The 144179-nt window shown below is 35.8% G+C and overlaps 5 protein-coding genes and 2 long non-coding RNA genes across 8 annotated transcripts; 4 read left to right on the forward strand and 3 right to left on the reverse strand.

Annotated features, from left to right (window-relative positions):
• The first annotated feature begins 12801 nt into the window (after positions 1-12801).
• LOC117908890 lies at positions 12802-13627 on the forward strand. Its single transcript, XR_004650286.1, has 2 exons — positions 12802-13233; positions 13351-13627. It is a non-coding gene; the product is annotated as an uncharacterized LOC117908890 (long non-coding RNA).
• A 1798-nt stretch (positions 13628-15425) lies between these two features.
• On the reverse strand, positions 15426-16069 carry LOC117908889. Its single transcript, XR_004650285.1, has 2 exons — positions 15998-16069; positions 15426-15620 (listed from the first exon to the last, which is right to left on the reverse strand). It is a non-coding gene; the product is annotated as an uncharacterized LOC117908889 (long non-coding RNA).
• A 27462-nt stretch (positions 16070-43531) lies between these two features.
• LOC117909426 (choline transporter protein 1-like) lies at positions 43532-55603 on the forward strand. Its single transcript, XM_034823472.1, has 10 exons — positions 43532-43834; positions 47804-48162; positions 48386-48531; positions 49500-49683; positions 51035-51108; positions 51194-51307; positions 51952-52308; positions 53529-53789; positions 54374-54601; positions 55148-55603. The coding sequence occupies exons 1-10, from the start codon at positions 43650-43652 to the stop codon at positions 55331-55333; spliced, it is 2094 nt and encodes a 697-aa protein (XP_034679363.1). The 5' UTR covers positions 43532-43649; the 3' UTR covers positions 55334-55603.
• A 2307-nt stretch (positions 55604-57910) lies between these two features.
• Positions 57911-61865, forward strand: LOC117908645. The gene is made up of 3 exons (XM_034822312.1): positions 57911-58035; positions 61181-61260; positions 61432-61865. The coding sequence occupies exons 2-3, from the start codon at positions 61185-61187 to the stop codon at positions 61530-61532; spliced, it is 177 nt and encodes a 58-aa protein (XP_034678203.1). The 5' UTR covers positions 57911-58035; positions 61181-61184; the 3' UTR covers positions 61533-61865.
• A 3557-nt stretch (positions 61866-65422) lies between these two features.
• Positions 65423-79974, reverse strand: LOC117908907 (MLO-like protein 11). The gene is made up of 15 exons (XM_034822740.1): positions 78935-79974; positions 78491-78548; positions 78099-78334; positions 77796-77912; positions 77057-77117; positions 72588-72682; positions 71662-71736; positions 70028-70113; positions 68480-68529; positions 68166-68206; positions 67750-67920; positions 67575-67610; positions 67156-67223; positions 66990-67050; positions 65423-66022 (listed from the first exon to the last, which is right to left on the reverse strand). The coding sequence occupies exons 1-15, from the start codon at positions 79058-79060 to the stop codon at positions 65612-65614; spliced, it is 1692 nt and encodes a 563-aa protein (XP_034678631.1). The 5' UTR covers positions 79061-79974; the 3' UTR covers positions 65423-65611.
• A 6088-nt stretch (positions 79975-86062) lies between these two features.
• LOC117908984 (nuclear/nucleolar GTPase 2) lies at positions 86063-96422 on the reverse strand. Its single transcript, XM_034822864.1, has 12 exons — positions 96322-96422; positions 95291-95529; positions 93837-93970; positions 93296-93425; positions 92871-93031; positions 91914-92015; positions 91697-91801; positions 91059-91187; positions 89851-89991; positions 87969-88069; positions 87288-87345; positions 86063-86631 (listed from the first exon to the last, which is right to left on the reverse strand). Exons 2-12 carry the CDS (start codon positions 95517-95519, stop codon positions 86329-86331), a joined length of 1593 nt encoding a protein of 530 aa, XP_034678755.1. The 5' UTR covers positions 95520-95529; positions 96322-96422; the 3' UTR covers positions 86063-86328.
• Positions 96423-97823: 1401 nt separating this feature from the next.
• Positions 97824-130808, forward strand: LOC117908978 (plant intracellular Ras-group-related LRR protein 6). 2 transcript variants are annotated; one of them, XM_034822855.1, is made up of 21 exons: positions 97827-98017; positions 98519-98582; positions 98711-98847; positions 98941-99027; positions 99679-99754; positions 106420-106494; positions 106631-106700; positions 106797-106874; positions 107019-107079; positions 107209-107287; positions 115747-115837; positions 125593-125653; positions 125739-125806; positions 126011-126081; positions 126376-126513; positions 127162-127266; positions 128397-128521; positions 128599-128695; positions 128910-128984; positions 129752-129807; positions 130537-130808. In XM_034822855.1, exons 1-21 carry the CDS (start codon positions 97953-97955, stop codon positions 130610-130612), a joined length of 1755 nt encoding a protein of 584 aa, XP_034678746.1. In that variant the 5' UTR covers positions 97827-97952; the 3' UTR covers positions 130613-130808. The 2 variants fall into 2 exon arrangements, 1 of the variants encoding a protein (XP_034678746.1); XR_004650299.1 differs by lacking the exons at positions 129752-129807; positions 130537-130808 and having other exon boundaries at positions 97824-98017; positions 128595-128695.
• Positions 130809-144179: the final 13371 nt, after the last annotated feature.

The raw sequence follows: 144179 nt of genomic DNA on the forward strand, positions 1-144179 counted from the left end.
AATTATATTCTGTTTGATTGCTGAGAAGAATTAGGATAAGGAATTCAAATTTCGCGGTTTTGCATACTTTGGGACATGAGGAGTTAAAAATCCTTAGTCATGTGAGCAAATAAAATAGAACTGGTTGGATTAACAGAGCTGAACTTTTAGTTTACTTTTGAGAATAAATTTGTCATTATCTTTAAAAGAAAAAACGAGTTGAGCTTTTCATTATTTTAATCCCAAAATAATGGACAGCTTAAGTTTAGAAATTTCTAGTCCATAGTTTCCTCCAAAACCAAATAGGGAGGTAGGGGTAGTTTCAAATTTTTGTCCTTCCCCATCTGCTGTAGTTTTAAATTGATAGCTTAGGCTGTCCCATAAATGTAAGATTGAACTCCAATCAGCTTAGTCAATGAGAATTGATTGTCATTCTTTATCTGTTTCCTTCTGAATTTGGGGATGTGATCTGGGGTTCCCTTTAGCTGATTGAGGCAATGCCTTAAGTTAGAGTCTCTTAAACATTTCTCATTTGCTGGATGGCATTGGTAGGCAATGCTTTAAAGAGGAAGGCTTTGTTGATACCAAATTATGTTTTAATTGAATGTGGAATTATTCATTTTTAATTGTTTTCTAACAATTTTTTCCCTTTTAATATGATTGCAAACTCCAGTCTTTTAAAGAGCCCTTTCAGGTTGAAGTATGTTTTACCTGTAAAGTTAGTGAAAATGCTCTGAGCGTGTTGGTCTGCTCTCTCTCTCTCTCACATCTGCTTACATTCCTCTTGTTATCTTGACATTCTGATGTGTGTGGAGAACATGTTGAACAAAATATGTCATGGGTTTAGGTGTGACATGTGTCAGGACGCATGTCTGAGAGGAGTTTCTGACAAAGATAAGAAGATGTTTATAGTTTATGAAGAGTTCCATTGGATGTCTTCATCCTCTGTTTCTCTGTTACAAGTATATTTCTAAATGAGTGTAGTGCATGTCTAGTAAGCTAATTTACTTGTAATATTTGAGCCTGAGGTAGTTGATATAGAGAAATTAACATCTTTGTAGTTTAGCCATGACCCAATTGTTGAAGAAGCTGATGTGTAGGCTGTAAATATGCAGGTTGATAGTTCTTTCCTAATTGTATTATTGCTATAAATATGCAGGCTAATATGTAGGCCAATAATTTTCCTAGAATGGTGGCCAGACTAATTTGATAGTTTCCTAGAATAATTTCATAGAGCTGTATGTATATCCCTATTGTAATCTTGGTATTTGTATGAATAAATTTAAATTTCTCCGCATGGTATTAGAGCTGGTTAGAGTTATGCTCTAAGGGTGTTTTTTTTCCTTTTTTGTTGGCTGGGGGAGTGGTGTGGGCTATTCTATGGTAGAATCTGGTGGCCTTCATCACCCTCTTACTCTTACTTCATTTGAAGACTTTCTTTTCTTATCTTTGATCTGCATTATCTAGATTTTCCCTTGGAAAAACTTGGCCTCAATTGCCTAGTATCTCTCTCAGATTTCTAGTTTTTGTTACCCAGAAATTTTTTACTACAACCTATGGCATTAATATTTTAACTTCCTTTTCTGTAGTCCTTGCTGTTGTTTATCACCTTGTCCAAACTCATGATCAATTTATCTTCTTCCCAAACCACAGTCAGTCAGTGACCCTTACCTTTCCTACTGAAATCCCTGATTCCCAAATCACGACCTGCAAACTCAATGGCCACACTTGTCTTGGATGGTCACAATCTGCCAAGTTATTCATTAAAAGCAAAAAGAAGATGGGCGATTTGTTAGAGAAAGTTCCCATTCCTAAGGATGATAATCCTAAGTTTGAGACTTGGGAAGCTGAAATTCCATGATCATGCCTTGGTTGCTTCATTCTATACAACCAAAAATCAGCAAACCACTTCCCTTCCTTTCAACGGCTAAGGAGATTTGGGAAGCTATGACTCATTCATATTCAAAGGTGGGGATAAAGGCTCAAGTTTATGACTTAAAGAATTAAATTCACTGTATGAAGCAATAGTTGTTATCTGTGACGGAGTATTATGATACACTAGAAGGCTTATGACTAGAACTGGACCACTATCAACGGTTCATAATGGAATCTGTTTCTGTTCAACTGCAGAAGTTGATTGAAGAAGACAGGAATTTTGCGTTCCTGGCTGGTTTAAATCCTGAACTAGATCAAGGGTTCAAGTTCTTGGAAAAGAACCTTTTCCCTCAATGAAAGAAGCATTTGCCTATGTACGTGCAGAAGAGAGTCGTTGGATTGTGATGTTGGAAAAACCATACATTGAGAATTTGGCTCTTGCAATTCCCAAATCCAATAATTATTATACAACTGAGAAGTAAGGAGGGAGGAGATCGAATGATTGAATGAAAATAGCACTAGGTGGTGTGAGTTTTGTACCAAACCTCAACATACACAAGAGACCTATTGGAAGATTCATGGAAAGCCCTCTTCCATTGGGAAAAATGATGGAAGACGAGAGCAGTCTGGCCAGAGACAAAATCAGGATTTTTTAGTGGATAACAAGAAGGAAGAAACTTCTATGGGTGGTCAAGGGTTTGGAGGATCTAATGAGGAGGAACTACCCGAAATATTAAAGTGCTTACTAGACCAAATGAACACTTCCATGTCTATATGCTCCTATGTTCAACAAGGTGATATCTCTAAAAGTCAGTTGGTCAAGGTGAACACTAGGAAGTGTGTTCTCAATAAGTGGCACATGGTCTTGGGTTTAAATCCTGTCACTAATGATACCCTAAATTTACTGAGTACTGGTTGTTGTGGGGTGGTCAACACTTTGAGTTTTGGGTCCCTCATAGAGAGTCCTAAGGGCGTGACCATGAAAGGTTCTTCGGTTATCAAAAAAAAAAAAAAAATCTCTAAAGGCTTAATTACTTTTTCAGTTTGTTATTCTGACCCTTGGATTCCCAAGTGGTGGATTGGGTGCACAACACCTGAATTTCTATATGAAGGTATTTTTTTTCATGTTACAAGCACTTAGTTTCCTGAATCCAACCTATTGGCAGCTTTGGTAAAGCTCTATCTTCCTTGGACACTCTTGTCAACTTACCATACTAACTGAAAAGGGTCAAGAACCATCAAAAACCTTTCAGAAAATCCTTGATTGCAGCAGCTTCAAATTGGAGAACCTCACGCTCTCCCTGAGATAATAAGAATTAAAAAAGACATGCAATACTTAAAACCGTCTCTTTTGGATGGTTTGGAAGGAAAGAAACAGGATTGCGTTCAAAAATGAGGCGTTTTCTGTTTAAAGAATGATTTTTTTTTGTTTGTTTGTAGTTATTGATCTTGGACTAAGTTGTTTATGGACGTAGGTCCTTTATCTTTAATCGACTTTTTTATCGGTTGGGTACTAGATGAGGGTGGGTAAGTCTGATGGTTCTTTTTCTTTGATAAGCTAAATTTCCGAGCATGAATAATTTTTTCCCTCATAAGTGAGATTCTTAGAACATAGAGCTATCAAACCTATCTTTTCTGTTCAGTAGTAAGTCTCTCACATATCCTTGGCTTGAAAATTGTTGTTATTTATTTATTTATTTATTTTTTTGTAAATAACCTCCATTTTCAGTTCTCATTCATATCTGATCATCTACCTTTTGTAGGAATAAACGACCAGAATTTACTGCATGGTTGGCTGAAATAAAACAGGTATTCTACTTTGCTGTCTGCTTACCTCTTATGATACCAAAAATATGTTCTCTGTGGGGAACATAAAGATGTGAACTTCGTGAATAGTGATGTCCTGGAATGCATCCTTTCTTACATTAAGATGTGGACTTTTTCTCAATTCGTATGTTTATTGATCACACATATTGATTGACGAACTATGAGGAAACACTTTGAAACCTCAAGAGTTGTGTGTGCACAAGTCCCGTTGATTTTAGTTGTGAAATTTTGGAAATCAGACCCACTTATGGGTGTCCACACAATGATGTGGCACGTGCATCAAATGCAAGTTATAAAATTTGATTTTAACAGAGCGTAGGAGACCAAAAGTGGTTCTCTTGCTAGCCCTTTCCTTATCTTTATAACTGGCATTAATTATTATGTCTTTTGTCTTGATTCTGAAAATTGCAATCTGATTTTGGCCTCAGCAAACTGGATATAATTTTTTTTGTAAGATTGATATGGTTTCATGGTAAGGTCTCTTAGGAGATCTGCTTTATCATCAATCAATTCTTCAGGTTTTGCAAATGATTTGGAGAATATCAACGTACAATAATTCTTGTGATTGTTTCACAGGTGAACCTGGAGAGTCTGCCTAACTGGGAGGAGAAGCAGATGTTCAAAGAGTAAGCGTAGCTGTTGATTGCATTCAGGGTGCTTTTCATTAAAAAGCATTCCTGAAATATTAGTTAAGATATGTGAACTTCAGATAAGAAAATTCTATTTTAAATTAAGACTATCTAATATCAAACTGTGTTACTCTGTGTACAGATTTATGGAGGACCATAACACAGCTACCTTTGCTTCCAAAAAGTAAGGCTCTCCAGCACTGTTTCACATGTTTTTTTTTTCATTCTGTATTAAAGAGTTTGTGTTTGTTGGCCTTTCAAAGAATAACATCTGGTTTGAAATAAGAAATATCTGGAATGACTGAATGGCAATGGCAATACCAAAATGGGTTTAAACAGATTACATGATTGAGAAAATGTGAATTCGAACTAGTATCAAAGATATCAAATCTAATAAATCCACAAGGATGTAACACCAGAATATTCTTCTATTAAGCTGCATCCTAATCAAATCCATTTAGATGTGAATCAATACCAAATGATATGTTGTTTGCTAGTAGTCCACACCATAGGGCAACTCTGTCAAATTTCCATTTATTCCATGTTCCCCTCAAATTGATGCCAACTGATCTCATGTTCTTCAACCTAAGAATTTAAGCATGGTACTGGTATATGCAGTTTCATTAAGGCCAGTAGCAAAAATCATCTCTTCTACATCCTTTACTCTCTTTAAACTACAGCTGATTCACAACCTTTGCCTATTCACACACCTGCTGTTGGGGTCATCTTTATAACACAATAGAGTCTCCTCTTGATATATTAAATTATCTTGTGGGGAATGTTCACCTCTTTTTTCTTGTGTGTTTACAGAAAAGCAAAAATCTTTTATCCCCATATTTGCTACTCATCTCGATATGACGATCTGTATGATGCACATGAACATATTCTGAAGGTATAAATCAACACATACGATGTCACAGATGACAAAAATTTGTTTCAATGTTTGTGGTTGCAGATATTATAATATTGATGCTTATTATAGACGAAAGCTGGAAAGGGAAATGAAAAAGGTTCCAAGAAAGCTCTGGTAACTGAACGTACTGTATTCAATGATGAAGAACAACGACGGTATGTTCTAGTGCATGCTGCATTCTTTGAATTATTATAAAGTTGAAAGTAATCTGGTACCATATTGTCATCTGAAGAAAAGATGCTAAGAGGAGGATTCATGCTTTCAGATATTGTTTCATAAATATTGTCTCGAGTACATCTATGCTTTCAGTGGGATTTTTGTGATCACTTGCTTTCTATGAGTTTATGTTGGTCTTTGGTTCAAGTTATATCTATTTTCTTCAGTACATCTATGGTTTCATAAATACTTTCTTCAGTGTATCTAAATTTTCAGTGGGGTTTTTGTGTTCACTTGCTTTCTATTTGTTCATGTTGGTCATTGGTTCAAGTTAAAATACTGAACATTTGAACAATGGTACTCTTTGAAGTAATAAAAAATGGTAAGAGTGTGCCGGGAACTCTTCGCGAAGTACCAACGCTTGGCGCTTCGTATGATTTGTTGATTAACATTTAATTTGCTTTTTTAGTTTTCTGTTGAACGCCGTTCTCCCTATCCTTGATGAGAGGGCACTTTGCATAACATGGTAAAGGAATTGCTTTTTCTTATCCCATTCTTAACCTTGATCCTGAAATTGTGAAAGGTTGCTGAATTGGATGCCTCTTGTTTTATAAAGCAGGAAACAGTTCTTTCTGAGGTTAGGTTTGGTTTTACAATGTCTTATGTGAAAAATTATATTCCCTTTAAAGGGGTCTCCAGTCAGCTTTGTGTGAATATACAAGGGGATGAAGAAATTACTTGTTTACTTTTATTTTTTAAATACTGGGAAAAACGAATTGATCAAAATGTACAGGATAGTTTTCTCTACCCTGCAAGCAAAGAATTCTGTTAAACTTTGTTTCTATTAATTGTGCATCACCTTATCTAAAATAATTTTGACCAGTTTATGTTATAAATATTACTTCCTAACTGTTTATATGTGCTAGTGTCTTCAGAATAATATTTTCCCTCTGTCAATACCCTTCTACAGGTTATATGCCCATTAAGGGGGTAAATAAGGGGGAGCAGAGAGATATTGTTTTATAGGTTATATATATATCCAATTAATTTTGCTTCCAGGCAACATTCAGGCCTTATTCCTTGAGGCTCATTTCAATGCAAGCCTCATGGAAAATTGAAAACACAAACTTCAAGGTGTGAGGTCCTCAAGTCTGCGCTGTTTCTCATAAAAGTAACTAAGTTTCTGTCAAAAAACTCAGTTGAGGGATATTTTAGTTGTAAAATTTATAACATTGTAATCTCTTAAAGCAATCATCTAGGTCCTTCTCTAGACATGATTCAGTTGGAATTTGGAATTTTATTTCACTTATTTTCACTGGGAGCGAAAAACTTTCTTTTGAATAGCCTAGGCATGTAAAATTTTATTGTAAACTTCCTTGCCTGGACTGGGTCTGTTTTCCCAAACCTTTACAACTATTACATTTTTGGGTTTATCATGTAGTTTCATCCACTTTTCAGGTTAGAACTGCAACGAGAACGTGAAAGGTACAAGGAAGCACAAGTGGAAGAATTAAAACGCTCTATGCAGAGTGGAATGGTTAGTTTTTACTCAATATTCCTCCAGGCTCCAGATATAACTATATCTTGCTTCTGGCCCTTGAGGCCTGGATCAATGGTAAAGGGCTGGGGTGGGTTTATGGGAGGTTCAGGTTTAAGTTCCAATGTTGACAAAAAAGAAAACTATATTTTGCTTCTGATAAAAACTCCCGCTGGCAATTATGATTTCTCATCTCTGTTATTTCATTTGAACTCCCAGGCACAGGCAATGAAAGAGCAAGCTCAGCTCAGGGAAGAGATGGCTTACCAGTACAAAGTTGGCAACTCTGAGGTGAGCTCAATCACCCAATTCTTGGAGTGATTTCCAATCATTTCTGCTTATTGTTCTTATTCCGTGCCCATTTCTATCAATAGGCTGCAGCTGCCACCAGAGAAGATTGGACCCAGATGTTGCTATGTGAAAGAGCAGCTGGCCATAGTCTTGGGATGGAAATTCCGTCATGCTTGGAACACCTTGCATTGGGATGTAAGGTTTGTATGGATCCCTTCTGTTAGGCTCACTAAGGGGATCTATTTTGACTTCTTTCCTCCTACATAGAAAATACAGCAGGGTTCAAACTTATGTTCTAGGTTCGACTATTTTGGTGCTCCTTTCCCAGTTTTGTTTTAACTGCTTCCGTGCCACATGAAATACTGATTTCAATTGCTCCTTCGGGCTTAACCGCTTATTAGAAGAGATAGTGTCTGTATTCTTTTTTCTGGGTTCTACAGCATGTTAATTTGTCATGACATGTAACTGAATCTATGTTAGCCTAATCGTTTTATGATTTAACAATTATGATTGTTGTGACTTATAGCTGAATCTATATTAGTCTAATCTTATATTTGAAAACACCAACGTGGGGAAAGGTACAGGGCCCGGTTCTGATCCATGATGAAGAGAGGGGTTTGGTGGGATTAAGAAAAAAGAAAGAGCACTAATAGGAAAAGTAGAGTTAAAGCACTAAATTTTCACAATCATAGCAAAATTATTTATATATATATAATAATTTAAAAAAAATATTTAAATATATATGTGCGCGCGCTTCTTATTCATAATATTTTAGCCAAAATCAAAGGAAGCAGGATATAGGAAACGGCCGCATCAAAGAACGCGCTGGAAGGAAGAAAAAGAGAACGTGTGGCTCACATCTGCCCCGTAGTAAATAGTAAGTACCCATTTTTTATAAGGTTTACCTTTTAAAAAACTCGAAAATATGACAACAACTTTGACTGCTATTCTGATTTAAGTAAACCGGCTGGGCATCCTGCACCAATGACAAGGCGCAGCACCAGTGGCTACTGCCTATTTCTTGGCTCTGATTTGATCTCTTGGTCATCATCCAAACAAAAAGTGGTATCCCTATCCGGAACCAAATCAGAGTAACGTTGGGTAGTAAGTGGGGCCACTGAATCCCACTCGACGTCGTCTCATTCTCTGTATCGATATCAAAGCCACGTACTTAGCTGCCAATCCTATTTTGCATGACCGAACCAAACACGTGGAAATTGACTACCACTTTGTCCAGGAATGTTTCTTCTTTGACGCTCTCACCGTGTCCAATTCACACCTGTACAGTTGGTTAGGATTTCTATTTTCTGCTTGTATGTAGTAACTGCTCTGTTATTGTAGAATACACTGATGAAGGTATTAGAATACATGAGTTTCTTTGTGGATGGCTGCCATGTCATCTTCCTAGTTGATGCTGATGAATTTCACTGTCCCAGCTCAATGTAGGGCCAGGCTGGCCAAGATTCCTAGATGGTTGACTTGACCTTATTTGAGCCTGAAAATATAAGACCCAAAGTTGAGCCAGCAAGGCAAGCACATCTCTTATTAATTATACTACATTCTGATTGACTGCCCCATCCCATGCTCATCCCTTCCCACAAGCCTTTAACCCATGGATTCCAATTCCACTCAACTTCGGGAAGTTTAATTGGAGTATGAGTCACGGTAGACTTTCAACAAAGTTTGATAAAGATTGCCAATGATAATGAGTGGGAAGTGTTTAAAAATTATGTTTAGAAAAAACAAATAGGAAGAAACGCTGTTTTTATCTATTTACAAAAAGTGAAAGAAACTCCATGACTGGGATACTACGTGGGCACCAACCTCATCCAGAGGGTTGTCAATCTATATAAAGGTGCTGTATACTATATCCCGTATACTTAGCAGCTTAGCACTGGTTTTCACCATGAATGCGTTGAAGAAATGATGGCTATCTCACTGTCTCTCTGGTTGATTCTGATCACCCTGGCTCTGGTGGGAGGTTCTGGATTCATACAGCTCGAAGGAAGCGGCTCTGTGGGAGTTATGGGGTTTATGGCAGCTCTAAAGAGGCAGTAATGGCACGGGGGCCTGTTCCATCGTCTTCTTCTTCTCCTTGCACTCACATCGGCATTGGCAATGGAAACTATCGGCCCTGCCCCCCATCCACTGATCCATGATGATGATGATGGATGATGCCCATACTATGGACTATTGCTTTTTTGAGATTATCTATTCCTGCTGTGAATATGAAAGTACGATGATGATGATGTTGTTATGTGCTTGTGTTATGCACTTCATCTGCTATTTTTAATATATTGCACTTTAACCCCATGGTGCTTGAGCTGGAAAGGGTGTAGGAAATAAAATGTCTTTCAAATAGCCCATGTGAGAGCCCAGCCGCTCCAAGTTTCCAGAGCCCATTTTAGCCCAATAAGATAGGAAAGATCCAAGCCCGAACCGGCTCGATTCACCGAGATAACGGTTGGATCGCCGGGCTGACCGCTTCATCAGCGGTTCGATTGCACCCCCGGCTCAATGTCCGACCCGGACCAGATCAAGCCCTGGTTGACGGTTGGACCGGATCAACCGGCCGATCCGATCGGTTTTTAAAGCATTGAATTTTTCACACGTTGAAGGCCACGTCATCTTTCCCCTTCGTCAAATTATTCCTTCGTTTTCTTCTCTGTTATTCTCTTTTGGTTGATTTGGACCTGCAGATTGTACCAAAGTTGAGATCGGCGACTCTTGATCTGCAATTTTGCAGGCGTTGGGCTGCAGGCGTCTTAGTTAAAAAAAAAAAAAAAAAACCTAGAAAAGTTACACAGAAACACTCCACATCTTAGCACAATCTAATAGAAGGGATAACGGATTAAATGGGATTAAATTCTCATGATATTGCAAAACTAACCACCAACTTTTAATACACCTAATTCAGAGACAAATACCCCAACTACTTCAACCCTCATCTTAATTATATTTACCTCCCTTCATTTTTATTTTTATTATTATTCTTTCTTCTATCACAAATACCCATCTCTCTTTCCCATCAAGCCAAGCCATGGAGACTTGAGACAAATACCAAATTCCTTTTGGCCATTTGGAACACAACATGGGTTCATCACTTTTCTTTTGATTTTCATTCTAGTAAGATACACTTCTTTTTTCTTGTCAGTTTTTCCTTTTTTTTTATTTCATTAGATTCCTTTGTTTATCAAGAAACCACATATTTTATTTTTTTTTTCGGTTTCCAAATCGAAGAAAAAATGCGGCACCTAGAGTTGATTTTCCTTTCCTTTTTCTTAGTTTTCTTGGGTTTTTCCTCTTATGTCAATGTTAGAGACTTCCCTTTTTATTTTGGTGAAAATGGGATTCAAGTAGCTAATTTTACTTCTTCGATGTCTCTAGGAGTACTACTCAAAATTTGGCCACATGTGTTTGTTAATGTAAATTAGGACTCAAATCTTACTTTATCATAATAACATGGAGCAAAACCTTGGTGAGTCAATGCCTTAGTATTAAGATCGATGATTGGATGATTTAGTGTCTCTGTGAATTTGATATAAAGTCATTGTTGTTCACCAAAAGAAAAGGGTCTAAGAGTTTTGAGATTAATTTCATTCAAGTCGACATATATTAGGACCTCTCTTGGCAAAATTTGAATTTTGGCCTGAGCTATTGGAGGGCTTCTACTTAGTAGTAGTGTTTAATGGAAAGATGGTTCTACTTCTCAGGGGTATGAGGAAAGAAGCATTCAAAAAGACTAATGTCACACTTAGTTTTTACAATGTCATATCCATTACTAAGAAGGAACACATTTTTGGAAAGAAGTTGTCTGACACTAATGCTCAATTTCGAGACAATGACCAAAATTATAATATATCAATTGAGTGTGACAAAATCGGTGCAAACAACCTTTGCCTCGCCATCTGCATAGATAGTAAGATGGTAATACAAGTGAAACACCTCTGACAAAAATTTATGGGAAATCAGACCATCTTGATTGATAAGCTCATGGTAGAAGTTTTTTGAGATGTCCATAATGATTGTTTGGTCTAACTATTGGAAATACAATTTTCATATTCCAAACTTGTTCCTTAGCTAAGAAGTTGTTTGACTTTTTGTTATCATTTTTAATTTTTTGTAATAATGAATCTCATGGTCTTGGTTATTTATTCATGTATGTTAACTGTATTTTATGTAGCAAAATGCTCAAGTAAGATGAATTAAGCATGAGAAGAAATGGAACCAATTTAAATTGCTATTGAATCTGATTCTTATTAATTATGGTAATATAGTTGGACATTGTGATATATGTAGTTAAACATGTTGACATATGTAGTTGGACATTTGAAATATGTAGTTGGACAATTTGATATATGTTAATATAAATTTAAATGTAGCTTCACGATAGCAGGTTTCTAATTGAATGACAAAGTTATTCTAAAGTTATCAATAATATTACTATGGACTTTCTAAGCAACAAATTATTTGTGGACATACTTGAAAGTTGTGTATATTCTAAACTTATCAAACTTAATATGGATTTAACAGGTATCAAGTTGATTTTGTATAAAATTATTGAAAGTTGTGTCCACAATTGACAATTTAAATTTAACTTAATTGTCGTCAAATTGTTTGGTGCACAAATTTGAAGGTAATTAAATCCACCGTATTCACAAAATACTTTAACGTAACTACTATCAAGTTAATTATGAACAAACTTAAAAGTTGTTAAGTCTATGTCTATTCCAAAGTATCGTATTTAATCTGGACTTAACAAGTATCAAGTTGATTTTGTATAGACCCATATGAAGTTATGTCTATAGTTGACATTTTAACCTGAATTTAACTATTGTCAAGTTATTTTGTGTGCAAACTTAAAGGTAGATAAGTCCACAATCTTCACAGAATACCTGAACATAACTACTATCAAGTTAACTATGAATAAACTTGAAAGAAGTTAAATTCAAGTTTATTCCATAGTTATCATATTTAATCTTAACTTAATAGATATCGAATTTATTTTGTATAGATGTATTGGCATCGAGTCTATTTGATCATATCCTTTTTTTAACTCCATTTTTCATGGTTGTAAATGATATTTAAAAATTTAAAATTTTCGAACTTATTTAAATATTTATTACATCTCATTAAAGGTTTGAAAATATTCAATAAATAAAAAATGAAAGAAAAATATATGAAAAAAAAGAAGAATAAACATACATTATTTATCCAACTATAACTTTAAACACTATAAACTAAAAAAATTTGAAGAGAATTTGTGTGTTAAATTTGAAAAGACATATTGAAAAAGAGAGAAATCAGACTAACCAAAGAAAATAGTTTGACGGAAAATGTGTTGAAAAAAAGTACATTTTTCAAAAAGAGAAAATGTGTTGAAAAAGAATAAAAATGGTGACGGGGGAAAGTAATAGTTCGGACTTCGGAGGGAAAATGGGTGGGGCTAGGGGTATTTTGTCTGAAACAGGTCACTTTTGAGGTTATTAAAAGTAGGAGGTTACTTTTGCAATTATAAGGGAATTTTGTCCCTTTTAAACGGTTATCCTCAATAGTATTACCCTTTTCTACCTTTGAACTCTCTGCTCCCAATTCCATCACTGCCTCTGCCTGTGGGGTTTGTGGGTTTGGTTTGGGGTATTTGAATCTGGGCTTTTTGTGTCGAAGGTGATTGGAGGAGAAATGTGGGAGTTGGGAGATGATAATGTGAGAGAGATATAAGATGGGTTTTTTCCTTTCAAGGGAATGACCTTTTCCTTTCTGTGACTTTGAATTGTTCTTAGTTCAAAAAATATAAAAACCCTGATCTTTTTTTATTTGGAGAAGCTAGTGGGGTGCCATTTGGAGGAGAAGGGAGTGTTGGAAGTGGCTGAATCGATTGGAAAATGTCACTATGCCAGTTTCCGCTCTCCATTTTCTTAAGACATGTAAAAAAAAGTTCATTCTAGGGTGAATTTCAGTGGGATTGCAGTTCGGAAGTTTTACCGGTTTTTGGGGAAATGCCGAAAGAATAGTGATATTTTCAGGTTCATTCAACAGCCCATTTCCCTTAGGAGATCTGCTTTATCATCAATCAATTCTTCAGGTTTTGCAAATGATTTGGAGAATATCAACATACAATAATTCTTGTGATTGTTTCACAGGTGAACCTGGAGAGTCTGCCTAACTGGGAGGAGAAGCAGATGTTCAAAGAGTAAGCGTAGCTGTTGATTGCATTCAGGGTGCTCTTCATTAAAAAGCATTCCTGAAATATTTGTTAAGATATGTGAATTTCTATCAATAGGCTATAGCATGTTAATTTGTCACGACATGTAACTGAATCTATGTTGGATTCCACATCGTGTTAATTTGTCATGACATGTAACTGAATCTATGTTAGCCTAATCGTTTTAAGATATAACAATTATGATTGTTGTTACTTGTAGTTGAATCTATATTAGTCTAATCTTATATTTGAAAACACCAACGTGGGGAAAGTTACAGGGCCCGGTTCTGATCCACGATGAAGAGAGGGGTTTGGTGGATTAAGAAAAAAAAAAGAGCATGGAAGTCATGGATGCATTCAATTTTCTTTTTAAACAAACAGACCCATATAGTGAATTAGCTTGTAGCCAGAAATGAAAACTGTACCAGAAAAGGTTTTGAATATTTGTGTATGCATATTGAATGAGTAGGTGTAGACCATATCAGAAGGTACTCATCAAATATTCTACTCACTTAAAAAAATAATCCAAGCATACATGTGGAAAAGAGATGGAATTCTTTCCAAACATCTGTTTTTCAGTTGATGGAATGACAAATTTTTGAATAATTTAGTCCCCAATTTGTGAAGAACTGTGATTTATACTTTTCTCCACCGAAGGAGAAAAATGAAGTCCATTATATCATCACAGTCTGTTTTCCTCACTTGTGAGAGGAAGAATGGGCTGATTAGGAGCTGTTGCCTCACCCATGATTCTCCACCACCGTCTACGGCCAGAATATAAGGAATAATGGCAGAAGCTGACTAGGACAGTAACCTTTCCTTTTATCCCAAGCTGACTAAGAAGATTATTCTCTATAATGGAAAAGTAGATTTAAAGCACTAAATTTTCACAATCATAGCAAAATTATTTATATATAATTTTAAGAAAAGATTTAAATATTTATCTTTACGTGTGCTTCTAATTCATAATATGACAACAACTTTGACTTTTAATATTAAATAATTACTTTTACAAATAGTTCTACCAAAAAAATTGGATAAATTAATAATCTCCTATAAATAATAAAACCTTCTGTTCTTAGCTTGGGTTCGTGTGACAAGGCCCAGCACCAGTGGCTACTGCCTATTTCTTGGCGCCTATTTGATCGCTTGGTCATCATCCAAACATAAAGTGGTATGAACCAAATCAGGGTAACGTGAGGTAGTGGGGCCACTGAATCCCACTCGACATCGCCTCTAGATATCAATGCCACAACTTAGCTGTCACGTGGAAATTGACTACCACTTTGTCACGGAACGTCTTCTTATTCGACGGTTAGGATTTCTATTTTCTATTTCCCTCTCGTCTTTGTCTTCTTCCCTCTGATTCATCACCTCTTCCGTCTCATAACATTACAGGAGGAGCAGAGGGTTTGGTCTGTCCTCATATTTATGCTTGTAGAAAAAAAAAAAATATGGTGAGGAAATGGGATTATGGTTTGGAAATTTATGATAAAGAGGAGCACTCAAAGAAGCAAAGGACAAGTTAAAGAAGCGAGTTGAAGAGCTAACATGGCGACTAGAATTTGAAAAGCACTTGAGGCTACATTCTCTATCAACAAACAGTCAAAATTAGCATGCACAGTGAATATCTGAAAAATGCAAAGGGTTATATATTGTCATGCACAAGCAGTCAAAATTTTGATGAAGGTATTAGAATACATGAGTTTCTTTGTGGATGGCTGCCAAGTCATCTTCCCACTTGATGCTGATGAATTTCACTGTCCCAGCTCAATGTAGGGCCAGGCTGGCCAAGATTCCTAGATGGTCGACAATTCATTAGTACTTATTTGGCCCTGAAAATATAAGACCCAAAGTTGCAGGCTCGGCAAGCACATCTCTTATTAATTATACTACATTCTGATTAACTGCCCCATCCCATGCTCATTCCAAATTCCACCTCAACTTTCGAAGGTTTCAGAAAAAGTCAAAAAGCAGATAGTTCAAACGCAGCTTTTTTTTTTGGGAGAATTATGTTTTGATGGGCAATTTGGGAATAATAACATTTTCGGAACCCAAATGCAAGATATGCCCACTGTTTGGAAAAATATTAAAGGAAACATGCATTCTGGTCTGAGGTGTTATTTCATACCGAAAATGCCCCTCCATTGTTCATCGTCCCTGTGAAAGGTCCCGATATTTCCTACCAGCCCACGCAGGATGCAAAATCTGTCCAATTTTTTTTTTTTTTAAAAACATAAGATGCTATTTGGTAATCTGATCATGATTTGCAGGCAAAGGTTGGATTTTTCAGCATGGCTCAAAAATCGTGGATTTAGGGTTTGTGAAATTTAAATCCAATGGCCCAAAATCAAAGAGACCCCTAGATCAGATCAAGAAAACACATGGAGGAAAAAAAAAAGCACTTTTTTTTTTGTTTTTCTTGGGGGTTTTGCATGGATTTTGTCGGAAATCAAACGAGGATGGATTTTCTCGGAAATCAAACGAGGATGAATTTTCCCGGAAATCGAATGGGGGATGGATTTTCTTGGGAATCAAACGGGGGTTGCAAAAAAAAAAAAAAAATAACTTGATTAGATTAGTACCTGCGAGGATTGAGAATGGCAGAGGAAAAAATAGGGCTTTTTTTAGGGATTCTCTCGTCTGGAGGCCAATTTCAGAAAATGGCCTCGGAAATCAAACGAGGATGGATTTTCTCGGAAATCAAACGAGGATGGATTTTCCCGGAAATCGAATGGGGGTGGATTTTCTTGGGAATCAAACGGGGGTTGCAAAAAAAATAATAATAACTTGATTATATTAGTATCTGCGAGGATTGAGAATAGCAGAGGAAAAAATAGGGCTTTTTTAGGGATCTCTCGTCTGGAGGCCAACTTCAGAAAAGGGCTCCTTGATGCCCGAGTGAGAGACGGTGGCTGCTGACAGGGACAACTAAAGGGCAATTTTGGAATAGCATTTTAAAACAGTAGATAGTGCATGTTTCCTTTAATATTTTTTCAAACAGTGGACATATCTTGGATTATGAAAAGTTCTTTTTAGTATCTAACAACTTTTTTATTTTTTATTATTTTTTTAATAAAAGGCAATTTTGAAATAGCATTTTAAAACAGTAGATAGTGCATGTTTCCTTTAATATTTTTCCAAACAGTGGACATATCTTGGATTATGGAAAGTTGGGTTCCGAAAATGTTATTATTCCCAAATTGATCCATCAAAACATAATTCTTTTTTTTTTTTTTTTTTTTTGGGTATCTAACAGCTTTTTTATTTTTTATTTTTATTTTTAAAAAAAGCATCTCTGTATACTACCTGGGCACCTGGGTGGCTAAGTTCTATCAACGGGGTTGGTAGTACTTTCGACGTCTATATATGAAGGTGCAGTTTACTTAGTAGCTTAGCACTGGGTTTCACCATGAATGCTTTGAAGAAAGTGATAGCTATCTTACTCTCTCTCTCGCTGATTCTGATCACCCCGGCTCTGGCGAGAGGTTCTAGGATTCTTAGCAGCTCGAAGGAGGGGCCTCTTGTGGGAGGTTCTGGGGTTTATGGCAGCTCTAAAAAGGAGGGAGTAATGGCACGGGGGCCTGTTCCACCATCTTCTTCTAATCCTTGCACTCGCAGCGGCGTTGGCAATGGAAACGATCAGCCCTGCCCCCCATCCACTCATCCATGATGATGATGATGATGATGGTTGATGCCCATACTATGGACGGTTGCTTTATAAGATTGATCTCTTTTCTGTTGTGAACAAGAAGTATGATGATGATGTTGTTATGTGCTTGTGTTATCACTTGATCTTCTATTTTTAATATGTTGCATATTAATTCATAATGCATGAGGTGTGTTACGTTTCAAGGATTTTTCTGCCCCCATCCACTCATCCATGGTGATGATGATGATGGATGATGCCCATACTATGGACGGTTGCTTTATGAGATTGATCTCTTTTCTATTGTGAACGAGGAAGAATGATAATGGTGATGATGTTGTTATGTGTTTGTGTTATGCACTTGATCTTCTATTTTTAATATGTTGCATATTAACTCATTGTGCATGAGGTGCGTTACGTTTCAGGGATTTTTTTGCCCCCCATCTACTCATCCATGATGATGATGATGATGGATGATGCCCATATTATGAACAGTTGCTTTATGAGATTGATCTCTTTTCTATTGTGAACGAAGAAGTATGATGATGATGATGTTGTTATGTGCTTGTGTTATGCATTTGATCTTCTATTTTTAATATGTTGCATATTAACTCATTGTGCATGAGGTGCGTTACGTTTCAAGGATTTTTCTGCCCCCCATCCACTCATCCATCATAATGATGATGATGATGGATGATGCCCATACTATGGACGGATGTTTTATGAGATTGATCTCATTTCTATCATGAACGAAGAAGTATGATGATGATGATGTTGTTATGTTCTTGTGTTATGTACTTGATCTTCTATTTTTAATATATTGCATATTAGCTCATTGTGCATTGAGGTGCGATACATTTCAAGGATTTTTTATTTTTATCAGGAAAGGGAATAAGAAATAAAATTTCTTTATATTGCACATTATTCAGTCTGTACGATCTGATTTTTAAAACATCGCTATTTTTCACACGTTGAAGGCCACGTCACCCTCCCCCTTTGTAAAATTATTCATTCGCTTTCTTTGTCATTCTCTTTTGGTTGATTTATACCTTCAGATTGTACCAAAGTTCTACATCTGCAATTTTGCAGGCGTTGGGCTTCAAATTTTCCGTCGTTTTCTTTTCTTTGTCATTCTTTTTGGTTGATTTGTACCTGCAGATTGTACCAAAGTTGAGATCGGCGATTCAGGCGTTGGGCTTCAAATTTTCCTTCGTTTTTCTTTTCTCTGTTATTCTCTTTTGGTTGATTTATAACTTCAGATTGTAACAAAGTTGAGATCGGCGTCTCAGATCTCCAATTTTGCAGGCGTCTTAGTACAAAAAGAAAAAAAAACCCTAGAAAACTTACAGAAACACTCCACATCTTACCATTATCTATAGAATTACCCTTTTCTACCTTTCAACTCTCTGCTCCCAATCCCATCACTGCCTCTGCCCGTGGGGTTTGTGGGTTTGGTTTTGGGTATTCGAATCGGGGCTTTTTGTGTCGAAGGTGATTGGAAGAGAAATGTGGGAGTTGGGAGATGATAATGTGGCAGAGATATGAGATGGGTTTTGTCCTTTCAAGGGAATGACCTTTTCCTTTCTGTGATTTTGAATTGTTCTTAGTTCAAAAAATATAGAAACCCTGATCTTTTTTTTATTTGGAGAAGCTAGAAGGATCTTTCTTTTGGGGCATGGACACTAACACCCATTGTTTATTACCCAGCTACCATATAAAAGTCACGGGGCTGGATTCTCCCGTGAATACTTGGCTAGAAAATTTATGTTTAGTTTTCTTTGACGCGGTCATGCCTTATGAATTGAGGTCAGCAATTCCGGCTCATGAAAAATTTTGAGTTTGGTCCTTGGACAGGGGTTTTGGAATTGAACTTCAATTGTAGATTAGTCTCTGCAACCAGGAGTGTTTGGAATCTCAAAAAATGATAAAGAAAGAACAGACCAACATGGTCTGTGGCACTTTTCTTGACGCGGTCATGCCTTATGAATTGAGGTCAGCATGAAAAATTTTGAGTTTGGTCCTTGGACAGGGTTTTGGAATTGAACTTCAATTGTAGATTAGTCTCTGCAACTAGGAGTGTTTGGAATCGCAGAAAATGAAAAAGAAACAACAAACCAACATGGTCTGTGGCACTTTTCTTGACGCGGTCATGCCTTATGAATTGAGGTCAACAATTCCGGCTCATGAAAAATTTTGAGTTTGGTCCTTGGACAGGGGTTTTGGAATTGAACTTCAATTGTAGATTAGTCTCTGCAACTAGGAGTGTTTGGAATCGCAGAAAATGAAAAAGAAACAACAGACCAACATGGTCTGTGGCACTTTTCTTGACAATCTTTGTTGTTGCTGATTCCTGGCTTGTGGAGCGCTTAAACCACCGCATAAGTAATGTAAGTGGCATTTAGTGGGAAATGCTTGTATAATTATCTTATAATACAATTTTTAAAATTTAAGCGAAAATAATAAAAAGTAATGAAAAAAAAAATTATTTGAAAATATCTTATTTTTATTTTTAAGAAGAAAAAATAAAAAATAAAAAATATTTTTTAGTTTTCATTTAGATAAGAGGAAGTCTGGAGAACGGGTTCCAAACGGGCCCGTGGAGTGGCATTGGATGTGTTTTCAAGAACGGAAAAAATTGTTCTCAAATTCATATTTATTCTTAAAAAAAAAAAGGGTTATTCTTCAGAGAAGTGTTTTTAAAATCTGTGATGAAAAATTTTGTAGAAAAGTTTTCCAAAAGGGCGTCCATGAATTTCCATGGAAGTTGGGTGTACGTTAAAGTCACAAAAACGTGTAAAATCAATGAAAAATGGAATCATGTGAGTAGCACATGAGTTGGCATGACAGTAAACTTTAAGCTTACACATCACACAGATCCCTCTGGCCCTGCTCCCTGCGAATGGATCTCCCTTTTTGGCTCTTCTCAAGCTACTCAAAAATTGTCTTAGTACATAAAAAACCCTAAAAAAGTTACAGAAACATCCCACATCTTACCATTATCTACAGAAATACCTTTTTGTACCTCTCAGCACAGCTCCCAATCTCATCACTGACCCCCCTGTGGGGTTAGTGGGTTTGGTTTTGGGTATTTGAATCTGGGCCTTTTGTGTTGAAGGTGATTGGAGGAGAAATGTGGGATATGGGAGATGATAATGTGAGAGAGATATGAGATGGGTTTTGTCCTTTCAAGGGAATGACCTTTTCCTTTCTGTGATTTTGAAAAAAGAAAAACCCTGATCTTTTTTGATTTGGAGAAGTAGCGGGGTGCCATTTGGAGGAGAAGAGAGTGTTGAAAGTTGTTGAATTGATTGGAAAATGCCACAATGCCAGTTTCCACTCTCCATTTTCTCAAGACTTGTAAAAAAAGTTCATTCTAGGGTGAATTTCAGTGCGATTACCGGTTTTTGGGGAAATGACGAAAGAATAGTGATATTTTCAGGTTAATTCAACAACCCATTTCCCCTCTTGTCTATTTCTTGGTCTCTCCAAGTTTCTTTCAGGGCATGTACACTAAGACCCATATTAGAGAATTCATTATAATAGATTTTCTTTCAATTTTTAAATTCTTTTAATTAATTATAATTTCCCATTTTTGTGTTTTGAGTTAATTTTATGATTGTTTCTATTTTTGTGTTTTGGATAGATTATTTTTTATCTTTCAATTTTTAAATTCTTTTAATTAATTATAATTTCCCATTTTTGTGTTTTGAGTTAATTTTATGATTGTTTCCTATTTTTGTGTTTTGGATAGATTGTTTTTTATTTTTGTGTTTTAGGTTTGTGTATATATATTCATTCTTAATAAATGAAAAAGTGAAGTCATTGTTTCTCAATAATCCTCTCTCTACTTCAACATGGTATCAAGAGCTTAATTTTCTTGGGCGTATTTTCTTCCTTTTTTTTCCCTTCTCCTCAATGGCTTTCGGTGCATCCTTCTCTTCCACCAACGATCCTATCACCATCCAAAACTCCCAAAATCCTCAACATCCCCTATTGACAATCAATCTCTCCAATATCACCAAATTGTCATCCACCAATTATCTCACATGGAGTCTTCAAATCCAATCTCTTCTTGAAGGTTATCAGTTAGATTTATAGAATTCTAGAATATGGTTCTTGCTCCTTTCTGCATTGTTCTTGTTTGATCTTGTGTGCCTTTTATAATTGTTAAATAAAGATGTAAAAAATTGAAACTAGGATTGAGATATTAAGAAATGAAGCTTATTTATAAATGAAGGTACATATTAACCAATATTAACTAAGTCTTATTATTTAGAAAGGATTTTAAGTTAATTTTTTCAAACAATTTTAATACTTAAAAATAATTTAATTTAAAATCAATTTAAGTCATTGAAAGAATATGTTTTATTAAATATTTAGAAATTTTTGTTTTTTATATAAGAGTTTATAATTTATGTTATTGGTGAGAAAAGAAAGAGCAAATCTGTTCAATTTGGAAGTCACTTGTTTTACATGTTTAGCCATCAGCTGCTTAGTCGCCGAGAAAATGTAGGAAATGGGAAAGCATTTAATTTTGAATCCTAGTGTCATTTATAATGCGGTATATCTTAGTTATGCTGAATATTATCAGCAGGAAATGGGAAAGCATTGTGTGGACACCCATATGCATCTAATACAAGTTATAAAATTTGATTTTAACAGAGCGTAGGAGACCAAAAGTGGTTCTCTTTCTAGCCCTTTCCTTATCTCTATAACTGGCATTAATTATTATGTCTTTTGTCTTGATTCTGAAAATTGCAATCTGATTTCGGCCTCAGCAAACTGGACATAATTTTTTTTTGTAAGATCGATATGGTTTCACGGTAAGGTCTCTTAGGAGATCTGCTTTATCATCAATCAATTCTTCAGGTTTTGCAAATGATTTGGAGAATATCAACACACAATAATTCTTGTGATTGTTTCACAGGTGAACCTGGAGAGTCTGCCTAACTGGGAGGAGAAGCAGATGTCAAAGAGTAAGCGTAGCTGTTGATTGCATTCAGGGTGCTCTTCATTAAAAAGCATTCCTGAAATATTTGTTAAGATATGTGAATCTCTATCAATAGGCTACAGCATGTTAATTTGTCATGACATGTAACTGAATCTATGTTAGCGTAATCGTTTTATGATTTAACAATTATGATTGTCGTCACTTGTAGAGGAAGAATGGGCTGATTAGGAGCTGTTGCCTCACCCATGATTCTCCACCACCGTCTACGGCCAGAATATAAAGAATAATGGCAGAAGCTGACTAGGACAGTAACCTTTCCTTTTATCCCAAGCTGACTAAGAAGATTATTCTCTATAATGGGAAAAGTAGATTTAAAGCACTAAATTTTCACAATCATAGCAAAATTATTTATATATAATTTTAAGAAAAGATTTAAATATTTATCTTTACGTGTGCTTCTAATTCATAATATGACAACAACTTTGACTGTTAATATTAAATAATTACTTTTACAAATGGTTCTACCAAAAAAATTGGGTAAATTAATAATCTCCTATAAATAATAAAACCTTCTGTTCTTAGCTTGGGTTCGTGTGACAAGGCGCAGCACCAGTGGCTACTGCCTATTTCTTGGCGCCAATTTGATGTCTTGGTCATCATCCAAACAAAAAGTGGTATGAACCAAATCTGTCACGCCCCAAGACCCACTCCAAGGGCATGACGATCATTTCACACTTCAAACCCGAAGGCTTACAGTGTAACCTGACTCAAATAATTATCTTGTAATCACAAGTTACCAATTATCAAATACCTGTTCAGATACCTATTCAGAGTAGCGGAACAAAATCTAAAATCCTCAAAATTCGATTTCAAAACTAAAACATCCACTATCCAAAATCCATTGTCCAAATATTTTCAAACTTAAACAATTCAAGTACTAAAACAAATTTCAAAATCTCCAAAATTCAACTTTGAACTAATATAAAATTTAAAGGATCAATATCCAAATAGCTTCCAAATACCAAAAAATCCAAATGAACATAACTAACAATTAAACAAAATCCAATATAAAATGCTAAGTCAAATCCTAATGATGACCATTCTTTAGCCTAGCCATCACTCCTCACCCGAACTAAGGGTACTTGAAAAGTAGTCAACAAATAGGAACGAACTCACAGCCCAATAAGGAACATTAATGCCGTCCATGGATCAAATATTTCAAATTCACTTGCAAAATAAGAGATATTGTAATCAATCATTTTCATAAACCTGTGAGTTAATTTTTTTTTTTTTGCTAATACATTCAAATTTTCTAACTGTATGTATTTATTTATGATTTAAACATTTTCATATCAAATTCAGTCAAAATATTCCAATAATTTATTTACTCTGGTCATCAAACATCAAAGGGTGCCCAGTTAGGTGAGACTTTTCAAATGGGTGGCTAGCCTCAAATTATTCCTTTAAAGATGGACGGAACCAAACACTACTAGTACTAGTAACCTCTAACCGAAAACCCTAAAGGCTGAGGTTCAAATCAATTACATTCCCCACAAAGAAATGTAAATGTCAATTATTATATCCCATTGACATTGGCCAAAAGTCAAAAGTCAACTATTATATCCCGTTGACAAGGGTCAAACAAACCAGAGTCAAATATTTATTTCATTTATTCAAATTTACAACATATAATATTTTCACATTTATTTGTCAAAAACAAAATATAAAATTTTAACATACTTTTCATGCAAAACAGGTTTGATCCATGCATAAAACGGAATATAACTCAAACGTTTTCAAATAATGTATATATATATAATTGTTTCAAAAAAAAATTTAACAACTGTATTAATTTCCTTTACCTCAAATAAGCACTCCAAATCTTGAAAAGTTTGGCCCCAAAATTTACTTCTCACCTAACATAACAAAAAGGTACTATCGACACTATTGACTATTCATTTAAAATAGGTTTGGGAATCCTAGAATTTATTTATTTATTTTTATTTTTTATTTTTTTAAGTCAATATTATTATTACAAAAATTATTTTCCAACTTTTTAACCAATAACAATTTATCCTCAATAATTTATTTCTCTTTCTTAAACTAAATTGAATTTCCTAAAAATATTTATTTACAATAATCTCTTTCATCACTTTACATAAGAATTTATTTTTTTAATTATTTATTCCAACTTTTGTTAGGACCTACTTCATATTTTAATAAGATTATCCTACAATCCTCAATATATCATTTTTCTTTTTCACCCTCAATATCACAAGTCATTGACTTTTCAACAACATAACCAAACCCACACACAGTATGTCTCCATGATATCCACATTTTCTTTTTAATCACTATTCTGCCACATGGTTTTTTTTTTCTATTTATTTATTTCAAAACCTCACTTTCCACACCTATCCTACCATCTCCAGCACACACCAACCATTAAACATTAAATAAGAAAACATACACTCCACACCCAATGGATCCACATATTCCCATTGCTGTTTATTTATTTATTTTTAATCCTTAATTCTACGGGGTTTCACGCTGCCACAACTATCACACGTCATCCACCACGAAATTAATTTTTTTTTTTTTTTAAGAAACACAAACCCTAATCTAGATTGGGGTTTTCTACCTAAGGTTAAAAATATAACGAATATATTAAAATAAGATCTAAGAATTAGAAGGAAAAAAAATCTTACCTATAGAAATCTGTTCTTTAAACCTTAATTCCGAAAGTCTTATGTCCTCTAGTATTGCCAATAAGAATGAAAATTTAGAGAAGAATAGAAAGGATTTTCCTCTTTTTCTTTTTTTATACCTAGGGTATTTATTAGGAAAATTATTTTTTTTACCCCTCTTTCAGTTTATTAAAATAATTAATTCACTAATATTATTATTATTATAAATTTCCTATCTTATTCCTATATAAAAAATTCCGGGTGTTACAAAATCAGAGTAACATGAGGTAGTGGGCCATTGAATCCCACTCGACATCGCCTCTCGATATCAATGCCACTACTTAGCTGTCACGTGGAAATTGACTACCACTTTGTCCGAGAACGTCTTCTTATTCGAAGGTTAGGATTTCTATTTTCTATTTCCCACTCGTCTTTGTCTTCTTCCCTTTGATTCATCACCTCTTCCGTCTCATAAAATTACAGGTGGAGTAGAAGGTTTGGTCTGTTCTCATATTTATGCTTGTAGAAAAAAAATATATGGTGAGGTTAAAATTTTGAAATGGGATTATGGTTTGGAAATTTATGATAAAAAAGAGCACTCAAAGAAGCAAAGAACAAACTAGAGAAGCGAGTTGAAGAGCTAACATGGCGACTAGAATTTGAAAAGCACTCGAGGGTACATTTTCAATCAACAAACAGTCAAAATTAACATGCATGGTGCATAGAATCTGAAAAGTGCAAAGGGTTATATTGTCATGTACTTGTTCAACCTATCTGGAAGTAGTAAACTAAAATTTTTGTTGAAGGTATTAGAATACATGAGTTTCTTTGTGGATGGCTACCAAGTCATCTTTCTACTTGATGCTGATGAATTTCACTGTTCCAGCTCAATGTAGGGCCAGGCTGGCCAAGTTTCTAGACAGTTGACAATTTATTAGTACTTATTTTTACATCATGAATTAATAGAATTTTTGTATATGTTATATTTAGTTAGCATTAAATCAATTTTTTTGCACTCTTAAGACCTTATTTGAGCCTGAAAATATAAGACCCAAAGTTGAGCCAGGCAAGGCAAGCACATCTAATTATAGTACATTCTGATTCACTGCCCCATCCCATGCTCATCCCTGCCCACAAGCCTTTAACCCATGGATTCCAAATTCCACCTCAACTTGGGGAAGTTTAATTGGAGTATGAATCACGGTAGACTTTCAACAAAGTTTGATAAAGATTGCCAATGATAAATGAAAGAACAGTGAGAAAACAAAAAAACGATAGCTTCATCCCATGCTCACCCCTGCCCACAAGCCTTTAACCCATAGATTCCAAATTCCACCTCAACTTTGGAAAGTTTCAGAAAAAGTCAAAAAGCAGATAGCTTCAAACGCAGCTTTTATCTACCTTGTCGTGATTGCTTTTTTATTTTTTAAAAGTATCTCTGTATACTACTTGGGCACCTAGTGTAGGGACCCCTCCCCCTGATGACACGTGGCACGCGCTTCTATCCGGATCAGCTCCATCCGGATTTCCCCAAGAGGACACATGGCGCGCTTCTCCTATCAGGACTCCTTCAAGGAGAAGCACACGGCGCTTGCAAACACCACATCCGGACGACCGACATATCACATCCGGACGACCGTCATATCTTATTCGGATATGTTGTTGTCCGGATCGTTGACCAAAGTAAGCAAGTCTTACTACGTCATTCAGACAACCTGCCACAGCCCACATCCCGCCGCCAACAGAACGAAAGGACAGGAATGATGGCAAGTCACCTCCAAAGATCTCTGACAACCGCCTGTAAGGTGATGATGACCCTGCCACCACCTAGAGGCATCATGACGAGCCAAAAAGTCTCCCCACCATTAAAGAGGGAGACAGAGCTTCCGTCACTATATATATGAACATTCACAAGGAAGAAGGTAAGCTTGCTATACCTAGTAAAAGGCCAACTGTGCCAACTTCTTCATCTCTCCATAACCATGGCTGACAAAACCATCGGAGGGTGTGTCCGGACGCCCTGTTCGGACATCTTTTGCAGGTACAACTGAATAAGAACTCAATCTTAGTTGAAAGCGTGCGTCCATTTGGCGGCTACGTGGATCACAGGAACGCAAGGCCTCAATACCTAGGTGGCTAAGTTTTATCAACGGGGTTGGTAGTACTTTCGACGTCTATATATAGGGTGGTACCCACTCTTCATTTTGGGGGTACCTACCCACATTTGACCCCAATAAAAATGTGACATCTGTAAAGTACATATCATTAAAAAATTTATAAAAACTTATCAAACCGGTAAAGATGACTTGTTGGTGAGAAATAATCACATGCATTTCATAGATATCTAAATATTACAACTTTTTTATAATTTATTATTAAATATCAAATATAATTTGTTATTTATGCATTACCTAACTCTATCTAAAAAAAGAAAATCTTACCTACTACTCTTATACTCTCATTATTCATATATAAAAAAAAAGGATAGTAATTTAATATGAAAGTTAAATAATTTCAACTACCAAATTACAAAATATGTAAGATGTATTTTGATGAATCAAATTTCAAGATTAAGTTCAAAACTTTTTTAGAGAGAAAATTTAAAATTTGTATTATATGAAGAAGATGAAGGATTTCAAGTGATTACAAGTGTCAAAGGTAATATTTGATATTTTTTTATCCAAATATAATTGTTGTAGGAAGAAATGTGATGTTAAATAACGATTTTAGAATTTTTTTATGAGTTTATTATAAAATTTTGTTATCAAATTGTTATTAATATTTTTATATAATTTTTTTTTTTTGTTCATAAATTAAATTTGAAGATGAAGCTTTATATGTCTTGAAGGATGTCAAGTGATTACAAGTGTTAAAAGGTAACATTTGATTTATTTTTTTTCCATTTACATATAACTATTGTAGGTAGAAATGTCATGTTAAATGACATTTAAATATGTAATGATTTATAATATATAGATTTTTTTAATTTTTTTCTGAGTTATTTTTAATCAAATTGAGAGCATTTAGTAATTTGTTATGAAATTGTCATCAATATTTTGTAAGAGAGGGTACAAACTTTGTAAGAGAGGGTACGAACTTTCTAAGAGTAGGTACGAACTTTCTAAGAGAGGGTACGAACTTTCTAAGAGATGGTACGAACTTCTTAAGAGTGGGTATGAACTTTCTAAGAGAGGTTGTTCATAAATTAAATTTGAAGATGAAGCTTTATATGTCTTGAAGGATGTCAATTGATTACAAGTGTTAAAAGGTAACATTTGATTTATTTTTTTTCCATTTACATATAACTATTGTAGGTAGAAATGTCATGTTAAATGACATTTAAATATGTAATGATTTATAATATATAGATTTTTTAATTTTTTTTTCTGAGTTATTTTTAATCAAATTGAGAGCATTTAGTAATTTGTTATGAAATTGTCATCAATATTTTGTAAGAGATGGTACGAACTTTGTAAGATAGCGTACGAACTTCCTAAGAGTGGGTACGAACTTCCTAAGAGAGGGTACGGACTTTCTAAGAGAGGGTACGAACTTTCTAAGAGATGGTATGAACTTTCTAAGATATTGTACGAACTTTCTAAGGGATGGTACGAACTTTTTAAGGGAGTGTACGAACTTTTTAAGAGAGGGTACGGACTTCTAAGAGAGGGTACAAACTTTCTTCGCACATTTCGACTCCATGAGAATTAGTTCATTCAGTCTCACCTACACAAACCATCATAAAAAACGAAATATGAAACTTTCTAAGAGAGGGTACGAAATTTCTAAGAGAGGTACGAAATTTTTAAGAGATGGTACGAACTTTCTAAGAGTGGGTACGAACTTTCTAAGAGAGGGCACGAACTTTCTAAGAATGGGTACAAACTTTCTAAGAGTAGGTACGAAATTTCTAAGAGTGAGTACGAACTTTCTAAGAGATGGTACGAACTTTTTAAGAGAGGGTACGAACTTTCTAAGAGAGGGTACGAACTTTCTAAGAGAGGGTACGAACTTTCTAAGACCGGGTACGAACCTTCTAAGAGAGGGTACGAACTTTCTAAGAGAGGGTACGAACTTTTAAAGAGAGGGTACGAACTTTCTAAGATAGGGTACGAACTTTCTAAGACCGGGTACGAACTTTCTAAAATATGGTACGAACTTTCTAAGAGAGGATACGAGCTTTCTAAGAGTGGGTACGAACTTTCTAAAAAAAGGTACGAACTTTCTAAGACAAGGTACGAACTTTCTAAGAGAGTGTACGAACTTTCTAAAAGATGGTACGAATTTTCTAAGAGTGGGTACGAACTTTCTAAGAGAGGGTCCGAACTAGATAATGTAATTTTCTAACTACTCTATCTTTTATATTTCAGTTTCTTCATAGATACGACGGACAAAAGCAAAGGAAAGGAATTTATCATTGATTTGAACGATGAAGACTTTGATTACCAATATGATAGCATTGTTAAAACTGAGTCTGATGAAGAGGTCATTCTAGATTCGGACAAGATTTTTAATGATTTAACTCTTGAAGATGTATGGAAGATGGTGTTTAGCTCAGTAGAGGAGGCAGAAGAATTTTATAATTTATTTGCTAAAGTTACCGGATTCAGTGTTAGAAAGGATGATGTGAAACGAGATAAAGATCAAAATATAGTATCTCGTAAGTGGGTTTGTTCGAAAGAAGGATATCGACATAGAGTGTGTTTAGAAAATGAAAATCGAAAACGAGAACCTAAGGCAGTAACTCGAGTTGGTTGTGAGACAACATTTCGGATTGGGTTTAACAAACAAATGAAAAAGTGGGTTGTGAAAGAGTTTATGGTTGATCATAATCATCCTTTGGTGGAACAAAAAAATATCCAATTCTTTCGATCCCATAGGGTCATTAAAAATGCAGATAAAGCTCAATTGAATGCAATGCGAGGTGTTGGCATGGGAACTAGCCAAATTATGGATTACATGGTGCAACAATCAAGTGGATATAACAATGTTGGCTTCACAAAAAAATATCTATATAACCATGTTGATGCTGATCATAGAGTTCATCTAAGAGATGGTGATGCAGAGGGTGCTTTGGCTTATTTGTGTGGAAAGTCTGAAATGGATCCATCATTTTATTACAAGTACAATGTTGATGAAGACAACCGTCTAGCAAACCTGTTTTGGGCAGATTCTACAAGTAAATTGGATTACAGTTGTTTTAGAGATGTGTTAGCATTTGATACAACTTATCGGACTAATGCTTATAAAAAACCGTTGGTCATACTGGTTGGCATTAACCATCACCATCAAACTATAGTGTTTGGATGTGCATTATTGGTAGATGAGAGTGTTAGCACTTATACTTGGGTCTTGGAGACTTTTTTAGATGCAATGAATAACAAGAAACCTCTTTCTGTTATTACTGATGAGGATAAAGCAATGCGTAAAGCCATTAAGAGGATATTTCCAGACTCTTGTCATCGATTATGTGCTTGGCATATTCAACGCAATGCATTCACTAATGTCCATGTCAAAGATTTTACTAATCATTTTTCTAAGTGCATGTTCATGGAAGACACCGTTGAAGAATTTGAATGTGCATGGAATGACATGTTGGAAATGTTTAATCTTCATGGACATAAGTGGATGATAGATATATATGCTAAGCATTCTAGATAGGCAGAGGCTTATTTAAGGGGGCATTTCTTTGCTGGTATGAAAAGCACACAAAGGTGTGAGAGCATGAATGCATACTTGAATCGTTTCCTTAAAACTCGTTTGAAGCTGTTTGAGTTTGTCAAGCATTTTGATAGAGCACTCTCACGTATTCGTCATAATGAGGCAAAGACAGAGTTTGAGACACACCATTCTTCAGCTGTTCTAACAACCAAACTCTATGCACTTGAGAAATATGCAGGGACTGTTTTCACAAGGCAATCTTTTCTAAAATTTAGGGATGAGATGAAGAATGCAGAATTGTTTTTCCCTATCAGTACAGAAAATCATGGAGGTTATCATGTCCATACATTGACCAAGTTTAGAAGCCCTAACAAGATTTGGAAAGTATGTTATGGTAATAGTGATCGGTCTATGAAATGTACTTGTATGATGTTTGAGTCAGTTGGTTTTCCATGTCCCCACATGATTGTTGTAATGAAGATAGAACACCTTGAAGAAATACCTGAGACTTGTATTATGAAAAGGTGGTCTAAGTTAGCAAAGGAAACGTTCCAAGTTCATCATGACAATGAAAATCAAGGTGATGCGACTAACATCATACGATATGGTGCATTCAGCTCTATGTGCTCACGGATGTCTTATTTTGCATCTCAATCGGAAAAAGCTTTTAAAGAGGCTAGATGTGAAATACAAAGACTCACTTGTCAAATGGAAGAACTTTGTAAAAATTCAACGGAAGAAAGTGAATGAGAAGATTTGAAAGCTACAAAACACCATCTTCGAGATCCTATCATTGTAAAGACGAAAGGTAATCCGGGTAACTTAAAAGACAAATTTAAGAAACCAAGGCATTGTGGGAAATGTAAGAAAGTAGGACACACTGTTCGAAAATGCCCAGAGTTCGTCAACACTCACAATGCATTTATCAACATTGAAGATTCAATTGAAGATATGGTATGTTCAAACACACATCCACTAAATTCATTAATTATTCACTTTATAGTTATTTTTATTTGATTAAATTGGTTGAAATAAAAAAATTGAATTCTTTATATTAATACAGGGGGACATACCTTCATTACTAAATCACAACATGGAAGGTGGATCAAGACACAAGACAAATGAATTTTCTCAAAATGTAAGTTTAACATTTTTTAAGTAATTTTTATTATGATGTGAAAAATATTACTTATTAAAGTAATTGAAAAATTAAATCATATTACAGACAACACTTGGCACATTTAAGAATGGTCCAGAAACAAGCTTAAATGATTCATGGCTCGGGTTACATCCACCAAATTACTTCACAAACCAAGTAAGAGTCATAAAATAACTTATACACACCACATATCATATATCTATATATTGATAGAAGTTCCTAAACATTTAGTATTTAATCATATGGATTTTCTTTCAAAATATTATGTATAACTGTAAATATTTTCAATGTAAGTCACCATGAACCACTTTACATCTGGAATTTCGGGAGCAAGTTCTACATATCATAACCAATGAGTTGTACTACAATGCAAAAAATTATGTAAAAAAAAAAATCAACTCTTGATTGTATTCTATACTCTTCTTCTCTTTATTTTTGCATGATTCTGAACTTTATCTAATATTATAGCTTTCTCACTATTTTCATCATCAAGAAGTAATTCGATTGCCAATTTGTGTCTTATAGCTATAGAGTCCCAATGGGAAGGGGTTGAACTTGAGTCCATGAAATCGGATCTTCGCATATGATTAATGACATAGACTCCACAATCCCACCTAACAAATAAAATGAGTAAACATTTATCTAGTTAGTACATAGAAATATTATCTTGAACACATTATATTTGAAGAAACAATTATGTTTGCTTACCCATTGGCTTGCACATCTACCCATGTAGGTCTTTCAATGGGAACACTTGATAAATTCTTTAGATGCCCATTGAGATTAAAAAAATGTGCACACTTTTCAACCTAATATTCATATCGTTATATCTTTTAGCAAAATAAAACATGCTATTTAAAAACTAACATTAAAAAGTAATAAAATTCATTAAAATATAAGACATACCACAGTTCTCACATATGAAGTTCGCATGTCATCCCTTTCTATTGATGGTAATGAATCCAATATATGAATATTATGTTGATGAAGATTTATAACACACAAATACCAATGATCCGAACATGTATCGTGCATCGGGATGTATATCTAAACAAAACACACATTTTAGCATCGATAATTATTTACAACTATGATATGAATACAACTTCATATATGTACCTTATCGCAATCATTCATTTCATCCATGTGTTTGATAATATGTGTGAACATCTTGGTAGCAGTTGCCAATTTTCTACCACCATGTAAGATTATTTGCTATGCAAAAAAAAAAAAAAAACAACATATATATATATCACAATATTTATTAGGTTTATTTTTTTTCTTTAATAAGAAATATAATGGATGAACATACCGCAAATGTGGTGGGTAAGTAGCATCTGGTAGGCCGTATTCCTTTAAATTTGTTCTCAAAACTATTAAGTTTGCATGCAAATACATTTATAATGTAAAAATGAAACACAAAAAAGTTAACAATGTTAATTATGTAATAGAATTAATAAGAATTGGGTTTATCCTTGTATTACTCACCACATCGAGTAATTCTTGTCTAGGCCCTAAAGTCAAGAAGTCTGCTCGATTTGCATGCTCATATTGAAAATTAACAAGAAGTTCACTACAAAATATAAGATATTTAATAAGTATAACTTTTAAAACATGACATACATAACGTATAGTCAAAATAATTGGTTTACACACCTTTTGTCCAACGAAACATCAAACACATAAGCAACAACTAGAGACTCAAGTGTACTCAAGGAATGTGAATCCTCCACGTTCAGCAAAATGGACATGAGGATTATCTATATTGAAAACATCTCTAACAAACATTAGTTATCATTCACTATATTATTAAGTATTTAAAAAATACTACATCAATGAAGTAACATATTACCTCTAATACCTTTTGTGATCCAACAACTATGCTTGGGAATCTCTTAGGCTTTGACATCTTATTGGATTGATGAATGTAGGGTGACAACTTGAATTTACTAGGCTTGCGTTCCATTGTTGATCATGTTTTCTTCAATTGACGTGGGAGCACCACCAATGAACTTAGTTGTTCTTCTTGTTTTTCAACATATGGAACATCAACATTAACCTATCATGTATTTGAACATTAGTGTGTATATATATATATATATATAGAACTTTGTAAAAAACTAGGTCTTTATAATATGCAAATACCTTTTCATCTTGACATTGATTGTTGACAATGGGAGAAACATGTAACTCCATGTCACCACATGAGTCATTCTCACTCAATCTCTCTTCTACGACAACATTGCTCATAGGAAAAAACAAACGTTTCAATTCCATATATTTTTCTTCAAATTCTCTAAAAGTTGATTCTTGACAACTTTCATTCATATCAGAAACATTTGTTTGTAGCACAAATTTTTTCAACTTCTCAAAAGCTTCTTCCATACCCATCAAACTTTTTTCTTCAACCTAGTAACAAATAAAAATTTCCAATATCATGAAAAATAAAGTTTGAGATGAATAAACTAATGTAAATAAATATAGTATAAAAAAGTACCTTATGCCCTTCTTCTTGTTGTTCATGAACTTTTGCATCTTGTTTATCACCATCTTCTACATTTCTCATATCATTATCTTTATGATCACTTGTTCTCTCATCTTTCTCAACCACCTTCATTTTTTCATCATTTTCATTTTCCGCACCATTATTTTGCTCCATATCCACACTTTGCCCAATTTTTATAATCCATATCGTGACCTATAATTTATCCATAAACTTTATTATAATTGCAATATCACATAAACAAATAAGCTTTTCAGTTAGTAAATGTATCTTACCTTTAGATCATCATAACCTCCAAGTGTTTTGATTTTACGTTTCATCCTAGAAACCTCATCATCTCCCCATTCATTTATACAAGGGTTATATGCATTAAAACGTAAGTTCATACCCTTCTTTGTGGAAATGTGGTCAAGGTAGAAAATCTGCAAGAAATAAATTCCAAAATAATTATAGAGTTGAATATATCACAAACTCTATTATTGTTAAAAATATCATAATATATCAACTTTGTTAAAAGTGTATTACCATTAGAAAAAATAAACATCCAGAAATCCCACTGCTTCGTTTCTTGGATTTAAAGTCGTTTATGCCTCGTACAAGGAAGAAGAATACTATTTGGGCCCAATTTATCTTCTTTATTGATGCGGTGTCTTGAAGGAGATGGAGGAAGGAAGGCTTGACACTAACTTTCATCGTTGGACATAACAAGGCACCCAAAACAAATAATACAAAACGAATTTTAAATTCATCGCCACATTCCTTTTCTTACCGTATTTGGTTTTCTAACATCAACAATGGCAATTTTCCCTTCCCATCACAATACATGTTGTATAAATCATTCCGTTTACTTGTGCATCTCTCTATATCTACCTCCACTCCCTTAGCCTTCAAGCCCAAAATTAACTCAACATCCATTGGGGATAATTTAATGGAAGTGTTATGCACACTTAATGTGCATGAAAGAGTGTCAAAATTCTCTACCAACCAATGACATAAACTATGATTAAGTTTAGTACATTGCAATCCTAAAATACCTCCAAACCCTATTTCTTGTATGACGGCCTTTTGATTAGGTTGCAAGTGTTGAAGTAGTTTATACACCTGATCAGGCGAACAACGCGTGTGAAGATACGACTGGAAGTCATAAATATACATAAGCATATATATTTTAAATTGAAAGAAAATATTATCATAATTTAAAAACATAAATTTCGAATTTCTTACCTTTGATGCATTTTTTGAGTTTCGACCCTTTTGTTTTATATATTCATGAGGGCATTTTTTAGACTTCTCTAAGAACTTTTTTTTTTCTCCATTTGAAAGGGATTGCCACTTTTTCCCAATCTCTTTTCGCAACTGTAATATTAAATTAGTTAGTTATCATATAGAGTATAAAAGTTGACTAAAAAACATATTATGCAAATATTCAATTCTTTTCTTACATCATGATTTATTATCAATTCCTTGTTATCTTCTTTTCTTGCGAGTACTTGTTCTTGACTGCAAAAAACATCACATAAAAATGATTATATTTTCAACATATGAATAAATATCCAAAATGAATTAACTATATATGTATATATATTCTTACAAATAATAAAGCCATAAACCTATAGGAAGTTTTGGGTTTGAAGGGGGATCATTCTCCTCAAATGATTGTTTGCTCCTGTTTAAAACACAACATTATGAATGTAATTTACAACTAATTAAAACTATGTACTATATTCAAATAATTAAGTGACAAATATAAAATCTTACATATTTGGCTTTCTAAGTCAAGATGCAGTAAGATTGCTCAAAATAAGATAAACTCTTCTTATATTAAGCAACTGTGTAGCCTGCAACATAGTAAGCATACCGATAAGAATTAAGTTTTGAATTTGACAACAATGAGTTTGAAAATATTTGTAACAAAATGGAGTTTTTTTCTAAAAATATTAATCATTATTTAATCATTAGATCGATGAGTTAAACTAATTAAAATAAATTTAAATTATCAAATAAAAATAATTTATTTACTTTAAGTTTTTTTTTATCTTATCTTTTTTACATGGCATAGCAAAAAGGCAATTTTTAAAATCATATCAATTAATTTATAATTTTTTTCAATATAATAATGTTGTATTGGATTAGAAATAGAAAATAAAAAAAAAAAGTTAAATTTAGAGTATGCTATTTTAAAATTTTTTATCTTTAAAAAAAAGTCATTAGTGAGCATATGTCCAAATGTTTTAAGCTCTTTTATCATTCTTTTCATCTCCTTAGAATCTTGTTTCATTGTATGGTTTAGTCGCATTTTGTAATTTCCAAATTTCATTACAAGTCTTCTAAGCTTCGTAGCTGAAAGTCCACCATACTTTTCTTTTAACGCTTCCCACATTTCATGAGAAGTTTGATATACCTCATACTCAATCATGAGATCATCTTGCATACAACTTAACAACGTTATGCGAGCTAAAGAATTTTTTTTTGAGAGAGGCCACATCAACAAGATAAATATACATGTCATGTCTGGCATATCAAATTATTTACATGTTATGTACAAAACATAAAAGAAAATGTAATAAATAGAAGGAAAACTAATCTTCTCCCTTGAAACTAAAAGGAACAATGTTAGGATTATACACAATGTCTTCTATAACTCTAGAAGTTGTTTTCAATAACCATAACCCTCTAAGATTTTTATGCCTACTAGAATTTGAAAATCTTGCATTTCACAAGTTAGGAGAAATAGAAAGCACTGTTGTTCTTCTGATGGCATTCTTCACGAAGCATGTTTCCCAGTGTTCCTTGAAAATAGCTACTAGGTCATCAAAAGACCTATTTGTGAAACCATGAGGCCCTTCTTGAATGGATTCCCATATATTTTCAAGAACTTTTTTATCAGGTTCTGTTAATGACATTTGTAGAATATGCATTTTACGGTTTGACTCTAAGATATATTCCTCTTCGAAACGTTTGAACATATTAGCCACATGATCCACATGTTCATTTGTAAAATGGCTAGGGTCCCTCTTGTAGTTCAAGATTATATCCAAATGCGGCCAAGGTCCACCACCCCTTAGTACTTTCCTAGTTCTCCTCAATCGTACCATTTTGCACCTGACCAAAATAATTTAATTTAATTTTAATGAGTAACATATACTCATACTTTAATTAAATATTTGAACAAATGAAATTTTAATTAGAAACACACAATTATAAAAAAAAAAAAATGTCTTTTACTATTCCTCAAATTTTTATTATTATTTTATACACAAGTCACCATTCATAATTTCAAATAAACAATATAACACTAATAAATGGTATTTTATATCATATCAAGGTACTTTATTTGAGATTTATGTTCGAATCCATGTTGCATTATTATTTCTAACACTAAAAGGTTCAAAAGTCTAAAATTTTATTACATTTTAAATGAAAATAAAATTAATTTATATAAAATAATTTATTTGAGATTTAGGTTCAAATCCATGTTGCATTATCATTTCTAACACTAAAAGGTTCAAAAGTCTAGAATTTTATTACATTTTAAATGAAAATAAAATTAATTTATATAAAATATTTTATTTGAGATTTAATTTCTAAATTTTATTAAAAATATGTGATAACAATTTTTTCTATTAACATTAATGTATTTAAATAATTAAAATTATTAATAATTTATCTTATCAAATTAATTTTAATTCATAAAATATCGATAATAAAATTCGAAAGTTCAATTTATATAAAATATTTTATTTGAGATTTAGGTTCAAATCCGTGTTGCATTATTATTTCTAACACTAAAAGGTTCAAAAGTTTAGAATTTTATTATATTTTAAATAAAAAATAAAATTAATTTATATAAATATTTTATTTGAGATTTAGATTCAAATCCATGTTGCATTATTATTTCTAACACTAAAATGTTCAAAAATCTAGAATTTTATTACATTTTAAATGAAAAATAAAATTAATTTATATAAAATATTTTATTTGAGATTTAATTTCTAAAATTTTATTAAAAATATGTGATAACAATCTTTTCTATTAATATTAATGTATTTAAATAATTAAAATTATTGATAATTTATCTTATCAAATTAATTTTAATTCATAAAATATCAGTAATAAAATTTGAAAGTTCAATTTATATAAAATATTTTATTTGAGATTTAGGTTCAAATCCATGTTGCATTATTATTTCTAATACTCAAAATCTAGAATTTTATTATATTTTAAATGAAAAATATAATTGGACGGTCCGGATTCAACCATCTCATCCAATGGTCAAAATTGTTTTTTGGGTAGGTATTAGAATTTTCCCTGTGTATAAAGGTGCAGTTTACTTAGCAGCTTGGCACTGGCACTGGGTTCACCATGAATGCTTTGAAGAAAATGATAGCTATCTTACTCTCTCTCTCGCTGATTCTGATCACCCCGGCTCTGGCGAGAGGTTCTAGGATTCTTAGCAGCTCGAAGGAGGGGGCTCTTGTGGGAGGTTCTGGGGTTTATGGCAGCTCTAAAGAGGGAGTAATGGCACGAGGGCCTGTTCCACCTTCTTCTTCGAATCCTTGCAGTCGCAGCGGCGTTGGCAATGGAAACGATCAGCCCTGCCACCCATCCACTCATCCATGATGATGATGATGACGGTTGATGCCCATACTATGGACGGTTGCTTTATGACATTGATCTCTTTTCTGTTGTGAACAAGAAAGAAGTATGATGATAATGATGTTGTTATGTGCTTGTGTCATGCACTTGATCTTCTATTTTTAATATGTTGCAAATTAACTCATAGTGCATGAGATGCGTTACGTTTCAAGGATTTGTATGAATAAAATTTAAATTTCTCCGCATGGTATTAGAGCTGGTTAGTGGTTAGAGTTATGCTCTAAGGGTGTTTTTTTCCCTTTTTGTTGGCTGGGGGGAGTGGTGTGGGCTATTCTATGGTAGAATCTGGTTGCCTTCATCGCCTTCTTACTCATCCTTCATTCTGAAGACTTTCTTTTCTTATCTTTGATCTGATTTATCTAGATTTTCCCTTTGAAAAACTTGGCCTCAATTGCCTCGTATCTCTCTCAGATTTCTAGTTTTTGTTACCCAGAAATTTTTTACTACAACCTATGGCATTAATATTTTAACTTCCTTTTCTGTAGCCCTTGCTATTGTTTATCACCTTGTCCAAACTCATGATCAATTTATCTTCTTCCCAAACCACAGTCAGTCACTACCCTTACTTTTCCTACTGAAAATCCTGATTCCCAAATCACAACCTGCAAACTCAATGACCACACTTTTCTTAGATGGTCACAATCTGACAAGTTATTCATTAAAAGCAAAAAGCAGATGGGCGATTTGTTAGAGAAAGTTCCCATTCCTAAGGATGATGATCCTAAGTTTGAGACATGGGAAGCTGAAAATTCCATGATCATGCCTTGGTTGCTTCATTCTATGCAACCAAAAATCAGCAAATCACTTCTCTTCCTTTCAACAGCTAAGGAGATTTGGGAAGTTATGACATTCATATTCAAAGGTGGAGATAAAGGCTCAAGTTTATGACTTAAAGAATTAAATTCACTCTATGAATCTTGTTATCTGTGACACAGTATTATGATATGCTAGAAGGCTTATGACTAGAACTGGACCACTATCAACAATTCATAATGAAATCTGTTGCTGTTCAACTGCAGAAGTTGATTGAAGAAGAAAAGATAGAACTTTGCCTTCCTGGCTGGTTTAAATCCTGAACTAGATCAAGGGTTCGAGTTCTAGGAAAAGCACTTACTTCTTATTAATTAAATATTTTAATTGTTTTTGTTAATTTTTTGTAAGGTAATTTACCTATGAAAAGAACCTTTTCCCTCAATGAGAGAAGCATTTGCCTATGTACATGCAGAAGAGAGTTGTTAGATTGTGATGTTGGAAAAACCATACATCGAGAATTTGGCTCTTGCAATTCCCAAATCCAATAATTATTATACAACTGAGAAGCAAGAAGGAAGGAGATCAAATGATTGAATGAAAATAGCACTAGGTGGTGTGATTTTTGTACCAAACCTCAACATGCACAAGAGACCTATCGGAAGATTCATGGAAAGCCCTATTCCATTGGAAAAAATGATGGAAAATGAGAGAGGTGTAGCCAGAATCAAAATCAGGTTTTTCAGTGGATAACAAGAAGGAAGAAACTTCTATGGGTTGTCAAGAGTTTGGAGGATTTAATAAGGAACAACTGGAAACATTAAAGGGATAACTACACCAAATGAACACTTCCATGTCTATGTGCTCCTATGTTCAACAAGGTGATATCTCTAAAGGCTTAATTACTTTTTCAGTTTGTTATTCTGACCCTTGAATTCCCAAGTGGTGGATTGGGTGCACAACACCTGAATTTCTATATGAAGGTATTTTTTTCATGTTACGAGTGCTTAGTTTCCTGAATCCAACCTATTGGCAGCTTTGGTAAAGCTCTATCTTCCTTGGACACTCTTGTCAACTTACCATACCAACTGAAAAGGGTCAAGAACCATGGAAAACCTTTCAGAAAATCCTTGATTGCAGCAGCTTCAAATTGGAGAACCTTACGCTCCCCCTGAGACAAAAAGAATTAAAAAAGACATGCAATACTTATTGACATCTTACTTTTGAAACCAGAAAAATATATCACAGCTTAGAAATGAGAAATTTGATGGTTCTTTTTCTTTGATAGGCTAAATTTCCAAGCATGAATAATTTTTTCCCTCATAAGTGAGATATTAACCAGTTTATGTTACAAATATTACTTCCTAACTGTTCATATGTGCTAGTGTCTCCGGAATTCTATCTTCCCTCTGTCAATACCCTTCTACGGGTTACATGCCCATTAAGGGGGTCAAGGGGAGAGGTATTGTTTTATAGGTTATATATATATATATATATATATATCCAATTAATTTTGCTTCCAGGCAACATTCAAGCCTTATTCCTTGAGGCTCATCTCAATGCAAGCCTCATGGAAAATTTGAAACACAAGCTTCAAGGTGTGAAGTCCTCAAGTCTGCACTGTTTCTCATAAAAGTAACCAAGTTTCTGTCAAAAAAATCAGTCAAGGAATAGTTTAGTTGTAAAATTTAGTAACATTCTAGTCTCATAAAGCTATCATCTAGTTCCTTCTCTAGACGTGATTCAGTTGGAATTTAGAATTGTATTTCACTTATTTTCACTGGGAGCGAAAAATTTTGTTTTGAATAGCCCGGCATGTAAAATTTTATTGTAAGCTTCCTTGCCTGGACTGGGTCTGTTTTCCCAAACCTTTACAACTATTACATTACATATTTTCATCTACTTTTCAGGTTAGAACTGCTACGAGAACGTGAAAGATACAAGGAAGAACAAGTGGAGGAATTAAAACACTCTATGCAGAGTGGAATGGTTAGTTTTTACTCAATATTCCTCCAGGCTCCTGCTATAACTATATCTTGCTTCTGGCCCTTGAGGTCTGGCTCAATGGTAAAGGGCTGGAGTGGGTTTATGGGAGGTTCAGGTTTAAGTTCCAATGTTAACAAGAAACGAAAACTATATTTTGCTTGTAATAAAAAAATCCACTGGCAATTATGATTTCTCATCTCTGTTATTTCATTTGAACTCCCAGGCACAGGCAATGAAAGAGCAAGCTCAGCTCAGGGAAGAGATGGCTTACCAGTACAAAGTTGGCAACTTTGAGGTGAGCTTAATGACCCAATTCCTCGAGTGATTTCCAATCATTTTCTGCTTATTGTTCTTATTCTGTGCCCATTTATATCAATAGGCTGCAGCTGCCATCCAGAGAAGATTGGACCCAGATGTTGCTATGTAAAAGAGCAGCTGGCCGTTGTCTTGGGATGGAAATTCTGTCATGCTTGGAATACCTTGCATTAGGATGCAGGGTTTGTATGGATCCCCCTTCTGTTAGGCTTACTAAAAGGATCTCTTTTGACTTCTCTCCTCCTACATAGAAAATACAGCAGGGTTCAAACTAATGTTCTAGGTTCGACTATTTTGGTGCTCCTTTCCCATTTTTGCAGATCTATGGAAGAGTGCTTTGTTTTAACTGCTTCTGTACCACATGCAATACCGATCAATTGCTCCTTTGTGCTCACCACTTAGTACAAGAGATAGTGTCTGTATTCTTTTTTCTGGGTTCTACACCTTTGTTTTGTCATGACTTGTAACTGAATCTATGTAAGCCTAATTGTTTTACAAGTTAACAATTATGATTGCTATAACTTATAGCTGAATCTATATCAGTCTAATCTTGCATTTGAAAACACCAGCGTGGGGAAAGGTACAGGGCCCGATTCTGATCCATGATGAAGCTGGATTTGGTGGGATTAAGGAAAAAAAGAGCATGGAAGTCATGGATGCATTTAATTTTCCTTTTAAACAAACAGACCCGTATGGTCAATTAGCTTGTATGCATATTGAATGAGTAGATGTAGACCATATCAGAAGGTACTCATCAAACATTCTACTCACTTAAAAAAAATAATTTTTGAAGAACCGTGATTTATACTTCTCTCCACCGATGGATAAAAATAAAGTCCATTATATCATCATATTCTGCTTTCCCCATCCAGTGGGGACACTTGTGAGAGGAAAATGGGCTGATCAGGAGCTGATGCCTCACCCGTGATTCTCCACTGTTGGATCTCCCTCGGAAAGCGTACCTGAGCCGTCTACGGCCAGGATACAAAGAATAATGGCACAAGCTGACTAGGACAGTAACCTTTCCTTTCTTCACAAAACGGCGGAAAATTGCAAGATATTTTTATATATGCTTCCTGGTCGGCTCATTTTTTAGTAGCCGGCTGAGCTCGGCTCGCCGCCCACACTTTTTGACATGATCCTTAAGAAGATTATTTTCTATAACAAGAAAATAACATAAAAAGCAGAGTTAAAGCACTAAATTTTCACAATCATAGCAAAATAATTTATATATATATATATATATATATATATATATATATATATATATAATAATTTTTTAAAAATATTTAAATATTTATCTTTACGTGTGCTTCTAATAATTTCTTTCATTTCAAATAATAATTAAAAATATTTAAAATTGCCTAAAAATGAGGACTATGGTAAGATTTAGATGAAAATATTTTAAAAATCTATAATTTTTTAAAATATTTATAGTATTTTTAATAATTAAAATTTTTTATTTTTATAATTAAAAACTGCTTTTTAAATTATTATCGTCATATTATTTTTATAATAAAATATATTAATATATTGATGTGAAAATAAAAACTATTCTAGAAAATCAGTTAATTTTTTAGAACTTAAGGGATTGATTTAAATGAAGAATTTTATTAGGAAAATGAGTAGCTGCCAACTCAAAAACATTCATCCAAGCCACCTGAGTGACATGAACTCTGAAAATTACTACCCAAATAATTTATTAAAGAATATCTTTGTCCAAATCTTACAAAACAAACTATTAAATTAATTAGATTTTCTATATTTTTATGTTTGGCTCCATAACCCCATTCACACGCTCCTAGATTAACACTCTCTTCTTCCACTAGGGGCAGCTTTTCTGTGTATGCCCTCTTTTTTACTCTCTCTCTTAAAGCAAAGATCTTTTTCTGTGTCTAGAGTTGGGTTCAGAGGAGGAAGATGAGGGGTCCTTTGGGGGCAGTGATTGGGAGGTACCCATCAAGTGATGGAAGTACACAAATGGGAGGAATCATAAGGCACAACAGGAAATGCAGGGACATTGCTTTTCTTGTTCTGTTCATTGCCTTCTGGGTTGCTATGATTGTTAACTCCAGCTTTGGATTCAACAAGGGAAACCCTTTGAGGTAAACTACAAACAAGCGCTACCCTCATCATGCTTGCTCTTGTTTTGTACATGGGTGTCCTTTATTTTCTTGTATTTTGGTGTTTGGATGCTGGGAAAATGTGGGAATCCCATTGGGGTAACCCGCAAAAGATAGTACCCACATCGTGTATCCTCTCGTTCTGTAAATTGCTATCCTTTATTTTCATGCATTTTGATGATTGGTAGCTGAGGAAATGTGGGAAACCATTGAGGTAATTAACTACAAACACTTGCCGCATCATGTGCTCTTGTTCCACTTATGGGTGCCCTTTATTTTGATCTCTTTTGATTTGCTGAGAAAATGTAGGAAGCCCATTGAGGTAGCCTATAACTAAACACAACCTACGTTATGTATGGTCTTGTCCTGTAGTTCTTTATTTTGTTGTGTTTTGATGTTGCTGAGAAAATATAGGAAAAGGAAAAAAAAAAAAACAAATAAAATTTTGAATCCGTTGTGTCTTTAACAAACAAGAACCTGCCTTTGGGGGGCCCTAATAGAACAATTTTGCTTGGTTGAGGAAAGATTAAATTATGTTTTTCCCCTCCATTTACTTAGTTTTCTCTGAAAGCAAATGGATGTGATTCAATCAGGGGAAACCCAGTAGGTTATAAACAAGTAGCACTTACACCTTACTTTCTTATGGTCTAAATGGGTATACTTTATTTTCATGTGTTCCATTTGTTTTCCGAATTACAGAAAATAAAAGAAAACTATCTTTTGAATGTTAGATTTTTTTTCCCTCGGTTTCAGGACTTTAGAATGCCCAAATCCCCATTTGGTTTTCTTTTCAAGTTCTAATGTTGTTTTGATACGCTGGTGATTCACATGTTTTTTTTTTACTGTCTATATGATTGCAACATTCATATATAAGGTTTTTTTTTATAGGCTTTTTAAGGTGAGGGTGAGTCATGCCCTTGCAATAGTGCAACAGTATCTGAGATTGTGTTAATATTATTAAATAAAAGGAAAAGTCCATACACGCATACTTGAACCCCGGTTTTTAGTTCAGGCTTGAACAAACTTGACAGCTGAACTAGGACCACTTGAAAGCGTTGATTGCTAGCAATTTGCTCTTTTGTTTATTTCCCCTTATATACTTAGTAATTAGCAGATAGAGTGATTTGGATGATTTCTAGTTCTGGTTCCAGAGATGGCTGCTTGTATTTGGGGAATGTTGGAGTTTTCGGCTATTAAAAGGTCTCAAGTAATAATTTGGTCATTGGTTTGAACTCTAAAACATTGGTTGTTTTTTGGGAAGATTTTAAGTTTATTGCTAGTTCAAGGTTTAAGAGTTTACATGACATTTGTGTTAGTTACAAGTTTGAAGTTTTTAGTCTATTTTTGGTCGACCATATCAAAATTGATATTTGAGTTGAGTGTTTATGTTGTTTGAGATGAAATCTTGCTTAAAAATTAATTTGGAAAAAGTAGCATACTTCTTAGTAGGAGAGTAGCTAATGTGGAGGAATTAGCCTCGGTGTTGGGGCGTAGAATAGGGAAGCTGCCCACTTCCTATTTGGTTCTCTCTTTGGGAGCCTCTCATAAATCTTACAAGGTGTGGGATGTAGTGGAAGAGAGATTTAGTAAAGACTAGCGATGAGGAAGAGGCAATTCCTTTCTAAAGAAGAGAGATTTGCCCCAATCAAAAGCACATTATAAAGCCTTCCCAATTTATTTCATATCCTTGTTCATCATTTCAAGACTTGGAAAGATCCAAGAGACATTTTATGGGAAGGTGGCATGTCAGAGAAAAGATCCCATTTAGTTAATTGGACCATAGTTCACTCGGGAAAAGCACAAGGGCCTGGGAATTTGCAATCTCAATGTCTTAAAACAAGGCTTTGTTTGGTAAGTAGAACCAGAGATTTGCTACAGAAAGGGAATCCTTATGGAAAAAAAAAATCATAATAGGGAAGTTGAGAGAGGATGAAAAGGGGTGGTGTTTGAGAGGAGTGAGAAGGATATTGAGTGAGAGTGTGGAAAACCATCAGAAACAAATGGGAGAGTATAAAAAGCAGGTCTGACTTTTCAGTTAGGAATTGGAGAAGGCTTAACTTATGGAAGTACTTATTGTGCGAGGATTTAACCTTGGAAGAAGCATTCCTAAGTTTATTCTCTTTTGCTTCTAACAATGATGGATGGTTAGCAGAGGCATGGGAGCTGGTTGGGGAAGGGGGTGGCTAGAGCCCCTGGTTTTCAAGGCAATTTAATGATTGGGAGCTTGATGAAATGGAGATTTTCTTTTGGAAATTACATTTGTTGTCATTTAAAAAGAAAGTGGAGGACAAATTGAGATGGAATGAGTCCACGAGCAACAAATTTTTCATCCTTCTCTAGGGGAGATAAAGAGCCTTTCCGAGGTAGTGTAGTATGGAGCACTTGGGCACTAATGAAGGTCGGTTTCTTTGCCTGGGAAGCATCTTGAGGTAGAATTCTAACTTTAGACCAGCTCAAAAGGAGGTGGTGGACTTTGTCAAATAGGTGTTGTTTGTTCAAAGGCTTGGAGGAAACAACAGATCACTTGCTTCTGTATTGTTCCAAAGCAAGTATGTTGTGGCAGCTAGTTTTTTCTCTCTTTGGAGTGGTTCAGCTGGTTTTTTTTCTCTTGGGAGTGGTTTAAGTGATGCATTCTTCAGTTAGAAGTAACCTGTTGGGTTGACATGGCTCTTTCATGGAGAAGAGAGAAACAAAAAAAAAGAAAAAAACATGGAGGGCTGCTCCCATGTGCTTATTTTGGGCTCTTTGGAAAGAAAGGAACAAGAAGTCTTTTAATGATGTTAAGTAGTTCGAATGAGCAATCAAATCCAATTTCATGTATACTTTTGTGGATTGGGTTAGAGCGCATATAAAGAACCACACAATGACTATGATAGATTTTGTAAATTGGTTGAGCTTAAAGGAAAGAGAAGGGTTTATTTTTTTGTCCTTCACGCCTACATTGGGCGTTTTTTGTATACTTCGTGTGTATTGTGCTACATGTCCTCTTAGACACTTTAATATATTTTTTCATTTGCCCATCAAAAAAGAAAATGTTAGGATGCAAATTTGTAAACTACTCCCATTTAGTTCTTTTGAATGCAGAAAGAATCACCACACTTGTCATTCAAGCTAAGTGGTTGTAAAGCCATGCCTTGTTGTCCAAGGTTGTTGAGACTAGGGTATTCCCTCAAAAAGGGAGTCCACCACATCGAGTGCTATAAAAATTTCACATCTCAGTAAACTTCAGAAGGAGTTGAATTCTGAAATAGATCCCATAGCACAGAACCATATGGGACTGCAAGCCCTGGTTGATCTAATTCCACGTATTACTACTATGTCCTCTACCCTTATGAGCTATTTCTATTCATCTTCAGAGTGAGTGTACAAGGTGATCAGTGAGGAGGGAAAACTCAGTAATATGGGGTGAACAGGCGATGCTTTTCATACATGGTTAGGTTGTTTTTAGAGGCATGTGCTAGTGTTAGATTTATGAATCAATGTATTGCAAATTCCCCAACCAAGCTCTGCAGGTCATTTCTTTGGAAATCCTTTACACCATATTTTCTGCTAAAGATACTGCTACTGATTGTGATTTTTACAATGGGCTTTTCCTCATTGCCTCATTTACTAGTTGTTCTTTATCTCTTCAAATATATGGATATTTGATTGCCTCTCTTTCTCAAATCCTGACTACTAAAAGTGTGTGAATGTCTAGCCATGATTTTGCAGTCGATTGGTATCTTCTTTGTTAACATTAAGCAAAAATGGTGCCCGGTTGGTTGCTTTACAATATGTTGTGCATGTGCCTCTGCCTTTGACAAAACAAAATCAATCAAGTTTAAAAGGACAATGACATTAACCTTTATCTATTTATTGCACTAGCAGTTAAGTGGATGAGTGTACTATTTCTCGCTTCCTTTCCCTTTTTTTTTTTTCACAATTGTGAGTGGTTGTGCATTATCTTTCCAGGCTAACTTTTGGGTTGGACTACGAAGGAAATGTTTGTGGTAACCGGCATGCAAAACGAAACCTTCGGGAATTAGAACTCAGATACTGGGTTAATCCTAATCAAGTTTACCAAAGTGGTTTGAAGAACAGCGGATTCAAGCTGTCCAATGCCCGGAGCATCTGCTTGATGGAATGCCCTATCCCCTCGGAAGATTCACTAAATTGGGTCTGTGATTATCCAGAGGGAGATATCCATCTAACAATGGATGACTGGATTGACAGGAATTATGATTATTTTGAGTTCCTTACTCCAGATATGAGAAACACCTCTCTTCAACTTCAAGGCCCTTGTTACCCTGTCATATTTCCCAGTGTTAATGGTAACTGAATTTGATTGTGTTCTGAGTATTGTTAGTTTCAAATCATGTTCAATGTTCTAACTGTTTGAAAATGCATAAATGTACTTTTGCACGTTCATACACATAATATTCTGAAAGGTAGAAACTATTTCAGTTCATGAATATATTTGTTTTTCAACATTAATGGGTAATATTTCTTGGGTAGATTTAAGTATTCTGTTTCTTAATCCTTTCTGTTTTCCAGTTTTCTGGAGCTGCCAATTTATTGCTCGTGCATCAAATATGTCTTTGCGGCACTGGCAGCAGATGGGTGGAGTGAAAATCAATGAGGACATTGTAATAGACAAATCCATTCATCGGTCTATCAATTCTCGGTCATCTGTCTTAAAGGTTAGTATGCCTTGCCCATATGACTTCTTTAAAGTCATTATTCTTGTAGAAGTATCAAGGATAATTTACAAACTAATCTATGTAATTTGAATCTGTATTAAATTTTGCTTGAAATTGCCACTTAATATTTTGAGAAAGGTCCTAGTACTGTCCATCTGATTTAAACATGTCAATTCTGTTTTAGGCATCTGTTAACATGCCAAATTTTCTAAGAGCTTAAGCTTTTAGGGCTCCTGCCACACATATGGTCCTACACCTGCATGTGGACAGACAAATTAGTGATTACAGATTGGAGATACTACTAGCTAATTATAGCTTTGATACCATGTTAAGCTATTAAGTTTTGTAGAAGCTTAAGCTGTTGCCATATAAGCCCACAATATCTACCAAAGTGACAGCAACCATTATCGATTCATAGATAGAAGATGAAATTATGAACCATCTCTTTATGAGCCCATGTGCAAGAGTGAAGGACTCTGCCTATATTAACTTGTGTTGTTTTTTTCTTGTGTTGCTGCTGTCAAGCATACAGAGTGTTAATGAGAGAAAATTTCAGATTTTTAACTCTTATTATCCTATGGATAAAACCTGCAATCCACATTTTTTTTGTCTTAAAACAGGATGGAGTTAATTGTTAATAGTTCTAGCTTATTGGTATGCTCCTCGAGTTACACATGCATGTGACCCACCATATCATCCAATTGAACCAGCCTATAACAATAGAAATGTTGAGGAGACCTACTAGTCCATGATCACCCAATTAGTGGCTGCATGTCAGACACTCCCATCAACCCATTGGTCCTTGACAAAGAGGTTACAGGTATAGGATCATCATTTTCCACATAGAATTTTGTAGATATATTATTCCTCCTTGTTTTTTTTTAATATTTTTATCTTGCTTTTGGACATATATGCATATTGTGCATTCTACAGCTTGAAAATTCATCACCTGTGTGTTGTATTTGCAGAGATACATGGCTGACATTGCAAAGTCATGGCCAGTATTGATTGTTTGTGGAGGAATCTTGCCACTGTTTTTATCGGTGATTTGGTTGTTGATGATTCGGCATTTTGTTTCTGGAATGCCATGGATAACAGTTATTCTCTTCAATGTTCTCATAGTATCAGTCACAATGTTTTACTACTTAAAAGGTGGGAACTAATAGCCTTTTACTGTTTTCTCCTTGGAGGCTGTTTTGGAAACACAAATTTGGGTGCTTGTGTATCTTCATCTGGCTTCTGTTTGTGAAACTAGGATGCTCATGAAATACTTTCAGCAATCTCTGTTTTAAATTTTGAACTGCTCTCCATTGTGTGTTTACAAGCTGTTTAGATATCTTAATGTTTAGCTGCCATATTTCCTTGCTTCTCAGACAGCTTTATTTCATATAGCAATACAATTCTGAATCACTGTATCTCAAGCATGGGAGTTGTTGATTTTGTGACATTCCATTTTATAACATCCAATTGGAATTGGGTGTTAGTCTGAAATACAAGCCTTTGGGACTATGTCTTCAGAATTTGTTACACTTGGGGGAACAAAATAATGATGTGACATTGGATGACCATTGGGAAGTATAATATGATAAATGTATTCATATTGTGAGGATATAATTTAACAAATAGGAACATACACTCCATATTTATATTTTGGCATTAACCTATATGTGGAAGAAGAAAAGCAAGATATCTATGTATGAAATTTGTAAAGTATCTAAGAAATTTAAAACTGTGTCCTGTCCACCACAAATAGAATTTCTATCTTTTTGTAGGTGTATAACTGTGGGATAGAATATGCATATCAACATTGGCACTTGGTATGCTTTTTAAGTTGGATTACATTGTGATATTATCTAATGAGCCACTCAACCTGACAAAACTTCAGCTAGTTCAAGTCTTCCACACGAATCCTTTTTCACTTTTTTATTCTTCTGCTACATGTTATCATGTGTCCTTTCTCCTGTCCTGGAAATGTTTTAAACTTGAGGAATATCTGAGCTGATGTCCTTGACTGGGACGAGCTCTAACTTCTCAACTATCTTATTTGTTGCTTTCTACTGATCCATGTCTACATTCCTACTATAGTCATACTTATTCTGTAAATATTTGTTATGACATGTTTTTACATAAAACATGGATGGATCAATTAATGGTTGATTGCATGTTGCTTTGTGAACTGTTTATTTACTGCTTATTTGCCGTGTGGCAACTGTAGACCATGAAAACTCAATTTAATAGTTTATTGCTATCACTTGTATGGGCATTTTTGGCACATTCACTTCTTTCCTATAAATCCTCTGGATGGTTGAACTGGAGACCTTGTTATGTTTTCAAGTCTTTAAATGTGCTATTACTTCATGTCCCATGTATGTCTTTTACTTGAGTAAATTCAAGCATATTGTTCATCTTTGACGATATCAAATTTCTTCATTTTATTTTATTGAATGTGTGAATGGTTATCAATGGCATTTGATGCTAAATCTATTCTCTTCTTTGCTTTCAGCTGGATGGATTGGGGATGATGCCATCTCCCCCATCATTGGTGAACATGACCCATATTACAGCGTATTTGGAAGGGTAAGTTGCCATAATTAACCAAACCCTTATATTTGGGAACTCTGGATATATATCTGCATTTCCTCAATTGTTTTGCTTCTTTCAGGAGCTAACTCATCTTCGTGTGGCTGCTGTTATTATGACCGTTGTAATGATTACTTCTGTCCTCTCATCTATTGCAATTGTCCGACGTATCCTTATGGCAACATCTGTCCTGAAGGCAAGTACAATGTCTAAATTACTATAAAAAAATGAAGCAATAAATAAATAGTTTTCACAAGAATTGTCTATAATGCCTCAATAATAGGGCTTTTGGGGTATAGCATTAAAAATGTTTTGTTCAAATTTATTTCACAAAACTAAAGTTTAAAGCCAAAATATTGATTCAAGTAATACAAAAGTTTATGTTAAACTTCTGTCACCATAGAGATGGGATTACTTTGTAAACAATTTTGGAAGTTCTCTGAAGTTCAGAACTATGATGAAAAGATACTGTTGTATGCCGGTGCACTTGTGGGAGTTGGATTAACCATTTTCAAGTGCCATGTACCTCAAATTCATTGTTTCTTGAGGTGAAAATGCAGGGCAATGTGTTTCCTTTTTGCATGGTAACAGGCATGAAACAGATTTCTTAGTTTCTAAATGTGTCAGAAGAGTGTTATATCCAAGGTGGATAGAGGTCCTTTGTATCTGTATTTTTGGCGATTTTATTTTCTTTTGTCAAAATTTTCACTGTTTCTTTCAAGATAAAATTGTAATGTGCCAATCCATATAGCATATTTTTTCTACTAACTATGCCAGGGTAACTGGGTCTATAGATCACATACTTTCTTGTAATGTTCTATTACTTGAATCTATATACAGGTTGCTGCGAAGGTTATAGGAGAAGTTCAGGCACTCATAATTTTCCCAATTATGCCATATCTTATTCTTGCAATCTTTTACATAAACTGGCTTTCAGCAGCTCTCTATCTGTTCAGTTCTGGTGAGATCCTCCAGAATGACTGCAACTCCAACTGCTGTGCTTATGATCTTGCATCAAAACGGGTGAACTGTGATCGCTGCTGTGGTTATAGTATCCATTACACACCACATATTGCCATTGCTATCCTCTTCCACCTGTTTGGGTGTTACTGGGTTACCCAATTTTTTATAGCATGCTCCTCGACTGTCATTGCGGGTTCTGTTGCTTCCTATTATTGGGCTCGTGGTGAAACATCTGTAAGTTAGCGAGCAAGATACTTAAATTAACAATTCTGGCATGTCTATGCTACATGGAGTCCTCAAATGTGAGGCAGCATATGCCCATATTTGTGGTCACATTCAAACACAAACCCACTATAGTTTTCCCATCCAAAGCCCTTTTCTAGCATGTTTTTTAATCATAATTTTTTTTACAAAGCTTTTGCTACTAAATAGGATTATATGTTTGTGCCCTTCGGCCTTGAAGTTTTTCAGAATGGCATCTAGTTGTCAGGTTCTGAAATCTGTACCCTGATTAATGAACATAGTTGCATCCTGACAAGTGTATGCAAACTTGAAAATTGACCTGGTTCTTCGAAACTTGAGTTGAAGGATACTCTTGTCTTAGTTAAGTCTAAAACATTTTTGCGAACTTAATTTACTCATTGACATTTTTACTGGTTAGTTTTATTTCTCATTTTCTTTTGAGGTCAATGCTTGAACATTGTAAATGTACTCTCTTTAAGCTTTTTCTGAGCATATGTCACTGACTTATGACAAGAGTGGACAATACATCAGCCCAAACCAAAGGTGGACAAGGTTGTTGAACTTTGAATGATTTTTTTTATAGGTAAAAGCAATTGTATTGAAAATTTAAAAATATACACGACATATACATAGCAGCGAAGAAGCAAAAAGGCGTGAATACACAAAAACCAACAACCACACCCTACGAAATACCTAACCAATCAACAAAATCTAACATTGAGATATAGAACCATCCCCAATGTACAATTTAACCCAATCCAAAAAAAAAAAATACAAAAAGGAGCTTTTAAATGTTTAGTCCAAACTTTCACAATTCTCAAAGACTCCTATTTCTCTCCATCCAAATGGACTCAAAAAGGCATGAGGGAGCAACTTTCGAAGCCTTTTCCTTTTTCTTTCAACACAAGAGTCTCCCCAACTCAAGAGCAACCCTCTCATAGAAGATCCTGTGAAATCAGACAATCTAATAAATAATATAAATAGACATAAGGATTTTTACTTTTTAATCTCTTTGTTTGCTGATTGTATAGTTCCTCTCCCCATTTATGCAATATAGACTCTGTATTCATAATCATTTGTAAATAACATAAGAAAAGGATTGTTTGCAACTTAAGGCACTTAAGATCAAATTTGTTTTCTTTTGTGTTAAATTGTATGTCCTTGTGCATTGATTTCTTCTGATTGACCGCCTTTACTTTTTTCAAATGTAGCCAGAGATTCCGTTTCTTCCAGTTTTTTCCTCCATGAAGCGGTTGATGCGTTATAGCCTTGGGTCTGTGGCCCTTGGCTCCCTGACTGTATCATTTGTTGAATCAATCCGCTTTATGCTTGAATCGATTCGTCGCAAATTGAAAGTTTATAATATGATGCCTGAAAGCCGGGTCGGAAGGGTGGCATTTTATTTTTCTCAGGGTTTCCGGAAATGTATCGAATGGACCATCAAATCAGTGAACCGCAATGCATATATAATGGTAATGTCAAAAAAACTTGTTTCTGGCCAGTGTATGTGTTTGTTGTTATGTGCTTGTGTGCTCTTTGGTTTCAACTGCTAGGTAGTCATTCTTCTTTCACAGGGAAGAATAATTTTATCAACACAAAGGATAAAAAACAATGCAAGCCCCAACACTTCCCTCGATGTGGCAGGCATGCTAAGATGGATCGGTTCCCTAGCAGGGACCTGTTCCTAGAAGATCATTTTATTTGGTTATAATTGCTGTAGCGATAATTAGGTGCTCCTGTCATTGTTTTTCATCCCTCTCTTCAAAGAACTGCCATGGCCAGCAGTCCTGTTGGTTTTTCATAAGATGGGTCAAACTAGATCTTGAGGAAGCCTAGCTACTAGCAAGTCGGTTTCCGATGAATTAAATTAAATAAGAAGAATTTTACAAGGCAAACGGAAACTAGCCATTAGTTTAAACTGCCCATTTTTCCATATTTAGACTAATACTGTGTTAGGACTAAAAATTAGCTCAAATCTCTATCCTGACACTGACTCTTTTTCTTTATTGAATACATGATCTAGTTGATGTCTTGACTAAGTGCTTGTGACTTGCAGATTGCTATAACAGGTAAAAGTTTTTGTAGAGCTTCTGCCATTGCAACAGAATTGATCATCAGTAATATCCTTCGAATAGGGAAGGTCAATGTGATTGGAGATGTTATTCTCTTTCTTGGGAAGTTGTGTGTCAGCCTTTCAAGTGCTGTCTTTGCCTTCCTCATGTTGGATACTCACAAATACAGATCTGCGCATAACAAAATCTCCTCCCCATTGTTCCCTGTGCTGGTATGTTCTTTATGATTTAATTAAACTCAGAACTTTAATTCTATATCCTCTTGAAATGATTTAATTCCAAAATCTCCTTTTTGGAACGGAAAACAAAATGTCAATCCCTTTTGTTCTCACTAGCCCTAGACCATAGGAAATCCAAGGATGTAAAGGTAGTATGTTGGTGTGTTAGCTGGACAAGATGAGTATAATTCTACCTCCATGATAAAGATAGGCTTTCTTCCAACCATCCAAAATAAGCCACTTGTGGCTAATAGGATCACCAAAATCCCAAGTTCTGACACTGCATCTACAAGAAGGCTGTGGCACTTAAAAGGCTCATTGCTTGTCTCACCACCTTATAGACCTGATGATTTGATCAGAAAACAAACCACAAACACTAAACATGTCATGATGTACCACAATGTGTTTTTATTTGTACTTTCAGTGTGAAAAAGATGCACCAATACATTTTTCAGAAAAACTAGTCCAGTTCTTTCTCCAATTTTTCGATTATCTTTCTAAGGCCACTAATACTCATGGAATATCTTGCATTTTATGCAGGTATGCTGGGGGCTTGGCTATGTTGTTGCCACTCTATTCTTTGGAGTGGTGGAGATGTCAATTGATACCATCATCCTTTCATTCTGCCAGGATTCTGAAGAGCACCAAGGAACAGCCCAATATGCTCCTCCCCTTCTCATTGAGACCCTCAATGACCAAAACGAGATGCAGAGACTTACCCAATGACCCTCCTAAAACACCCCAGATTTTTGTTTCTCCTTTTTTCATATTTACTAGAATTCGAGAATCTTATGATATTTTATATGCAGTGGCCTGTTCTCCTTTCCCATCTCCTTTGTTTGGCCTGTCCTCCCTGTTTTTGCTTCTTTTTCTAGCTGGTCTGTTTCACTGGAACTGTTTTGTTCTCATGTATATATTCTGTTGCTTGCTTGACAAAGTTATGGTCCATTGAAGGCTTCTATTGAAAGAAAGAATCATCATTATTATCAAGGTTAATCTTCTGCTCTGAAAATAATGAAATTCAGGACCCTCAGATATGATGATGGCAGCCATGCAAGATGGGACTGTAAAGAGCCCATTCTATTGAAAGTTATATAAATGATAAAATTTGAGTCCAATTGACATGGGGTGAAGTTATCAACAAATGAGAATGCAAATCAATAATGGAGTAAGCATGTTACACTAAATCAACTAGCAGAACAAGATTTGGATGGAATTCAGTAGGAGCAAATTGCAGATACCTTGAACAAGGAGTCTAGGAACACAAATATCAGAGTCCTCAAATGCAGCTAAGGATATGTTTGGCAATTTGACAGACTAGATCTCCAAGAAGCATTGAAGGCTGAAAGCACCATGTTTCTGCATGACCAACTTATGATCTGAGCTATCATCCCTGCTGCAGCTCTATGACAATGGACAGCCTCATATCTGTTCTGCACAAAAGTTAGCAGTTCCATAGAAATTGCATTTTGTTCATCCCAACTATTTTTAAAATCAAGGGCTTAAAGGTTAAGACCTTGACTAGATTCCTTACAACTTCTCTTCCTCGAAAGTCAGTATTCCTGGAGGGAATAGAGTAAGGTCTTTACCTAATAACCAAAGTCACTATTCAAGAAAGCATCCTTCTATATTTATTTAACAAGAATTATATTTGCATCCACCTAGTCACTTCATACCTCCACCCTATTTATATATTCATTTTAAAACATTAACCCTATTAACACATCTACAAATTTTTTTTAATAAACTTTAAACACCTGAACCCATCAGAGCTGTGGTGAAAGCAAGTTTCATGGAGCAATTGTCAATGCTCATGGACCCAAACATGGGGGATCAATCCATGATCAGGATGAAACTTGAATGAAGCTAAGTAGAGGTCTGAATTGACTAATGTTGAAAAATTACTAAATGAGTTGTAATTAGGGGTGAAATGTCATTCAAACCCAAAGCTAGCTAGCTCTACTTGAAATGCATTGAGGTATACCAATTGAATGGACATCCAAAAATAAAACACTATTTCGATGCAGACCATGAAAGAATACCAAATCGAGACAAATTCTGAATACTAATCTAGCCTCAAAAGGTCAAGATCAACCAATGAGATAATGAAAAATAAGCTTTGTCGTCCAAAGGAATATAGTTATTCACACCTACCTTTTTTCTCTTAATTATTTTCTCAACAACAAATCCTAAGGCAAAATCATTTCTTTAAAGTTTTTTGGTTAACAAAAAAAATAAAAAATAAAAAACATTTGAGATAAAGTCAAAGCTAATGCCAACCTTTTTATATATTTTTTAAATCCACAAAATAATATTATGTTTATAACACATGAATATTTTTTAGGGTTTATGATATAAATTTTAATAAAAATTTGTTGATAGTTAAAAAAAATTAGTTAAGGAATAATTTAAAAAGTGTTTTAGAAGTGAGAAATTTAAAAAAAAAATTGAAAGAGAAATGAAAAACAAAACAATTGAATTTTTTTATGCTGCAAGGTGGACGTCAAAAGTACGAAATTATAGTTTTGAATTAGGGTGCAACTCAGATAGGCTGATGACCCAACCCAATGTTTGGCATGCTTGAGCAATCAATCTTAATACTTGGGTTGGGTTTAGATTAGGTTTTTGCAGCCTAAATTCAATTTGGATTGAGATTGGGTCATAATTTGAACAACCCAAGTCTAACTCAAATCGATTTAATGTTTTTATAATATTTATAATGTATTATCTTATATAATAATATTTATTTTATTTTTTAATTTTTAAGAAAAAAATACCAAGTTATATTACATCATTTTTTTTTCATTTTTTATAAAGATATATAAATTTATTTTTACTTTTTTGTTGTTTTATCTTGCAATTTTATCTTATTTAGTGTTGGAATTTTTATATAAATATATAGGAAACAATTTAAAACATTATAGATGGACTTTGACTTGCAACCCAATCAAACCAAGTCCAATTTAAACCTAATCGAAATTTAGAGAAATCAAATTAAATTAATCTTGATTGAGCAACTTGAGTTAAAGACTTGGTTAGATTGAGTTTGAATTGATTGTTTTTTAATTCAGGTCGAACCGGATTCGCTATCATTACAAACTTAATTTCAAACCATGCTAACTTAGAAGGTATTTTGGTTATTTCATCAAAAGTCATTTTTGTTTTAAAAAAATCTTAATTCGGGTAAATGTACGGAGATATCCGATGGATGCCAATATAAACACTCTTGTTTAATTTAATTATTAAAAATTCAAATGACTGAAATACCCCTCAATTAGTCCCCTTTCATTTTCAGTTCTTTCGGTTCTCCTCTCTTGTACACTCTCACTCTCACTGCTCTCGCTGATCTCAACGGTCGGCGGTATCGCTCTCTCCGCCGGTGCTCTCTCTTGCCGCTCTCTTTGGCATACATATTTCACTTTTCTCAGGTATATACACTGTAATTTTCTTCTCAAATATCTCTAATGGGAGTCAATAAGGTCTATTTTGTTGGTATTAGGGTTTTGATTTTTAGCTTGTATTTTGCATTTTTATTTTTCGAGTAAAGAAAGCCTTGGACATATAATCTGCATATACCAGCATCAAAATGCAATTTTGTATATATGTATGTGTGTGTTTATATATATGTATATACTTCAATGAAGAACTGGGATACTGGCCTTTTTATCATCTAGTGCATGGACAAACGGTGAAGTTCAAATGAACACCTAATGATTAGGGGTTGCTGTCATCGATGATTATAACTATCTGCAGCCAGCCTTACTGCCTTATGAGGTAGGCTTCCTTAGCAATTTTGAAGTAAAGGATAAGGGAAGTGAAGACAAGAGGAAAGGAAAGAAAAACGAAAGGAAAGTTGCATACATGTTTTGAGTTCAATTAGTTTTTCCCACACTCTTTTCTCAACTTCTCTCACTTCTTGAAGAAACTGAAAAGGAGATCAGCTCCCTTCTGAAGAAACTGGAGTCAGGAAAAGGGCACAGGGTTAGGGTCTCAGGCGGGAAAGAGGAATCTTCCCTCGGCATCCCATTTTGAGAGGGAAATCCGTAAAATGGGGTGCTCAATTAATTACAACAGTTCTCCCCTCGTTGTCAGGGAAAGGGGGAGGAGCACCAGGGTTTCAACACCCGTTTTGTTAGTTTGTTGTACTGATTTTAGTGCTGGTAGAGGGTTTTGGGTTGTGGTTGGGTTCAGGGGTTGGTTGTTTTGTTAGGGTGGTAAGTGTTTGCTTTGTTTTTTCTTTCTCTTGCTTGCCTTGTGGCCCTTTTTGTATACTCCGTGTGTGCTCTGTTGCGTCATTTTGCAAACACTTTTAATTTATTATCCTCACTTACCTATCAGAAAAAACAAAAAAAATCTCACGAATAGAAGTGAGGAATTTCAAATGTGTAAATTTTTCCTTATTTTCTCTTTTTATCTTTCTTTTCCTTCCTCCTTTGTTTTTTCCATTACAACCAAATAAGGGAAAGTAACATTTCCTTTTTTTTTTTTTTCTTTTATGTCCTCGTGCAGATATATATAGCCTAAGAGTTTCTTTCCCTTTTTTTATTTTTATTTTTTGATCAGAAGATACAGCCTAAAAGTTACAGTAATATAGATTATCTACAAAATTGACTTATCGGTCCTGTATCTTTGCAATAGTATCCCTATGGCCGCAACATAGTTTGAATCTAGGCCATTCATTTACAGCCCTCAACTTCATTGTGATGAGGATGGTGAGTTGTCAAGGCTTGAGTAGGAAAGAAGTGCAGGGGACTGAGAGGAGAGGAGAGTAACATGGGTTGGCCCTTGGCAGTAGCCTCAAGCAGGAATGGAGTGCCCTTAGAATTGACTCGAGGGTTATTGGAGATGGGGAAAAAATTCCTTCCTTCAAATGATGTAGTTTTTCTGTATTCAAACCAGTCAAATGGGTTTACTGCATAAGTAGTCTACTTTGTCTTGATGAATGACAAGTCTTTGGCTTCATGCATCAAATCTAGAGATACACTGAGTTTGCATGGGACCATAATCTCCATTCCCAGCTGTTATCCTACCATGCATTATTAACCTATTACCTTATAGCTTTAGCTTTATTCATTTGTTTTTGTTAAATTTGTAGTCTAACATGGTATTGGAACTCTAGCTAACTAGAGGTCTTGAGTTTGAGTCTCTCCCTCCTTTTAACCTCCATCCTTTTATTGGGGAACTGAGAATGTTAGCCTAGTATGCATTGTGTGATGGTATATAAAGGCATTTGGAGTGGTTGTAAGACAAATTCAAGGACTACCTTTGCATAAGAGGAGAGGTATATCTCTACATCACTAACCATGGGGGCATGTTGACCTCATTCCCTAATCAGCCCTAAGGGTAGATCAACGGTACCTCTTGGAGATCTCCTTTGCCAATTGGGTGAAAAAGGTCATCTTTAATGCACAGAGAGAAAAATTAACACTCTACTTACAAATATCATCCTAGTCAAATCATAGAACGATCTTTCTTAGCCTTTGCCACACATGCGCATCCAATTTGTGTGGGCATCCTAGACACTTGGGGATCTTTCCAACTAGTAGGCATCCATTCCAAGTGCGAATTTTGTCTTATTATAAGGATAAACTGGATATAGCCTGAATGTGATGATGCAAACTATGTGAAGTCATATGAATGTAGAACAACTTGAAATGCATTGCTGTGGCCATTGCCAACGTGTAAATCCAATGTGTCATATGGGATCATGTAGCATAAATGGCTAGGTCCATATGGAGGGTGCAAAATTGAACATCAACATACTGTTAAAATAGTTTCTTAGGTTTGCAAAATTATTTATTATTATGTTACCAATTGATTTAATTTATAAATATATTGCCATTGCTTACTTTTAAAAAAAAACGTTACTGATTGATTTAAAGCTTATGTTGATGGATAGTGGACCAACAATGTATATCAAACTCATTTTAGCTTTAGCCCAAACACATAGCCCCACGAGTAGCATTTTTTGAACTCACACATGGGCTTAATAAATTGGAGAAATAAACATGCAGATATTTAAACTCATGACCCCCTCTAAACAAGGCTTCAATATCATGTCAAGCTCCCAATTGACCTATTAGTTTAAGTTATTAGGTAGTAGATCAGCAATGTATTTATTTGTGCTTTAGGCTTGATATTGTTATCGTTCATTGTTGCTAGGCTACATAGTTAAATGGAGCCTGCATAGATAGTGCCTGAATGAGACACCATGGTGAGTGAATTGTCTGTCTAACCAGATTTTTTCACTTATCAAGAAAATTAAGAAATCCACGTTGGTATCCATTTTGGTGTATAGAGAAGCAGCAAAATGAAAATTTTCGTTCCTACCAAAACCAACCCATCCTGAATGCTTGAAATTTTCTGTTCATGTGTGCCTCTTTAATTAGGCATCTATTTGTTTGTCTTCAAACTTGTTACAGTTTTTGGGTTCTAAGTTCCTTCCTATTTTGTTTAAAGGTTCCTCATAGTATACAATATTGCTCTTGATCCTTTAGAGAGCAATGGATTGTTTTATCAGTAAAGTGATTTGTATTTTAAATAGTATTAAATTAGTTCGCTGGATTTTGGCAGCTATATGGGAAACAGAGGGGTTATTGGGGATAAATGGTCGTCAAGAATTCTGTGGCTTGTTGCAATTGGAAGTGCAGCTGGTATGCATATCCAACTTTCTTCCTGAATTCTTGCTTAGCAGAATTTTTTAACTGCCAAAGTTGTATACTAATGACTTATTCTAACCAATTGCTTCAGCTATCATTTCTTTCCTCCTTGCTGAAAATTCTTTATGTTTCTCATTCACTCTACTATGATTCTTACTTGTTTAGGCCTATATATGGTTGCTGTAGAAAGGCAAACACAGAACAGACAAAAAATGATGGCTGAAAAGTTAAAGGCTATGGATTTAGACAGTGGTGAAGAAGCCTAAGTACAGACATGTCAAATTGTTAATTTTAATGCCTATGCAGCACTTCTCCGGTTCTCCAAATTGGGTCCTCTGACTAGTTACAAGGTGGCCTTTGGTTTTTTGCAGACCCATATGGGAATGTTTTCAGAGTGATACTTTTCACTTCCTGAGATAATAAATTGTTTGTTTCACACCTTTAAAGGGCAGTTTTTTGCTCTTTCATTTGATCTCAATCTTTTCATGGCTACCAGGAGCCAGTTATTTAGCAGGCTATAATTTTTTTTAAAATTGTTTGGTGAAATAACTTCAATACTAATTCTATCCTCAAAGAGATGTATTTTGTTGCCTACTGTCTATTTTTTGGTTTGTTGTTGAATATGCTATCGGGTGGCCCATCATTGCACAAAACTCTCAATTGTGCTTGTATTTTCACCTATAGAATAATACCATCCTCAAGGCTATTCAGTGATGCTACTTCAACTGTGGGTGGGGCATTTTTTGTTCAGTCTCCTCACGCTCATTGTTCAACTTGTTTCAAGCTAGGTTATCTTACTGTTGATCCATCTTATTCAAGGATAATGATATTCTTCTTTCACATGTGTAGCACTTGATTGAAAATCCATGCTAATCATGGCTTCGTTTCATTCCAATATTGTTCTGTCAACTTCAGAAAAGCTATTCTCACTTGAACTTGTCTGACTAGTAGCCTAATGTTGCGTTAAACCAAGCTTCACATGGGTCCAAGCTAGCTAGAGTGATGAACTCAAGTTGAGGTTCAACCCAACTCTCCCAGGGGGACCGCTACTGGTGTTAAGTTGCATCTGTTGGTTTTGAAACCAGATAAATAAAAGAAAAACGGAAGCCAGAAAAATTTTCTCAAAATTTTTTCTCAATGATCAATACTTGTATTAATTTAATGAAATAACAAATATAGGTAATTTAGAATTGTACCTTGCGATTAGGCTGATAAATTTGAACTCCACCAAAAGGATCTTAGAATTCCAAATCCTCTAAAGCACCATGGATCTTTCTCTAACGTTTCTCCAAATAATGATGAACTCAAAACGAGTGGGCGTTCTTTTTTTTTTTTCTATCACTTGGGTTTTTATATCACACAACTTAATATCTAGAAAACTTATATTCTCATCCCATCATCCGAAAAACATTGAGAAAAAAAACGAAGAAAAAAATAATTGACATATTTTGAATTTTGAAAAACATGGGAGAGAATATCTCTCCCCATGATCCCCACTTAAAAAGTGTTTCTTAGGGAATACAAGTAAGTGTGGTCTTCACCACATTGTATCAAAAAATATTTTAAATAATCAAATTATAAAATAAATAAATCAAATCAAGATTGTGTGAAATTAATTTAGAATTCAAAATTCCAAACTAATAAAATCAACCCAACATAAAAAAAATGTTCATATAATTTTAATGGAGTCGTTGAGAGGAACTATGGACATTATAATTTTAAGCTCCAATAATTTTGACAATTAATTAACAACTTAATTAAAAATCAAAATATTAATTCCAAAATTACTCCACTAAAAATTTGGAATTGCACTCTTAAAATTATAAAATTAAATATATTCAAAGGATTTGAATTGCCCATTGATATAGTCACTACATATGAGTCAATCCTCCACAAACGGTTCATAATTAAAGCTAGGTTTTTCCGTTAACCTCTTTAATTATATCTTTCTCCTTAAGTGCCATTGGTTCTCTAATGAATAATATATTTATGGTCTAATCATAAATTGAGCGCTCTTATCATTCAAGGCCCGAACCAATACTTCTGGGAACCGTCCATCTGACTTCTTAACGAAGGAATGGATTTCATCTTGTATATTAATATTCCGGCTATTTATTTTATTATACTTCCAATACACCAAGAATTTGACACTATGTATTTGTGTCATTACCCGGTATGTCAAAAAATACAATACAATAAATAGGAGTCTATTAATCACTCAGAATTAAGATCAATGCATATATGACCATCATTGATTAATATTGAATGCTCTATATTATAACGGAATTTATCAGAGATTCATAATTAATCGTGTTCCAGTTCTATATAATCAAATTATATAAAGCGCTTTCATTCCAATAATCTCATTATTAACAATCCGGATAAGATCATTTCATTCAGAATGTAATGAACCGCGCTAGTAATTTTAAATTAAAGATCCCAACTTTAATTTTTAATTACGAACATATTAGATTATTTTACTTTAAATATTATCCTCCTGTATATAACACTTATATACAATATTTAAAGTTACAATTAAATAATCTAGGGTTTTCGATATTTATAAAGCATCTATAACATGCATGCAACAATAATATTGAAATAATTCCTTAAAAAAAATATTAATAATCAACAAAATAAATAAATAAATAAATCTCATTTATTTATGGGCACATATTCCAACAGCATCACCAGCCTAAATTCAGGAACTTATGTGGAGGCACTCCTCTACTCAACTCACAATAGGATGATGACTATGGGATTTCAGCACAACCGAATAAAGGCTCTTGGTGCCTTCCCTCCCTCTCTCAGACTAAGCAGGCACTAGGAGCTTCAATATATGTATATATACACACATGGAAGGGGCACTTTATGTTTAGAGGCATGCAAGGCACTCAGGTTGGCAGATAATGGCTACAGCAAAGGGTCTTCATATTGTGTTGTTTGTGATGCTGTGTTTAAGACTGCTATTCTCGTATAGTCCTCATATCTAGTAATGAGAAAGCAAAGGACCTTCACTCTCATGCAGAGGATGGGGTTGGGTCTGGTTCAGGTATGGTGGGTGGCGGTGGCGATAGAAGTGGGACACTTCTGTATGATTGGTCGTGTGGGTCTGAATCGGGTTGTCCTCATTGCCCTGACCATGGTGTGTGCGAGTCCTGCGATTGTGCATTCAGTGGACCACCATGCTGTAATCCTTTTGATCCATCATGTTCAGGATGGGTCATGGGTCATGGGTCTGGGTCTGTCAGCCATTGCTTCCACCACCAAACCTGGGCTTATACCTCTGCAACATACAGCCCTCTGCATAAGGTCCCTAGCATCCCTAAGCAAGCTGATCAACACCTCAGTTAATCGCTGCAACACCATCCCATTATACGAGCCACTCACAATCTCACCTTCCATGTTTAGCCAGCTCATGCTTTCTACTTGCTTAGTAGGTTTTCAAAAATAAATGGGCTCATTTCCTAATTAGTTTTTGTTCTTTTTCCTGATCAAAATTAAAGGTATTATTAGCCTCTATGATACAATAATAATTCCTATACTCAGATCTCTCCCATCCTGATTAAGGTAAAATTCATCCCAGATCTACATACAATAAAAAGATGTGTGTGGGAGTAGATGGAAAGCATTTTAATATCATAGGACTAAACTTTTGAGTTACTAAATTTTCTAAAAGCCCAACCAAAAATGTATATCATAATTTAAATCCCCTCACATACCGTCACATAACACCTGAAGACATCCTTCATTTAAACAGAGATATAATAACATATTGAACAACCAATTTTCTTAAAACCTTCGACCGTTAGAATCTAGACCCACAATATGTAACATGCTCGTAACATAAAACATGATCCTCACTCAGCTCTCTTATGATTCTCACTCTCTCATGCTTCTCACTGAGCTTTCTCCCTAATGTGGTCCATTTCATGCATATGGGAACTCAAAAGGTAAATTGCGGCAATCTCTTGAGTATCTCATATGAGCTGTGTCAAGCTCCTCATGTTATTTTCAATAATTTTCCCATTCAAATTGAAGTAGAAGTTTGGAGAGGATTGCATCATCAATGTCTTAGAAAGGGGTGAAAACATTGAGAAAAATTTGGGGAAGTCTGTCAATGCCACTAGGCTGAGTCCATCGAGAACATAGAAGAGAAACGATAAACTATAGGCTCGATCATTATCATTATATGTGAGTAAAGAAAACAACAAAAGCTCACATTTCGATTCCTTTGTTGTTCTATGAGTTACATATCCATTTCTTTGTTCTATAAACTCGTGTTATAAGTTACAATATCCTTTTCTTCTATTACTATCTTCTTGATAGGGGGGTCATTGTTCCTTCATTCTCTACTAATAGGCATTGAGGAGGATCTTAGAGTATTTGAGGAGGATCTTAGAGTACCTTCTGGGTGAAGGTGCAATGCGACTGATGCTGAAACAGAAGCAGAGGGTCGAAGAAGAGGTGTACCAGCCCGACTTGAGGTTTCGTTAGCCACAGGGGAAGGATCCAATGTCATATGAGAAGCAGGTGGTATCTCGATTTCCATGCACCCACGATGGACAGTTTCTGGGGTATCGAACAACCGGTTATCATCTTCCTCAACTGACATTACCGTGCTTGTGTCCGTGTGTATGGTAGAATCGTCTGTGAACATACCAAGCCTTCTCTTCCTCCTAGCCGCTTTCCCCCATCCATGAATTGTCTCTCTTATTCTGTGCGGAATTAAGGCTGCCTTATAGTTTGTTCCCATCTGAGAAAATTAAAAATTCATGCTATTAGAAAACTATGTACATAAATTGAAAGCAGCAAATCATATTTTGTTAGCATATTCATGTATCCAATTGACAGCACTTATCAACCAAGTTTTATTCATTCGGAAAATGAGGATATCTACAAAGATAGAGCTTTCAGCTCCAATTATGTTTGTAAACAACCAGTTCATTATCAATTTCTGAATCGCTTGTATTGTAGAAGTAATCTCTTAAATATTTCCAGGTATGTTATGAAAACAATTTAGTTATAAAACATTAAGCTTTACATACACCTGCATTTGAGTTCTACAGTTACAAGCATGATCCATAGAACCTAGAATGAACAACTGGAATGAAGGTTGTGACTGGGTTGTAGCCAGTTGATCTAACACTTGACTAGGCAGCCCATGGTGCATTGATATATTCAAAAATCTAGATTGACAATAAAGATTCTAAGCTCCAGCATTATGATCATTGCTTAATCAATGAAGTAAGTGATAAAAGGTCAAAAGTACTAAGGTAGAAGAATCATCAAGTATTGCAACTTTGTATGGAAATGGGATATGTGGATTAGAGAGATATTAGGCCTTTCGAAAGAGAGTAGCTGTTGTTTTTCTTGGATGCTGAGATCTGTTGATCTGGTAGAAGATTGAATAGCTAAGAGATAAGCTTTATTGATGGAGATATTTCGGGGATTTCCCACCTCCCTGATTGTGTTCATGTATGTTTTCTATGGTTCCCTTCTAGTTCTTATAGAGTATTTAGGCTTTTCCTCACGCATAATTTATTCTGTTTATTTCTTCTTTGTTTTTGCTTTGAAGAGTAACTCTTCCTTCAGGTATCCTTTCATTCTTTATATTTGAATAGAATGGCTATTTCTTACAGGGAAAAAAACTGGCAATCAAATACAGGTCAAAAATATTTCATGGCCCCAATTCAATTGGCAAATAAAATCATTAACGGTACCTGAGTAACCAGTGCATATAGTGGCAAAGTGCTATAGCTGCAAAGGAACTGTCCAGCGAACCTACAAGACAAAATCAGTAATACAAGGCCCATAACTAGCAAAATATTTCTTTAACAAGCAGAAATGTAGAACATATTATCACAGCTAGTTGAACAGTATGCATACCCCAAAATCAGCCGCATGTAGACCAGTGTATGTTTCTTAATAAAGCAAGAATCATAACCGAACTGCCACTGTAAATAAATTGATCATGACAGTTTAGTTAAAAAGCAACATATCTCCGTCCTAGCAATTTAAGTAAACAAAAATAATTCTTTGTTCCCTTTTTACTTCCAGTGCTTTAACATCTCACACTATTCAGTGCTTTTGCATACATCCTATCAGTTTTATCAAAATCAGTGATTTCTTAATGATGGAGCAATGCAAAGACAGGAAATAAAATATAGAAATTAATTTCTTTCCAATGAATAAAAGAAATCAACTTCTAAGTCAATTTCAGGTTGGTCAAAATTGAGTAGAAAAAAGAAAAAGTTATCTTCACCATTCCAACTGAACCCCAATCATAGATATGGAAAAGGAAGTACCCAAAACCAAAAAAATGAAGCCAGCTCAAATGCATTCTGCAAATAGAGTAGAAGAAAGAAAAATGCACATCAGTGTTACTACTCTAGGCGTTTGAAGTTGCTAGAAAATACATTTCCTTAAAATGATGTATAATAGAACAGTAAGCAACATCACAATGACAAACATAATGCGAACCTGGAATAGAATAAAATGGATTAAGAACAACAATAGTTCTGGCTTCTTAAACCAAAAAAGATCATTTCGAGGCTTTAACTTTGCTCCCGCGAAAAATCCAGTTATGCCAGCATTCTCCAATGCCAAGGTTGCAATAACATGTTGCAGCTTTGTGCCCACCAGAAGAACAAGCTGCATTGAACATAAAGCACATGCACATCATAACATGAGAGAGGCCAACTAACAAAGTTGGTGATAGGCAAAACTTTTATTTAGAAAAATTCACTCATGTCACAGCCCCACTTGTTGGAGATAAAATAAGGTACAATATTAGGGCTTTCAATTGTCTGCCTACAGTACTATCTAGAAATGTATTCATGTCACACACAGGTGACTGCTAAAATTTTTAAACTAAAGTTGATCCAAGCAAAACTTACAGTAATGGGAATCATGGCTATCCAGAAATAGAGATTTGACCCTGTACAAAGGAATAAAGACCAATAAAACATTAGTGAGTTAACAAGATCAAGTATTAATCTTAAATGGAACAGAGGCTAGGAGTGGGAAATAATGGCTGTATTGATCACTCAAACAAAAATTATGGCTAAAGTCACCTGCAGAGACTGACTAAAAGGAATAAGTGCGCAGAAGTATTCTCACATTAGCACAACCTCAGTATTTCCACAGTTAGCCAAGGGAAGCATATAAAAATAACAATTTCCAGCCACAATTTTCCCATAACAAGCCATACCTCTTATATTGAACAGCATAAATACGACAACAAATCCCCACAATGGGCCACTGCAAGAGATTAAACAAATAGGCATTTAGTCAGTTGTTCTTATGGAACTCAATTACATAAACCATTAATAACACCGATGAAGAGAAATTAGTGATGCCTGGACATTTTGAACTAAAGGCAAAACAATCGAATCAAACTTGCAGCAATGCCCTTGGGATTTACACAATTTACTCCAGAAAAGATTATAGATTAACCAATAATTAGTATCATGTATTTTGAGGACCCTGGCCATGAAGGGGCTTGATACATTTTTAATAAAATGCAATCTAACAAACCATGCACATGTATGGGAAGATAATAGAACAAGGAAATGGAAAATTAATTGACCTGGAGCCCTCTACTCACTGCAGTCAGTGAAGATTGGTTTCAAATAGTAAACTTCTTTACCATTGAAATAACAGTGACCTCAGGGATTTTCTTAAATATGGAAAGTTATATTTGAGGTGTGGTTGGAAGTGAACATAAAGAGAGGTCATTTCAAAATTTTGTTTCTTGCTAGGAACAGAAAGTGGCTTTGGGTACTCAGGTATTAAGATTAAGACAGCAACTCCTTTTATAGTCATTGTTCAGAAAGTTTTTTTTTTATATATAGGTAAAGAAAAGTTGTATATGGAAAAGAGGAGACACCAAAAGCAATGCCCTCAAAGTATACATGAAGTATACAGTAAAAGCCAGGCTCAACCCAAAGGGGGAGGGAAAGAAGCAAAAAACATCACCTGCCTTTACTTAGAGCCTAACCAACCAATGAAGCTAACAAGAGAAATAGGGCTCATATTTACAGACACCCTAGACCAAGACCATAGATTACATACAAAAGAAATTTTCAATCTTTGGATCGATAACTCCTCATTGTCAAACACTAACATGACCATCTATAGGAAGTATATAGTCATTGTTCAGAACGTATTTCAGACATTTCTGATACATCAGAAGCATACACATCATCTAAAGTGTAAATTGAAAGAATTCTATGGATTATGTTCTTTTGAAAGGAGAACGTATTCTAAGACAAGTCAATATCTTTTTCTTTGATAGGAGAACGTATTCCAAAATACTAAAAGTTCCTCCTTGTCATATATATTATTCTGCACCTTCAGGAAGATTTCCATGATTTCTTGTACAATATTTTCAGTTCTTTCTTTTTTTTGGTAGCACAATATTTTCTTCTTTCTTAATGGGTTTCATACAAAAATGTTCATTAAATAAACCAAAAGGACATCCTTTTCAGGATTCATGGTTAAAAAATATGCTCGGCCAAAATAAACAGATGTAAACCTTTCTCACAAAAAAACTAATAATACAGAAGTTAGTTCATTTTTTTCTTTCTGATGGCAGCCCAGGGGTTGGGGGCCATGGGCTGTGATTCTGCAAGGTATAGCCTTGTAAGACAAACAAAATGAGGTATGATTAACACACATAAATGGAAAACAGGAAAAAAGTTGTGTTCATTATTAAGTAATAAAATAATTAACAAATTTGTAAAACTTTGTTGCTTACCTCACACCAACTATCATTTGGAATTCCTCTTCCATAGAGCGAATCATATAGCTGTGAAAATCATATTTTAGTGTGAGGTTGTGATTCTGCCATGAATCAAAAAACAAAGAGTAAATATTCATAAAACAGTATTAATACTTGTACTTATTATGTAGCAGCAACAGACTCTAACAATTGTAGAATGCTTCAATAGTACAAGAATAAATAAAAGACACACAGGATCAATCAAGAACAATGCAGAAAGGAACAGGAACCAAATTCTAGAATTCTATAAATCTGACTGATAAAAAATCTCTTTCACAATATCCATAGGAGGAAAATATTAAAGATTCTAATTATCAGTCCCAATCATTGATTCCATGGGCCCCAGCATGATTCTGTTATGAACAACATGCCATGTGAACAAAGATACAAAGCATAAACATTCAGAAAAATAACATGGAACCAGGAATAATTATAAAAAAAAAAAAAAAACACACATGAAGGCAATGTAATAGAGTATATGCATGGTTTACTACATGTCATATAAAGAGCATGGACTTATCAAAGTTATAACATAAAATTTAGATACCAAGTAGCCATTAGGCCCATTACAACCCTGCTCATATCAAAAAGTAATAAGGTCCTTTTTTTTTTTTCTGAGAGGCAAATAAGAGATAGATTAATGGGCACCTAGCAACAAGTAATAGAAAAAATTAATATCATCTTCAGAATCACATGATATTTGAAAATGAGAAGAATTACTTGCCAATCACCCCTCCCCTCTTCAGAAAGAATCATTCTGAAATAATGATTTCCGATCCTAGTAAAGAAGCCTATCATCAATTTATTTTTCTTACGCTTATAGACAACAGAGTTTAATTCTTGTGGGTCAAATTCAGTTTGGGTTCATAGAATTTATGAGGTAACTGATTGATTATTTATATAATATTGATGATAGAGATAAAAAAAAAAAGTCTCATTTTAACTTGTGATAATCACCTGGAACGACACTCTTTACTTAATATCCAATTATAAATCTGAATTGAACTTTGCTAATACTGATAAAGAAAACTTCCTGACATTGACCAATGGTTGAGGTTTGGAGGACTGTAGCATTCCCTATCAGTCAAATCATGATTATATGCATCTTCCCAAGCTAGAGCTATCTTCCATTGTTAAATTTAGGGATGTTTTGATCCTTGCCACATAGCTCTAGCTCTATCAACTGCTATTGCCAAGAGATCCATGCACTCTTCCAAAAAGGGGCATCTGTGGACAAATAGCACTCCACAATTTTAACCACAACAAGCCTCATAATAGCTTTCCATAATCCCACACCATGACTTCCTCTTAGCCTCTCCCCCACCCATTGCCTACAATATTAAACTTCTATATGCTCCTTGTTTAGGTCTTCTTTCACCATATGGTTTTATGCCAAAATGATAGAATCTTGTATTATACTTTATAGAACACTATAAATGTGCAAATACTCGATGCAATATTAGACATAGGAAATTAACGATATAATAACAAATTCAATCTATCTTTGAGGAACAATGCTTCAAAAACTTTAAACCAGAAACATTTCCATAAATAAAACCATAGGGTGACATATTCATCATATTTATCTGACACATAAGAATGTTTTGTACCATTATGAAACCCTTGCGGAGAGTAAGGTAGTCAGCACGAACCACCGAACGCCCAAATTGTCGGAAGAAACAGGTCTGCAATTTTAATGTGAATCTAAAAATAAATTGAAATTCAAACACAACCACTTTATGATAAGTTTAGAGCTGTCACATAAACATGTAGAAAGTATAGCAATAACAACTACTTCAAAAAGATATGTCAGAAAAGCAAGAAAACAGGGAAAAAGAGAGAAGAGAAAGGATAAGGAAACTGAAAAACAGAATGAAGAAGAATCTTAACCTAAATAGTGAAATCTCTCCTGCAAATACTCTTAATGCATTTTTCAAATGCTTGAAGTTTACAAACTTGAAATCAAAATGCAAAACTATGATATAAAAGGTTTCAATTTCAACTTTGTACTAGCCTTTGACTAGTAAAAAAGAACAAATACTTGATGGAAGTTGATCAAAGTTCAGTTATGTTTTTCATTTATGCTGTATGTGCTTATATGTGGGGGTTTAATAAAAAGTCAGAGTGCCCCCGAGTTAATACACTAACTTTCTGGCCATCTTTTAGAGCTGCAAAATTTCAGGCTATTGTTTAGAGCTGCACAAAATTTCTTGGTATAAGATTTCTTCTATGTTCTTTGCCTAATAAATAAATAACCATTCAAAATAGTTCGCCAAATATTTCTACAGGAAGAAGATCTAAGTGTAAGCACAAGAAGTTGGGTAACAATGAACCCTAAAAGTAAATCATTGTTTCCTAATAAAGGATTTGATTTGTGAAACTCACAAGGTTTCTAGAATTCTTCAGTTAAATAATATGTATGATAGTTTGCTAAATTCATTTCTAAGAACCCTTGTAAATAAAAAGAATACATCGTAATAACAGGGAAAATAATAAAAACCAACGATTTTATTTCAATGAGAATTTGTGCACCTACCACCCAAATAAGAAAATTATTCCTGACCAAAGGATTTGATGTATGAAATTTGACAAAGGTTGATTGCCTTCGTATTGTCAACTCTCTCGTGATGTCTGTAATACAGTAAGTTCATGTTAACTTATTCGTGATTTTTGTCAAGAACTAGCTTGAATATACAGATATCAAAGAATCTGAGAATAAACTTTAAAACATGCCTCAGATCAACAATGCTGATGAAGCTCACAAAGGCATGATACGCCCCTAAAATATCAAAGAGGAAGAGCATATAATGGCCATGTGAAACCACATCAAGCAAGAAGATCTATATTAGAAGCACGGTTGAAAAGCATAACTTATAAGTTAAGAACTAGCTCATACTCTTGTAGTTCAAACACATTGTATAAAGATATTCATGCTCTTGCTTGATATTCTAAATATCATGATCTTCACCAGCACATATCAAGTTCTATTATATTTCAATTTAATTTTATGGGGTGCACTGTAGTAAGTATTTAGGAATGGGAACTGTTTTAAAATACATATGGGCTAAAATGAAGACTATAAATCAGTAAGGATAAATTCGAGGCATGTGATAATCTGCCTTTGTTTTTTTCCTCTTTCCCAAAAGGAAGAGGTATGATAATCTGTCATGTTAGGAAGAAAGGATGGGGATGAAGATTCCAATATCTTGTACAATCAAGGAAGTATAGCTCAATGGCAATATAGTGTAGCTGATTAGGTTGTTCAAAAGATGATTAAAACTACCACAAAAAAAAGGTCCAATTCCAGTACCCTCAACTTCGAATCTTTCATATAAGAAAAAAGTATTCCAGTATAGACAGATGATAAGGGTGATATTTCAGACCTACAACCATCAGGGAATTAAACTTATGACTCGTGCTATAAATAATAGGGCATGAAATTGGTCATGCAAGCTATTTGCCTACACACATGCATGCATGCATTTGCCTAGACATACATACATACATTTGCCTATACATGGATAACTGCCACACAACTCTATGTTGACGTGGATGAGGAGAACTACAAGTCTAAAATAATTAAACTAAAGATGGATGAGTAACAACACAAGCTAAGATGCATAATAAATTAATACATTCAGGAGAAACAAGAGTTACAACCAATTGTAAGCAAAATGAGGTGAATTGGTTTAAAGAGATTTTGGCCATTTCAAAGAAAGAAGAATCTCTGCAGCACAAGTAATTTGTTTCAAAGTAAAGGCACTACAAGGACATGATAAATTGCAGTGAGAACTACGAGTCAATCGGAAAAAACATCATCAAATACTCTTTTTTTTTTATATATAAGTAAGAAAAAGTATTGTATTAAGAAAGAGGCTCTAAAATAGCGGCCCAAAATGTACAAGAGAAGGACACTCCCCCCTTACAACTAGAACAAAAAAGAAAATTGTCCAAACAAGATGTACAAAAAACAGCTCCTCCCTCAACGGGATCCCACCCAATCAATAAATTCTATTAACATCGAAAGACCATCTTTTATAGACGGTTTGGTCTCCAACCAAAGTAAATACACAAAATAAGCTTTCAGCCTATGCAAGGACAGCAACCCATCTTCAAAAGCAATTCTATTTCTAACCTTCCAAACAGACCAAAGCAAACATAAAGGGCCCGCTTTCCATACCGCCCTTCACTTTTTGCCCACCCAAGCTCCATTCCAACCCAAGAGGGTCTCCTTACTGATAAAGGGAACAGCCAACACACATCGAACAAGGTAAAAAACAGCTTCCACACCTCCCTCGTCTTTTCACCATGGAGGAAAATATGGTCAATAGTCTCCTCATGAGCTTGGCACAAGAAGCATCTATTTGCTAAGGCCCAACCCCTCTTTTGAATTTGGTCCAAAGTCATAGCTTTACCCCAAAAAGCTTCCCAAGCAAAGAAACTAATTTTTGGTTGCACCTGAGAGTTCCATATTATCTTCAGTGGGAAACAAACCGATGAATTCGGTTCTAAAACTTTGTAAAGGGACTTTACCAAGAAGTTGTCATTTTTGGACTCCAACCACCTCACCCCATCCTCCTCATCCATCAACACTCTTTCCCCACACAAGCACCCCAGTAGGTTCTCCACCTCAACCAACTCTCAATCATTGAAGGACCTAGTGAAACAAGAGTTCCAACTCCAACCCCCCCGCCCCCGCTTACTTAAACAGTCCACATATCACTCACCCGAACCTCATTGGATGCAGCGAAAGCAAATAAAGAGGGAAAAGATTCGCAAAACAATGAAGTTCCACACCACTTATCCTTCCAAAAGCTCACCCTCTGGCCATTGCCCACCACTAAAGATAGTCTAGAGCTAACAAGGTGGCTAAGCTTCCTAATTGCTTTCCACAACCCTACTCCATACCCCTCCCTAACCTCACAAGAACACTACCCATGTTGATCATCCCCATATTTCCCCCTTATAACTTGGTTCCAAGAAGCCTCTCTTTCAGTTGCAAAACATCAAGTCCATTTTCCAAGGAGAGCCTTGTTGAGCAAAGTGAGCCTTGTTGTCAACCACCTCACTAAATGAGGTTTTTGCTCAAGAGCGCCACTTCTCCACAGAAAGTCCCTTTGGACCTGCTCCAATCTCATTCTAACCACTCTTGGCAGATGAAGGATGGACATAAAATAAATGTGCAAGTTGGACAAAGTACTACAAATCAAAGTAATTCTCCCACCCTTAGAGATATATTGTCACTTTCACATAGCCAATCTTTTATAGAATCTTTCCTCAATACCATCCCAAGCTACCACGGAATTAAAAGGAGCTCCCAATGGCATCCCCAAATAAGTGGACAAAAGACTTCCCACCTTGCAGCCCAGCTCACAAGCCAAATCATCCACGTTCTCTACCCTTCCCACTGGGATCAGCTCACTTTTATCCAAATTAACCTTCAACCCAAAGATTGCCTCAAACCACATCAACAACCAGCACAAATACATCATTTGCTCCTCCCGCACTTCACAAAAAACCAGAGTATCATTAACAAACAGCAGGTGGGAGACCTTGACCCCTTCACATCCTCTTCCCTGCACTTAACAAGCCAATCAAAATCTACCACAAATTGCTCTTTTTAAAAGACAGCTAAAGGCTTCCATTGCTATCACAAAAAGGTAAGGTGAAGGCAGGTCTCCCTGCCTTAGGCCCCTAGAGTTTTGAAAAATGCCCAAAGGTGTTCCATTAACCAAAACAGAAAACCTGATTGTGGATAAACACCACTTAACCCACCTTAATCACCTCTCCCCAAACCCCAGTTTCTCCATAACTATAAGCAAAAAAAACACTTCACATGGTCATAGGCTTTCTCGATGTCCAGCTTACATTGAATCGCCCCTCCATTACTTTTCAAAATCGAGTCTATTACTTCATTCGCAATGAGCACTGCAAACAATATTTGTCTACCCTCCACAAACGCATTTTGGGTCTTGGAAATCACCTTAGCTAACACCTCCCCCCCACCAAGCTAATTGGTCCGAAATCCCTTAAGTCCTCTACCCCCGCTTCCCCCCCTTTTTTCGGGATCAGAACTAGAAAGGTAGCATTCACACTATGCACAAAGCAGCCCGACGTGTGAAATTCCCTGAAAAAAATCATCACCTCATTTTTCACAAACTCCCACGAAAACTGCCAAAATGTCGTGGAAAGCCCATCAAGCCTGGAGCCTTATCCCCTCTGAAACTCAACAGAGCCTTATACACCACCTCCTCCTCAAAAGGCATCTCCAACCCTGCCACCTCAAATCATCCAGACTCTCGAAGGACAGCCCACTAAGACTGGAACTCCAATCACCCAAGGTAGAGAGCAGAAGCTGAAAAGCTCTACTTACTTCCTCTCTGATTTCATTCATCAAATACTCTTATTATTTAATACAAAAAATGCCCTAAGATAAAGCTAAATGGTGAAAATGGATTTGTCTCATCAACTGCGAGTAGTTGGTAAATAAGGCTTTGCTTTTTCTATTGGAGTTATATAGGGCCTTGTTAGGTCATATTCTTTAAGAAAATTTATATGCAATTCCACATATTTCTCATGGAACTTTCATAAAGCAGTGACTTGTGTGCATTGGCTTTTTCCATTAAACTTGGAACCACAGTAACTCCAATGGGATCAGGTTGTCACCATGGCAGTTTGTTGAGAAGCAAATCTGATACCATGCAGGAGAACAACAATAGAAGGTGCAGACACAAAGTCCTATCTCTGGTCACAGTTTTTCCAAACTTCCCGAAATCCTCTCCAACAAATTCACATGCACCAACAAACAATCCTAAGTACCCTAATATAGCAAAGAATATCTAAACATTTGAATTTCTAGCACCTACTTATTTTTCTACAAAGCCATGAAAGTCATTGAGGATCCAGGAGTCAAAATTCATAAATATGTACTGTATCCTCATCCACAAGAAACTTCAGTCAATATAAAGGAACTGTTAGTCTATCTGATACCATTTTAAAGCTTACCAGTCAATACATCATGCCGGTCCCTATGAGCTTCATCCTCCCATTCCCTCCAACTGTGAATCTGGACAAGTAGTTACTATGTCAAACTGTTTGCAAAGGTAATAACAAATAGAGGAGCTTTTCATTTTTATTCTCCAATTAAAGGCACCCCACACTCTGCCCTTCCTTTTTTTTGCCACATAATTTGGAGTTCTCAAACACAAATGAGATTAATAAAGGTCCATAACCAAAAAAGCAATTTCACATGAGATATGTCTAATCTCAATTTAACAATATGGGAAAACCATTGTACATTCATATTACGCATGGATGGACCAAACATTATGTAAGAGAAATATGGCTACCCTATTTGGGCGCTTGAGTCACACCTGGGGATACAAGTAAACTGGATGGCCATAGAAAATAAGAAGGAAGCAGATTCCATGTCTAAGAAGGGAGCAAAGACCTTGGAGGACTTTAGAGAAGATTCTATCTTTCTAAGGCAGGCTAGAGTCTTCAATTTTTGGATCATTTTGTACAGAGGCTTTGATGTTTATATTGTAGATCCAACATCTTTCCGTTGATCATAATGAGTTATAATAATTCTTAAATCTTTCTTTGTCATTCCACTATTCTTTCATTTCTTAAAACAGCAGAGTTAAAATTAAACAAAAAAGAGAGGGACTGCAAGATGAGTAAACAGATGCAAACTTTTGAGTCAGGTTTGCCATAATTATAATTGAAAAAAAAAATGTTTGACCTTCACAATTGCCAGCAACATAGTTAAGCAGCTGTAAGATACATGTGTTACTGCCATGACAAAGATGAAGCGGTGCAACTGCTCAAGACCTTCATATGAAACAAATGGTTCATGTCCCTGCACAACAAAACAAAATTTGATTTCCCCTAGATCATTCCAAATGTTAGCAGAAAGAGTTTAGATTAAAAGAACCACATTGGAAAAAGATGAACAAATTATCTCAGTATGATAATTTGAATTCAACAAAACCAAGGCTAGAGTTCAAGACAATATATCAGTATTTTATATGGATAAGTCACTTGCCTCTTTGCAGCTATTCTGACTCAAGACATTCAACACTCTCCTAAATGAGTGAGGAAGAACAGAACCCATCAACAGTTTACGTTCCTGAGAAGACTTTCTTTCATTTCCTTCTTCAACATCAGCCCTGCTGCAGGGAGCAAAGGGACTATCATAGAACTTTGATGGAATGCAAATATCAGATATCATGCTTGAGGTTGCCGTGAGAAGGAGAGATATAAATCCAAGCAACATCAGCTCTGAAGACAAAAGTCCAAAATATGAAGCTTAGAAATGAGAGAATTCAAGTTAAACAAAGTTCAACTTTTATCAACATTCACTTATCACCACTGCATCAGAAATAATTCTTTGACAGATCTAAGAGGTTGCACGCAGAAGTGCCAATTGCCAAATACCTTCTTTCATTTTCTCAACAGCTTCAAGTAAAGGCTTTCGACTAGTTTTCCGCAACCACTGAAAAAACAATTGAAAAACATAAAACTATGATATCCTGGTATTGCTGCATGACAAATCAAACTCGATTTGGGGCAAACATAATAGAATATAGAAAAATATTAAAATTTTCAAAGAGTGGAATACAATTGATAGGTATAAGAGACAAGACCCATGTCCATGGAAAATTCACAGAATTTTAAAGAATGAAATTCAAAACACTACAGTAGCATTTCATTTCCAACAAGAATCTCAAAAGACATAGAAACCCAGCTTTAAGATCCTGAATTCAATCCTATATGAAGTAAATTAAATAAAGATATAAACCTACTCCTTATTATTGACCACAGATGAACAGAAAAGAAGGCATCAGGAAAATATCAGCATATCTGCTGAATGCCACTTACATTACTTAGTCGGTGGATTGAGCGCTCCACAAGCAAGGAAACAGCAACAAAGATCGACAAGACAAGTGCCACAGACCATGTTGGCGTTAAGGCCAAAGATCGTGTTTCCTTTTCATTTTCTGCCATTCCAAACACTCCTAGTTGCAAAGCGTAATCTACAATCGAAGTTTAATTCCAAAACCTCTGTCCTAGGACCAAACTCAAAATTTTTCCAATGTGGTTATGAGCCAGAATCGCTGACCTCAATTCATAAGACATGACCGTGTCAAAGAAAACAGAAACATAAATTTTCTCGCCCAGTATTCATGTACAAAGGGCGAGAATCCAGCCCCGAGACTTTTGTACAGTAGCTCAGTAATCAATGGGCCTTATTGTCCACGCCCCAAAAGAAAGAACATGGAAACAACGGAGACCAAGACAATGACAAGAGAGGGGAAACGGGTTGTTGAATTAACCTGAAAATATCACTATTCTTTCGTCATTTTTCCAACAACCGGTAAACTTCAAAACTGCAATCGCACTGAAATTCACCCCAGAATGAAGTTTTTTTACAAGTCTTCAGAAAATGGAGTGGAAACTGACATAGTGGCCTTTTCCAATCAATTCAGCCACTTTCAACACTCCCTTCTCCTCCAAATGGCACCCCACTACTTCTTCAAATCAAAAAAGATCAGGGTTTTTTTTTTTTTTCAAAATCACAGAAAGGAAAAGCTCATTCCCTTTAAAGGACAAAACTCATCTCATATATCTGTCACATTATCATCTCCCAACTCCCACATTTCTCCTCCAATCACCTTCAATACAAAAAGCCCAGATTCAAATACCCAAAACCAAACCCACCAACCCCACAGGCAGAAACAGTGATGGGATTGGGAGCTGAGCTGAGAGGTAGAAAATAGTATTTCGGTAGATTATGGTAAGATGTGGGGTGTTTCCGTAACTTTTCTAGGGTATTTTCAGTGCCTAGACAATTTTTGAGGATCTTGAGAAGAGCCAAAAAGGGAGATCTATCCGATGGGAGCAAGGCCAGAGCGACCTGTGTGATGGCACAGCTTAAAGTTTAAAACTGTCATGCCAACTCATGTGCTACTCACATGATTCCATTTTTCATTGATTATAGACGTTATTGTGATTTTAACGTACACCCAACTTCCACGGAAATTCATGGACGCCACCTTCGGAAGACTTTCCTACAAAATTTTCCATTACAGTTTTTAAAAACACTCTCTGATGAATCTTTTTTTTATTTTTTAAATAAATATAAATTTGAGAACAATTTTTAAATATTTTAAATTATCATTTTCATTTCTAAAATATCAAAAACTATATTCAGTGTTGTTTGAAAACAATTTATTTTTTAAAGTATTTTTAATAATTTTATTTTTGTATAGTTTGTTTAGGATAATTTTTACAAAGAATTTTATGTTTGGAATTATATTTTTTATTAAGATTAAAATAATGTAACTATTTTTAAATTTTTATTAAAACAAAATATATTTTTTACATGGATTTTAGGAATTATCTTGCTATTTTTCCTACCTGCATGTTTAGGATAATCTTCTATCTTTACATTTGGTGTGGGAGGGATGGAAATCATTACTCCAGGCATGTGGTTAAATTTTTACTTGAAAAATTATATGTAAATAAATTTTTATTTAATAAGAATAATTTTGATATTACCAAAGGTTTTAATTAAATAAAAATATGTTTTTATATGATTTTTAGGTTATATATGATTTCAAAAAACATTCAAGAAAGAAAAAAAATGTTTTTTACAAAAACTATTTTTTTATGTTTGATCTTATGGTGAAAAGTATGAAATAAAATCAAATGTAATTAAAATAAGTTATAAATATATTTATTTTTTAAATTATTGAATCTTTATATTGATGAATTAAAAATAAGTTAAATGATTTTAGACTAGCATAAAAATATAATTTATGGACTTTAAATTTAATTTTTATTTTTTCTATTTTTTTCCCTTTGTATTTTATTATACCAACGGGAACTTTAATACAAACAATATTAATTTAAGAATACAAAAATAAAATAATCAACACAAAGGCACACAAAGTTTTAACATAGTTCAACCAATAATACCTACATACACGAATGAAAAATAATCATTTCATCATACAATAGATAATATTACAAATGACAAAATTAGATACAATTATTGGGTTCTGAAACATCTCATATTTCCTTATTATTTATATCTACACCTTGAATTATGAATCCCCTCACTCTAGTGATATCTCTCATTTTTCATCACATCTCTATTCACCTCGAATGATTTCTTTACAAATTCATTTTCATTTCATATATAATATTTTTTATAAAAGGAAATCTCTACTGATTAAAAACTTGAGACACTTTTCAATATATTTTTCCTTACATTTTTTCTCAAATTTTTGATAAACCAAACATGGCATTTAAAGAAAACACATGTATTTTAGGCTTCTCCAAAACACATGTTTTGTCCTTCAAAGATGTTTACCAAACATAACCTTAAGAAAAAAAAAACACATGTACATGTATCCCCCAATTTTTCCAAAACACATGTTTTGCCCTTTAAAAATGTTTCACACGTTTTCTAAAATGGAACTTAAAGTGTAAATATATTATGTGAAAATAAGAGGCCTTTGAGAGATTTATTAAAACCAACTTAGTATTTGTAATTTGTCTCAAAACATTACTAGTTTTGTTGGAAAGTATATCAAATTTCTAATTAATATATGTTCATTTAAAGGATATTATAGAGAATGTTTTTTATATTTATATGTCATTGTAATATTATATTTTTTTTTATAAAATATGAAACTTCATGAAAAATATTTTTATAAATATTTCAAATCATAAAAAAAAAAAATGTAAAAGATAACGAGAAACATCAAATCAAGTAAAGATGCTAATAATTTAGGATTCAGATATAAGAAGTGGAAAAATATCATATGATATAATGAGATTATTATTTATCATCTATGAATATATGTATGATTAGTTGAACCTCCAAATATTTTAATTAACATATTTGCAATAAAACTTCCATTAACACGAGTTTCTAGGTTTAAAAAACATTTCCAAATAGGATTATAATATATCAAATATTATTTTTAAAATGTTCATCTTAAATTCTCAAGCTAATTAGCAAAAAACTCATATTTCTATAGTGTCTTTTATTCAATTTCTACTAAAAAAACCTATCACTAACATATAAAATTCTTGTTAACACGATAAATCGTTTATATAAGGTTTTTATATTTCAAAGTCACAATCAATGTGTCCTTGTAACATTGAACCGTGTGACATCGTGTCCAATAAGATTGCAGGATGAACGGTCAAAGTATTCAAAGTATCATACAATGATATAAGATCATATCTGCCCTAATTAAAAATCACGACTTTAAAACACACATACCCAATTAAAAAAAAAAATCATGTAAGTAACTTATGCATAGATATAATTTCAAGGATTTCTTCACTGTCATTTTCTGTTAGAACAACCTATAACAATACTATAAAATATGCTTACATCGTTGTAATAAAATATTGTTGAATTGAGACATTTAACAACCCCCGAGTGGAAGATGAGTGTGAAAGCCCATGCAGACCAACCTCCCCAAAGCAAGGACAAACGAAGAAAATGGAATCAGCCGTGCCCATGTGCATAGCAGTCAAGTCTCCATAGAATTGCTCGCAATGAGACAAGAGAATAAATAGTTTTGACTTGGGCAGCTGAACCCACAAATAAGCTACATTGATGGCGGCCATCAAGGAGGGATTGTTTGGGTAAATGAATATGTTTATACAAAATTCCAAAGTGGATCAACAGTCTTCACTCCGCACATTATGACTCTATGACTCTTCCTTCATGTTTCAAACAAAAAATGTGGGTCACTCTTGCAGTCTTGCCTACGAAATCCCACTGCCCGCAATGGATTCCTTTTCTTAGAGAAAGAGAAATATATAAATATTTTTACTGAAATCTTTTCCTTTGCTTATGCTTTTTGGTCTTTTGATTATTTAGCTCCATTGACATATATAAATTAATATGTAAAATTAATTAGTTTGTTAATTATAATTAATTATTTATCAAATCTATTTTAATAATTATTATGGTACATAATTCTTTACTTGATTCCCCTTGGCAAAATATCTCTCCCGATGTCAATAAGAATTGTTGTATTACATAAATGATTTTATTGAAAAAGTTAATTTAATTAAAAACAATTAAAAGATGTTTGGTGAACTTAATACTTATTAATTAATGACTTAAGTTAATTTTAAATAAATTATTTTTAAATTGTTGACTTAAAACTTATTACTTACTTTTTACTTTTAAATATTAAGATTATTTGATAAAATTCACTTAAAATATATTCTAAATCATCAAAATGATATATTTATTCTCATTATTTTAACTAATTTTATATTTTCACTAATTTTAAACAATAATTTAAAGTATTGTAAATACATAAAATAATTACAAAAATATTTATTATAAAAGATGATTTGTGAATATAAAGTCATAATTATAAATTATATTCTTACTAAATATGGGTAATTGAAGTAAAAAAACTTGAAATTAAAATTACGTTAACTATTTTAACTTAATACTTAAAAGTTTATTTTTTTTATATCAAGTTGTGATATTAAGTTATTTTATTAAACTTGCTTAATTTACTAAACGCCTACTTAAAATGAAACTTTTATACCTGGAAGGCTTTATTTTGATTTATATGAAAAGTTATTTTACTATTAATAAAAATTTCATAATATTGAGATCATATTTTTAAAATTATGATTGTAATTTCAACTTTAATTTAGAAATCTAAAATAATAATAAAATTGTTAGGCATTTCCGAGTCCAATACCTAACTCATACCATCTATTCTATAAAATAATGTGCCGACATTAAATGAAATACGACATTCATCATCCACAACGCGTTATCACGTAATACGTCCACGCATTTTTCTTTTTTTATCCATTTTTCCAAAGAAAAAAAAGACACTAATTTCCACCGAATTTTATTTTTCAAAACCTAATATTAAAAACCCTTGCCGAGCCTCCAACGTAAATAATAATAGAGCCATAGACTAGAGTCCCACCCCACATCAAACAAGTAACATCAACTCATCCACAAGCATGTGACTTGGTCACTTGGGTCTAGTGTCTCTCCAATGAGTTCTTGCAGCCACTAAAAGTTTCCCCAAGCAGCCATAATGCATACGGGGGAAGTGGGGTTCAGACCCATTAAAGTTATGGGGCCTGTATGGCTGGTATTTGGCTGAACTCAATGTGGGCCTGGCCCACCCATAAAGGTGAAGTGTGTACCGAACACAAAAAGGGATAACTGAGTGGAGGATGGGAGACATCCTAGGACCCATCTCGTATTATTGTGTCAAAAAAAGGGGAGGGGTCGTTCAGCATTATTATTATTATTATTATTATTATTATTATTATTATTATTATTATTGTTGTTGTTGTTGTTGTTGTTGTTTGATCTTCTTTCATACGATGGTGGGTTTCTTTTTATTTTTTGTAAATGAGTGTTTTTTTTTTTTTCTCTTTTTCAAAATTTATTTATTGATGTTTATCAAAAAGAGGACCCAAAGTTTGACAACGGTTTCAAAGAACAATTTTTTGTCTTATAGAACAAAAAAAAAAAAAAAAAAAAACTAAAAAATACATTTAGTAACCAAAAACTGTTTTTTATTTTTTGTTATCAAAAAATGGAAAATAAGGTGTTTTCAAATAACATCTTTTAATTATTTTCAATTGTTTTCATTTGTTTTTTGATAATTTCTTTTTAAAATAGTTATATAAATATATATAATGATTAAAAATAGACATAAAAATTATTTTTAAAACATATTTAAAAATGATTAAAAATATTTTAAGTTCTTAAACAAACTTTTGTTTTACAAAACATCAAAGAACGGTTTTTAAAAATTATTTTTAAACTATTTTTTAGAACTGTTTTAAAAAACAGTTACCAAACAAAGTCTTAAATTTTGTGTAATATTTATGCATGTAATTATATTATCTTAGCGTAAAAGAAAACAATAAGTACTAGTGTAGTGTCGTAGAATGCAAGAGAGTTAAGTTTAGGGTGAAATAAGTAACATATAAAATAATTTATTAAATTTAAATATATTTTTTATTTTTCTTTTTGTTTTTTTCTCACTATTCCGTTTCCTTGGCATTTCTTATGACATTTTTCGGGAATAAAAGCTGAAAAGAAAAAAGTTATGGCTGAAATGCAATGACTTTCTCAGCTTTTAAGAGAGATTTTCCATGAAAATTTAGATGCGCAGATTCATCTAAAACTGGCATGGAAAAGAGAAAAATCATGTGAAATGAATAATACTGCACTTGGGTCATGGAAAAGACACCTCTAAAAATCTAATAAGATCCTAAATTTATGGGCCATTTTTCACATCAACTTTAGCATCCTTGTAGTCGTACTTTAGGATCAATGGAGAGATTGTTCAAGAGCACACGTCGTGGAATCTAAGCTATGGACCCCAGGATGTTCACACACTCACGTCTTTGGATAAAGCAGATCAACTCAAGTGCCTGACGGAATTAAATCCTCCCGGCCTTATAATCCAATTATGTCGTTGAACCAAATGGCCATCAAAATCATTGTTCCTCTGCACTCCACCTGGAATTAAAAAGATTCTACCTTCCTTTACCATATCCGACTTTTCAATTCATGTATTGAGGAGCTTGCTAGGGTCCCATTTCGGAGACCCCAGCTTGTCTTTCACCTCGGATTCTCTCTGACCATTCCGTAGTATTATTGCCTAAAAGACGATCATCACCACCAAACAAATCCTAACCCATTTTCATTCATTGTATTGTATCAATCATAATGTCACCTGTTTTATCTTCGATCATTGTCAACGGATAAAGATGTTCAATAACATAGATGCAATAATTGAATCCATATGAGACTAATAGAAGCATTAGTGACCACCAGTCTTGCCGCTTGGCGGTAACAAGCTGTGCAACGATCCGCCCAGCTGGCTGATTTGACCAACCGTCGTCTCACTTTGGGCACCGGCGTTTGGGTTTTGGGACCACATGGCCCACACTATAAGGAATAAAAGGCTTTGGATATGGATTGTGAAATATGTGATATTAAAAGACTCATGTCGGTTTTTGATGTTAACAGCTTTCCATAGTCCAGACTCGCTGCAAACTAGCTGATGGTATAAAGCAAGGAAACAAATGATCTTACCGCTACAACACTGCTATTCAGTCTACAAAATCAAACAGAATATAACAAAAACTTCTCTAGAGAATCTGGATTCTTGAGCTACAAAACTTGGGGACTGGTAAACCATTCATTATCAATGCACTTCCTTTTCTGTGTGAAAAAAAACTTATGAGTCAAGGACTTGAGGCAGCTCAGGGTTGTCACCTTCCAACTCTCTCTCACTGAAAAGATCCTTTTGAACAGGGACATTCATAGTCTGCTGGGATGAAATAACATTTGCAATGGCTCTTATAGCAGCTGATGCCTGATTATCATCAACTGCTGTATCTTTCTCCACGCCCGAAGTACTGGGTTCATCTGATGAGTCACCTTCCTGCTGCCTTGGAGGGGGAACGAAGAAGGGAATTCTACCTCTCTGCCAGTCATGGAGGACCATCTTTGCCACAGTCATCAAGTCAGGCTCACCACCCTGGACACAAACCAACCAGAACAGAGTTAAAAGACATGGCTCCATATTTCATGAGAAATCATGAAGAAAACATAGAAGGCAGCAGTCAAGAGGCATTGCTAGAGTGTTTAGCAGGATGGTTGTCATGCATCAACAATTAACATACTCCATAGCCATTTACTCATTTCTTCAAGTCTGGGAAAGTGACTACCCCAACCAAAAAACAAAGCCAAGGACAGAAACCAATCATTTACTACATAGCAAGTAGTACGATAATTGTTAATGCACGACAATGTCCTGCTCAATGTACATGGCAAAAGTAAATGTCTTGATATATGAATACACCAAAAATCAACTGATCTATGGTAATTCAAGACTAACATTTACCCCTAGTTGATTTATAAGAGCATGAGATCAAGTAGTCATTATCTCTATTATTTTAGGTGGCAAAAGGTCTTTCTTTTCTTTGTAGAATTAGATTTTTGTGAACCTGCTCCTATCTTCAATGCATCTTATGTCATAAAACTAAAAAAAATAAAACGAATAACTCTTAAAATGATTCTAATCTATACTAAACTAAGTTGAAATTGGGGATTCTGCAAGCATCTGACTGAATATTTAAAAAGTAATAAAACTAATGAAGTCCAAATCAAGCATCAAGAAGTAGGAATATGTACCTTTAAAAGTTTGCCCGTTAATTTGCATAGCTGAACAAGAAAGTCATTCTCATCATCCCTGAGAACACCACCACAGTGAGATAGTTACTTCAGTGCAGATCTTTCTAAATTTCCCTTGGGGAACATATTTTTCTCGAATTTCAAACCTGAAAAAACCTAAACCCCTCACTCACTATAAAAATCTCCACCTCAATCCCTTGCCACATCAGCCAGCTGCCAAGGGACCAACTCTTTTTGCATTTTTTATCATTAAAATTTGTAATTGAACATATGTTGGATGGCAAAGAATAGGTAAGATATTTCCTAACGAAAAGAAAATCATAACAGCAAGAACAACGAAAAAGGAAAAGGAAAATAGAAAGAAAGAGGGGACAAGCAATTGTGATTCTCCTGGTAATATATAAACAAGAAATTGCCCTTTTAGCTCATCTTCTTGTGCAATTCTTTCTAAAAATTTAAGACAAATCAAGTGGACCCTGATAAAGAATCAAATGTGCATCATCTAAGAAATATAAGCATTTTGAGGATGTAATGTAACTTTGTTAATATCTGCACACCAGGATTTGTAAAGGAGGCTAGCAAACAGTGCCAGCCAACAGTGGAAGAGCTATAATACTCAAATTTTATAAACAGGATGAACAAAAATACAAAAGAAACCAAAACACAAACAAAGTAGCTCACCAGTCTTTAATCTTATATGCTCTTTCCAGGTGCTCCTTCTTTACTCGTTTCAGAACTTCTCCTATGTGTTCAGAAGCATCCTCCAAGTTTGTGACACGTACCTGGAAACAAGGCCCAATCATTCAGCAATAGGAAGATTTATAAGTATAAAAGAAGCATAAAACAGCACACATTTTTCTGCAATATAGATCTACCCAAACCAAGAATATAGATATGATAATCGGATAATACGATAAATCAACGATATAATGTTTTAAATATTGATTTGTAGGAAATCTAAAAGAGAAGTAACTTTGGTTTGCAACACCATTCAATCATCTATAACTTTCCCAAGGTTTTAACCAAATGAACACCAAAAATTAAGATGCAGTTTGGTATTTCAGGGCACACAATAATTTTTTTTATAGGCAAATATTCATTATATTAACAGCGCCTAACAAAATTGTGCACTAAAGTATACATAGTGTACATGGTTACCAAAAGGTCATACCAAGTGAAGGGGTACACAAAAACAAGTCCCACATGCTACATAGAGTTCAACCAAATGGTAAAGTCCATCTATGTACACTAACAATCTCCAAAAAAAAAATACATAAATGATTGTTCGATTGCTTGACCTGCTTTTTTACTAATTCACAAACACTTGCCTATTTCTCGGCTTCCATATGATCTAGAATAGGCATCAAGGAGCAACTCTCCAAGCTTTCTTCCTCTTTTTCCCAACGAAGCCTCTATGCCAGCTTAGGAGAGCATTCTATATCAAGAAGTGAATCACCCAACACTAATCTAAACAGAGCATAAATCAAGTACTACAAGATGACTACTTTCAAGCAATGGCAGAGAATGTGATGAAGCATTTCTTCTTCTTCTTCTTCTTCTTCGTTACACACATAGCATCTATTTAGCATTGCTCATCCCTTCCTTTTGAGCTGGTCCAACATCATTATACTTTCCCATGTGACTTCCCAAGAAAAAAAATTTCACTCTAGATGGAACCCAAGGATTCTAAACAATTCTGAAAGGGAAAGCCTGCATACTTCCATGGGACAAAGAGGGGTAGAGAGATCTAACTAAAAAATACCACACTACAAGACTAGCCAAGCCATTTTATCCTGAATGACTCTGTCATGGAGTTGTCTTAAGAAACAAGGATTCCAACATCCTCGTTCCCCTTCTCGTTTCCACCCCTCAGCTACTCATGCATCTTTGGCGGTGGCTATAGAAAACAAAACAAGAAAAGCTTCTCCAAGGGGTAATTCATCACATTACTTATCCTTCCAAAATTTCATCCTCCGGTCATTGTCCACCCTAAAATGGATTTTATAGTTAAAAGTCTTCCAACAACATCCTCTCTCTTCCTCCCCATATTTCCCAGTAATCACCTTCTTCTAAAAACATTCCCTTTCAGTGGTAAATTTCTTACACCATTTATCTAGAAGAGCTTTATTGAGATTAGACAAGAGTTCTAATGCCCAAACCCCACCTCCCCTCCTCCTTTTCCATGCAAACTATCAACCAATTTACCAAACAAAGCATTTTCTTCATGGCACCTCCTCACTAAAGGAACTCCTTTAAATCTTTAACAACCTTAAGCTAAACTTTCTCAAGATTACAAATAATGACATGAAATAAATTAGTAGGCCAAAGGGTGTGCATTCTATTAGTGTTAGCCTCCCCCCTTTGATAAGTATTGTCCTTCCACATTTAACAAATAATGAACAGTAGGAATGATAATAGCATTAGAGCATCAAGTTTAAAATTTTTTTACGTCATAATCAATATCAACAAAGAGTAGATAAATCTCACCAAGAATGATTTAACAAAAGCTAAAAACAAAAGTTCATCATAAATAACTTCACAAACAAAACCATGAGATACGCACCACACCCTTCAGTACAACATCTGTTTCAGAGTCGCTGTTTTGGTAAACAACTCCAGGGCAATCAATCAAGAAGATTCTCTTTGTGAGGGTAATGTACTGCCACACTTTTGTTTCCCCTGGAATAGGAGCGACCTTGCAAACCTTGTGAAAATAAAGTAGACAATAATGTCAGCAAATTGAACATGATACTATCCTGCATCACCATCTAAATGGCGACAATGAAAAAAAACATAATCGAGCTTTTCAGTGATGAAATTGACAATCCAGGTAGCTATGCATGCTCTGAAACATCCATAAAAATTCCTCCTCCATTTAAACACTTCCACCAAGATCCTACAGCTGATGACAAGATGACTACTCGGTCAATTTGAATAAAAGGAAAATTAACTTCCTTGCCTGAGCAAGTTGAAGCTAAGCTACAAATGTACAGAAGATGTTTAAAAACACAGATGGAAGGTCAGGCATCTTCCTACAGAAAGTTAAAGCCAGCAGCATAGCCTATGGAACTATTAGTCACTTTCATCGATTGGGTCATGTTCTTCACAAAAGAACTTTCGCCTTATATTAAAAATAAGGTAAAAGAAATTAGGAGGGAAAAAAGTCAAAGCATTGATTAGATCCAAGTTAGCCTTCCTTCCAATTTTTTTTCTGTGTCTTTCTTGGGCTTGACTTGTCACAATAGATTCAGAATTTCATTAACCATCATACATCATCATGTCATGAGTTTCCTCAAGAATGTTATCAAGGCTTTTTTGCGAAAATCCTAATATTACAAAGCTGAATCTTAATTTTTTTTTAAATATCCTAACACTATTACCAGAGTAACTCAGAAAAATAACAATACAATCAAATTACACAGTTCTACAAATATTGTTCTAGTTTATAAGGAATATACTAAATTGCCTATTGCTTCCTTTTTTAATAAAATGCAGAAACCCACTACCCGGCTTCACAAGACCGGGGAGAACCATGGAAACATGACCCTCACCCAATAACCATGTAATGAGCAAGTATGGGACTCCAACCTGGGATCTCCCATTGGTGAGAGGAAGCACCAGCAAGTTGACTTGCCCATGGGCAGTCTTGCTTCCTTCTAATATAAAATAATTGTAGCATATTGAACCCACCAGCCACAAATTTACAGGAGAAGTTGATAGTAGTGCAAGAACTGAAACAACAGAACTGGAAAAGGGGAACAGGAACATTACATTCTTTGTTCGCAGTGTATTGATCACTGATGATTTTCCAACATTGGGATACCCCACAAATCCCACAGATATTGCTTGCTTATCACTTTTTAAGCGGGCAAATTGTCTCAAAACAGATAGAAGAGAACCCTGGAAGCAAAAAAATAAAAATAAAAATAAAAAACAAGAAAAAGGTACATTAAAGCTAAATTTATTTTACAACACAAAAAAATTCCAAGATTGCCAAAATACACTGACAAGAATATATACATATATATATCATATATCATGCACCTTTGCAAGCCTTTACGAAAACTTATATAAGGTTTTTTTAACTTGCTTTGTTAGTTGTCTTTTATCTTCTGAAAATGTGGCTTATTATGAATCTAAGATAAAAGAACCTGGCATTAGATATCTACATGAAACCCCACAAAGATCAGCAGGGACCAACAAATGTTACTTGCTATTTTAGACATCTAAAATTTTTGGGAAATGAACTGTTGAATTTTAGGAAATAGATGCACATTTCTGTTGAGACCAAGGAGTTGTGAGTCCTAAAAGGTGAGAAACTTTTGCCCTTTAACCCTGTTGTGTTCTAATAACAAGTCACTCCTGCTTGCCTGCAATTAATAGACACTATTAAAACACATTGAAATTACCTTGCCAAAAGACTTGTTGATGCTAGCATGGAAAGCTAGAGTAGGGAATTCTTTAGACAACACTCTGAGCCATCCTTTTGTAGCCCAAGCAGGAATTAAATCACACTGAAAAAGGGCATTAAAATTTTCAACCATCTCTAGAAGGAACATCATAAAAGAAAAAAGTTTTGATCCTTAATATCCTTGCCGAATTGCCATGATGAAGAAGGTAATTAACCTTGTTTAACAAAAGAATCATGTGTTTATGCTTGCAATGCTCCTTCAAATGTTTCTCTAAATGATAGCATCTTGTACCTTGTGGATCCCTTGCATCCAAAACCTGTAAATGGAGAACAGAAGTTTGAACAAACTGGAAGATTTAAAAAAGAGACAAAATGAGGCATAACAATCAAGGCAAGTGATACTACAACACAAAATGATTCAAGCCAACCATCATTGAAGCCAGCATCATGTGGTCTCCACAACTCTAGGAGCCACACCACCCAAGCCTTTGCCTAGATGTCGAGACTCAATTCCCAACTTGAATGGGCAAGCCAGCAATTAACCCCAGGCCCTACCTACCCAGCCGAGCGATTCTCCATCCACCTTAAAGCCCCCACTTGGGTTGCAAGCCCGCGTTACCGAGGCCGGCTAGCCAACTGTGTCAATTCTTCTGAATCACTTGGTAGGCTTCCAGCCATCCAAAATACTGAGCAGGTAGATGATTATATCGCCCAGTTAATCTATTGACCTAAGAAAATAGCAGGCAAGACCAAAGAAATGGAACCCACCATCTCCTGCATGTTTCTGAGAGGGACTGCCATTCTATCACATTATCATACTCAACGACCCTAGTGAAGTTATAGAGCTAGGAAAACTGCAAGCAAGCACAATACTGGATATTCCCATCTCCTGCATCCTATGGCATTATTACGTGGCAAGGCGAGAATTATCTCTTTCCACTAACCATGCCAAAATACACAAAGATATTACTAAATTTACAGAACAGCTGAAAGAGCAACAAGATTCGATATACAAATTCACAGAACAACGGAAGGGTAATAAATTCCAATGCTATTCCACAAGCAATTCCAAATTGACATGTAAGTGTAGATATAATATAATTTGAAAAGAATGTATTGTCACTTGTTCACAAACATCCTGCACTTTGACAATGAAGAACAGAAACACTGACCTGGACAACAACATCTGAAGAGTCTATCACTTTGTAGAGCTCACCCCAGATACGTTTGCTTTGACCCTTCTCAAACATTGTATGGCGGACAAGGTCCCTGAATCCATCTCCTTCACTTCCTTCTGCATGCGCACTGCCAGCATGCTTCTGCTCAAATGCATCTACAGCATCAAGGAAAGAAAAATATTAAGTATATAGCAATTTTGAGTTCACAAAATGAAACAATTGGGTCAATTTCCAAAACTTACAAAATGGCTTCTCAGACTGTACATTAAACAAGGAACAACAAACATTGACATCTTTAATTTACAATCCTCTACATCAAAATCTTTGAAAAGACAGATTGAACATAAACTTGAGGTGCAAAACAACACAAAATTGAAACTTTTTTTCCTGACCACAAGGAATACAATAATTTCATTTACCCTGAGAACCATCAGCTTTCTTAACTAAAGACTCATAATCCATCGCCATAAGCTTCGGTCGTATTCTCTTTTTCTTTGGTCCAAATGCATCCTCAAACGGCTCTGTATCGAGCAGATGAACTCGTGCTTGCTTTATAGGAAAAAAAAAGGGATTCAAATTAGCAAATGACCACACACACACACAAAAACCTGTTCCATCAAAGGACTTTGACCATTTGAAATTATCAAGAAGTAAATATATACATATAGTACTCCAATAGATATTTCTGAAGATCTAGGAACCAACCAATGACATATAAAACATTTAGGATTCACACAAATGAGAAATAGTTTTAATTTATGCTCGTCATAGATAAATTCTGTAAAACAGAAAAATGATAGAAATCACTTATGCATCAAAAAGTGTACACTGAAAATGAAATATAATAAATTATCTAATTTCAACAGATAATGGTGAAAGATGAAAGGAGGGCATTGCTATTCCCCTCCTTCCTCTTCCAAATAAATATGGAAGCTCCTAGTTTACAGAAAAACTGTGTACCTTCTGGTGATCATTTAAAAGAGACATGGGCAGTTTCTTCTCCTTCAGGATAACATTGTAGTTACTTGACATCCGGCTTTGGAGCTCCTCACGGAAAAATTCAAGCTCTTTCTGATTTACAACTCGAGTATTCCCTGAAAAATACATTGCAAAAAAAAATTGAAAATAAATCAGTTTATTGCTAGAAGAGATAGAATCAGAAAATATCACTACTTAAGTTAACAGTCCAACACCAAGAAAGGCCTTTATCTCTACAAAAAAAATGAGCTACTTGTGTCATGCTTACTCCAAAGTTTTTATTTTTTTGTTCCAAGAAAGACAAATCATTAACTTCTTCAAAAGAAAGTAAATTTATTAAACACCAAATGGGCTCGATCCAAGTACACAAGAGTATCTTGAGTTACACCCATAAGAAGAAAGAAAAAACGAGGAAATACAACCTTGTTCAACTCAAAAACAATACATACTAAAAAAATAGTCCAAAAAGAGCTTCTCCTATAAGTAGCAGATTCAACTCCATGCACACAATGATTGGTCATGTGGTGCTTTATAATTGGTCATGCCATGGTGGAGTTTACATGTTGTATTTTAGACACATAGCCCACACTGATTGGTCCACATGAACTTTGTAAAACAAGACATCAAAATCATGCAAAGAAGCAGGGACTATCCTCCACATCTCTCTCATGTACTTCCCATGTCATATTGGCATTTCATAAACCATACTTGGAAAGAAATAAATGACTCCAAAAAGCACAAAAATCATCATGAAGGCCTTAGGTCAATGGGAATGCACCAGGAGATAGTTCTAGATGAATCTCCATCTCTTCTACACAAGTAACGCAGATTCTAGAGGAAACAGGCTAATAAAAAATTAACTAAGGATAGCATGTAATGTTGCAATTTTGGAAATTTGCCTTTACACAAGCTGGATATTAAAAAGTTGTCAACTTTCCACAAACTCCATTTGGTTGCACAAAATTAGATTTGATCAAAGACTCAACTTCAAGATATAGATCTCAACAATCATGATTTCATTATGGACTTGATTTATATAGATTATGACCAACACAATTAAATTCTAATTACAAAGAGACATGTGTATAGAGTAATCAAACAGTGAAATCAGAATTGGGGCTTCCCATTTCCTCCAAATATAATTCAAGATCCAATCATCCAACAAATGCAACAGTAGCTCTTTTCCACGTACAAGAGATTATGTTGTTTATGGGTAATTTAAAAGTTCCAACTTCCAACTATATCAATTACATCAACTATATCATACGTATACAAGGTTAATATCCTGCATTAAAACACCGTAGTATATAATGATATGCAGAAAACACCAACATTTACCACATTAAGACCTTCAACTGATTCAAACCATATAAACAGGACCAACACAGCTAATAAACAGGAAAACAAGAAAAATATTCATAACATATTCTACACACCAAACCATCTGCGATCTGGTTGAATTCGTGTAGAAGGCAACTCCTTGGACTGAAGCTCATGCTTCAAAATTTTCCCTTTCCGATCACGCTTTGGCCTTGTATTGTACATCTTGAGGCGCCGCACTGTGGCAGCACTTCGGCCTTCTTTATCCCCATTCCCTCTATTCACATCAAGGGAATGCTTTGGTTTTCCAGACACATTCACTTTCCTCTCCTTTTTCTTTGCCATCTTTGCTTGCCTGTAAAAAGATTAACACCTATAAATCAAATAGAAACACTAAGAGTTCAAAGTTATCCTGACTCTGGAATAAGGTAAAAAATATAAACTGTCCCAGTATGCTCAAGTAAACTAGAAAACGAAAATTTTAACATTCAGAGCTTCAATTCCTCATATTTTCCTCCATTTTCTTAGCAACCAAATGGAATACAAAAATCCTAACCTTAATTTAGCTGTGGAGATATTGGAATAAAAAAAATATCAAACATGAAATTAACCTAAAAGTCCTCAGGGAACCAAAATCCTTTTGGATCGGCGGCTCAGAAAACCAAATTTTTTCACGCATTCTAGAATTTCACCGTATTTTAGCCTCTGTTCTCGCGAAACGGAGGAAATGTAACAGAAAAATAAAAACTGTGTATGCTTATGCTCAAGTAAACCATAAAAGGGAAATTTGAAGATTCAGAGCTTCAATTTGTCACATTCGCCTAAATTTTCTTCGCAGCCAAAATAAGAAAAAAAAGAAGCTCAAATATAAATTCCGGTGTAAAGATGGAGTCTGGCTCTAAAAATCCAAAAGATAAAATTTTCAAATTTTAGAACTTCGATTCCTCGTACTTTCCTACTTTCCGTTAGCAACAAATCGAAGCGTAAAACCCCTAAAATCAAACAAGCAATTAACCTAAGAAATCATCAGGAAACCAAAAAATTCCAATGCATCCCTATAATTTCACGCCTCAATACCTATATCTGTAAGTATCAATCCATCCACCTCTTCATGAGATATACAGAGAGAGAAAATGAAAGCACTGACCTGAACAGAGGAGAGAGATGAGAGATTGTAGTCGGCTGGAAGAGAGGCGAAGGGCTGGGATTTTGGGGTTTTCTATTTAGTTCGGCGAGAGGGCTGGGGTATTTCGTCTTTTCCGCCTCTTCTGGTTCTTTTCTTCTCGGTTGGGCCGGCAATAAAAAATAGATTTGGCCCAACCATGTGTTGTTTAGTGGGGCTGTAAGCCTGTGTAACTCGCCTCTAGTTGGGCCGGATTGAAGTCCTGGACCCGATCCAATCGTATCCTGGACTTGGATCTTCAGCCCATTGTTGGGTTTGAAGGAGTCTTTTAATATGTTCCTATAAGGTAAAATTTAAATTATATGAAAACTGCATTCCTTTGGAAAGAGAGGGTACAGTGAAGTGAAAGATATCGACTAGCAGCAAATGACATAGATTTTGGTGGAAAGTTGAACCAAGTTGATGGATAAATTTAAATCGAGAATCTAGTTGGACAATCAAATTACCACCCTTCTTGAGCAAAACCCCCCCCCCCCTAATCAACTAAATTTAGAGCCTTTAAGTCATGTTTGATTCGCCTGATATAATACGAGATGAGATCAATATTATATTATATTCCATATTTGATTGGTAATGGGATAGAATAAGTTGTTTTATCATTTATTTTATCTTATATTCAATCAAATATAAGATAAGATAAGTAGTAGGATATATTATCATATCCATTTTTTCATCTATTTCACATGAGATATACATATCTCGTATGTAAAAAATTTATTTATTTATTTATCAATTTTTTATTTGTTAATATACTCATTTTACAAAATAATTTTTTTATTATAAAATAAATTTATGATTAAAAAAGAAAACTATTTTTTTTTTATAAAATAAATATTAATATATGATATATAAATTATTTTTATATATTAAATAACATAATATAAAAAATTTATTTATAAAGTTTAAATATTTTAGTCATGAATATTGTTAAATATAACAAAATTTTCATTTTTAAATAAAAAATATTTGAATATGATATAATTTTTATTTTAAATATTAAAAATAATATATATTTTATATTATTTCATAAATATAATATAATATAATATATTTATTAGAAATATTACCTTAAAATATTATGTTCATAGGACATGTATATTTAAAGATATCATATCGCATTAGAACTCATATATTAGGATATGTATATCATATATTATCAATAAAAAAGATATGATATGTAGTAACCAAATATAACCTTACGGTAATAACGGATTTACCAGTTTTACGGTCCACATGCCTTTTCACCGCACAATTTTAGACACTTTGAGCATTGAACTATGAAAGAGAGGTATAAACACGAGACTCATGACTGGAAAAGACACGTGTTCACCTCCTTAAGATTTTTTGATACATTATACAGGGTTAATGAGTTGGTAGTTGGGACTAATGGACCCGTCTCCTAACAAACCTTTCGTATTTCCCTATCAAGAAATAAAAATACACGTTAGCCCCCAGAGCCACAGTTGACCCTAACGTAAATGTCAAGATGTGGACAAGCTACTGAACTAACTAGGGGATTTCCATAGGAGAGGATCTACTTCTTCCAACATTCATCACTTTTGAAAACACGCGAGATCCGACTACCCGATGCCACCATGGAGCGGGCGCTCAAAGCTGCACGAGCCTCTGGTTCACTCAACCTATCCAATCGCGCTCTCAGGTACCGATTTCATCTTTCCTATGTTTTCTCGGCAACCAAGCAGACTCAAACGAGAATATGAAGTGCTCCAATCTGCGCACCTTTTTCTTTCAGTAGTCTCTCGCAGTTAGAAGTAGCACCAACAGAGGATTAACTTTAGCGAGTTAGGTTTAGGTACAGATTTTAGGTTTCTCACATTTCTCTGCAATCAAACAGGGACTAAAATGTATGGAATTGTCAGAAGTCAGAAGTGAATCGTTTATTAATAAGAAATGCATTTCTTATTTGATTTATTAAATTTTGATTTTTTTTTTCAATGTTGAGGCACCGTATTTTTTGTTCTACCTTTTCTTTGGTTACTTAGAAAATAGAAGAAAGTAAATTTGATGTTTACAATGTAAGAAAAAAGAAAACTCAACTTCAGATGGTCAGATTTGGCATCCATATATGTGCATGTTATCATACATGTAAGTGGATGTGTGATGTAATCAATTGCTGTCCTTTTATCTCACTGTATTTTAGGGAAGTGCCCGATGAGGTATACAGAAGTCTGGATGCAATCGGGGAGGGGGAAAAGTGGTGGGAGGTATTCTTCATACCTTTTCTGACCTGCTTTATCAATTTTCGGCTTCTAAATTATATCGTGGATGAAGCTGCATTTGATTCTACGATGTGCATACTGCTGACTGAAGGGACTCTGTTTTGTGTTTCCAGGCTGTGGAATTACAAAAGCTTATTTTGGCCCATAACGATATCGAATCATTGAGAGAAGACTTGAAAAATTTATCCCTGTTGTCTGTGTTGAATGTTAGTAACAACAAGCTTGTCCACCTTCCAGCTGCTATTGGAGAGTATGTTGTTCAAGCCTTTTAGTTGTTAATTCTGTTTGAATTTGTTTTCTCCTCTTTCTCTTGATGTATGAGTTTTTTGCACTCGATTGACAGTCTCCCCATGCTAAAATCATTGGATTTGTCACAAAACTCAATTGTTGATATTCCTGAAGTGATCGGATCAGCAACTTCTCTTGTCAAGTAGGTTTTCTTGTTTTCCTTTTCCTGGTTTGGTTCTATGCATCTGTGATTATATTGGTGCATGTGCTGCACCCTGAAGTAAACAAGTGCTTAATGAACTATATTCCCCTCACTGAAGAATGATGGAGAAATATGCCTTTGCACAAACAAATTGGTACTAAGTGGACAACTGAATTTGCAAGGGTAGAACGCTTTAGTGTGCCACTGATTAGTAATTTAGTGCTTTCCTAGATCTAGCTAGCAACTTGTTTGGTCCTTCTTTTGGTCCCCACTTTAGTTAATGATGTTGATTGACCAGCAAAATGCATAGCCAAGCATACGGTTTCTTTGTTAGGGGATTTCCCCCCATAATTTGTATATTATTGTTATCTTTTGTACGTGTTCTTGTTTAATCCTAGATCTTTACAACCATCTTGTTGTTCTTGATAGATATTTCCCCCCTTTTGTTGTTCCTGTTTAAAGAAAACAAAATTATCCTTTGTATTTTTGGAAGGATTTCTGATCATTCTCATGTACTTGAACTTCATATCAATGGACAGTTTGCTTTTAATAAAAAAATGTTGTATTTAGTTTTGTTATTTTGTGAACATAAGAGTTGAATATGTTTCCTTTCAGTGTTTGATTTCTTCAGTTTCAATGTGATCTCTTCAGGCTTGACTGTTCAAACAACAAACTTAAGGATCTCCCAAATTCCCTCGGAAGATGTTCAAATTTATCAGAACTCAAGGTAACACTTACCATGATAGATTGTATGTCCAGCAACTTTGAGTAAGGCCAAGACTTAGCATGTGATTGTTGTTATTTTCAACCTTTCAATTCCAGATTTCTAGATGTATTTATATATAAATCATGTTTTGTTTGGATTACCATACCTATGGAGCACTTTTTTTTTTTCCCTTTTTTTTGACGAGTAAGCAAGAATATATTATAAAATTCAAAGAGAGACTACACACTAAGGTGCATAGGATGTATATAATGGGTATTAAAAGGATTTTCCAAACAGAGATAGAACACAAAAACTACTCCCTTAATCAGGTTGATCTCACTTAATCTACAAAATCAATTAAAGACATTGAGCCTTTTTCTATATACATGCTAACCCAGGACACTAGACTTCTAAGAAGAGAGCACTTTAGCAATTGAGTCGATTGCTCCTCACTTTCGAACGATCTTTGATTCATTTTCTTCCAAATTGTCTAAAAAATACCTAGGGACCGACTATCCAAATCTTCTTGTGTTTTTTTTCTCCCAAAAGAGTCATGCTAACTTACATTTTTTTTCCTAATTGAAAAAGGAAGCACCCATACAATGCCAACAAATTGAGAGCAACAATTGCCATAATTCCCTTACTTTGGCATAGTGTAAGAGGATGTAATCAATTGATTCTTATTTGTTTTGCAAAGAAGACATGTTTGCTAATTTTTTTGATAGGTGAATGCAAATAATATTAGTAAGGTGCTAAAAAGGGCACTCCAAAGTAAACATAATGTATACAATGATCACCAAAAGGTGTAAAAAAAATGATGAGGGAAAACAAAAAATTGTCCCCTCCCTTAATAAGAACTCAATCGATCAATGAAGTTAAATAAGGACATTGGTCCTTCAACTATATACAAGTTGGTCCATGATAATAAGTTACAAAGAAACACGGTTTTGAGCCTTTTCTCCTTCGAAATTGTTCAAAAGAGGCACAAAGGATTTTGTTGCGGCTTTTGATTTCCTTTTTTGGTGTCAAGTGGAAACATAGTTGTGAAAGGTGTGTTTTAGGCGCGCCCAGGCGCAAGGCGGCATGACGCGAACAGTCAACGCCTCACCTTACTCCAGGCGATGCCTATTGAATGAGGCACAGCTTAGGCGTGCAAGGCACTCACCTTTGACTAGGTGCAAAGCCCCAAAAAGGTATGCTTTTTCTTATTTTGCTTCTTATTTTTCTTTTTCTTCCTCCACAAATCATGAATGTGTTGCAAAGGCGGAGCTGGGAGCCTTAATTTGGGTTTTTTTTTTTTTTTTTTTTGTTGGGTCAAAACGTAGTGTTTTGAGCTGCAACATATTTTAAAGAGAAAGGGGCCAAAACAACGTCGTTTTGGCTCATTTCTCTTTAAAAAAAGGCCTAGCCAAGATTAGGGCTAAAAAAAGGGCCCAACCACTTATGACCCCTCCAAAAAAAAAAAAAAAGGCTTAGCCCAAATTTGGGCTCCTTATCTCATGCATGCAGAAAAAGAAGAAACCATTGAGTAGAAGAAGAAGGTACCTTTTCGGGTGTATTATATAAAATTATATGTGTAAACTAGGGTACTCCTAACTTCACTAAAACCTGCACCTTAGTTGCGTCTGCGTCTTAGTTGCGTCTGCGCTTTAGTTGCGTTTGTGCCTTAGGCTCTAGGAGGAATTTGCACCTTGGTGCACCTTGAACTTTTTAAAACTATGAGTGGAAAACAAAATCCTTGTCTTTTCACAATGTAACAGAATGTGGGGTCAATCGAATCCTCCTGGATGTGGCAAAAAAAAAACATTCATTAGCTAACATCCATTTTTTCCTATGAAGCTCATCTACAGTCAAAGCTTTTCCCCAAGACACCTCTAAAGCAAAAAAAAACTTACCTTAGGAGGAACCCGTGCATTCCAAACAACCCCTACTGGAAAAGGCCTAATCTCCTAGGCTTTAGAATAGAGTAAAGAGACTTAACAAAGAAAGTTCCACTTTTTGTCTCCAACCAAATCACCTTACCCCCTCCTTCCCCATTCACCACTTTATCTTGTAGTCTAGACAAAAAAGGCTCCACACCCTCAATCTCTCAATCATTCAAACGCCTGGAGAATCTATGAGTCCAAACACCCCTCTCACCTGATTGAGACAACAAATCTGCCACTTACGCCTCTTTTGAGCTAGTTATGATAAATAAGGAGGGAAAAGAAACTCTCAAAGACCCATGCCCTCACCAAGTATCCTTCCAAAACTTTACCCTCCTCCCATTGCCTATAGAGAAGAAAACTCCATTGTTAACAAACTCCTCCAATCTTCTTATAACCTTCCATGGCCCAACCCTGTACACATCTCTTACTTATTTAGAATACCAACCAACCCCCTTCAACGTCCCAATATTTACCATAAACAACCTACCTCCAAAAAATTGCCCTTTCCATTGCCACCCATTCCAATTCCTTAGAAGACATGTTCGCCAATGACCACCTTTTCTTTTCAAGCTGATCTAAAACCTCAACACCTTTTTCCAGCTAGCTTTCAAAGCAAAAAAAAAAAAAAAAAAAAAAAAAAATTGCTTTTAATGAGACTTGAGAATTTCAAATTATGCCAATAGGAAAAGGAATTTTATGCCCCGATTGCAGGATGGAATATGAAAATTTGATTGAGAAGACCGCCTTCTTTGAGTCCATCCAAATAGTTCTATCTTTCTCTCCCCTTTTCACAGACCTTTCTTGCAACCTTCAAAGAAAGATCTCAATGTTATCTAGCTCCCAATCATTCAAGTGTCTAGAGAAACAAGGATTGAGTATTTGGTATCACGACTCTAGTGAGTTTGCTTCCTAGTGTGCAATATCTTAAAGGTATGATAAATTGAGTGGGTTTGCCTTGATGCTGTTGCAATTGTAATAAAACCTAATATTAACATTTCTATTATTATTATATAATTATTTGATAGGCAAACAAATAAAATATGTTTAGAGGTGCCCAACAAAAGAAGGGGAGGAGGTGTGTCAAGCGACCTAAGTGCAACAATGTATATAGGCAATACACTAAACGCTAACAAACACCATTGTTAAGTTGACTAATCTCCATGTTGTCTATGAAATTCAAAAAAGATAACGTATGAGAACCAAAATCCTCTCCCGACCATAAAAATAAAGACTTTAGAACCAAATCTTTCCACTTCATGCATGATCCCTTCATTACTTCAAATCATAGTTTAAAGAGGCACAAAGTGCACCTTTAGTGCAAAAGTCTCCTAAGACTTGGGAATAAAGCATAAAATAAGGTGCATACTTGAGTAAAGTGAAACATAACTTAGGATGAGTATCAATTTTATAAAATATTATCTAAAATCAAATCCAAGAAAAAAAAAGACTTAAAATTCCAAACATTTAGAAAAAGCATTCAATAAAAAAACAATGAAAAATTATGAATTTTAATTTATAGTTTTCAATAAAAAAATGTTTAAAAAGGAAAAGTGAAGTAAATGAGGCTCACCTCCTCTCCAACAAGGCATGCTATAACTAGGTGTTCAAATTTCAAATGTTTAGAAAGGAAAAGTGAAGCAGACAAAGTGCTCTTTTAAGAACCATGCGTCAAATGTTCTTAATGCTCATTCCAAGTGATAATTTATTTATATACATGTTGTCAAAGCAAAAGGTGATAACACTCCTCTTAGTCTAAGGCGGAAAGAGATAGCCTGACTATAGTAAGACAATAAAAAATATAAGCATATTCACCTATTCGATACTTAACCAATATAAGCATCGTCTTCAACAATCAACACAATTAATTTTTCATCCCTCACGGTGTCTTAAAAAATTAACAAGGAATTAATAATTATTTAAATTGGTAAATAGTATACCCCACATTATAAGAAACATCACATTGTTTAGAGAAACCATCTTGTCCAAATGTGTATTTTAGTTTTCTAGACATCTAAAAATTAAAATAAAAAACAAAATAAGAGAATGAACAATCTAGAGAAGCTTTTGGCATCATCATCATTAATCATATTTGAAATTAAAATTGTCATCGCTTCCATCAAGACTAGATTGATAACCCTCCATCTTGTTATTACTATGATTAATAATATCATATTTTATCTTACACTTTGTTTAATCCAATGTTAGATTGAGTTTAATTACAGTTTAAGTTTAATCTTAACCCATGGTCAAAGATGACCGCCTCTTTGCCTTGCACTTTATCCCAAGGCGACTGCCTATGTATTGCCTCTTTGAAGCCGCCTTGCTTGGGTCTTCAAGAGGCGATTTTTATTTGCTTCGCTTGGGATGAAACTCCAAATAACCTTTTGGGATTAAACTCCAAACAACCTTTTGTTTGGTTCCAATACAAGACTCAACAAAAATGGGTATCTCTTTTCATAGATAACATCTATAGACCAAATTCAATCTTCTCTTAATAAGCTGGTCTAAAGTCAAGATTTTCAACATGATTGCTTCCTAAAAGAAAAAAAAAAAAAAATCCACCTTAGAAGGCACTTTAAAGTTCCAAATTAGCTTAGCGGGAAAAGAGATGGGCTCCTTAGAGACAAGGGATGAGTAGTTTGAACCAATGGACAATAAGCCTTTCTACCATTTTTCCAACTCTACATCACTTGACATTGATTAAGGATTTAAAAAAAGCAACAAGGATTTAGGGGTAGCTTTTCCTTATCTAGGTTTTTTTTTTTTTTGTGATGAGAAACAACAATATAATATATTAAGTTAAGTAAGAATAATTACAAAAGAAGGATGCAGAACCCTCCAAAATAACTACATAAAAAGTATCTAAAATGTTCCTTTTGAATCTAGAATTTTAACCAATGGTGGTGAGGGCATGCATCCATATTTCTTTGGTAGGCTTGATTCTAGAAAAAATAAAAAGGGAAAATTAATTTTTTTTCTAAAAAGAAAAAATCACTAAGTTTTCTTGAAAGAATAAAAAAATCAAAGAACAAAAAAGTTACAAGGTAAGTCCGTGTTGTTTTATTTATTTATTTTTAATTTTTCATTTTTTTATAAATTATAATGTTCTTTAAATAGTTTATTATCTATGAATGCTCTTTATTATTATTATGATTATGATTATGATTATGATTATGATTATGATGATGATTATTAATTTCTAAATAAAGATAGGATTAGAATTCTCAGTGATGACGTTGGCTTTTGTTGAAATGTCAAATTTGGTGATTTTGGCATTTGTTGAAATTTAATTTAACAATTATTTGTTGAAATTATAAAATTTGATATTGTATGTGACAACCTTATTGAATATTGAATGCTTATGAAAATATAAACATGTAAATGAGTTCTTGATGTATTAGATTATGGGGCATATGTCAATATGAGATTTTGCCTTTATTATTAGTTCAAAATATCCTGTTTTGTTAAATATTGCCCCGTGTAATGCAAGTTTTTGGCTCTATTAGTGATTACAAAAATTTCCATCTCAAAAATCTGTCACCCAAGCATCTTTCTAGACCATCATGTTTAAGCTGAAAAGAAGTGCTTTAAGGGATCCTTACAACACCAAGAGTGTTTATATTGGATTTCATTCATTGGTTAGGTGTTGCTTGATGGGAGGGGACATTTTTTGTTTTTCTTCTCCTTTTCTATGTCATCTAGTGACCTTTGTATGCTCCATGTGTCCCTTTGCCATTTTTTGTTAGGCACTATTAATATATTTTTTTGCTTGACTATTAAAAAAAAAACCACATGCCATGCCGAAACCTATCTCTATGGTCATTACCCATGACAAGTCTTGCTCTATGGTCATTATGTATGGTCATGACAATGATTGTGAAGTGAGAGAGGTGAAAACTCTTTTTAGAAGGTTGCACGGACAAGTGCTTAGAAGGGACAATGAGGATGTCATGTCTTGGTGAGCTTCAAAGAAAGGCCTCTTTATTGTTAAGTCCTTTTACTCCTCCCTAGCTCTTTGCAATGCTAGAATGTTCCCTTTAGGCATGGTTTGGAACCCTTGGGCACCAAATAAGGTTAGCTTTTTTGCTTGGGAGGCTATTTGGGGGAGAATTCTAACTCTAGGTCAACTAAAAAGGAGCTACTTTTTACCAAACAGGTGCTATTTGTGTAAAGTGGAAGAGAAATCAGAAAATCATTTGCATTTTCACTGTCCCAAGGCAGCCATGATTTGGCAGCTTATTTTTGCTCTTTTTGGTGTCCAGTGGGTTATGCCCTCTTCAATTAAGGAAACCATACTTAGTTGGCATGACTCTTTTGTTGGGAAAAAGGCATGGAATGCAGCTCCTTTATGGAAGGAGTGAAACAGAAGAGCCTTAAAGACACCAAATTGGCGAATCAAGCTATTTTACGATCCTTTTGTACCATTTTTTGGAATGGGTCAGGGTGCATGTAGGTTCTTTATTTGATTTCATTGATTGGTCGGGATGTAAGTAAGGTGATGATCTTTGTGTTTTCCTTTTCTTCTCTTGGCTTTAATGCGTTGTATACATCATGTATATTTTCGGGTGTTCTTCTTTAGCCACTTTTAATACAATTGCTTTTACTTATCAAGAAAAAAAAATTCCATGATATGCTATGCTAAGTCTTGATGAAACAAAACTTGAAAAATAGAAACATTCTCTTTTTCATGTATTAGCATTGCATGTGGACTGCGATAATGAAGCCTCTTATGTAGCTTATGATAACTTTTTCCTCCAGGCATCAAACAATTGTATTACCAGCTTACCTGAAGATCTGGCTCACTGTTTAAAGTTAATCAAACTAGATGTGGAGGTATTAGCATTTTTTTTTTAATTTTTTTTTAAAGAATACTTAATGACGGTTGTTTGGTTTGTCATTCTACCAAATGGTAATTGTGGTTGACATTTCTGGGACTTCCAATGGGTAACATATCGTTTGTCTGTACCAGGGGAACAAGTTAACAGTGCTATCTGAGAACATGATTGCATCATGGGTCCTTCTTACAGAACTTAATGCATGTAAATAGTCCTTTATCTGATGCCACCAATATCTGAATCTTTGTTTAAATATACTTAAAGTATTCTCAAAACTGTGTTTGCTTGCAATTTTCACAGCAAGAAACTTGTTGACTGGCTTGCCAGAGAATATTGGAAGGCTTTCACGTCTCATTCGTCTTGACTTTCATCAGAACAGTGAGTGAACCTAGTCTCTACAAGGTTTTTCCAGTACGTATGTAAAGTTTTCGAGGAAGTAATAGTGGTTTTTAAGTATACTCTTTTACCTGAACTATTTTCTCTCAACTCTTCCAATGAAACGTGTGCATCTGAGTTCTACAGGAATTTCATCAATACCAGCATCAATAAAGGGCTGCTGTTCCCTTGCAGAGTTCTATATGGGGTCATATTCTCATTCCTTGTTGCAAAAAACATTTAGATAATTGGGAGTGTCTGGTGTACGTAGATTTTCTTTCATTTTAAATCTTTTTATATTTGATATTCATCGGGTTGTTGTGGCTTCAAGTTTCAGGAATAATGTGTTGTCTTCGCTAACAGCAGAGATTGGGGCACTTTCTCTTTTAGGGACATTAGATCTTCACTCAAACCAGGTGGGTAGACATTCTATGTTCAGTTTAAGTACAAAATTTATCCTACCAGTGTCAAATTCTTCTAAGACTTCGGATATACCCTCTTTCAGTGATTTATCCTACATGTTATTTCTTCTTATCTTAGTTATCTCACACTGTGCGCCTTTTTATTTTATTTTATTTTATTTTGATAGGCAAAGGCAACAATATATTAGAAAAGGGCACCAAGAGGAAAACCCAATAGCATACAGGGAGTATACAAAAGGCCCTTAAGGCACACACAAAAGAAGAGAAAATACAAACCCGACCCTCATCTAGCGCCTAGCCAATCAATAAAACTAGGTAAAGTAAGAGAACCTTCATTTACAATTGATTTTGTCCATACCCAAAGATTACAAACAAGAGAATTTTTCACCCTATGAACCGAAAAATCCTCATTATCGAAAGCAATCCTGTTTCTTTCCAACCAAATCGCCAAAAAAGGCACAACGGGGCTGCCTTCCACACCTTTCTATCCTTCTTGCCCAACATAAAGCCCCTCCATTCAATAAGGGTCTCTTTAGCCGAAGAAGGGAGGACCCAACACACCCAAAGAGGGCAAACAATAAATCCCATAAAGCTCTTGCCTTGGAGCAATGTATAAGAATGTGATCAATTGACTCCTCTTCCTCACAGCACAAAAAACATCTGTTAGCAACAGCCCACCCCCTCTTTTTAAGCTGATCCATAGTGAGCACCTTATCCCAAGAAGCCTCCCAAGCAAAGAAGCTCACTTTGGAAGGCACACTAGGGTTCCATATCACACCGTGAGGGAAAAGACCAGCTCTTCTTGAAGAAAGATCATTATAGAGCGATTTAACTGAAAAATTCCCATTCGAATTCACCTTCCACATCAGTCTATCTTCCATAAGAGGACTAAGCCTTGCACCTCGGATTGCCAAAAGAAGCCTCTCCAACCTCCTCCACCTCCCAATCATTGAAGGGCCTAGAAAAATCTAGGACTCCAAGCCCCTTCCCCTCCCGAAGTGTCCCAAAACTCCTCAACCCAAGCCTCCTTAGAGGAGGCAAAAGCATACAAGGATGGATAAGAATTGCATAAGGCGAGATTCCCCCACCATATATCTTTCCAAAATTTTATCCTTCTACCATTCCCCACTAAAAAAGCAACATTATTTTGCATAAGGGCACCTTCCTTCCTTATTTCCTTCCAAAATCCAACTCCATAACTCTCCCTAACTTCTCTAGAGCTCCAACCCCCTTCTTCCTCCCCAAACTTCCTACTAATGACGAGCCTCCAAAAGTTCTCCCTTTCAATCGCATAACGCCAATTCACTTGCAAAGAAGGGCCCTATTAAGGATGGAAAGGCGTCTAACTCCCAAACCCCCTTCCTTTTATCCATGCAAACAATTTCCCAATTAACTAAGTGAGGCTTCCTCTCCAAAGCACCCCCTCCCCACAAGAAATCCCTTTGAATTTTCTCCAACCTTAGACTAACCACTCTAGGCATTCGGATTAAAGACATCAAGTATATGGGCATACTTGACAATGTACTCCGAATTAGAGTAATCCTCCCTCCTTTGGAGATAAATTGTCTCTTCCACAAGGCCAGCCGTTTCCTAAATCTCTCTTCCACCCATCCCAAACAGCCACAGACTTGTGATTCGCCCCAAAGGAATCCCCAAATAAGAAGAAGGCAGTCTGCCCACTTTACAGCCAGCCTTAAGAGCCAAATTCTCCAAATTCTCCACTCTACCAACCGGCAAAATTTCGCTTTTGTCCAAGTTAATTCTCAAGCCTGATATGGCTTCAAACCACATCAACAACCAGCTTAGGTGGACCATCTGATCTTCAGAAGCTTCACAAAACACTAACGTGTCGTCGGCAAACAGCAAATGAGAGACCAATCCCCATTCCCGCCCCTTCCATTAACCCTACAACCTGATAGGAACCCTCCCCCACTGCCCTATGGATCAGCCTACTTAGGGCCTCCATTCCTATCAAAAAAGGTAAGGGGACAGGGGGTCCCCCTGACGCAGCCCCCTTGAACTGTTAAAGTAGCCTTCCGGGGTGCCATTGATCAATACTGAAAACGTAGCTGTAGAGATGCACCAGGAGATCCACCCATTCCACTTCTCCCCAAATCCCATGCTCTTCAATACAAACAACAAAAAGTTCCAGTTTATGTGATCGTATGCCTTCTCTAAGTCCAATTTGCATAACACCTCATTCTCGTTTCGTTTCAACAAAGAATCTATTGCCTCATTGGCAATAAGGGCAGCATCGAGAATCTGTCTTCCTTCAACAATAGCGTTTTGAGCTGAAGACAGCACTTTGCCCACTACCTTCTTAAGCCTGTTGGCTAACACTTTTGCCAACAGTTTATACAAACCGCCCACCAAACTGATTGGTCTGAAGTCTCTAAGGTCCTCAGCGCCGGCTTTTTTTGGGATTAGGACCAGGAAGGTCGAATTTAGGCTCCTAACGAATCTGCCGCGCTCATGAAATTCTAGCAAAAAACCCATGATCTCTTCTTTGACAACATCCCAGCAAAACTGCCAAAACCTAAGGGGGAATCGGTCTGGACTCGGAGCCTTATCCCCGTTCAGGTCTGAAAGAGCCTTGAAGACCTCTTCCTCAGAAAAAATCTCCTCCAGTCTAGCTGCATCCTCAACTCCAATTTTATTAAAGTCCTGACCTTCCATAGAAGGATGCCAGCCCCCCGGGTCAGTCAATTGGTCCTTGAAAGCTCTAACCACCCCTCTCTTTATCTCCTGCTCCTCTGTTAACCATACACCATCCACTTTAATCTTGGACAGGCAGTTTCTCCTTCTGTGGGAGTTAGCCATTTTATGAAAAAAAACTGTGTTTCTATCACCCTCCCTTAGCCAAACTTCTCTTGATTTTTGTCTCCAAGAAATCTCCTCCATTAGAGCCCATTTCTCGAAATCCCCCTTTGCTACCTTTCTAGCTTCCACTTCTCGCCAATGATAAGAGGCGAAGCTTCTCCTGACCAACCCAGAAATTCACCTTATCCAGGGCCACTTTCTTATTGACACCCACCTGCCCAAAAACATCCTTATTCCACGACTTTAGAATAACCTTCAAAGCCTTCAACTTCTCAGCAAGGATGAAACTAAACGAGCCATTAAAGCTTAGACTCTGCCACCACCCCTTCAACAGATCCTTAAATCCCTCCTCCTTGAGCCACATAATTTCAAAACGGAAAGGAGTAGGACCTCTTCTAACCCCTCCCCCATCCAATAAAATAGGGAAATGGTCGGACACAGGCCTAGGAAGAGTACACTGCACCGCCCCCTTAAAGTGACCTTTCCAATCCTCCGACACCAAAAATCGATCTATCCTGGTCATAGCTTGATTATTCAGTCCTCCACTCCAGGTGAATGGACCCCCCTGAAGGGGGAGATCCCTCAAATCCAAGTCATCAATCACTTCCGAAAATCTTCTCATTGCAGAAGACAATCTTCCCCCTCTTCTACTCTCATTCGGAAATCTGATTAAATTGAAGTCACCTCCGATACACCAAGGATCGCTCCATAGTCCACGTATGGCCCCTAGCTCTTCCCAAAATAGCTCTCTATATCTCTTTAAGGTAGGGCCATACACTCCTGAAAAAACCCAATTAAATCCATCTTCGCAGTTCTTGAACCGACAGGATACGGAGAATAGACCCACCTCCATCCCTTCCAGCTCCAATACTCTTTTGTCCCAAAAAACCAACACCCCTCCAGCTGCCCCCCTCGCATTCAGAACTCCCCAATCTAAAAATCTCCCCACACCAAGACTTCTCACCACCCCTAAAGACATCTGAGACATTTTAGTCTCCTGCAGGCAAACTAAGTCCACTTTCTGGGATCTGATTAAGGCCTTAATTGTACTTCTCTTATTCCTATCATTCACCCCCCGGACATTCCAAGATAGGATTTTAATTTTCATTTAAGACACAGAGCTCTATCCCCGTTTCTTCTATCCGAGCCTTTCTTCCTACTTTCTCCTTCATAATTAATCGACCATTCCAATTTTTTCACTTCCCTATCAAACCTAGTCATCCCCGCAATACCTTTCTTCTTGCCTTTATCCCTCCTTGATTTCAGCCTTAACAATAATTTAAGGACTTCCCCTTCAACGCCAACTGTCGAAAATCCCAAAGTCTTACTGAACTTAGCCAAGCTACTGTCATCCCATCCGCAACCCTGGCCATCATCTTCCTCCAGATCCTCACTCTTCTTTGCTCTGAAACCCCTGTTCTTTCCCCCCTCTGAACCCGACTCCCACTAACTGCCATCAGTCAACACGGCACGCAATGGAGCTTGAAACCCAACACCTTCGTCAATGACTAACGTTCCCCTAACACCCCCCACCACCATAGCCCGATCGCACCCAGAAAGAGAAGAAGAAGAGAAGAAAACCCGGTCTCCCCCAAGAACATCGGTAACGGGCTCGTACCTGGATGCTTCAGCCGACAGCGCTTCTTCAGTCATCCGCGCTCTCGCCTTCGCCGTTGGAGACTCTAAATCCCTCCAATCTCCTCCTAGGAAGCACGCGATCCCCCGTCCTCCATAACTTGGACCCCCGACGCCTCCATTGAAGCCCTAAGTTCCATCCCCTCAGCCTCGGCACGAGGAGGAGCCCTAAATCCTCTTATCCCTCCTAACTCAGGCTCAAGACCCATGTCGGCCCTCCCTTCGCAGCCCGCAATCACCCCCTTTAAGAGGAAAGGCCTCTCCTCGCAGCCCATTACCCATCCTTTTAACGTGATGGGCCTGGGCTCACAATCTGGCCCAAAAATCTGGGCTCCCATAAAATCTAACTTATTACCATCCTCTCCAAGCCCGTTCCTGACTTGGGCCTTCCAATCAGGCCCAAACACGCAATCTGCTGGCCCAGATTTAAAACCTCCCATTTTTGCTGATTTCCCTCCACCTCGAGCTCTGATCCTGCAGCTGTCTTCTCCATCAGTCACCTCCTCTCCAGGCCCCCTCTCAGCCAGCTCAAATGGACAATCTGAAGCCCCTTTTGAAGAACTACCACAGGGCGGCTCCACTGCTCACCTCTGCTCCTTCGACTGTCCAACCTTCTCCCGCACGCCACCTCTATACTCATCACAAGACTTACTCCCTGTAACTTCAGCAGCCACTACATCCCCTATCCCGAGGCCACTTCCCGCCGGCACCACCTGAGAGAACCAAGGTGGTGATTCCCACCACAGCTGGACTGAGAAGCACCCCATCTCATCCACAATCTGGACAGAGGAAGGAGTGTCCTTGCCCGCCGATTTCACCAACATTCTAGCCCATTGCAGCTCTGCCATTGAATCCGTCTTGTTATCCACAGCAATGAACCCACCACAACCATCTCCTATCAACTTAAACACCTCTCAATTCCATAAATGAAGGGGCAGACCTACCACTCTCACCCATACCTCGCTAGCAGAAGCTCCATTGCTAAAACACCCCACCTCCGGGTGCCATCTTTCCATCAATAATACACTACCTAGAACCATTCTCTTCCCTCTAGCAAGAACCCGCTCTGCCTCACTAATCAATTCGAACTCAAAGAGAATTAGCCCTCCTCCCATTACAACTAAGTCCAACTTGCCTTGGAGGAGCCAAGCATGGACAGCCCAGTTTTTCAGAACATCCAACGCAGGGGGATGGTTCTCCACCTTATCCCATCTACCCACTAAGCAACGACCCAGCTGCTCTAATCTACCAGGCTTCACCCTCCTTCCCGCTTCCAGCCAAACCTTATCCCCAAGTCTCCCCACTCTCAGTTTTGCTACATCTGCATATGTCCTTTGATCAGGCTCCTTTTCCTTCTTCAGCACCTCAAGAGAAAGAGGATCCTTTGCTCCTCTAGATGGAGCTACCCCAACCTCTCTCAACTTCTCAGCCAAGGTATTCCATCCCCAGAAAGCCTCTTTCCTTCTGGAAAAATTAAGCAAAACCTTTTAGACTCCAAATCACGAACAGAACAAAGAATGAATCTACCCGCCTCATTTGTACGCCGCTCCAATCTATACTTCCTTCCCTCCTCCTCCCATGCGAGGGACCATTTACTCTCATCTCTATCTCTACAGCAGGTCTCCACTCCTACCAACAAACTACTGAGACTTGCATCTCCAAATCTGATCCAAGATGATAACCCTTTGCATCTCTCCCAGATACAACCTCTCAGCTTTCCTCCTACTTCATCGATCACAAGTTCAAAAGCTTTGGATTCCACAGTAAACCGTCTCCTACCTCCTCTAGACAAAACCATCACGATTGTCTCAAGCTAGCATAATATCCATACCACTCCATCTGATATCGCCATAATTCTCATTGGGTTTTATGGAAACTTTGAGGACCATAAAGGAATTGTATGGAAAATCCGCCTTTTTATTTTATTTTATCTTTAAAGTTTTGAGGCACTTGTTTCTATGTTGTTTGGCCCTGAGCTTTGATAGTGTTATGATGGCTTAGCCATTTCATCTGAAAACCAATTGGTTGTCAGTGACTTTAAGCTAATCCTTTTTATGTGGTTCGATGTTACATTTATTGACACTCATCTTAGGCTTAACTATTTGGAGGTATACAGTGAAGCTTGATCCATCCCGCGCAACACAACCATCTCAGGGCCTTGACTAATTTCAAGGCTTATATTGGTGCCTAACCATCTCCAGCGTTACACACTCATCCCAAAATCAGTTTTCAACCATCATTTTTTTTTCCATGGAGCAGGATTGTTGCATACCTAACAACCCCTCCCTAATATGTAGCTCCTGTGACCCAAATCCATAACCTAGCTCTGATACTGGTTGTTAATCTTAGTAGGAATGTTAAGCACTTGGAAGAAAGAGGTTGAGGAAGGGTCGAGTTTGTGTTACTAGGTTGGAAAATGAGATCAATAGGAGCACCTAATCCAACACGAGCAAAAGCTCCAAAACTTGTACTTGGCAACCACTTAGTTGACCACTTCTAAATCACCCTTTGTGAAAACCAGACCCACATTACCCACAAGAAGAGGAAAGTCTTGTTCCCAATCTTCTCAACGTGAAAGCCTAATGGAGTGCTTCATCATGGTGTTCTTGTTCATCAAAACCACAAGAGTCTCCACGTAGACCCCTACCAATGTTCTACAACTGGTTTGATCCAACATTGTCTGCATCCATGATCGAAATCTGACTATACTCATCTAAAAGTTGGCACAACTTCTGATCCTAAGTGATATTCTTGTCAGCCTTGGATGGTTTCACTCTCATTGATGAAGACTTGAGAGTTTAAGATGAATTGACAAACAAATAAACGGAAACATTGAAAGCAAAAACTAGGTCTTAAGGTTTTTGAGAAGTGGCTATAGATCGTGTATAGGGAGGGGTTAAAGAGACGGTGTTTCTTTATTCAATAAGGAAATCTAACATTATAATGGCATATCAATATAGGAAATATTCTATATAATACATTCTTTACAAAAAGGAATATATGCTAATTGGGAATTTAAGACATTTTCCAAAGATCTCCTTCTTGGATCAAATTACATTTGAGTCACATTTCTCTTGATACACACTTTTTGTGTCACATCTACACGCTTTTTGTTTCACATTCTGATGAGAGAACAATTGACTCCACGTTTAACTTAAATTTCTTTGTAATTCTTTTGTGTTGTGTTCTCGTGTTCTTTGACAAAGCTTTATCCTGTGCTTTGATACCAATTGTTGCGACAACGGAAGCATCAATGCAAACCTGTTAGTTCAAGAACATAAATATAAAACCAACCACTCATTTCAACGCCTTGGCTCATCCTAAGACTCATACTGGTGTCTAACCATATCCAGCCTTACACACTCATCTCAAAATCATTTTTCAATCGGAGCAGCATTGTTGCATACCTAACAGGTATCATCCAGATTATCAATGTTCTTAAGCATAAGATTTTTTTTTCTTTGTTAAAGTCAACAACTATTCTCTTTGATCACTTTTTGTCTGCCATGAACTAGTTAGCGCTTTTGCACAAGTCTATTTCCCTCCCAACCTTCAACTGCACATTCTTCCTGCAAAATTTTAATTGCAGGGAAAAACTAAAGGGCTGAAGTCACTTGTTCTCTGCTTGAGCACTTTTTTTCACTCTGTTAATATAGTTACCCAATGTGCCCATGGGATTGCTCAATTGAGCATCAATAGAAGTCATGGGTATACAATCTTACAGATGCTAATATTTCAATTATCTGGTCACATTTTAGTATGTAAATGAAGATGACTGCTTGCAAACAGTGAGATTTTAACTTGCTTCTTCTTTAATCCATCTAACCATTCTTGAATTCCCTTGCAGAAGCAAACCATCATTCCTGCTTCTTATGTTATTTTCTTTGTGGTTTCATCGTATTTTGTCTGCTCATGTCTCTTTCCTTTGAACTTAATGGAAATACTTGGGAACTTGATCATTAAATTCTGACTTAGATGCTAATTATTTATGCATGCAGTTAAAGGAGTATCCTGTGGAGGCATGCAAGCTCCGTCTTCAAGTCCTAGATTTGTCAAATAATTCATTGTCTGGCTTGCCCCCTGAGATTGGTAAAGTTAGCAAATTCTATTCACAAAAATGATATTGAATTTAGTTCTGATTTTATTTGAGGAAGAATAGGTGCTTGATGTTCTAAAGCACTCTTCCTTGCTTGTTTCTCATGCTTTTAAAAAATGAAGGGGAATCAGAATTTCACTTTAATTGGCCTAACATCAGAAACCAATTGCAAAACATATTCCAGGAAAGACATATCCATGGAGATTAACCTCTGTTCTGGCCAGGGATTATAAGAATCATATCATTCCACAATTCATTGAGATTTATATTCTTGGCCAGTTGAGTCTGGGTGCAATCTGAAAAGCTCTCCATATAAATATGTCAGAGAAAAACCTTTACTGGTGTGCTATCTGCACATCCATGGAGCATGAACACTTTTAAATAGGAGGCATGTATGAGTTGGAACAGTACCGTGTTGGATACTACTCCTCTGATATTCAGTGGACACTTTTAAAATATTTTTTTCCAACCGCACAAATGACCTATACCAATCAAAAGTTCAGCAGCCAAATTGATGGAATTTCATCTTCCATAAGGCAAAAGAATATAGATGTAAAGAGAAAATTTCTATCAGAGAGGAGCAATGCATGTGGTATAATAGTATTTACTATATTTGAGGAGCTTCTTCTTTCCAAATTGAGCAATTGTTAATGTAGAGATTTAGATAAATTGCTTAAATTAATGTATATATCAGATGTATATATAAAGATACATATTAATATGTTTTCATATCCTCATTATATCTGCTTCCTACTGTTTCGGGATTTTCCCTATCTGCATATCCCTGTCTTTTTGTGTCCTGTGTCCATATTTGTGCTACATAGCTGCCTATCTGTTTAGCTTTCGAGCCAACAGAAGGATTACACCCATGACCTGATCAAGGGGCAGATAATTTCCTCTATGAAAATGTGAAGGCAAAGGACTGCCTAATAAATGGGGCTATAACTACCAAGGTCTCTGCCCATCACATGAGTCAACATGAAATGGGCACTTCTGTTATTAGAATGAGCAAGAAATCACCTCTTATCTGACAATGTAAAAGAAAACTTTCACTTAACAAATGAGATATGCTATTAATTACTATTTTCCAAGACTTGTTAAGACTTTTAGCTTCTTTGGTGGTTAGACCAACACTATACCTTTGTTCACCTTTTTTTGATAGGCTATTACTACTTGGACGAGTTGCAAAAAACCTTTGCTCTTAGTGATTGGTACTTTATAAGTGTATCTTAATCTTGTACTTGTCTTTGTTATCATCTTTTTTATCATAGAATTCTGTTAGAAAGCATGTCCCCATTAAAAGAATGGGCATACTTCTTTTTCAACCTTTGAAATGGATCCACACCGCAATGGTCAATTCATCTTTTTTTGATAGGCAAATTAACTATTATAAGAAGTGCCTAACAAAAAGGATAGTGCAACCAAAGTCCATAAATATATACAAAGTGCATCCGAAGGCACAAAGAAAAGAAAAGAAAATACAAATGCCAAACACAACCTAATTCCTTCTTTTTTTTGGTAAGCAAGAAAATTTTATAAATATAAAAAAAGAAGATACACCAAAGCATACAAGACGTATACAATGGGTACAAAACAGAAATACTCCCTCCCTCAATTGGATCCCACCCAATCAACAAAATCAATTAAAGGTATTGAACCCTCTACAAACGAGCTAATGACATAACATTGCTAAGGAAAGAGCATTTTAGCGCTTGAATCGACTGCTTCTTGCTTCGAATAATTTTGATTCATTTCCTTCCAAATTGACCAAAAAATGCATTGGGAGTGGCTCTTCAAACCTTCTATGTTTTCTTCCCACAAAGGAGCCATGCCAACTTAAAAAAGTCTCTTTGACTGTAGAAGGACCCATGCAATGCCGAGCAAAGGGAACAGAAACTGCCATAGTACCCTTTCTTCATTGCAGTGAAGGAGAATGTGATCTTGACTTCATCAATTGTTTGTGAATGAACTAGGCTGCCAAACACAACCTACTTCATTTGGGAACAATTGATGAAGTCTAGAAACAAAGAGTGAGTTCCTCTCCTGCCATCTCCACTAGATCACTAGTAAAAAAGTCTTGAGGAAGTGATATTTAAGGGCCAACTATAATGCTACTTGAGGCTTTCAAGTGACCTTCTATTTCTCTCTTTCCATGGACACCAAAATAAACATAAAGGAAGCATTCTCCCATCTTTTTGTGTTTCTTGCTCACAAAGCTACCATGCCAGCCAAACACAAACTCATTGGTGCACTAAAAAGGAAGAACTCACCTTAAAAGAGGGGAAGAGTGAAGATCACAACTTGTTAGTCCACACACAATAATGGTAATTTGATAGGTAGCTTCTTCCTTCTGTTTTTGCACAAGCAAGGACCATCCTGTGGTCGTAAGTTGGTCCATAGTAAGAACTTTCCCCACACTACCCCTGTACCAAGAAACACGCTTTTGTTGGAGCAATCAAAGCCTAAATTTCCTCAGAGGGGAAGAAGGTCAGATTGCCTGAAGATAGTAAAAGATAGGACCTTAGAGAAAAGACCATTCTTTTGAGGCCTTTCACTCCAAAATATTCTGAGATCCTGTTCAATAGGGCATTGATCGAGAAGTTGCAGCAAAGACTTAGAGACCAACTCCTAATCCTGAAAGTTCTTTCTAAACTTAGGCAACAAATTACTGGAGTTCCCTTACCTTCCTGCCACAAGTCTGCTGCCAACACTTTTTTTGAATAGCTAAACTATAGAGGTTAGGAAAACAAATCATGACAAATCTTGGTCCTCTGCCCATTGTCTACCTGTCCTAGCAAGGAATCCTTGTTAAAAAATGATAGAACATTTTATTATTTTTATATTGTATTTGTTTTTCTTTTTCTATGAGTTGGACTTTCCTTGTTGACATAGAAATCCTCCTCGATATGTTTATGAGCTGGAATTTCCTTGTTAATATAGGAATGTTTCTCATACTTTCTAAGAAGAATATATGAATTCTCCCGTCCTTTTATCACTTCTTAACCCTGCTTATAGCTTTCTAGAGACCCATCCCATAAGTCTCCCTTTGCACCCTTTTTGATAGGTAAAAACAATCATATCAAAAGGACCTACCAAAAGGGTGAGCAAAAGTATACATGATGTATGCAAGGCACCTAAGGCCAAACAAGTCTCCCTTTGCACCCTAGAACAACAACCACCCTCTCTTACCTCCCAAACCTTGCCAATGTGACTCTTCTTCAAAGATTATTCTACTCCCCAAAGAAACTTCCACAACCACTTGCCTGGTATAGCCATGTTGAGTAAACATATCCTTAACTTTCTCCAAACAAATGGAAGACTACTTCACCAAGTTGATTTTTCTCTCCAGAGACTGAGCACACATGAAGAAAGTTCCATGGTAGTTCTCTAGTCTTTTGCTCTCTGTGCTAGGGATCACAAAGGAATACAAAGATAGACTGGTAGCTGGAAAAGCACTATTAAAAATCGTAAGTCTTCCGTACTTTGACAAGTATTGCCTTTTCCATGGAGCTAAACATGACACCTAGGAGTCAACCCAAATAAGTAGAAGGAAGAGACCCACTTTTGCACCTACACAAAGTCAATTGATTTAGAACCATTACATTTCCAACTGGGATGAGTTTACTCTTATCAAGATTAACTTGTAGGCCTTAAAACCAATTCAAATCAAAAGAGTGTCTATCTTAGATGGAGAAACTGCTCACTATTAGCCTTGCAGAAGAGGAGATTCATCCGCAAAGAGGAGATGAAAGTTTCAACCCCTTCACTCTCTCTTCCCTAGCTAATGATGAAACCACCCTCCTTTGCTCTCACAATCAAACAACTCAAAACCTTCATAATTGGGACAAACAGATAAGGGGGAGAGGGTCCCCCTATCTCAACCCTCTTGAGCTTTGGAAAAAATCTGTGGGAGTCAGGTTGGCTAAGATTGAATTCTAATTATAGAGACACAAAATCACCATGTTTGTCATTTGTGTATGGAGAGTGGCAAAACGGTAGATCACATTTTTTTACATTGCCCATTGAGTTTGGGGCTATGACACAGACTATTTAGCTTGGTTCATATGGATTGGGTTTGTTGAGAGAGAGAGAAAGAAGAAAGACCTTAATTCTCATTAATGTAATGATCTACTTACAATTGAGTAATATATATATATACAAGGCTAAGAGTCCTAACTACCATACATGTGTCCTACCATATATGTGTCCTATATTAACAAGGAAAGGTTATACACTATAAATACATTATATTCAACACTCCTCCTCAAGCTGGAGCATATACGTCATATGCACCAAGCTTGTTACAAATATATTTAATCCTAGGACCTCTGAGAGATTTAGTGAAAATGTCAACTAGTTGATCATTTGAATTAACAAAACTTGTAGCAACACATCCTGATGCGATCTTCTCTCTAATGAAATGACAGTCAACTTCAATATGTTTGGTCCTTTCATGAAAGACTGGATTGGATGCAATATGTAATGCGGCCTGGTTATCACATATGAGTTTCATCTGTTCATCCTTTCCAAATCTCAACTCTCGAAGAAGATGTCTCAACCATATGAGTTCACATGTTGCCAAAGCCATAGCTCGATACTCGGCTTCAGCGCTAGATCTGGCCACTACATCTTGTTTCTTACTCTTCTAAGATATTAGATTACCTCCAATAAAAACACAGTACCCTGAAGTGGAACGTCTATCTGTGGGTGAGCCAGCCCAATCTGCATCTGTGTAACCAACAACCTGAGTATGACCTCTGTTCTCGTACAACACACCTTGGCCTGGTGTACTTTTGATATATCGAAGAATGCGGATTACAGCATCCCAATGGCTATCACATGGTGACTGTAGGAATTGACTAACAACACTCACAGGAAAAGAAATGTCTGGACGAGTAATGGTGAGATAGTTCAATTTACCTACGAGCCGTCGATATCTCCCGGGGTCTCCTAAAGGCTCCCCCTGTCCTGGTACAAGTTTGACATTCGGATCCATAGGCGTATCTACCGGTTTACAGTCTAACATACCGGTTTCTTCCAGGATGTCTAAAGCATACTTCCTTTGGGAAAGGACCACAGCAGAACTGGATTGAGCTATCTCAATTCCCAAGAAATACTTGAGTTTCCCCAAGTCTTTGGTCTGAAAGTGGGTAAAAAGGTGTTGCTTTAGTTTCTGAATACCATCCTGATCACTGCCTGTAATGACGATGTCGTCCACATAAACAACCAGATAAATACACTGCCCCAAAGAGTTATGATGATAGAAAACTGAATGGTCTGTTGTACTGCGAAGCATGCCAAACTCTTGAACAACAGAACTAAAACGGCCAAACCATGCTCGAGGAGATTGTTTCAAGCCATATAGAGAACGACGTAACCTGCATACTAAACCAGACTCCCCCTGAGCAACAAAACCAGGAGGTTGCTCCATATAAACTTCCTCGGCAAGATCACCATGAAGGAAGGCATTTTTAATATCCAATTGATAAAGAGGCCAAGAACACATGGCAGCCATGGAGAGAAGCAGACGGACAGAAGCAATCTTGGCAACCGGAGAGAATGTGTCACCATAATCAGAACCATAAACCTGAGTATAGCCTTTAGCAACTAAGCGGGCCTTAAGGCGATCAACCTGACCATCAGGACCAACCTTAACTGCGTAGACCCAACGACAGCCAACGGTAGATTTACCCGAGGGTAAAACAACAAGATCCCAAGTGCCATTAGAGTGCAGAGCAGCCATTTCATCCACCATTGCCTGTCGCCAGCCTGGATGGGAAAGAGCTTCATGGGTGCTCTTTGGAAGAGAAACAGAGGATATAGCAGAAACAAAAGCAGAATAGGGTGAAGATAATCGATGATAACTCAAAAAATTGTAAATGGGATGAGGATTACGAGTAGAGCGAGTACCTTTCCGAACAGCAATGGGTAAGTCATTAGGAGAAGCCAGAGCCAGGGTAGGTGAAGCCGAAGGGATAGGAAGTGAGTCAGCAGGTGCCTCAGCAAAAGGGAGAGGAGCAACGACACGAGGGCGACGATGATAAACCTGAAGTGGTTGAGAAGGCATAGCATCAGGTGGGGAGACAATGGGAATAGGCAAGACTTCAGAAACAGGAAGAGACTCAGAAGTGGTGGAAAAGAATGATGAGTCCTCAAAGAAGGTGACATTAGCGGAGATAAAGTATCGATGAGTCTTAAGGGAATAACAATGATAACCCTTCTGAAGTCTGGAGTATCCCAAGAAGAGACACTTCATGGCTTTGGCGGAAAGCTTGTCCTGTCCAGGAGTGAGAATATGAACAAAACAAGTACAACCAAAGACACGAGGAGGAAGGAAATAAAGTGGTTGGTCAGGGAAGAGAAGGGAGTGAGGAATTTGATCATGTAAGACAGAGGAGGGCATACGATTAATCAAATAACAAGCGGTAAGAACAGCGTCCCCCAAAAACGAAAAGGAACATTACTATGGAGGAGGAGAGTACGAGCTGTCTCAACAAGATGTCGATTCTTGCGTTCAGCCACCCTATTTTGTTGAGGAGCATGAGCACAAGAAGACTGATGAAGAATCCCATGATGAGACATAAACGAAGTAAATAGGGCTGAAAAATATTCCCTGGCATTGTCACTGCGTAACACACGAATAGAAATATTGAACTGGGTTTGGATTTCAGCATAAAATTTCTGGAAAATAGAGAATAACTCAGCTCGATTTTTCATTAAAAATAACCAAGTACATCGAGAATAGTCATCAATGAAAGTGACAAAATACTGAAATCCTAAAGTAGACGCAGTCCGACAAGGACCCCAACATCAGTGTGGACAAGCTCAAAAGGAGACTTTGCCCGATTATTCAAACGCTTTGGGAACGAGACACAAGTATGTTTCCCAAGCTGACATGACTCACACGGAAGCGACGATAAAGTGGAAAAACGAGGGACCATCTTCTGGAACTTGGAGAGACTAGGGTGGCCCAGACGATTGTGAATGAGGAGAGGAGCATCAGTGGAAATGCAAACTGCAGGAGATGAATCCGAGGTGAGGTGATAGAGGCCTTGAGACTCACGTCCTATGCCAATCGTCTTCCCCGTACTCCGATCCTGCAAGGTGACAAATTTATCAGAAAAGGTAATAGAGCAATTAAGAGTACGAGTGATTTTGCTGATGGAAATAAGATTAAAAGGACATTCAGGAGTATAAAGGACAGAAGTGAGAGGTAGAGAAGGCAGAGGAAGGGCCAAACCAATACCTTTAGCCACAGTTTGAGAACCATTAGCTAAGGTAACAGTAGGTAAAGCAGAGGTAGTAGTAATAGAGGAGAAAAGATCCTTATTACCAGATAAGTGATCAGAAGCTCCAGAATCTAGAATCCAGGGTCCAAGAGAAGATGTATGGGTAAGGCAGGCAGAGGCATTACCAGGCTGGGCAACAGAGGCAACAGAAGCCTGAGATGCGGAAGAGCTCGGAGGCTGAGGCAGCGGAGAATCAGAGGACTGGGCCACATGGGCAGTGCGAGGAGGTCGTCCATGTAACTGATAGCAACGATCGCGAGTGTGGCCAAGTTTATTGCAATAGGTGCAATGAGGACGTTGACCTCTATCTCGGGTACCACTGCGGCCTCCTCGAGAGTTAGTTTGAGAAACTAACACAGAAGAATCTGAAGAGCTATCAAATGGCAAAGTCTGAGTGGAGGAGATACGGAGGAGGCGAGCAAACACATCATCCAAGGACGGAACTGATGAACTACCAAGAATCTGATCGCGGACAGGCTCAAGATCCGGACGGAGGCCAATAAGAGTAAGAACCATGAAGAACTTGTCAAGCTGTGTTTGTTGAGCCCCAACATCAGGAGTAAGAGGCATCACAGTCAAGAACTCCTCCTTAAGAGAGGCAATCTGGCCAATATAAGTAGATAGATCCAAGTCCTGTTGGCTGAGATGGACAATAGCAGAAGCCACCTTATAAAGACGCTGGATATCATTCGTATATAATCCTTTGGCCTGAGTCTAAAATTTAAAGCAAGTTTTGTAGGCCCGAAGATGAAGAAGAATCTTGGGATCAACCGATTGCCATAATACACTACATAACTGTGCATCTATCTTCCTCCACTGTACGCGGTCAACCTCAGGGATATCTGCCTCCTGTGTAATCAAGTGATCCTCATATCCTTGACCCATAAACCAAAGTTCAACAGAGGCAGACCAGGAAAGATAATTGTCAATGCCAACCAATTTCTCCGAAGTAATCATAGGAGATCCAGATATAACAGCGGAAAAAATGGAATTTTTAGTAGTCATATCTACTTATCTGGAGAATGAAGTATGTTTGGATCGAAGAGAGCCCTAATACGGCTTCAGATTGCGCGTGGCACCACCGAAAAAGGGAGACGGCCTCAGATCGCGGCGTGGTACCACCAGAAAGGTAGAAGAACACTTCCCAAGGCACGTGCAGGGATTGGAGTGGAGAAAAAGTAGTCGGAGCTTCGCCGAAAAGACTGTTTGGAGGGCCAACGGAGACAAAAATCCCCAAAGAGGTACGTGCAGGGCTCGGATGGATAACCAGGGAGGTAGGGAGGCTGGTTGGCGTCAGGCGAAGCTGGAGGAGGAGGCGCGTCGCCGGAAAGGCCTCACGCGCCCTCACGCGCCGGCGCGTGAGATGCAGCCGCGGACGGAAATTTGCGCGTGGATGAGATTTTGGTGCCGGTGCCTTCACAAAAGGTGTAGATCTCCTCCAGGCGCTCCTTCTGGTATGGTCGGTGTCGGAAAAATACGTCGCCCGAAAAGTTCGCCGGAAAGATCGCCAGAAAAGTTCGCCGGCGGTGAGTGGTTTCTGTCGACGATCCGACTGACTAGAAAGTATTGGGAGATGGGGAAGGTGACCGGAATGAAACACGGTCACCGGAAGGTTTCCCGGAGTTGATGACACGGGAAACAGGAAAAGAATTAGGTTTTCTTCCTTGGCTCTGATACCATGTTGAGAGAGAGAGAAAGAAGAAAGACCTTAATTCTCATTAATGTAATGATCTACTTACAATTGAGTAATATATATATATACAAGGCTAAGAGTCCTAACTACCATACATGTGTCCTACCATATATGTGTCCTATATTAACAAGGAAAGGTTATACACTATAAATACATTATATTCAACAGGGTTCTTCCCAGGAGCATATGCAACATGATGAGTATTTCATATAGAGGATTGGGAAACACTAGTAGAGGCAAGGTGTTGTGGAAGCTTGCTTGTCTTGCTCTGATGTGGGTAGTGTGGCGGGAGAGAAATGCTAGGATCTTTCAGGATAAGGCGAGATCCTCAGAGGGTCTTTAGGACATGATCTTTTTTCCTAGCCTCCTTTTGCGCATCTTGCTCCACAACTTATAAGGGTGTTCCCCTTAATTTGATCCAACTTGATTGGATGTTGGTGTGTAATTCCAAGGGAGTGGGCTAGTAAGGATAGATTATTTTTGTATATTCCTACATGGGACTTAGGTTGTGGAACCTCATAGTTGTGTAGATTCTTAAACTTGGAGGTTCTTGCTTTCCTTTTGTGTACTTTTTGGAGGATCTCTTATCCTTCTTTGTACTTATTTTACTTCAGTATACCATATTGTTGTTTCTCATAAAAAAAAATTAAAAAATAAAATCACCATGTTTGACATGGTTTAAAAGGTTTAGTAACTGCTGGTTCGATGATCTTGTTTACCGTACAAGGACTATGATCTGATATATACTACATAATTCTTTGCCTAGGTATGATGACAACTCTTCGAAAACTTGTGCTCACTGGCAATCCTCTGCGAACTCTTCGAAGGTTTGATGTGCAGTATGGATATTTGAGTATGTGTGTACTTTTGTTGCCTTATGAGTTAACACAACAGATATTTATTCTCTCCCAGCTCATTGGTGTCTGGACCTACACCTGCTTTGTTGAAGTTTCTGCGCAGTAGACTCTCTACAGATGAAGGTATTTTTTTTTTTTTCACCTGTCAGGGTCTTTTTGAAGCTTTCAACATAATAAGACTCTTGATTAGTGGTTTTTTTTTCCCTACTAACCTTTTTGTTTAACTACTGTTTTAAGCATTGAGGATTTTCTACTATGAAACTGAGTTTTCACGATTCTTTCAATTTTACTTTGGTTTGAATGATATAATTTAAGCTTCTGATGTAGATTCTGAAGCTGCTACTACAGCAAAAGAGAATGTAGTCACCATGGCAGCTCGATTATCTATTACTTCAAAGGTAGACCACTCATACATTTCAATTTTTGCATCAGTTCTAGGGAAATCTTATCTCACGTTACTCTAAACTGTATATGGTTGCATATGTAGAGGATGTGAACTTGTTCTTTCTCACTCAGTTGTTGATTGTCTCAGTTCAAATGAATATTGCTCATTGTACATTTCAATGCCTCGTGTTGTTTATTCTTTGCATCGTTTAGTTACAGCTCTCCTATTGGGAAGCTTAGGATTTGACTTTTTATCATCATTTTTCTTCTATTTGGATAGTTCAACTTCAGGATATTTGTAATTTCAGGAACTTTCTTTGGAAGGTATGGGTTTGAGTGCTGTCCCAGCACAGGTATGGGAGTCAAGTGAAATTGTGAAAGTTGATCTTTCTAGGAATTCAATTCAAGAACTTCCACCCGAACTTACCTCATGTGTTTCCCTCCAGGTAAATTTTTACCATCTGCTGGTTCTTTGTTTTTGCAGCAACAAAATTGTGGAGGATAACCAAAAAATGAAGTACAATTTGTAATTGTCTGGCCTGACTTGTACTGATACTGCCTATCGCAAAACCAGTGAAGGCTCCTGCCCTCTTTATATATGTTTAAGGATTCTCTTGGATCCTGAGATTCCTAGCTATTAATATCCCAGTCAACGTATTCGTTAATATATGGAAGAACTTTTTTCCTGATACAAATGCATGGAACAAAATCTTGGCTGCCAATTCTTTGAATAATTCAATGATTTTTCAGAATTGAGAATAATTTTTACTATTTTGCACAAGGGATCAGGTTACTTAGTTGACCTATATTCAAGAATCTTTCATATAATTATTTTGGGGCCTTGATATCACAATATCACTTTTAGTTGAAGGCATTCTTTGTTGATTGTCAGTATTTTACTATCCAAAGACTTGGTAAATCATCCCTAAACAATACTGGGTTAACTTGAGACGGATTTAAATTTGCTTTTTTTTTTCTTTTCTTTTCTTTCCTTTTTTTTTTGTTTTTTTAATTTTTAATGTATTGATGAGAAATTTTGTCCGAATATTTGAACCTCTTCAATAGTTCCATCTCAATATTTATCCAAATTGCAGGCTTTGATTTTATCCAGGAACAAGATTCAAGAATGGCCAGGTGTAATTTTAAAGTCACTTCCTAACCTTTCATGCTTGAAGCTGGACAATAATCCACTCAGACAGGTAAACCAGATTTGATTTTCAATGTGCCTGGTAATATGCCAATTAAATCATGCACTAAACAATATGAAATGGACAGGTTTATGTCAAGAAACTTGTTATCATTGCTGTTGCTGACTTCTTGTGCATTAACTTTCTTGGAACCCATGTATCTAAGAGCTTTTATGAAAAGTACAAGTGAGATAGTTCACATTTAGTAGGTGGATAAATTTGAGTTGACTGTTGGGAGAGGGATGCCCTATAGCATAGGGTTATTAGGAGGATCTCTGGTTCACACTCTAATGGAAGAAATGCCAATATCATAGTGAACTGGTTGCAGCTGTTCTCCTTGGTATGCAATTGCCTAGAATTTTCTCTAATTTTTCACATCACTTTCATTATTTGGTTGATGATGGAATAAAGATTCATTTTTGGGAAGATGTGAGGTGGGGAGATCAAACCTTCAGACTCACCTCCCCAATCTTTATTTGATCTTGCAGCCTAAAGACTCCCCTTTCTCTTCTATCCTAGATCAGTCCTCTTCCTCAATCTCTTGGAAATTTAATTGTCATCACAACTTAACTGACCAAGAAATCTATGGCATTTGGTGTTTATGTCTTGCTGTATAATTATCATCTTCCTTTCCTCCTTTTTGGGGAAGAAGGTTACAACAACAGCATGTTGCAGTTGAGGAGACTTGGTAAAGCCCTCAGTGTTAATTGGTGTGTTATTTTTACATGAACTGATGAGTCTGTTGATCCTTTCCTCATTCATTGTCACATTGGGGCTTTGGCATTGAGTGTGGGGATTCATTAGGTCCCTCAGAGAAGTGTGGTAGACATGTTAATCACTCCATCATTTGAAAGGTCTTTACTAAATTCTGTTTGAATCTCAGCTTTTAGTTTGTTTTTGTAGTTGGTGCCTTTTTTTTTGTTTTTTTTTTTTGGCGCTTATAATATATCTTTTATTTGCCTATAAAAGAAAAAAAAAATCATTCTGTTCTTGACTCTCAACAAACCATAAACTTTATGGTCAAAATGAGGGCAGAGACTCAATACTCAAAACTAGTAACATTTTTCTTCTATTTTTCTCACTGTCCCCTTATCTCCTGTCCTTAGTATGTCTAAACATGTTCTTTTGTGCTTCACCAATAGATTCCAGCAGATGGATTTCAAGCTGTCTCCAAGCTCCAGATTCTGGATCTAAGTGGTAATTCAGCTTCATTACCGGACAATCCAGCGTTTTCTAGCGTACCTCAGTTACAGGAACTTTACCTGAGGTCTGGCAGCTAAATCGATTGTGTTGTTACTTCTCCAATTGTGACATTTATCTTACATTTTTAATTCAATTAGACAGGCGAATGCAGCTATGTGAAGTCCCATCAGATATATTGAGCTTACAGCAACTGCAGATCCTCGACTTGAGCCAAAATTCCCTTCAATTGATTCCAGAGGTAATGTAATATTTTTTGTAAAAAAAGAACTGGTATCAGCATACATGTGTGATGTGGCCGTGCTGGTGATTTCTCATATTTTATTGGTGCTATTAAGGTGTTTATTATTGAATATACCCTGAGTCCATAATTGTGGTTTGTAAAGGTCTCTTGTCTTCAGTGTATTAACAGGCCTGGGAATTATAACTGTTTTTGGGTTGTCATTGTTATGCAGGGATTCAAAAATCTTACATCTCTTACCGAGCTTAACTTGTCTGACAATAGCATTTCAACACTTCCCCTAGAACTGGTCTGTATCCTAGTCTTACAGTTATTTTGACTTGATAGTAGTTCATAAAATTATGGAATTTGGTGCTGCATATCTCTGTTAACTTCGTTATTAGCACTCTGTTTTTTTCTTTTTCTTTTTTTGGGATAAACCATAAAGAAGCAATTGTAATGCTCTTTCTCAAAGCACATCCTTTTCCCCTATTCCAAAAGGGGAAATTGTTTTCTATATTCTTAGCCTTCCATTTGACAAAGTGGTAGCTGTCCTAAGCAATCCAAAAAGTAATTAAGATGAGCCTGATGAATAACAATTATCCTGATTATCAAGGCTTAGACATTGATCTATTCTTGAAATTCACTGTAGTAAATGGATTATGGGAACAGCAACTTTAGCCCCAGAATGCATTGTTGGGATGATAGAAAAGAAACGGTTCTGAGATTGGTTTGAATTTGTATGACACAGGACATAATTAATCGTATGGATTGACTTTTTCTTGGGTTTTCTGCCTTCTGGTGTCTTCTTGATAAAGCTCTACTTTGCCTATGAAAAATTGATCAATAGATAGGCTTTTCTTTTAATCTTTTATAAATGAGACTTTGTCTTTGTCCCCCCACCTTTTTCTATCTTATCCTCATAACTAGTAGTTTTGCTACTAATGTTCTCATCATGTTGTTTTGCATCTAATTATCAAGCATTGTCATAAGGGGTTTTATTCATTAGTTACCTTAATATGATCATTCATTCCTGTTCTACTTCATTGTGCTTAATCTTGAAAGTTTGTTGTCCAGGGATTGCTTGAACCCAGTCTACAGGCCTTACGACTTGATGGAAACCCATTGAGGAGGTACACTACAAATTCCGTTTTTCTACATTTACCTGGTTCAGTCGAAAGTTTCAGAGACATTGCTATACTTTCTTGGCAGCATTCTATTTTAACAAATTCCTATGTATAAAAAAAAATAAAAATGAATAAATAAATAAAAATAAAAATTGAGCAGACTCAAAAATGGGTCTTGGGTCCATAAAATTTGATTTAGCTTTATCTGCTGAAAATAATGTCAGTTGGCATGTATGCAAGTGAAGCAGCAATCAATTTCTTTGACTCCTTTTGGAGTCCAATCAGAAAAATTCATTCATGTATATTGTATTCGTATGCATGGGTGCGAAAACAGTTCATGCTTTGATTTACCAAAATGGTATGAGGTAACAGAAGTGATATTGTTTATTGAAATCCTAAAACACTTGCTAAGCATAAGCACAGATAAATAAATAAATAAAAATCTAAAGGACCTGTAGAAAGCTTTCTAAGAAAAGAGTGGACTTATTTAAACACTAACATACAATTCACTCCTCTAGCATTGCCATTTTAAACCATTGCATGGAACCTTATGATCAAAACATATTGATTAGTTTGGCCTTTTGACACGTGTACACCAGTGTAAATATATATACATATTGATTGGAATCATTTAACTTCTAAACGAGTAAAATTAAGTAACTATGATAATGATGATGGTATCTTGAAAGTGAAACAATTGAACACTGTTCTAACACGATGACATGTTTTTTACAGCATCCGGAGGACAATTTTGGATAGAGGAACCAAAGCTGTTCTAAAATATTTGAAGGACAAAATTCCAGAGCACTAATTATTTGCGTATCTGGTATGGTTTTTGTTTTAAAAACCAGGTATACTGGCATACATGGCTTGCTTTGATTTAATGCTAATAACATATACATCTGTCATTATGTGTGATGATTTCTTTTTTCCTGATGTTTAATGTTCCCATTTAGACACACCACCGTATTTAGTATTTACAATGGTATGTTCTCTGTTTTTCCCCACTTTTTTTTTTTTATTAATTTAAAATTTTTATTTTGGGGCTTGTATTGTGTTTGATATCCTGGAAAACTGCCAAATATTCTCACTATAGTAAAAGCACTAATTGTATTCCTAGTCATTGTTAATTTTAGTCATGCAAATGTCCCTTGAACTTTTATTTCACCCTGCAACAATGGCATTTTTAGCTGTTGAATGTTGGCAAGAATGTTAATACACCAAGGGTCTCTGAGTTGAAAAAAATAAAGGGAGTCAAAAAGCATCAATTTTTTCTACAAAACTTGTGGCACTTAGACACCCTCTAAGCCAACCTTCTAAAAGCCACACGAGATTGAAACAAGGAAACCCACACAAGGCACTCACCATATTACGGGGCACCAGACTCTAAGAATACAAGAAACGACTTCAGCAAGACTCCCATAATAACATTGGTCAGTTCATGCTTCCCTCTTTGATCTCTCTCCACATCTGTGTGGGGAGGCTCTCTAGTCCTCCCTATTTATAGAGTGGCACCACCCATTTCTTGTTAGACTAGGAGTACACGTCCTAGTTCTACTTGGACTCTTTTTAATAGGTTATAACACCAGCCACTCCTACTTGGACTTGGAGTCCTAGTCCTACTTAGACTCCAATTACAATAGAAATCAAGATTCCTACTCATGCTCGACTTACAATCCCACTTCGAGTCTAAGTCTTCATGCTATTGCCGCGAACATCTATATATACAACTCGTGTGCATGCCAAACCCTCTCTTGGTTTGCACGGGTCTCATTCATGTCAAGGCAACATGCTATCTTTATTCCATGCCCATGCCCCATGTTGTGTACATGGGTTGCATCACACCTTAGCTCCTTGCCGATGGCTACATGCTTTGGCAAGGGTCACTACCACTCTTTGCTCATGTCTGAAGCTCATGCCTTAGAAACCTTTCTTGTTGTTGCGATGGGCACCATGCCATGTCCCATCCTCTCTTAGTGCAGCAATGAGTCATGACATTGCACCCATGACTCCTCATCTATGCACAAGGCATTGAGCCCTTGCATCATGCCTTGATTCATCTTCATTGTTGCTGCATCCTCATGCTGCATCCAAGCAACAAACCATGGCATTATGCCCATGGCTCTTCAAGACGCCTTGCCCAAGGCATTGCGCTCTTGTGTCACTGTCGGGAGGGGAGTCTGCATCACACCCCGTGCCATTTTGGCCACGGGTTGCACACTATACATCGTGGAGCCTATATGTGGGTGTCAACAAGGCTTGCCCCATGTGCCTTGCTTGTGTTGGAGGCCTTGCACTGAGGCCCTTTGGTGTGGACACCCATGCCACCTTGCCTCACCTTGAGTCACCTATCCCCTCCTCCCTTTAAAGAGCATTTCAGGCCATTTTAGATGTTTTTGGAAGAGACATCACATATACTTGAAGATGAATAATGGATTTATTGAATAATTAGAAAAATCCAAAATTCCCAACCCTTATGTTGCTTGAGCATGTAGCTTGTTGTGCACATGGTTACTGCTCATGCACGTAGCCCATGTGTGCGATTGCTGTGTGCGTGCCCCATGTGCACGACCTGTGCATGACACCTTGCACCCGCTCAAGTGTTGCGACACTTTGCCTTTCTAATGTCACAAGCCCTTCATCACCTTGTCTCTTTCCTCTAGGCTTCCCTCATGGGTGCAAGGTATTTACCCATGAGGCTCTTAGTGGCTTTAGTGTTTGGGTAAGGATATGGGTGCTGACAAGCCAGCCCCTACTTGAAGGAGTTCGACGCTCTGACCACCTATCGATCTCCACGTGTATCAACCCCTTATGGGTTTGCTTTGCTTGAATCACATTAAACAATTGAAGAGGGTTCATTTGTGGAATGACTTCCAACTCACTGTAGTCACTTCCCTTTTCTACCGCCAAGGCATTTAGCTTTTCCTTCTTAGGACAATCTTTGGTCGGACGCGAACCATTGCAAATGAAACAACCCACTATCTTGGTTATTTGCACTATGGTGGACTTCTCTTCCACCTGACCTGGAATTGTCTTAGCCCGATTTCCCTTGTCTCCATTCTTCTTAGAGGCTTTGGATTCCCCTTCTTTGACTTGTTTTTGCTGTTGTTGCAACCCTTTCCCCTTCTACTCATAGAAGACAACATCTGATCGATAATCAACTAGGCAATCTGCTACCTCCATGGCTGGAGGCAAGTCCTACACTACTTGGCGTATCAGCTCTGTTTGGGTCCATCCTTACAACCCAAACACGAAGTTGAACAACTTATCAACTTCTGACATGTCCTTGATGTCGAGGATCAGCGAGCTGAACTCGTTGACATAGTCTCTTAACAGTTTTTGATTGTTTTAAACTTTTAAGGGACTCATGTGCCATCCAAACCGTATTTGTGGGAAGGAATTGATCCTAAAACTCCTTTTTTAGGTCTCTCATGTGTTGATCCTTGGCCTTCCAATTCAATATTGTCATTCGATCTTGTGCGCCACCATGATTTTGCATCTCTAGAGAGATACATGGTGATGCGGGTCACTTGCTTGTTCAGAAGGATATGTGCAGCACCAAAATACTGCTCCATATCCCAAAGAAAAATTTTCAAATCCTTAGTGTTTTGCACCCCTTTAAAGGGTCTGGGTTCAAGAACTCGCACCTTTAAAGAGATGACGTTGAATAAAAAACACAAGCAAAATTAATCAAATTTATGGATATCCATTTTCTTATTGATCAAAGAGTATTCCAAGATTAAAACACTTCTTAATGTTAACAGTTTAAATTACAAGATAACACTTTTCAAGCCTCAATCTAAATGACAATCAAGAACAAACAAACAAGTTAAATATTTGAATGTAGAGAAACATTATAGATAATATAAATCTTAATTTACAATTCAAAACATGACTTCAATTGAAATTTTATCTTCTTCATTTTTTTCGAGTAAAAAGTTTCTTAAATATCGGTGTTTCACTGTGACATAGTCAATATATTTTACTTTAATTTTCCTATAATATCTTATGCCAAGGATCTAAACCAGAGTGGGGATTTAAATTCTGTTAGATGAATGAATGCAAACTTTATAGACTCACATATTACTTCACTCTAAATTTAAATTAACAATCCTAAATGACGGGAAATTAAGAGTCCATTTGGTCGTGTGATTTAAAAATAGTTTTCTATTTTTTGAAAATAATTTTTTTTTTAAATTTAATATATTTTAGCTGATGATATCTAGAAATTATTTTTGAAAATATAGTGAAATGGAGAACACTTTTTAAATAACAAGTAAAAATTGTTTTCACCCATTTTTAAAAATAAAAATAAAAAATAAAAAAATTTAAAAAATAAATAAAATTGAACATGATATCATTCCCTTTCTCTTTCTAGGATCTAATATGGATATCGAAAATCTTTAAATATGATATTCTTTTAAATTACTTTTTTTAATTTCTTTTAATTTGAATAAAAATTTTCATTAAAAAAAATAAATTTAAAATTAAATTGTATTTGATACATAAAATTTATTATTTTTCAAAAATAATTTAAAATTAAAAAATTGATTTAATTAATATTAAAAGGTCATGAAATTCAATAACATTAATAAGTTATAAACCAAAATTTATTTTAATTGTCTATAAATATTACTCCAAATTAGGTAAAACTTAATATATTGGATTCAATAGCGAGTCTAATAATTTTTTAAAATAATTTAAAATTCAAATAATGAACCAATTAATACTTGAAATTTATGGGGTCTATAAGGACTTTATTATTTATCTTTTATATAAAATTATTATTTTTCTTTTTTTACTATGCAAATAAACTCTAAATTAAACAAGAATTAATGTGTTGGATTCATTAATGAGTTTAATAATTTTTTTAAATAACTTAATATTCAAATAATGAATCATTTAATACCATAAATTCATGGACAAAAATGGGTCTTAAATGACTATTATTTCTTTTATTATTTTTTTAATCAAAAAAATAAACTCTAAATTAAATATGATTTAATTTATTGGATTTATTAATAAGTTTAATAATTTTTAAAAATAATTTAAAACTCAAATAAAATACTCATTAATGCTAAAAATTTATGAATAAAAATTGATTTATAATGACTAATATTTTTTTAACATAATTATATTTTTATAAATTTTCTCACTAAAAAATGAACTTCAAATTAAATGACACTTTTTTTTTATATTTTAAATACAAGTTTAAGAAAATATGGCCAGATCTAACTGTTTATCCATCCAAACCCGAAGCTAGTAATTTATATACCATGGAAGCAATGTACAGTAAACATGAAAAATGTGCAGAGCACGTGATAAAAGGTGTATATGAGAGCACATGATAAAAAAGTTGAGGCGGTTGAGGCATGCGCACAAGGTATGGGATTGCTACATATTTTATATATATATACTTGGCCCAAGAATTTGAATTCCAATATATATTTAGCCTTTGTTTACTAGTAATCTTTTTACATATTTCATCATTTTGAAATGATTCAGACCCATTCCATACCAGATTACCAGGCGTAGGAAAGGAATAGGTCGGAAAAGACTAAAAGAAAAGAAAAATCTATACCCAACTCTGCATCTAGATTCTAGACCAGGTACAGAATCATTATAAAGGTGTAAAGTAATCGACCTGGATAGTTTCAATATGGGACCAAAAATACCATGAATCGCATCTAGCAGCAACATACATGTAGGACCACCCCTAAGCGTGCACATGGCAGTCTCACAAAGCACTCCTTATTTGGACATGTAGCACGTCCAACCCTCTAGCCGAACAACCATGGGACTGGCATGCGAAACACACCTCCCTGTCTGAATGTCTTGTTCGGACTTGGTGGCTAGCGTCTCAAACAAGAGTCTTGATCGCGTTTCGTGGGCATTCATTATTTATTTTACCAAAAGCACGCTCGACAGGACCTTCCTGGGTCACTTCAGGCAACCTACCACGACCTGCTCTGTGTCGCCTGCAGAGCAAAAAGACAAAGATGACAACAAATCATCCCTTCAGCAATTTGTGACAGCCGCCTATAGGATGATGATAACTCTGCCACCCTTTAAGCATAAGTCTTCCCACCATTCCAAGGGACAATGCTCCTGACACTATAAAAGGCTTCCACCCAGTCAAACAAGGTAAGCATTCCTAAAGAGAAGGGCCCCATAAAAATATCACGATGTTAGAAAGCAAAACTAACAAAGGCATCGAAGGGTGTGTCCGGACCCCCTGTCTAAACATTTTTTACAAGTCAAAGGAAAGAAGTATTATCTTCAATTGAGGAGGCAAATACATCAGGCAACTGCAGTGATTCTAGTAACATGAGCCCTCAACAGTACAAACAAGAGATAATGACAATCTAGATTGCTCCAAGGCTTCAGAAATATTGTTCATCTCAATTTTCCATTTAAAAAAAAATTAAGAGAATTATTAAAAAAAAAAAAAAAGAAGACAAATTACAACAGAAATTCGAAGCTCATGGCCTCCAAAATTGCAGATCTAGAAACGCCGATCTCAACTTTGGTACAATCAGAAGGTACAAATCAACCAAAAGAGAATAACAGAGAAAAGAAAACGAAGGAAAATTTTGCATACCTGTATACATGCTGAGAGAGGGCAAAGATGGACGCCGCGTCCAATTCACGGCCAGCGTCACCTTTTCCTTGATGGATCTACCTTTCCTGCTCAAATTTTTGGAAGAAATTCAACTGAACAAGGAAACCCTCAGATCTCCGGAGGAAGCACTCCCGTCTCCAACTCCAGCTGCCGAGGAAAGGCTCACAGCTCCCATTATATATATATATAGAAAAGCACGTATTTTTTTAATACCAGGCGTTTCTGTGGCGCGTTGTAATCACTTGCGTAATTGATCAGACGGGACAACAAAACAAATTTGAAACCAGTCCACAATACCTGTTTAGGGCAGACAATAGATGGCGTTTCTGTGGCGCGTTGAAATCACTTGTGTAATTGATCAGACGAGACAACCAAAACAAATTTGAAACGAACAATACTTGTTTAGAGCAGAAAATAGATAATCTCATAAAACAATCCATAGTTTCATTATCATCAAACTTATATAAATATATACCGAGGAGTGATGAAAGCAGCACATCAAGCGCATGCCATCATCACTGATCGTAACGCATGGCGTCATCATTGATCATACTTCTTGTTCAAAGCAAAAAACATAAAGCAATCCATAGTTTCCTTATATATATATATATATATATATATATATATATATTAAAAGTAGCAGATGAAGTGCATGGCGGCGGCATCATCATCATCATCATCATCATCCTTCTTGCTGAAAGCAGAGAATAGATAATCTCACAAAACAAATAATCCATAATTTCATTATATATATATATATGAGTAGGGCGCGCATGGAATCATCGTCATGGAGTGGATGGGGGGCAGGGCCGATACTGATCTCGATTGTCACCCCCGATGTACGTGCAGGAGGAAGAAGCGGACGGGGGAACGGGGCCCCGTTCCATTACAACCGCCTCCTTGTAGCTGCTATTAACCCTCCGTGCTCCTACGAGAATCAGCCAGAGAGAGAGTGAGATGGAGACCCACGTCATCACTCGCTTCAACACATTCATGGTGGAAAGTTGGTGCTAAAAATACGGCATAAGCTGGTGTTTATATAAACCAAAAAATGAAAACGGCAACCAGTTCCTGCATGGAAGGTTTCAGCAGCCATCCGCCAGTCGTTGAAAAGACTCTACTTCACTATCAGTCCAATCCCACAAACTATGATTGGAGCACCGATTAATTTAATATTTGTAAAAGGACTGAAAACAGAAAGTTACAGATGTGGATGGCACTTATTGCCACGTCAATATCGATTTCAATCCTATCCCTTCGAGTCTTGGTTAAATATATCTTACCTCTCAAAATTTCAATGTACTCCCTTATTTAGAAAAAAAAATGATAATAATAATTTAACTCCTCCCTCATGACTTGTCTACTTGTCTCTCATTTATTATTGGCTCTCTTTATCAAATTTTAAGATTACCATTTTTTCCTAAACCATAATCCCATTTCAAAATTTTAAGCTCACCATATTTTTTTCTACAAGCATAAATATGAGAGCAGACCAAACCCTCTCGACCTTTAATGTTATGGTACAAAATAAATATCATATTAACTTAAAATTTTTCCGTGTGTATGTGTTTCTAGAAAACACTTCTAGTGTAAAAATTGTTTTAAGAGAAAAATTAAACACTTTTAGATTATATTTTAAATTTGTTGTATATGGATCATAATTGTTAAAAATAATTAGCCATTGAAAGTAAATTTAGAGATTTTTAATTTAGAGGAGATCATTATTTATATTTGTTTAAATTTATCATTATTTAGAGAGAGGGTGAATTTAAGTCACACAGAATCCAAGTTAAGAACGGAAGTTTTTATTATTTAGAGAAGATTATTAATTTATCGAATGATTATTTATTTAAATTAAATTATTTATTTATTGAGATTTTACAATATTAAAATGGAGATTGAAATGGAGAGTTAGATTACAAATGACTTTTTGTTGGCTCATGAGTGGTGTAAATAAGGTAGAAACTTAAGAGTTTTTATTCATAAATTTATGGTATTAATAAGTTTATTACTTGAATTATAAATTATTTTTAAAAATTATTAGACTTGATAATGAATTTATCTTATTTAATTTGGAATTCATTTGGTTAGTAAAAAAAAATCAAGAAATAATAATTTTATATAGAAGAAAAAAAATAAAGTTGTTTTAAATCAATTTTTGTTCATAAATTTATGATATTAATAAGTTTATTATTTAAATTTTAAATTATTTTTAAAAATTAATAGATTTGTTAACAAATCCAACATTAAGTTTGATTTAATTTTAGAGTTAATTTATCTAATAAAAAAATAAAAAATTAACAATTTCATGTAAAATAAAAATAATAGAGTATATGTTATATTTTTATTTTTAAAAAATTTCGTCCAATAGGCTTTATACAGCCAAACATGGGTGCGTAGACATCCTTTCGCCTTTCTACTTTCTTGATTGTGTCTTCATATGTTTGTCTGTTTTTCCTGGTTTGGATAGTGTTCACAATAATTGTTTTTATTTCTATTTTTTTAAGTTTAAAGTATTTCAGAGTAACCGACCTTGTAATTTTTTAAGTTTGAAGTATTGCAGAGAAACCCACCTTTTATTTGTGTTTATTTATTTATTGGTTTTAAAATTGCTGACTAATTTTAAAAATAATAAAATTTATTTATTTTAATGTTATCATTGAATATAGTCTATTTTAAAACCAGTGGGTTGATTGGAACCCCAAAGAGAGAGGAGTTCACGCCTGCACCCCGGGTGACCATTAGGACAATTATGCATTTTAATAAATAACATGCACCCACATACACATGGGAAAAAGTGGGTTTTTGAAAAAAACAAAACATAAGAAAAGAGAAGCTCTAACTTTCAATTAAAGTTGTACGGTTTGAAACCTATCCTGATTGATAGTACAGCCAAAAATGGGTGCGCAGGGCAGATGTGAACCACAACCTCTCTCTTTTACTCCATTTAGGAGATGTGTTCACCCTTTTATATACTTTGTGAGGAAGACTGGTTTATTTTTTTATTTTTTTTGTAGATGACTTACTGTTGTGGATAGAGATGTAATTTGCAATTTTGTGGACAGGATTCATCCACATTTCTCATCTAAGCCCAATCCAAATTTAAATACCCCAAGTTGGATCAGGACTGCAATTCCTAATTTTGAGTTGGATTTGAATTAACTGCTATAACCAGCCCAATTTGACTCTCAAAGAGGGCTTTAAGCCAGGGCCAATGGGCTTTAGAATCTTCTGAACCCATATATCTTGTTGTACTCAATTCTGTCTGCTCTAGGACTAGATTTCTTGATAAACTAACCTGTTTCATCCAATCAACTTCAACATAACTCACTAACATGAGTTTAATTTGATTTTTTACAAAGTGTTGATCCAATGACTTCAAAAGAATTGAATGAGGAGCTGTATGAAGTGAAAATCTCATGTGCAGTTCTGTAAAGTGGCAGTAAGGGTGACTTATTTATCAACTTTTCCACTATCAACCCCAAAAAACCAAACTCTACCTTACGTAAAGTTGTCAAAGTACGATTAACCTTTGAATTTGAAATTACTTCATAGGTACAACCTTTGTAACTTCATGGTATACCCATGGATTGACTAGTTCCTATTTGGAAGGTTGCAATTTCTTAACCGCCGTAGTTTCTACCCCTGCTAATAGTTTAACACATTCTTTATTGTTTCTATGGGGTCCTAAAGCACAAGGAGATTTTACTCATTGGTGTACCAACCTATTTCAGGGTGTCTTCGAAATGGCTTTGCCGTTTCAGGCTAATGATATTGCAGACCCTAAATCTATTATTGTGAGTAGAGTTTTTTAGGTGCAACCATGTAAGAACATTGTTCTTAAAACCTCGGGATGGATCACCCAAACGAAGGCTCATGATGTTTCCCCTACCCTATCACCAATTGGTTTCTAGATAGAATGGTCAAAACCCGATCCAAGAGAATTCAAACCTGAAAAAAATTCCCAAACTTGAAATTTGTATTAACTCCCAAGAATGAAATTATTCTCTCCTGTTTTCTTAAGTTGGATGCCATCCATTTCACATGGAGGAGCAAAGGCCACAACCTGTGGGCTTTGTTGGTATTCTTTTACCCCTAAATGATCATGAAGTTTAAAGAGTTTCTCATTATGATCTAGTATGGGAGCTGATCTCTTCTTCGGATCAGGTTTGTTTCGCTTGCCAAAAGCTCAAAAAAATAAAACACTAAAGCTAAGTTTGGCTCCCAAAAAAGTTTGAAAGAAAATGTTAAAAATAAATAAATAAATATTTTTTAAATAAATAAATAATATATTTAAAGTAAATAAATTATTTTTATATATTACTCAAGATTTTATAATATTGACAGTGATCTTTTCACACAAACTCAAGATTGACTTTAGATAACCGATAACAAGTAATGGATATTGAGATAGTGTTCAAATATCAGCAGGTTCAGGAGTTGCATCTTGAACATCACCTTCGTGCAATAGTCTAAACTTCAAAATCCTCTGGAGATCAGCAATCGGTTTAGGAAACATGGCCAAATAGGTCCTAACCGCCTTCTTCATCCAAACCCGAAGCTAGTAATTTATACACGATTGGAGGAATGCATAGTAAACATGAAAAATGGGCAGAGCACGTGATAAAGGGGTGTATATGAGAGCACATGATAATCATGTTGAGGTAGTTATGGGATTGCTAGATCTTTTATATATATACTATGCCCAGGTGGATTCAGACCCCTTCTATACCTGGCTTAGGAAAGGAGTCCGTAGGAAAGACTAAAAGAAAAGAAAAATCTATACCCAAACTCTGCATCTAGATTCTAGACCAGGTACAGAATCATTATAAAGGTGTAAAGTAATCTACCTCGACAGTTTCAATATGGGACCAAAAATACCATGAATGACCCACCTAGTAGCAACATACAAACAGGAGATAATGACAGTATAGATTGCTCCTGGGCTTGAGAAATATTGTCTGTCAATATTCCATTTAACAAAATTAAGAGAATTTTTAAATATACCCATTTACCAAAAGTGGGTTATAATACCTTGATTTGGAAATAAATGTAAAATAGGAACTCATCTTTTAATAATCCAAAATACATAATATCATTTCAAAATATTTCATATTGGATGCACTAAGAGCTTAGGTGTCTTTAAGTTTCAATAATACCCTCCCTAACAATGGTCTGACAAAAGGAATCACAAAAGATAAGTGAATGGATGGAAATGGAGTTTTTTTTTTCCTCAGGAAAAAAGAGTAAGAAATGATGGGAATGTGGGAGAGTGGACCTGAGAAAAATGCCGTGAGAAGCAAAGAAGTTCTGAAAATTGGAATCCATTATCGGGTACTCGCATTCAAGAGATTTCATCGAACGCATCTCTCTCAGCAACACTACAGAGAGGTCCTCGTGCACGTTTTACCTTAAAGAGTTCTCTTCTAAAAGGTAAATCAACGTCGTTTGCATTTTCTGACTGTTTTTTCCCAGTGTTTTCTTCTAATTTTTGTCTTTATTTCTCCTCCGTCAATCCCACATTCCCAAGAAAAAGATCAAACAATAATCCTCGCTAATTGCCAAGAAAAAAAAGATCAAACATTGATTTCATAAAGCAAAAGAAACATATCAAGACAAATCAATATGGATTAAAGGGTAAAATTAATGTTCCAGCTTTCCGCTTACTTCTGCCACTCTCCCAGCAACCAAACAGAAATCCCAAAAACCCATAACACAAATTGTGAAAAAAAAAAAACAATTGGCCAAGAAACAATAGCAAGAACGTCACCGACAATTAGGGTAAAAATCAGACCAATTCCAGAACGAAACAAACCGGAAAAGTTTAGGAAAATTCTGGGGAATTAAGGAACGGGAAAGGGGCAAGCAACCCATAAAATGAAAGGAATTACTAAGGGCAGTAGAAAAAACGAAAAGGATCTCAACCTCAGTAATGGAAAAAACATAACAAAAGAGGAAAAACAAAATCCTTTTAAGAAAATTTTGACTACTATTTTCTGGGTAACCAAATGGAAAACCCAAGAGAGAGAGAGAGCGCTTACCTAGGATTCCGGGTTTTTCAGAGGGTGAGGTGAGAGCCATTGTCGGCGCCAGTGGAAACCAGAGCGGAGAGGACGAAGGTTACCTTTTATTTTCTTTTTCTTGATCAATTTTTAATTTTTTTCTGATACGAAAAAAGGAAAAAAATTTACTGGACGGAAATGGTGGCCATATCCGATTCCACCGTCCTTCACAAATCGTATGAAGAAAAAGAAAAAGGAAGACAAATTACAACGGAAATTCGAAGCTCAAGGCCTGCAAAATTGCAGATCTAGAAACGCCGATCTCAACTTTGGTACAATCAGAAGGTACAAATCAACCAAAAGAGAATAACAGATAAAAGAAAACTAAGGAAAATTTTGCATATCTGTATACATGTTGAGAGAGGGAAAAGATGGACGCAGCCTCCAATTCACGGCCAGCATCACCTTTTCCTTGATGGATCTACCTTGCCTGCTCAAATTTTTGGAAGAAATGCAACGGAAACCCTCAGATCTCCGGAGGAAGCACTCCCGTCCCCAACTCCAGCTGCCGAGAAAAGGCTCACAGCACCCTTTATATATATTTGGTTGGGGAAATAATCCCGAAGAAAATCTAATCCTTCTTTTTATTTAAAAAAAAAAAAAAAACCATTTTTTTATAAAAGCATGGATACATATTTTTTTTAATACCACGCATTTCTGTGGGGCGTTGAAATCACTTGCGTAATTGATCATACGAGACAACAAAACAAATTTGAAACCAGCCGCGTTTCTGTGGCGGGTTGAAATCACTTGCGTAATTGATGATCAGACGAGACAACCAAAACAAACTTGAAACTAGCCCACAGTTTAGAGCAGAAAATAGATAATCTCGTAAAACAATCACATCAAGGCCATATCGTCATCGTTGATCGTAGCGCATGAAGTCATCATTGATCATACTTCTTGTTCAAAGCAAAAAAACATAAAGCAATCCATAGTTTCCTTATATATGTATATATTAAAAGTAGCAGATGAAGTGCATGGCGGCGGCATCATCATCATCATCATACTTCTTGCTCAAAGCAGAAAATAGATTATCATCGTCATCGAGTGGATGGGGGGCAGCGCCGATACTGATCTCGATTGTCACCCCCGATGTACGTGCAGGAGGAAGAAGCGGACGGGGGAACGGGGCCCCGTTCCATTACAACCGCCTCCTTGTAGCTGCTATTAACCCTCCGTGCTCCTACGAGAATCAGCCAGAGAGAGAGTGAGATGGACATCCACGTCATCACTCGCTTCAACACATTCATGGTGGAAAGTCGGTGCTAAAAATACGGCATAAGCTAGTGTTTATATAGACCAAAAAATGAAAACGGTAACCATTTCCTGCATGGAAGGTTTCAGCCGCCACCCGCCAGTCCTTGAAAAGATTCTACTTCACTATCAGTCCAACCCCAGAAACTATGATTGGACCACCGCCTTTCACAGATTAATTTGATATTTGTAAAAGGTCTGAAATCAGAAAGTTACTGATATGGATGGCACGTCAATATCAATTTCATCTAATTATTTTAAAAAATAAAGGATTAACTTCAATCATATCCCTTGGAGTCTTGGTTAAATATATCTTACCTCTCAAAATTTCAACCTACACCCTTATTTTATAAATTAAAAAAAAAAAAAACCAAAGGGAAATGAGTTTAACCCAAAAATTCACTTTTTTTTTTAAATAGATAAAAACAGTGTTTCTT

This window comes from Vitis riparia, chromosome 19 (genome assembly GCF_004353265.1).
Source record: "Vitis riparia cultivar Riparia Gloire de Montpellier isolate 1030 chromosome 19, EGFV_Vit.rip_1.0, whole genome shotgun sequence".
In the NCBI taxonomy this organism is placed as follows: Eukaryota; Viridiplantae; Streptophyta; class Magnoliopsida; order Vitales; family Vitaceae; genus Vitis; species Vitis riparia.

Coding starts and splice junctions, on each gene's coding strand:
- LOC117908645 (XM_034822312.1), top strand. CDS start 61,185: ATGGGAAACAGAGGGGTTATTGGGGATAAATGGTCGTCAAGAATTCTG. Junction 61,261..61,431: donor TGCAATTGGAAGTGCAGCTG/GTATGCATATCC, acceptor TTACTTGTTTAG/GCCTATATATGGTTGCTGTA.
- LOC117909426 (XM_034823472.1), top strand. CDS start 43,650: ATGAGGGGTCCTTTGGGGGCAGTGATTGGGAGGTACCCATCAAGTGAT. Junction 51,109..51,193: donor ATTACAGCGTATTTGGAAGG/GTAAGTTGCCAT, acceptor TGCTTCTTTCAG/GAGCTAACTCATCTTCGTGT. Junction 53,790..54,373: donor ACCGCAATGCATATATAATG/GTAATGTCAAAA, acceptor TGTGACTTGCAG/ATTGCTATAACAGGTAAAAG.
- LOC117908978 (XM_034822855.1), top strand. CDS start 97,953: ATGGAGCGGGCGCTCAAAGCTGCACGAGCCTCTGGTTCACTCAACCTA. Junction 98,018..98,518: donor CTATCCAATCGCGCTCTCAG/GTACCGATTTCA, acceptor ACTGTATTTTAG/GGAAGTGCCCGATGAGGTAT. Junction 98,583..98,710: donor AGGGGGAAAAGTGGTGGGAG/GTATTCTTCATA, acceptor TTGTGTTTCCAG/GCTGTGGAATTACAAAAGCT.
- LOC117908907 (XM_034822740.1), bottom strand. CDS start 79,060: ATGGCAGAAAATGAAAAGGAAACACGATCTTTGGCCTTAACGCCAACA. Junction 68,207..68,479: donor TATGCTGTTCAATATAAGAG/GTATGGCTTGTT, acceptor TCCTTTGTACAG/GGTCAAATCTCTATTTCTGG. Junction 67,921..68,165: donor TAGCCATGATTCCCATTACT/GTAAGTTTTGCT, acceptor TGTTCAATGCAG/CTTGTTCTTCTGGTGGGCAC.
- LOC117908984 (XM_034822864.1), bottom strand. CDS start 95,519: ATGGCAAAGAAAAAGGAGAGGAAAGTGAATGTGTCTGGAAAACCAAAG. Junction 93,971..95,290: donor ACCAGATCGCAGATGGTTTG/GTGTGTAGAATA, acceptor TGTATTTTTCAG/GGAATACTCGAGTTGTAAAT. Junction 89,992..91,058: donor ATACACTGCGAACAAAGAAT/GTAATGTTCCTG, acceptor TATTTTCACAAG/GTTTGCAAGGTCGCTCCTAT.